The sequence below is a fragment of the Mesoplodon densirostris genome, chromosome 14, assembly GCF_025265405.1.
Source record: "Mesoplodon densirostris isolate mMesDen1 chromosome 14, mMesDen1 primary haplotype, whole genome shotgun sequence".
In the NCBI taxonomy this organism is placed as follows: domain Eukaryota; kingdom Metazoa; phylum Chordata; class Mammalia; order Artiodactyla; family Ziphiidae; genus Mesoplodon; species Mesoplodon densirostris.
In genome coordinates this window covers 88,963,886-89,081,635 of record NC_082674.1, presented here as the reverse complement: position 1 = coordinate 89,081,635, position 117,750 = coordinate 88,963,886, and the positions used below count along the sequence as shown (strand labels likewise).

Genomic DNA, 117,750 nt, shown 5'->3' with positions numbered 1-117,750 from the left:
GCATCTACCTGAATACGAGCTACATTATAGCTCCATACTTCTGTAGCCCTGGAGAGTTTTCATCTCTCCTTACATCCATATTGTCATTTTGTATTCATTTTTTCTTGGTTTCCAATCTGAAAAATCCATAGAACTTCAAATATGAAAAAACACATTTTTAAAACATGTTGGAAAACTCTTACTTCATTTGTATTATTCAGGAACTATTGACTCCAAGTGTCAGAAACCCAACTCAAACATGAAAAAAAGTAAAGTGAATTTATCAGCTCAACACAACTGAGAAGGCCAGTCGGAATTAACTGACTCAGGGAGTTACAGTGTTATCAGAACTGTTTCTCTACTTTCTTTGGTTGCATCCTTCCACAGGGCAGGCGAGATAGTAGCCCCAAGCTTATAAGCTTCACAATGCCAGAACCGGAGCAAGAGCCAGAACAAGGCAGTGTTTTTGGATGGTTCAAGTGGAAATGTCCTGGGAAGAATTCTGTTTGGTCCAGCTTTGGCCATGGGGTCATCTCTGAATCAATCTCTGACTGGGGACTAGGGAGTGTTTTATTGGCCAGCCTAGGTCACATGGCCTTTCCCTTTTGTGGTTGGAGGTGGTCTTTGTGAGAAAGAGGATTTGTTACTCAGCTTCTCTTTACTCCTCATGCTATGCCTGAGGGGGTAATTTTCAAAAAATCACCAACCTATTGGAGCTATCAGTGTGTTCACACTAAGCTTACCCGTTCACAATGCCCAGTTTGAATGAAAAGATGTGATATTGTTATATATGTAAACCTCATGTGAAGCAAACTCCATGTATGGTGATTCAATTTATTAGAAAATATAAATTAGGAGCTATTTCCTTAAAACCATGGTTCTCAAAGTGTGGTCCCTGGATCAGCAGCAGCAGCATCAACTGGAAGCTTGCTGGAAATGCAGACTCTCAGGCTCCACCCCGGATCTGCTGACTTAGAAACTCTGGGGTAGGGCTGAGTAATCCAGGTTTTAATCAGCCCCACAGATGACTCTGATGCCCATTTAAGTTTGAGAACCACCGTCTTAAAGGTTCTTTTTTTGTAGGTCTCCTGAATATCATGATTCAGTTTGAACAAACAGATTTAACCAGGGATTTTCAGGGAATACAATTATCACATAAAGTGAGAGCACATATTAAATTATTTGTTTTAAAATGTTTAAAGTAAAAATAATATATAATCATAATTTAAAAATCAAGTAACACATGTAAGAGCTTATAATAAAAAGCAACAGAATTCCATCTCAGCTTTCTGCACACCCCACAGTTCTAATTCCCAAAGACAGTCACTTGGAATTTTTTTTTTGGATTATAAATCTATATAGTTTTATTAAGACAAAAACTGACAGTGTTGGTATGAAGCTTAACACTTAAACAAAATTTTCACAGAAACCTAACACATGCCTAAAAATGTTTTACAATGGAGTTCTAGATGCAGGTCTAGATGATGTCAGAACTGATGGATCTCATGACTCAAGACAGAGTTTTGGGTTTTGGTTAATTCTTAGAATTAAAAAAACTTGTTTTGTTTTAAAGTGAGCCACTGTCCCAGTATGAAAATTTAATCTTCTCCTGAGACCAGGGCTTCTGAAATCATTCAGCTCTTGAAGTGATTCAGTGAACTTGTGCTGTCAGTGACTGAACCCTGCCACCAATGGTTTCAGAGTTCAAAAAACAGAGGCTCCAAGAGTTTTCCACCCTAAGAGCACCGGCCCTTGCCTTTCCCTACTCTCCCACCTCCTATACTACCCTCTGCCCTTCCCCAAATACTTCAGCCAGTGGCTTGGGTGGAGAAGCTGATATTTATAACTTCATAATTGGAAAAGAAAGGGTCTTCTTGTCAATTTCAAGAATTATCACCTCTTTATCAGGTGATATGACCTGCCTGCGTATACACTCCAATAAGACTTTTCCTCCTCAACCAGTTTCCATCCCACAGAGGACAGCTTTGGTAACTTCTTAACTGGCTTAGTCCTTTGTTGGGAATAGCATTAAGCTCAGGCAGGGAACACCTTGGCTTCTAAGTTTCAGGCATTCACAGCTTTTGAACAGTCTCTCACAGTCCTCATTTAGGTTGCCAATGACATTTTTTGAAAGGAAGAAATATTCTGGACACGGAACCAAATCATCGTTAGCTGTTCTTTCCTTTGTTTCACCACTTCCCCCATCAGGCCCCAAATTTTAACAAAAATGTCCCTAACCCATTTCCCTTCATTCCCACCCCATCCCTCCCACCCCAAATAATACACCAGTAATAGCCAAAATCTACATACATACTATGCTGTAAAAATGCAGAGTTAACACTATTGGGAAGAAGGCTGTGGGTTGTGGAGATGCTCTTTGAAGATCTATAATATCTTCTGCTCTCCCACATCCCATTCTGCAAGTTTTGTCCTTCATAGAAAGTCCTTTGCTTTTCTCAGCAAAGTTCAGAATGGGTTGCCTTGAAACACTGACCCTCCTTCCCCTCCACCAGAATGGGTGTGCAAACTATACAGCATGGAACGGCTTTAAAGCACTTGGGCTGCTGTAGGGCACAGAAACTATACTGGCTCTTCAAAGGACATCTTCTCAAGCCACCTCTATGGTGTCAAGACAAGTAGAACTCTTTCTTTCCCCACTTGAAACCCACAGTCAGATGTGACAGGGGCTGGTACTCAGGAGAGTTAATTCTTGTCATCTTTTTTGTCATCATCCTCCGAGGGGTAGGAATGCCACATCAGCCTTTCCTCATAGAAGGATATGACAACCTGTGGGCATGTTGACATTGGCTTCCTTGGCAGGGACCAGGTCAGCCTCATCAGAGTTTTTCCACTTCATCAGGAACATGAGTTCTCCACTGGAGTCTATAGCTCCAATAATCCACTCGGGTTCCAAACCCCGAGCAAAGCCTTGTGGCTTTTCTGACTCTTCTTTCTTCTTCTTGGTTTGCTCTCCTCCCCCTTATCTTCCGAATCCGAATCAGCTTTGCGCTTGCCTCCCTCTGATTTATCTGTCTCCTGTGCTGTTTTCTGTGACTGCAGGAACTCGGCGATGAGGCCGGGGCGATCCAGGTTTTCTTCTGGCTGCCGTGTGCTGTCCTCATCTGAGAGCCCCTTCCACTTTAGGAGGAACTCCACTGGGCCCTTCACCACTCGACGGTGGAGAACTTTTTCCACCACATATTCTTCTTCCTCTTCTTCTAGCACCTCCTCCACTTTCTTCTTGTTTTGTCTTTTCCCCATGGTGCCCGCCAGCTTTCTGGTATAAAGGGTGACGCTGCTCAGAGCAGTGCCCGTGAACCTGAGAGGAATCAGTGCCGCGCTACTCGTGCGTCTTGTCCAGCCGGCCAGGCGAGTGGAGACCAGAAAAGCAACAATCCGGTTGACCGCGGTCGAGCCCCTCACTGAAGCGGCGTTCCGCAGGCGCCGGCCAACAGCCCTTCCCTCAGCCAAACAAAAGAGCCTGGTACTCTGCACTGCCGCCACCAGCATCTGGAACTATTTTTTTTAATTGAGGTAGAGGACTTCCTTGGTGGAGCAGTGGTTAAGAATCTGCCTGCTAATGCAGGGGACATTGGTTCGAGCCCTGGTTTAGGAAGATCCCACATGCCGCGGAGCAACTAAGCCTGTGCGGCACAATTACTGAGCCTGCGCTCTAGAGCCGGCGAGCCACAACTACTGAGCCCGCGTGTCACAGTTTCTAAAGCCTGTGTGCCTAGAGCCCATGCTCCACAACAAGAGAAGCCACCTCAATGAGAAGCCCGAGCACTGCAGTGAAGAGTAGGCCCTGCTCGCCGCAACTAGAGAAAGCCCACGTGCCGCAACGAAGACCCAACACAGCCAAAGATAAAGGAAATAAATAAATTTTTTAAAATTGAGGTAGAGTTGATTTATAATGTTATATTAATTTCAGGTGTACCACATAGTGATTTGATAGTTCTAAAGATTATACTCCATTTAAAAAAATTTTTTTAAATAGATTTATTTATTTATTTATTTTGGCTGTGTTGGGTCTTTGTTGTTGCTCACGGGCTTTCTCTAGTTGCGGCGAGTGGGGGCTACTCTTCATTGTGGTGCACAGGCTTCTCACTGTGGTGGCTTCTCTTGTTGTGGAGCATGGGCTCTAGGCATGCGGGCTTCAGTAGTTGTGGCTCGCAGGCTCTAGAGCACAGGCTCAGTAGTTGTGGCGCAAGGGCTTTGTTGCTCCACGGCATGTGAGATCTTCCTGGCCCAGGGCTCAAACCCGTGTCCCCTGCATTGGCAGGCGGATTCTTAACCACTGTACCATCAGGGAAGCCCACTCCATTTAAAGTTATTATAAACTATTGTGTATATTCCCTATGCTGTACATTACATCCTTGTATCTTATTTATTTTATACCTAGTTATTCTTACCTCTTAATTCTCTTCCTCAATCTTGCCCCTCCCCCACCCTTCTCTCCACTGGTAACCACTAGTTTGTTCTCTGTATCTATGAGTCTATTTCTGTTTTATATTCACTGGTTTGTTTTATTTCTTAGATTCCACATATAAAGTGAGAACATACAGTATTTGTCTTTCTCTGTCTGACTTACTTCAGTAACTATAATAACCTCCAGGCCATTCCATGTTATTGCAAATGGCAAATTTTCATTCTTTTTTATGGCTGAATAATATTCCATTGTGTGTGCGCATGTGTGTGTGTGTGTATTGCATCTTTTTTATCCATTTGCCTGTTGAAGGACACATGGGTTGCTTCCATATCTTGGCTATCATAAATACTGCTGCTATGAACACTGGGGCGCATGTATCATTTTGGATTAATGTTTTTGTTTTCTGCAGATATACACCCAGGAGTGGAACTTCTGGATCATATGGTAGTTTTATTTTTAATTGTTTTAGGAAACTTCAGACTGCACCAATAGTGGCTGCACAAATTTACATTCCCACCAACAGTGCACTAGAGTTCCCTTTTCTCAGCATCCTTGCCAACATTTATTACTTGTTGTCTTTTTGACAACAGCCATTCTGACAAGTGTGAGGTCCTATCTCATTGTGGTTTGATTTGCAGTTTCCTGATGCTTAGTGATACTAAGCACATCTTCACATACTGATTTGCCATCTGTATATTTTCTTTGGAAAAATATCTACTCATATCCTCTGCTCATTCTGTAATTGGGTGGTTTGTGTGTTTGATATTGACTTGTATGAGCTCTTATATATTTTGGATATTAACTCCTTATCAGACATATCACTTGCAAATATCTTCTCCTATTCAGTAGGGGTCCTCTGTGGTTCCATACAAGGTTTAGGATTAGTTGTTCTAGTTCTGTGAAAAATGTCATGAGTATTATGATAGGGATTGCATTAAAGCTGTAGGTTGCTTTGGGTAGTATGGATATTTTAACAATATTAATTTTTCCAATCCATGAACAGGGTTATCTTTCTATTTTTTTGTATCATATTCAATTTCCTTCATCAATGTCTTATAGTTTTCAGAGTACAGGTCTTTCACCTCCTTGGTTAAGTTTATTCCTAGGTATTTTATTCTTTTTGATGCAATTGTAAATGAGATTTTCTTTCTTTCTCTTTCTGATATTATTAGTGTATAGAAAAACAACAGATCTGTATACTAATCTTGTATCCTTCAACTTTACTGAATTTATTTATTAGTTCTAATAGTTTTTTTAGTGGAGACTTTAGGTTTTTCTATACATAGTATCATATCATCTGCAAATAGTGACAGTTTTACTTCTTCCCTTCCAGTTTGGATGCCTTTTATTTCTTTTTCTTGCCTGATTGCTGGGGCTAGGATTTCTAATACTATGTTAAATAGAAATGGTGAGAGTGGGCATCCTTGTCTTGTTCCTCATTTTAGAGGAAAGGCTTTTGGTTTTTCATCATTGAGTATGATATTAGCTGTGGGTTTGTCATAAATGGTTTTTATTATATTGTGATCTATTCCCTTTGTTGAGAGTTTTGTCATGAATGGGTGTTGAATTTTATCAAATGCTTTTTCTGCATCTATAGAGATGATCATGTGATTTTTATCATTCTTTTTGTTAATGTGGTGTATCACATTGATTGATTTGTGGATGTTGAGCCATTCTTATATCCATGCAATAAATCCCACTTGATCATGGTGCATGATCATTTTTATATATTGTTGAATTCAATTTGCTAATATTATGTTGAGGATTTTTGAATCTATATTCATTAGGAATATTGGTTTTTTTGTAGTATTTTTGTCTGATTTTGGTATCAGGGTAATTTTGGCCTCAGAATGAATTTAGGAGTATTCCTTCCTCTTCAATTTTTTGTAATAGTTTGAGAAGGATACATATTAACTCTTTATATGTTTGGTAGAATTCCCCTCTGAAGCCATCCAGTCCTGGACTTTTGTTTCTTGGGAGTTTTTTGTTGTTGTTGTTGTTGTTTGGGTTTTTTTTTTGTGGTACGCGGGCCTCTCACTGTTGTGGTCTCTCCCGTTGCGGAGCACAGGCTCCGGATGCGCAGGCTCAGCGGCCATGGCTCATGGGTCTAGCTGCTCCGCGGCATGTGGGATCTTCCCAGACCCAGGCACGAACCCGTGTCCCTTGCATCGGCAGGTGGACTCTCAACCACTGTGCCACCAGGGAAGCCCTCTTGTGAGTTTTTTGATTACTGATTCCACTTCTTTTTTTTGGCCATGCCACGCAGCATGTGTGATTTTAGTTCCCTGACCAGGGATCGAATCCATGCCCCCTGCAACATAAGCACAGAGCCCTAACCACTGGACTGCCAGGGAATACCCACTGAGTCCATTTCAATACTAGTAACCAGTCTATTCAGACTATCTATTTCTTCCTGATTCAGTCTTGGAAGATTGTATGTTTCTAGTATTTTATTCATTTCTTCTAGGTTGTCCAGTTTGTTGACATTTAACTGTCCCTAGTATTCTCTTATGATTGTATTTCTGTGATATTGGTTGTAATTTCTTGTCTTTTATTTCTTATTTGGTTTCTGTCTCTCTTTTTTCTTAATGAGGCTGGCTAAAAGGCTCATCAATTTTGTTTATCTTTTCACAAAACCAGCTCTTGGTTTCATTGATTCTTTCTTTCTTTCTTTCTCTCTCTCTTTCTTTCTTTCTTTCTTTCTTCTTTTGGGGGTGGGTCTCTATTTTATTTATTTTCTTTCTGATCTTTATTATTTTCTTCCTTCTTCTGACTTGGGGCTCTGTTTGTTCTTCTTTTTCTAATCTCTTTTGATGGTAGGTTAAGTTGTTTGAGATCTGTCTTGTTTCTTGAGGTATGCCTGTATCACTATAAGCTTCCCTCTTAGAACTGCTTTTGCTGCATCCCATAAATTTCAGAAAGTTGTGTTTTTTATTTTCATTTATTACAAGGTATTTTCTGATTTCCCCTTTGATTTCTCTTTTGATCCATTGGGGTTTTAATAGCATGCTGTTTAGTCTCCATGTGTTTGTGTTTTTCCCATTTTTCTTCCTGTAATTGATTTCTGGTTTCATACTGTTGTGGTCAGAAAATATTCTTCATATAATTTCTATCCTTTTATTTTTTTAAATTGGAATATAATTGCTTTACAATATTGTGTTAGTTTCTGCTGTACAATGAAGTGAATCAGCTATATGTGTACATATATCTCCTCCATATTGGACCTCCCTCCCACCCAGCCCCATCCCACCCATCTAGGTTATCACAGGGCACCAAGCTGAGCCCCCTGTGCTATACAGCAGGTTCTTACTAGCTATCTATTTTACACATGGTAGTGTATATCTGTCAATTTAAATCTCCCAATTCATCCCACACCCCCTTCCCCAATGTGTCCACACACCCATTCTCTAGGTCTGCGTCTCTATTCCTGCCCTGCAAATAGGTTCATCTGTACCATTTTTCTAGATTCCACATATATGTGTTAATATATGATATTTGTTTTTCTCTTTCTGACTTACTTCACTCTGTATGACAGACTCTAGGCCCATCCACATCTCTACAAATGACCCAATTTCATTCCTTTTTATGGATGAGTAATATTCCATGGTATATATGTACCACACCTTCTTTATCCATTCATCTTTTGATGGACATTTAGGTTGTTTCCATGACCTGACTAATGTAAATAGTGCTGCAATGAACATTGGGGTATATGTGTCTTTTTGAATTATGGTTTTCTCAGGGTATATGTCCAGTAATGGGATTGCTGGGCTATATGGTAATTCTATTTTTAGTTTTTTAAGGAACCTCCATACTGTTCTCCAGAGTGGCTGTATCAATTTACATTCCCACCAACATTGAAAAAGGGTTCCCTTTTCTCCACACCCTCTCTAGAATTTATTGTTTGTAGATTTTTTGATGATGGCCATTCTGACAGGTGTGAGGTGATACCTCATTGTAGTTTTGATTTTCATTTCTCTAATAATTAGTGATGCTGAGCATCTTTTCATGTGTTTGTTTGCCATCTGTATGTCTTCTTTGGAGAAATGTCTGTTTAGGTCTTCCACCCATTTTTTGATTGGACTGTTTGTTTTTTTGATGTTGAGGTGCATGAGATGTTTGTATATTTTGGAGATTAATCCTTTGTCAGTTGCTTCACTTGAAAATATTTTCTCCCATTCTGAGGGTTGTCTTTTCATCTTGTTTATGGTTTACTTTGCTGTGCAAAAGCTTTTAAGTTTAATTAGATCCCATTCATATATTTTTGTTTTTATTTTCATTACTCTAGGAGGTGGCTCAAAAGAGATCTTGCTGTAATTTATATCAGACCATTTCTCCTATGTTTTCCTCTAAGAATTTTATAGCTTCTGGTCTTACATTTAGATCTTTAATCCATTTTGAGTTTATTTTTGTGTATGGTGTTAAGGAGTGTTCTAATTTCATTCTTTTACATGTAGCTGTCTAGATTTCCCAGCACCACTTAATGAAGAGACTGTCTTTTCTGCACCGTATATTCTTGTCTCCTTTGTCATAGGTTAGGTCACCATAGGTGTGTGTATTTATCTCTGGGATTTCTATCTTATACCATTGATCTATATTTATGTTTTTGTGCCAGTACCATACTGCCTTGATGACTGTAGCTTTGTAATATAGTCTGAAGTCAGGGAGCCTGATTCCTCCAGCTCCATTTTCTTTCTCAAGATTGCTTTGACTATTCAGGGTCTTCTGTGTTTCCATACAAACTGTAAAATTTTTTCTTCTAATTCTGTGAAAAATATCATTGGTAATTTGATAGGGATTGTACTGAATCTGTAGATTGCTTTGTGTAGCATAGTCATTTTCACAATATTGATTCTTCCAGTCCAAGAACATGGTATATCTCTTCATCTGTTTGTGTCATCTTTGATTTCTTTCATCAGTGTTTTAGTTTTCTGAGTACAGGTTTTTGCCTTCTTAGGTATGTTTATTCCTAGGTATTTTATTCTTTTTGTTGCAGTGGTAAATGGGATTGTTTCTTTAGTTTCTCTTTCTGGTCTTTTGTTGTTAGTATATAGGAATGCAAGAGATTTCTGTGCTTTAATCTATCATTTTAAATTTGCTGAGACATGTTTTGTGATCTAGTATGTGATCTATCCAGGAGAACATTTCATGTGCACTTGAAAAGAATGTTTATTCTGCTCTTTTGGGATGGAATGTCCTGTAGATATCTATTAAGTGCAACTGGTCTAATGTGTCATTTAAGGCCACTGTTTCCTTATTGATTTTCTGTCTGGATGATCTGTTCATTGATATAATGTGTGTTAAAGTCCCTACTATTATTGTATCACTGTCAATTTCTCCCTTTATGTCTGCTCATATTTGCTTTATATATTTAGTTCTCCTATATTAGGTGCATATATTTACAAATGTTATATCCTCTTCTTGTATGGATCCCTTTATCTTTATATAATGCTATTCTTTGTCTTTTATCATAGACTTTTTTTTAGGGTCTACTTTGTCTGACATAAGTATTTCTACCCCAGCTCTCTTTTCATTACCGTTTGCATGGAATATCTTTTTCCATCCCCTCACTTTCAGTCTGTGTGTGTCTTTAGCTTTGAGGTGAGTCTCTTGTAGGCAGCATATAGATGGGTCTTTCTTTTTAAATCCAATCAACTACCCTACGTCTTTTGATTGAAGCTTTTAGTCCATTGACATTTAAAGTAGTTATTAATAGGTGTGTATTTATTGCCATTTCGTTACTTGTTTTCTGGTTGTTTTTGTAGTTCTTCTCCATTCTTTTCTTCTTCTTTTAGTCTTATCCCTTGTGGTTTAACGATTTTCTTTAGTGTTATGTTTGTGTTCCTTTCTCTCTAGTTTTTATCTATTATAGGTTTTTTTCTATTATAGGTTTTTGATTTGTGGTTACCATGGGGTTCATATATGTTGACCTATAACTATATCTACTTGTTTTAAACTGGTAATCATTTCACTTTAAACACAGTCTAAAAGATCTACATTTTTCTACTCCCCCACCATGTTTTGTGTTTTGGGTGTCATATTTTACATCTTCATGTCTATGCCTTAACTGTTTATTATGGTTATAGTTGATTTTTACAATTTTTGTCTTTTAACCTTCATGGTAGGTTATTTAAATTATTGATCCTCAGCCTTTACTGTATAGTTGCCTTTACCAGTGGGATTTTTCCCTCCCTGTAATTTCTTATTTCTTGTTGTAGCCTTTTCTTTTCTACTTAGAAAAGACTCTTTAACATTTCTTTTAAGGTCAGTTTCGTATTGATGAACTCTTTTAGTTTTTGCTTGTCTGATAAGCTCTTTATCTTCCTTCAATTCTGAATGATAACCTTGCTGGGTAGAGTGTCCTAGGTTGTAGGGTTTTTTCCCTTTCAGAACTTAAACTATATCATGCCACTCCCTTCTGGCCTGTAAACTTTCTGTTGAAAATCAGCTGATAGCCTTCTGGGGTTTCTCTTGTATGCGACTCCTTTTTTTCTTGTGGACTTTAGAAGCCTCTCTTTAAATTTTTGCCATTTTAATGATAATATGTCTTGGTGTGGGTCTATTTGGGTTTATCTTCTTTGGGACTCTCTGTGATTCTGTACCTGGGTATCTGTTTCCTTCCTCAGGTTCAGGAAGTTTTCAGCCATAATTTCATGAAAACATGTTCCACCTTTTTCTCTTTCTCTTCTTCTGGGACCCCTAAAACATGAATATTAGCATGCTCAATGCTGTTCCAGAGGTCCTTTAAACTATTCTCATTTTTAAAAATTTGTTTTCCTTTTTGCTCCTCTGATTGGGTGATTTCCACTATTTTATCTTCCAGATCACTTTTATGTGTTTTTCTATATCACCTAATCAGCTATTAATTCCCTTTAGTGGCTTTTTCATTTCAGTTATTGCATTCTTCAGCTCTCCCTGTTTCTTTTATTTATTTATTTTATTTATTTATTTATTTATTTATTTATTTATTTTTGCGGTATGTGGGCCTCTCACTATTGTGGCCTCTCCCGTTGCGGAGCACAGGCTCTGGACGCGCAGGCTCAATGGCCATGGCTCATGGGCCCAGCCGCTCCGCGGCATGTGGGATCTTCCCAGACCGGGGCACGAACCCGTGTCCCCTACATCGGCAGGCGGACTCTCAACCACTGCGCCACCAGGGACGCCCTCCCTGGTTCTTTTTTATATTATTTTCTAGTTCTTTGTTAAAATGCTCACTGTGTTCATCTATTTTTTCCCCAGTTCATTTAACATTTTTATTCTTATTGTTTTGAACCCTTTATCAGTAAATTATTTAGTTCTGTTTCATTAGGGTTTTTTCCTGTTTTTTTTCTTATTCTTTCATTTGAAACATAATCTCCTGTCTTCTGATATTATTTATCTTTCTCTGTCTTTATGAAATTAGGTGAACAGTTACTTATCCTGGTCTTGAAGGCATGCCCTTGTGTAGGAGCTCCCTGTGCAGCCTGTGTGTGCCCAGTGGCTTTGGTGGGAGAGCTGGATCTGAAGTAAGCATGGGCAGTATCTTCCCAGGGTGTGCTGGCAACCACAGCCTTGGTGGGAGGTAGGGATGGAGTTGGAGGGGCTAGAGCCAGAGTCTGGTTGAAGCCATGGCTTATCCTATGCTCAAGCAGGAACCCTGAGGAAGTTGTTTATCTCATGTGTGGTGGCCTTCACTGAAGGCATGCCTGGGATCTGAGGGCTTGGGGCTGCACTTCTGTGCTGGTTTCATTCTTTCCCCAGTGTGCACACCTTGGTTATAGGCTGGGTTGGGGCTGGTGGGGTTGGTGCCACACCACAGGGATGGCCCTGCACCCTCTCAAGTGTGCACAGAGATGTGTGCCTCAGCAATAGTTGTCTCTGCCCTGGAGCTAGCTTCACCCCTTCCAGGTGTGCAGATCCTGAGCAGATTGCTTCTCCTCCCTTCCTACCAGACTCCATGTGGATCTTTCTTTACAACTGTGTTGTAGAAGAGCTGTTTTGCTAGTCCACAGGTCAAGTTCAGTGAGATTCACTCTATATATAGTTGCAGGGTTTTTTTTGTTTTGTTTTTGGCTGCACTGTGCAGCATGCAGGATCTTAGTTCCCCGACCAGGGATCGAACCTGTGCTTCCTGCAGTGGAAGCATGGAGTCTAACCACTGGACCATTAGGGAAGTCCCTATATAGTTGTAGTTTTTTTTCCCCCCAACTGAGGAAACATTTTAATGTAATAAAGATTCTGAAGGCTGTTCATTTGTTCATTTGTTTGTTCATAAAGTTAGTAAATGTTTCTTTTTTTTCTTGAATTTTATTTTATTTATTTTTTTATACAGCAGGTTCTTATTAGTTATCCATTTTATACATAATAGTGTATATATGTCAATCCCAGTCTCCTAATTCATCGCACCACCACCACCCCCTGCCACTTTCCCCCCTTAGTGTCCATAGGTTTGTTCTCTACATCTGTGTCTCTATTTCTTAGTTGTAGTTTTGATGTGTTCATGGGAGGAGGTGAGCCCAGTGTCTTCCTGCCTGCCATCTTGATCTCTCACTTGGAATTCTTTTAGGTTTTTTTGTTGGTTACCTACACCCTGCTAACATAATAATAATAATAATAATAAATCTCCTGCTAGTTATCAAAGTTAGATATCAGTCACCTACAGGTGACTATTTAACTATCATACACAATACCCATCTCCTCTTCTTTATACTTCCAATGTAGATATATCATTGCTGTTTTTAGTTAAAAGTCAGTGTTTATGCTCTTATGATTATGTATATACCATAATCACATTTTATTTCTTACAGTTTTAATTTTCCCTGGTGTTTCTAATTGCCTTTCTTTTTCTTTGCACTTTCTTTTTTTAATTTTTAATTTTTAAATTTTATTTATTTATTTTTTGGCTGCTTTGGGTCTTCATTGCTGTGCACAGGCTTTCTATAGTTGCAGCGAGTGGGGGCTACTCTTTGTGCGGTGTGTGGGCTTCTCATTGTGGTGGTTTCTCTTGTTGTGAAGCACAGGCTCTAAGCATGTGGGCTTCAGTAGTTGTGGCATGCGGGCTCAGTAGTGTGGCTTGCAGGCTCTAGAGTGCAGGCTCAGTAGTTGTGGCACATGGGCTTAGTTGCTCTGTGGCATGTGGGATCTTCCTGGACAAGGGATTGAAACTGTGTCCCCTGTATTGGCAGGTGGATTCTTAACCACTGCGCCACCAGGGAAGTTCCTCTTTGCACTTTCTGTCTTTATCACTTCCTTAAGTTGTTCCAAATTCTCAAGGAGTGTATAAAGTCTCCTGAATTTCATCTTTTCCTTGGTGGTTCCTTCTGAAACCTCGTTTTTAGCTATTTTGAGGACTGACTGCTCTCTAGAGCTATATCACAGCTGTTGTCCAGGGACCTTCCTTCATTATTCTTCTTTTTCAACCCCTCTCTCCTGGATCCCATTGTCTTCCCCTTCTTTTTTAATGGAGGTAATATATATTATACATACATAACTTCCTAAGAAGATATGAGAGAGAAGTGAAATTATGTGTTGCATATCCTAAACTGTCTTCTACCCTCACTCTTGACTGGTGGTTTGGCTGAACAGAGAATGCTAGGCTGGAAGCTATTCTCCCACAGCTTTTTGAAGGCATTGTTCCAGCATCTTCTCTTGTCTACGTTCCTAAAGAGCAGTCTTCTGAGAGTCTGATTTTTATTCATTTATAGGTGACCTGCTCCTGTTTCTTTAAAAGTTTTTAGGGTTTTTCTTTTCTTCACACTTAATATTCTAAAATTTCATAATGACATATCAAAGTGTGAGGATTTTTCTTCTCAATCATTCTTTGTGTAGACTACTCAGTTGGCCCATTTTATTTGAGACTACTATGTCATAGTGTTAGGGAATTATCTTATTTATTTAAAAAATTAAAATTTTAATAATAAAATATTTCAAGCCTGTAGAATGATAGTTATATGTCATTGTCCAGAATTAGCAGATGTTAACATTTTATCATATTTGCTTCATATCTATATCTATCAAAAATATCAAAGATACAGCTGAAACATCACCATTAAACCTTACCTGTCCCCAGAAGTAACCTGAAGTTAGTGTGTCTCATTCTCCTGCATGATTTTATGCTTCTATTACTTATAAATGTAGCAATAAATAACATTGACAGTGTTTTGTGCATTTTAAAGTTTTATATAAATAATGCCATTTTGTTTGTATCTTTTTACAACTTGCTTTTTTTATTGATTATGTTACTGAGATTTCTACACGTGATACATAGAGATCTAGTTCATTCATTTAAACTCACTGTAGCTTTCCATTATGTATCAGTTAGAAAGACCTTCAGCTAAAAGTAACATAAAACTTGGCTAGTAGTTTAAATATACTAGGTAGATTTTTTCTTTTTTTTTTCTTTTCACATAACAGGAAGACCAGAGATAAACAGTCTAGAGCTCAGTGATTTTATCAGGAGCCCAAGTTTATTCTAGCCTTCTGCTTTGTCCTTAGCCTGTGCCTTTGGTTTTCATACCTGTCACATCATTGTTGCAAGATGACTGCTTCATCTAGAAGTCTCATGCCTAGAGTCTGTGCAGGAAAAAGGGGAAGGTAAAGGGCAAAACATGCATTCTAACTGTGTCTGTCACTTTTTATTAGGAAGATAAAAGTTTTCCTGGAAACCATACCCAGTAAATCTCATTGGCTCGGTAGGGTAGGGTCACATGACTACTCCTAAGATCATTTACTGGCCAAGGGCCATAAGATTACAATGAATGGTTTAGTCAGGTCACAATTTATGTCTGGGGTTGGGGAAGGTATGTATGACCATCAAGGGCCCTGTGTCTCTACCTGAGCAAAATGGGGTTCTACAAACAGGCAAGGAGAGGAAGGAACGAACGTTGGAAAGTGTAGCAGACACTTCTAGATGAGCGCCCAGTGCCCATTCTCCCTGTTTTCCTTACTAGCAGACCCCAATCTTATTTGCCCAGAGTCTTAATTCAGGTGTGGTCTTTTTTTTTTTAATTATTTATTTATTTTTGGCTGCGTTGGGTCTTCGCCGCCGTGCGCGGGCCCTCCCCAGTTGTGGTGAGCGGGGGCCACTCCTCATCGTGGCACGCGGACTTCCCATTGTGGTGGCCTCTCCCGTTGTGGAGCACAGGCTCCAGGCACGCGGGCCTCAGCAGCCGCGGCACGCAGGCTCAGCAGCCATGGCTCGCGGGCTGTAGAGCGCAGGCTCAGCAGCTGTAGGGCACGGGCCCAGTTGCTCCACGGCATGTGGGATCCTCCCGGACCAGGGATCGAACCCATGTCCCCTGCACCGGCAGGCGGACTGTCAACCTCTGTGCCACCAGGGAAGTCCCTCAGGTGTGGTCTTGAGTAACAGAAAAGTTAACTATAAGTTTAGTGGTTTAATTTTTCACCATAAAAAGAAGTCTAAGTGTGCGCTGTCCAGTGCTGGTAGAGTGGTTCACTGAAGATGTTAAGGACACAGGCTCCTTCTCCCCTGTATCCATAGTTAGCATATGGCCTTCATTCCCATGATGACAAGATGGCTGCTGCGCTTCCAGGCATCATGTTCCAGGCTCTAGATATAAGGATGAAATATAATTTGCCAGATATAATACGGTTTACCAGATAAAATACAGTTTGCCCAGTTAAATTTGAATTTCAGACGAACAGTGAATAGTTTTTTAGTATAAGTATGTCTCAAATAGTGCATAGGGGGACTTCCCTGGTGGTGCGGTGGTTAAGAATCTGCCTGCCAATGCAGGGGACATGGGTTCGAGCCTTGGTCGGGGAAGATCCCACATGCCACAGAGCAACTAAACCCATGCACCACAACTACTGAAGCCCGTGCGCCTAGAGCCCATGCTCCACGACAAGAGAAGCCACCGCAATGAGCATCCTGCTCACCACAACGAAGAGTAGCCCGCCATTGCCGCAACTAGAGAAAGCCTGCGCACAGCAACAAAGACCCAATGCAGCCAAAAATAAATAAATAAATAGAGCATAGGGTATACTTATACTAAAAATTATTTATTGTGTATGTGAAGTTCATATTTAACCTGGAGAAACTGTATTTTTGTTTGCTAAATCTAGCAACCCTATTCAGGGAGGGAGGGAGAAGAAGGAAAAATGAAGGGGGTTGCTTTTGGAGAGGCTTTATCCAGGAAGGGAATCTTTCTCCAGGTTCTTTCCCCTATATCTCTTTAGAGAGGGATTGCTGAAGGGCATTTGGGGGAAATGGTTATTTTCAGTTGGCCACATTGCTGCCCTGAATAAAATAAGAACAGAAGAGGGGACAGACATCAGGCAGGTAGCTAGCAGTGTCCTCCACACGTGCCTCCATGCACACAGCCCCACCTTGTTTCCCCATCATCCCCAAATAGTTATATCCAGTGGGGACATTCAAAATATTTCACAACCAATATGGCACCAACACTAATCAATCAGAATGAATGCCCAACTGTTAAGAATGGATACCAGCCACAAACAGAAGCCATACTGGTGCATATTGGAAAACCAACTTTGCTTATATCATAATTTTTGGTAAAATTAACATTTATTTTTATTTATTATGACTGTATAAATTTTCTCACAGTTGACTTGCATGGTGTACCATGATTACTTTTCCTTTCTACAATTCTTTATTCTTGGTAGAATCTCGGTACCCTCTTGAAATAGTCAAATTCATCCAGATAATTGATCAGTTCTAGGCTCTCCTTGGAGACATCCTGTCCAGAGCCTGATCTAAGAGGCACTTGTTGCTCCCTGGACTGCTGCACAGCTCCCCTTCTAGGACCTACCTGTGCCAATCTCTTGTGGTGAATCCCATTTCCCAGATGCCATATTCCTTTCTTTGATGTTCCTTCATCTTGCTTCAATCACTTCCTGAGAAAAATTTTGAGACATTTCATGTCTGAAAATGCCCTTATTCTACTCTCACATTTGATTGATAGCTTAATTAGCACTGAAATTCTAGGTTGGAAATAATTTTTCCTCAGTTTTGAAGGCATGAATCCCTTGTCTTATAGCTTCCACCGTGGCTATTCAGAAATCAATGCCAGTTTTCATGGTGGATTCTCTGTAGGTGAATTATATTCTTATTATGGAAGCTTTTAAGGTCTTCTCTTTATATGTAATATTCTAAAACTTCATGGTGATGTGAGTTGGAGTGGATTTTTTGTATGTATGTATGTAATTTTGGCTGTGTTTGGTCTTCTTTGTTGCTGCGCATGGGCTTTCTCTAGTTGTGGAGAGTGGGGGCTACTCTATTGCAGTGCACGGGCTTATTGTGGTGGCTTCTCTTTGTTGCAGAGCATAGGCTCTAGGCACATGGACTTCAGTAGTTGTGGCTCACGGGCTCTAGAGTGCAAGCTCAGTAGTTGTGGCTCACCGGCTCTAGAGCACAGGCTCAGTAGTTGTGGCTCATGGGCTTAGTTGCTCCATGGCATGTGGAATCTTCCCCGACCAGGGCTCCAACCTGTGTCCCCTGCATTGGCAGGAGGATACTTAACCACTGAGCCACCAGGGAAGTCCTGGAGTGGATTTTTTAAAAAAATTTTTTTCTGAGCTCTCAGCAGCCCCTTTCAATCAGGAGATTCAAATCCTTCAGTTCTGGGAAGTGTTCTTATGTCATTTTCTTAATAATTTCCTCTCTACCATTTTTCCTGATTTCTCTTTCAGAAACTCCTACTACTTTGATTTTGGAACCCATGGATTGATCCCCTGATTCCTTGTCTTTTTCCTAAAATTTTTCTTTGTATTTGTGCTCTATTATCTGATGTATTTTTTCAACTTCATGTTCCAACTCTTGTATTGAAATTTTTTTCTAACGTCTCTTTAATTTCCAAGAGTTCTTTCTTATTCTTTAAAAGTTCCAGGTTTATAGCATTCTGCTTTTCTTTTTGTCATGGATACAATGTTTTTTTTCTAGTCCGCTTAAAGATGTTAATTATATGGTTTTTAAGTGGTTCTTTGGCTGCTTGCAGTGCTCCTGTTTTCTTGGACTTTGTCTTTTCCTGTTTGCTTTGGTCTGTGTCATTCTGGTGATTCTGCTGGCCATCATAATTTGGAGTGGAGCTGCTAAACAGCTGTTTGACAGCCTGGACTTCTTGAATGATAGACTCAAGGTGGGCAATTGGGTGGAGCCTTAACCATTTTGTTAGAGATCTCCAAAATGTCAGAATCTTTAAGTCCTCCAGTCTCCTGCCTGGAGTGTGTAAGCTTCATTACTGTTCTAGGAGAGGGCTGAGTGGCTCACTATCTTTAATTAAATCCTTTTTTCCCCCAGTGAAATGACATCTTCTTGCTCTCAACTATCCAAGGGCCATCTGAGTTAACTTTTCCATCTTCTGGGATAGGGGAGCCATTCTAGGAGACTGAACCTAGGAGGGAGATCTGAGGGTTTAACTTAGTCCTTATGAAGATTTTCAACCAACTCTCCTGTTTTCGGCCCCATCCTCTATCCTGGTGTTCAGCTGTAAAGACTACCTCCAACTCCCTTTTCTCTACTTTTGAGCACAATTTTGTATAAGTTGGAGACTATATATACTTGAAGGTTCAGATGAAACATTAAAAAGAAAAATTCTATGCTTCTGGTGTTTATTTTTCTTTTCATTACAGAAAATTTTCAAACTTAATAAAAATAGAAAAAATAATATGATGATCCTTTTGTCCCTACAAAGCAGCTTCAATAATTATCAATGTATGACTGGTTGTGATGACTTTCCTGTAAACATTTCAGTTATTGGTTAATTCGGAGTTTCTAATTCTTTAAAGTTATTTGATCATTTCTATTACTTTTCTAATCAACTATCTGTTTATTAACCTTGTGACTAAGAGCTATAGTTCCAGAAACAGGCAGTCTGGGTCTGAATTGCTGTTCCCCCCTTTGAGCAGTCAATTACGCCTTCTGTACCTCAGTTTCATCATCTGTAAACTGGGAACAACAATGTTACTTATAGCGAAGATTCAAGTAAGTCATACAGGCAGAGCAGAGCATTTAAAATAATGCCTGGCACATTGCAACAGTAGCTGTTATTATTATCTAAGTTAAAACGTATTGGCATGAATTTTCTCATGGCATTCACTTATAATTTTTAAATTCTCTATTATATTTTTAGTTACATTCCTTTTTCATTCCAAATGTTGTTTATGTATGAATATTCTCTTTTCTTGTTGATTAGTCTTGCATAGTTTGCCTCTTTTAATAATCTTTTCAAATAATTGCCTTTAGATTTATTAACCATCTCTATGCTCAGTTGTTTTCTACTTCATTATTTGTTGCTTTCATCTTTTATATTTATGTTCTTCTACTTTCTTTTCTCTCTCGTTTTTTCTAGGTTCTTTAGTTAAATGCTTATCACATTTATTTCCCTTCTACTTTCCTCTCTCCCTCCCTCTTTCTTTCCTTTCTCCCTTTTTTCTCAAAGTATATTGTATCCCACAAGTTTCAAGTTGTAATTCAAGTCTAAATATGTAATAAGTTCCACTGTGATTTCCTGTTAAGCCCATCATTAGAAATGATTTTTAGTTTCCAAATATATGTATATATAATATATTTATTATACACACATATAAAAATATATATTTATATATTTATTTATATATAGTCATTCCTTGGTATCTGTGGAGGATTTGTTCCAGGACTGCCCACTCCATACCAAAATCTGTGATGCTTAAATCCCTTATATGAAATGGCATAGTATTTGCATATAAACCAAGGTACCTCTTCCTGTATGCTTTAAATAATCTCTAGATTACTTATAATACCTAACAATGTAAATACTATGTAAAAAGTTGTAAATACAATGTAATGTTATGTAAATGGTTGTTGGTGTGTGGCAGATTCAAGTTTTTCTTTTTGGAACTTTCTGGAATATTTTTTTAAAATATTTTTGGTTCATGGTTGGTGGAATTCATGGATGCAGAACCAACAGATAATCTGTATAGTTTTGGGGTTTTTTTGTTTTTAGTTTTTTTACTGTAAAAGTATGATACAGATTCGTTAAAATTTACTAATGCTTTCCTGAGACCTAGTATATGTGCTTTGTAAACGTTCCATTTGTACTTGAAAAAGAAGTGTGTTCTCTTATATATATATCTCTCCCCAACATATATATATTTGAGCTTCCTCAATTTGTTTATATGTTCTTTTGTCTTAATTTTTTTCATCTGCACTAAGGTCTTCTGCTATGAGTATGAATTTGACCATTTCTTCTTGAAATTTTACCTTTTTGTGTCATATACATTTTGAGGCTGTGTTCATCTTTTACTTTATAGTTATGAAGGTGGAGGAGGAAAAGGCTGGGGTAGGGAAGCTGGACCCCACTAACTACAGGAGGCGATGTCAGGATCAGGAAGGTAAGGTCACCTTGAGAGCTTGATGCAAATTCTTGGAGGTTCTGGGAATTCCTTGGATATCCTTATAACAGCCCTTCCAGCTGGGGAAACTAGAGAGTTGGTCCCTTTCCCTGACCCATCCACAGTGTCTCCTCTAGATCTGGTGGGACCAGGCTTAACCATGTCTTAAAGGGACCACGTGGTCAGGTTGGAGGCAGGTAACTGGTACTAGGATTACGGCATAGCTTCTCCAACACAAAGTTAAACTCACTTATTTTACAAGCTCTACAAATCATACTAAATGCCAAATATCAACTTTTTATATATTCTAAAAATGGCAGCTCAGGTAAAACCAGTGAAAGAGGATATTGAGTGGGGATATTTTTTTTTGCTCCAGAATTGCTCACTCAGAGACCCTAAGTATCCTACATGCTACAGAAAAGCAGCCACAGAGTTTATGAAGAGGCACTACCCCAGCCCTTTTGGAGGGAGACAGTAATCTTCCTGTCCAGCTGGATGCTTCCTGAGCTGAGGAACGTGTAGAGTTACTCTGGGGCTGTTGACGAAGAAGAATGCAGTGAGGAGCTGGCACTGTCCTGAGTCAAACTACAAGATTTTTCACAGTGAGAAGAGAGGTCCTACAGAGCAAAGAAACAACCTGGGGGTGGGCTAGTGATTCCCTACAATTCACCAGCTAAACAGCCACACTCTGATGGTTAGAGTGGAGAAAATGAGACAAGTTAGATCCAGGGCAGAAAGAAGATGTTTCCCTGACAACCATCCCCTGATTTTTTTTAAAAAAGAGTGCTCTTTGTTTGTATAACCCCTCACAATTCTCAAAATCATGTCCCCATTCACCATTCCATTCTATCTTCTCAAGAACCATGCCTAGCCAGTAGAGAAAGAATTTTTACTCCTGCACTATCGGTGAGAACACTGAGTCCCAGAGAGGCAGATGTGCATGGCCATACAGCAGGTGAAGAACAAGCCAGGGAACACCCAGGGCAGCTAACTCTTGGTAGAGGCCTTTCTGATACATCTGCTGCTTCTCATTTCCATTCCTGGCCTCAAGGGTGGAGAATAGGAACTCATCATTTAAAGAAACAAATATGCTAAACCTTTAGAGTAGAACTACTTATCTCTAAATATTGGTGACCATGGCTTACCTCAAATTACAGCTTGCTCAGGCTCAGTGTAGGAGAGAGAAAGAAGGAGATGCACCAGTCATTCTGATACTGGTTCACTAGGAAGTGAGGCTGTGCTTCATAAAGATATCTACCTCAAACTTCTCATTACACCCGTGAGAGACTGAGGGTCCAGAAGAGCAAGCAGTAGGATAAGGTGGGGGTGAGCTGGGGTTCTAAAGAGATTTGGACACTGACATCCATGTGACCTTACTCTCCAGTGCTTAGTAATGCACCAGCCAGCATAGACTAACACAGAATCTGCTCACCAGAGTGGACATTCAACATGTCTCTAAAAGCCCTGACATGCTTCTTCAAGGTTCAGCTTCATGTGGATTCAGTGTGATATGTGCAGTCAGTGATGCCCAGGCCTCTAGTACATCAGTTTCAGGAGTTTGAGCCAACAGGCAGCCCTCTCCTCCAAGGGAAAACAAACAAACAAACAAAAACAAAACAACCCCCCCCAAAAAAAAACCCTCACAAAGTTAGTGTAGATCTTGATGTAAGAACGGAAAGTCCAATTTCCCACTCTGCCACAGACTCTCAAATTTTAGCTGCTATTCTTGTGCTTCAGAAATAGTCATAATGATCAATAGCTGTTGACCAGCCCTAGGGAAAATTTTTTACCACAAATCAATCAATGTGATACACCACACTAATGAAATGAAGAATAAAAATTATATGATCATCTCAATAGATGCAGGAAAAGCATTTGACAACATTCAACATCCATTCATGATTAAAAAAACCAAACACTCAACAAACTGGCTATAGAGGGAATGTTCCTCAATATAATAAAGGCCATATATGACAAGCCCATAGCTAACATCATACCCAATGATGAAAAGCTGAAAGCTCTTCTCTAAGATCAGGAGCAAAACAAAGATGCCCACTCTTGCCACTTTTATTCAAAATAGTACTGGAAGTCCTAGCCAGAGCAATTAGGCAAGAAAAAGAAATAAAAGGCAAGAAGAAGAAATTTTTAAATTGGAAAGGGAAAAGTAAAACTGTCTCTATTTGCAGATGGCATGATATTATAAATAGAAAATGATAAAAAATTCCACCAAAAAACTGTTAGAACTAAAAAAAATTTTTAATTAAAATTTCAGGATACAAAACCAATATACAAAAACCAGTTGCATTTCTATATACTAACAATGAACTTTCAGAAAGAGAAATCAAGAGAACAATTCCATTTACAATTGTATCAGAAAGAATGAAATACCTAGAAAAAAATTTAACTGAGGAGATAAAAGATCTGTGCACTGAAAACTGAAAGACACTGATGGAAGAAATTGAAGACAACACAAACACATGGAAAGATATTCCATGTTCATGGACTGGAAGAATTGGTATTGTTAAAATGTCCATATTAGCCAAAACAATCTACAGACTCAATGGAATCGCAATCAAAATTTCAATGATGTTTTTTTCACAGAAATATAAAAAACAATCCAGAAATTCATATGAAACCACAAAGGACTCTGAATAACCAAAGCAATCTTGAGAAAGAAGAACACAGCTTGAAGATCACACTTCCTGATTTCAAACTATATTACAAACTACTGTATTCAAAACAGTATAGTATTGGCATAAAAACAGACATAGAGATCAGTGGAACAGAATAGAGAGCCCAGAAATAAACCCACACGTATATAGTCAATTAATTTATAACAAAGGAGCCAAAATATACAATGGAGAAAGGATAGTTTCTTCAATAAATGATATTGGGAAAACTTGACAGCCACATGCAAAAGAATGAAACTGGACCCCTATCTTACACCATACAGAAAAATCAACTCAAAATGGATTGAAGACTTGAACGTAGGACCTGAAACCCTGAAACTCTTAGAAGAAAACATAAGGGGTAAGCTCCTTGACATCAGTCTTGGCAATTATTTTTTTTAATTTGACATCAAAAGCAAAGGCAACAACAACAACAAAAAGTTGAACTACATCAAGCTAAAAAGCTTCTGCACAGCAAAGGAAATTATCAACAAAATGAAAAGGTAACCTACAGAATAGGAGAAAATATTTGCAAGTCACATATCTGATAAGAGGTTAATACCCAAAATATATAAAGAATTCATACAATTCAATAGAAAAACAAAACGAAACAGAAATACAATTTAAAAATGGAAGAGAAACTGAATAGAAAATTTTCCAAAAAAAACATACAAATGGATAACAGGCAATTGAAAATGTGCTCAACATCATTAAATCATCAGGGAAATTCCAATTAAAACCACAATGAGATATCACTTCACAACTGTTAGAATGGCTATCTTCTAAGACAAGGGATAACGAATGCTGGCAAGGATGTGGAGAAAAGGAAACCATTGTGCACTGTTGGTGGGAATGCAAATTGGTGCAGACACTGTGGAAAACAGTATGGGGATTCCTCAAAAATTAGTAACAGAACTACTGTATGATCCAGCAATTCCACTTTTGGGTATATACCCAAAAGAAATGAAATCATTATCTTGAAAATATATCTGTACTCTCATGTTCATTGCAGCATTATTTATAATAGTCAAGACATGGGAACAACCTAAGTGTCCATCAGTGGTTGAATGGTTAAAGAAAATGTGATATACATATGAATATTATTCAGTCATAAAAAAGAAAGAAATCTTGTCATTTGCAACATGAATGGACCCTGAAGACATTATGCTAAGTGTCTTAGAGAGACAGATACTGTATGATCTCACTTATACATGGAATCTAAAAATCCAAACTCATGGAAACAGGGAATAGGTTGGATGTTACCAGAGGCTGGGGGTGGGAGGTGAGGAATTGGGTGAAGGTGGTCAAAAGGCACAAACTTTCAGTTATAAGATAAATTAGTCATGGGGATGTGATGTACTGTATGGTGACTGTAGTTAACAATAGTGTATTGTATGCTTGAAAGTTGCTAAGAGACTAAATCTTGAAAGTTCTCATCACAAGAAAAAAATTTGTAACTATGTGTGGTGATGGATGTTAACTGAACTTATTGTGGTAGTCATTTTGCAGATATACGTATATCAAATCATTATGTTGTACACCTTAAATTAATACAATATTATATGTCAATCACAACCCAAGTTAAAAAAATAATAGGGGAAACTGGAGGTGGCATATGGTAGGGTACATGGAACTTCATGTATTATCTGCTCAATTATTCTGTACACCTAAAATTGTACTAAAAAGACTATTAATTATTTTTAAAATTGTTGACCAACTCAAGACAATACGGATGAGAAACTGGTGGCAGAATGTCCTTCCTGAGGTCTGAGGGAATTCTAGCTGCCTCTTTGTGCACAGAGTTAGTGGGGGATTTACATAGCAGCCGGGCTTCTTAGTGGAATTCTGAATTAGGGTTCTTGGTAGCTCTAGTTCTTGAAAATTCTGGTTTACAAAACCAGCTTCGAGAAATCCTTAATAACTCACTTCTCTGATGAGTAGTAGTTCACATAGTCCTTGGTTGTTAGTAAAAATGGCCCTTGATGGAAATGCATATGGCTTTCCCATAACAATTGAAGCCGGGGCTTGGCATTTTGAACTAACTCTGTGACCCACCGAGGGCCTCTCTCCTGGACCATGTGTCATAAACCATATGTGTTTATTGCTGCTCTGGACTAGCAAGAATGGGGAGATGGGAGTTCTGCTCATTCTGACAGAATTCTAACTATAGGGCCAAGGGTCTCCCTTCCAGCAACTGGGGAGTTGGTTCAGAATTGGAATTCTATCAAGCCCAGTGGCCCCGTCCAGGAATCCTATGTCTTCTGATCTTCTTCAGTGGCCTCAGCTCTTTGTAACTGGAAAATATTAAGGAGAAATGCCAATTTTCAGTAACTCTACCTACCCTCTCTTTTATTCTGTGCCCACAGACTGCCGTTCCATCCACTTTGGACTTTCAGTCCCCAGTTACCCTCCCAGGAAAAGAGACCCGAAGGGACATCTTTCAGACCTGCAAAAGGTCCGCTGGGGCTTACGGCCAGAGAAGCCACAGCAGGGGCTGGCCAGTGTCGGCAGCACTGTGGATCATGTCAACAGGACACGTGAGTTCTTGAGGGGACCATTCTGGGGAGCCATCTGCTGGGTGGTCCAGATGGGGCAGGGCAGGGCAGGGGGATTCTCTGGAGGATGTGAGGACCGTCCCTTGTTGCTCAGGCCTCTCAGTCCCCTCTGCTCTGCTGCCACAGCAGACCAGCCTCTCTGCTCAGGGACGCCTTTAGTCAGGCTGAGCCCCTGTCCCTCTCTGGTCACTTTGAGACCTGCTCTGATCCATTCTGCCTTGATTTCACAGTTTAATTGTCAGAATTATTTCCTGTTTCCAAATTCCTAGGGGCCACACAGCCGTTGCCCGAAGAGCCAATAACAAACATGAGTGTCTGGCGTGAGGTGTTGTGCTCAGTAAACTGAATTCCTTATTGCATTCCCTCCACTCTCGCTCTTCACCTGAGCTTGAAGGAATGGTCTGGAATTGTCTGGGCACCCTGCTCCTCAGCTTGCAGAATCCTGGAGGCTTTCTCCCGGGTCAGCTGAGCCCCCGAGGCCTTCCTCTGCTGTTGAGGAAATCAGCTCTGGACTGGTTAAAAATCAGTCTTCTGTTCTTTCCTGCGGAAAGAAAAGTGTCAGTCTTAAGAGGAGTGAAAGGATTAGAGCACAACTGTGACATTTTATCCTTTTGAGCCTTCGCTGTTTCTAGGGACATGATTTCACCTGCAGCATATCCCAAATCTGCGTAATAAATGGTACCTAACTGGTTTCTACTATATAGTTCCACTGTCTTGAGCAAGGCAAAATGAGTTATTTTACCATCTGAACCTTCAAAAGGACGTCAGAGGCAGTAACAGCCTCTTAACATTCCTGTAGGAGACCTGACATACACGCGTGTGCGAAGGCCATCTGAGTCACCCCCAACCCTGCACGGCCCTGAACAACTGCTGTCATTGGCACCAAGTCTACCAAGGCCTGTGACTTTTCCAAAGGAAATGTGCCTATGTGGGAGAGGGGTTAATGGGGAGTCCTTTGGAGGTGTCTAGTTTAAGAGATAAGCTTTGATTAAAATATGCATGTGCACACATACACACAAACATGCACACACAGGCTTGTGCACACATACATGTTCAGGGGTAGACGTATCAGAGACCCAAAGGAGGGCAAGCCTGGTGGGAAGGCCTGTTCCCCATGTTGGATGCGGATGCCTCCCACTCACTCTCTGGGGCATTCTCCTGTCACCCCACCACATTCAGAGATGAAGTCACCCTTTCAAAGTTGAGTCTGCTGGATCCTTCCTGAGTCAGGGAAGAGGAAAGTGGGTTAGAGCTGGTGCTCTCTGATCGGAGGGCTTGGAGGGGGTCTAATAAGTGGTATTTGTTGATGCAACATGGTGCATCACAGAAGTGGTCATGAGTGGTGGATTTTATGTTGTTTCGGTGGTTTCTGGTTAAGGGGACACTGGTTTTAACTGGAAACCAAAGGGGAGGGAATGGAGAATACTTTGGTACATTTGCACATTCAGTTCATTCTCTTCACAGCCTGCTATTCCCATGCATGTCACATGGCATGGCTGTGGAACAGGGGAGAGAATAGGAGGGCCTAGGAGGATAGGAAATTTCAGGCCATGTCTTTCAAGCTGGGGTAAAGCAAGCACCCCTTTTAAAGGGAAAAGGGGTTGTGGACCCATGAAAATGCACTTGTACATTTGTAGAGCCCCAGGGGACCATGAAAATCCCAGTTTGAGAAATAATATCTTAATTAAGGTTTTATTCCATAAAAGTATCTTACATTTTTGAATTATAACAACAGAAAAGTTTTGCCCTTATATCTAATGAAAGAAATCTTTTTAAGATTATCATCAAAATGGAAACATGAAATTAAAAAATTCTAATAGATCCCACCTGCCCCTACGAATACTTTCCAGACCACAGTTCCAGACGTGCTGACTTAAGGGGGCCACAAAGCCTGCTAGCAAAGTCAACAGCCACCGCGAGTTTTCTGTAGCCCATGGGGGCTGAGCTTGTTCCGGCCATTCTCTTAAGGGTGGTAGAGGTTCACCCCTCAGTCCTTCACTTCTTTAAAACCAAACAGGGCATTGTGTGTATGATGCAAATATAAGCCCTGCTCCACCACATCCCAGGGTCAGTAACAATGACCCGAGGAAGGGAAAACAAAACAGTGCCCAAGTAATTTTATGGCATCATCTAGATAATTGCCTGAATCTGCCACTTTTCTTTGCTGTAGGACAACTGACCACATGTGTTTTCCCTCTCTGAGTGTCCTGTCTATTCTATGAATCGATTCAGACAGCCCAGGCAGGCGGTCTAGCTGGCCACAAAGTCCAGGTGGGACCTACCTCTACAGAAGAGGAGAATCATGCAGAATGGAGGGCGTGGGTGCTGGCCAGGCAGGTGGCTAGACATAGCTAGGCCTGAGAGTAAAGCAGGCTGTGCAGATGAAGGATTGACAGGTGACTCCTTTGGTTTCTGCCTCACAAAACAATGACAAGAATTTGTACCATGAAATGGTATTTCATTGTAATTTTGTTAACTAAATGTATAGTGTTAATAAAAAGGAGATATTATTTACCCATCTTCAGATTGGGAAATCAAGGTTTGAAGAGATGTAGTGTGATACAGCGGTAATCAGTGAAACTAGAATTTGAAAACAAGCCTGTAGACTCTAAAACCTGTGTGTGCCCCTTCCACTACACTACTGTCCTTTGTAAGTTATCACTGATCAGTCACCATGTTGGATATGGGCTGAGAATTGTATCTTTTTAAGCAGCCGAATTGCCTTATGATGACAGGGATAGGTAGGTAGTAGTTACACCATAACATGATACACCATAGCAGTTGGATTACCACCCTTTCCTCCAATATGAATATAATTTAGGAAGTCAGTACTTAGTAGCCAATCAATTTTGACTCCAGCAGATTATATATAGGGAATAGAACCATCAAGCTGTGGTGAGAATCAGCAAGCACCATGCTTCCTTCCCTGGAAAGAATGCATTTTCTGGCTCTGAGAACCCCTTGAGAACTATTAGGAGCAAGAGGGTAAAGAGCAGCTGTAGAAATATGGCTGCCCTTTGGCGTTTCTTGGCTGGTGCTAAGAACCGGAGCCAAGATCTAAGAGGAATGAGACTGGCCAAGCCCAACCTGGTGTGTAGGCACTAGGGTCTCAGTGCCTTCATCAGTAGAGTGAAAGATTGTTGTAGGGTGACCAACTGTTTCAGTCTAACTGGGCTGGAGGGCTTTCCCAGGACATGGGACGTGGGACTGTCAGTGCTAAAACCGGTCAGTCCAAAGCAAACTGGGATGTTTGTCACACTAAGTTGTGAGTTCCTAGATGAAATATAAACAGACATGAAGTATTTCGCATGGTGCACAGTGCATGACAGGCACTTGACATATGTTACCTCAACTGATCTATGTTAACCCAATTTAAAAGCACTCCTTGGGCTTCCCTGGTGGCGCAGTGGTTAAGACTCTGCCTGCCAATGCAGAGGACACGGGTTCAAGCCCTGGTCCAGGAAGATCCCACATGCTGCAGAGCAACTAAGCCTGTGCACCACAACTACTGAGCCTGCACTCTAGAGCCCACGAGCCACAACTACTGAGCCCACGCACCACATCTACTGAAGCCTGCGCACCTAGAGCCTGTGCTCTGCAACAAGAGAAGCCACCACAATGAGAAGCCTGTGCACCACAATGAAGAGTAGCCCCCGCTCGCCGCAACTAGAGAAAGCCTGTGCGCAGCAACGAAGACCCAACACAACCAAAAATAATAAATAAATAAAAAATAAAAGCACTCCTTTACGAGTGGACATCTGATTTGGCTGCTGTCACTGGTACTGAGAAGCTTATGAGATCCTTCTGGTGGGAGGGGTGTGAAAAAGTGTTAAGGTCTTCTTCTACTTGCCAAATGTTGACCAACTCTAGGGTCACTAAAAGATCAAAACCACCCCAAGATGACCAGTAAGGGAGAGAAAGTCTATTTTTTAGCCAGGTGTTTGAGCCTCATATGGTTCCAAAGGCTTTAGATTTCATGGGGTCTTTCTTTCCCATTTCTTTTTATTTATTTATTTGTTTGTTTGTTTGTTTATGGCTGCATTGGGTTTTCGCTGCTGCACACGCTGCTGCTAGTTGCGGCGAGCAGGGGCTACTCTTCATTGCAGTGTGCGGACTTCTCATTGCAGTGGCTTCTCTTGTTGCAGAGCACAGGCTCTAGGCACGCGGGTTTCAGTAGTTGCAGCGCACGGGCTTAGTTGCTCCGCGGCATGTGGGATCTTCCTGGACCAGGACTCGAACCCGTGTCCCCTGCATTGGCAGGCGGATTCTTAACCACTGCGCCACCAGGGAAGTTCCTCTTTCCCATTTCTGATGAGAAGGAGCAAGCGTTGGGACAGAAGACAAATCTACCTCTAAAGCATCTGCCCCACTAAGGAGCTCCTGAGACAGGCTGTGTTTGCAACATACGAGCAAAGACAATCGGATTTCTCTTCGAGTTCGAAGCTTTAAAATGAGGTGGTTTCCTCTGTCTGCTTTACCAACTTGTTTCCAGGAAGGAGTGGTAAAGAGAGGAGCAGAGACAAAGGGGAGCAGGAGGGAGGAAAGGGGGAGAGTGTCATCCTAGGCCTTTTAGGCCCACCCCACCCCGGTGTGTGTGTGGAGGGGGGCTGGGCAGATGGGAAGGCAAATTCAAAATTCCCGAAGGAAGCCTGTATTTGCTGTCTCTCTCTTCTTGCCCTTGACATCTTAAAACCTGGATTTCCTGGAATTATCAACATAGACAGCAATCAAACAAACAAAAGCACAAACAAACAAAAACCCCTATTGGAAGAGAATCCTGAGTTAGTGACCTTAAGACCTTAAGGGGAAATTAGGGTTGAAAGCTCAGTTTGCAAGTGAACCAATGAAAGTTCTAATAAATACAAAGTTATTATAACCCATATGTTAGCTGGATTTACCTTATTCCTTGAGAGTTAGTGTCTTAACCTCTGCCTAAATTTCTGTGAATTTCCAGTGGCTTCCATTCTCAGTATCACTGTAGCTCCAAGTCCTGCCTGCTGGGCTCACAGTCTCGCTGTGTCTCACCTCCTGCACCTGTTCTCTGTCCTAACCTCCAGCTCCAGCCAGGCATGGGCTTCAGTCCTCCTTTGGTCTCCACCAGATTGGTCACATACCACATACAAGTGAGCAGCAGGCTTTCTTGAAGTTCAGAACCCTGGAGCAGTTTTACCTTGCAGAGATACACAATTTTTAAAGTGAGATACTAGATATCCCCTTTCTTTAAAATCCCCTGGTCACAGGAAATTTCCTATTGGCCACTCTTCTCTGAAGTTTCAGCCCCCTACCATATTGGCAACTCCCACCTCACCCCCACTCCCCCTCGCCAGTTCCGTCATATCTCCTGCTTCTCAGTTTTCAGCCACCCCCCAGCTTCTCCTGTCCCTCCAACACATACACTCACTCCCTCCCTTTCAGTCACATCAATTTCCCTCTGCCCACCTTAGCTCAACACCCATTTTTGCACAGCTAAAGACACACAATGTGTTGAGCTAAACACAAAGACCATCGCCTCTAAGTCTAGCCCTTTAGCTAGACTTAACATTCTTTTATAACATTTACACTTGCAGTTGTTTTTTTTAAAAAATAAATGTATTAATTTATTTTTGGCTGTGTTGGGTCTTCGTTTCTGTGTGAGGGCTTTCTCTAGTTGTGGAGAGCGGGGGCCACTCTTCATTGTGGTGCGCGGGCCTCTCACTGTCTCGGCCTCTCTTGTTGCGGAGCACAGGCTCCAGACGCGCAGGCTCAGTAGTTGTGGCTCACGGGCCCAGCTGCTCCGCGGCATGTGGGATCCTCCCAGACCAGGGCTCGAACCCATGTTCCCTGCATCGGCAGGCAGATTCTCAACCACTGCGCCACCAGGGAAGCCCTCCACTTGCAGTTTTTGAGAAGGTATACAGAAGAAAATCTCCCTACCCTAGAATTTCATATAAGGGAGACTCATGATTAAGATGGTAATTTGATCACAAGTATCAGAAACCTACTTGAGCTGTCTTGAACAAGGAGGGAGTGAGGGGGTGGGGGGAGAGAGAATTCATTTATATTGTAAGAGCAAAGGGGTTTCTCACAGTCCCCAAAGAACAAGCCACCAGGCTCGGCAGGAGGACGAGCACCCTCTCAGTCCCCTCTCTGGGACTCATGGCCTTCCCCCTGCTTCTCCAGTAAGTCTGCTTTATTCCTCTCTCTCTGTAGCCTTTTCTGCCTCTCTGTGCCCTCAGCTTCCATTTTACATGCTCCTTCTCTACCGTCAGGAAATGCCCAGCTATCTCAGAAACCAAATTCAGAATTTCCAGCCTTGAGTCAGGTGTCTGATCAACTGTTCCTGGTCCAATTAACCACGGCGAAGGGACACAGGTCAAGCATTCCACAAACACGGCCACCCGCGAGTCATCCTTTGGGTGGGGCACTGTATGGGCTGGCAGACAACCCCAAAGCTACTGACAGCAGGATGGATTCCCAGAAACACTGCAAGTCCGCAGATTCTCTCCTCTTCCTTCCCAGAGAGCATATTTGAGTTTATGGACTGCTTTCTAGAAAAAAAAGCCTTACTGACCATGAAACTATGACTTGGAGTCTTCCAGTCCCCTCTTGAAGACCACCTCAAGTGACTGCAAGCATAACTTTGGAGCCCTCAGTTTCTGTCTCTCCCGCTCCGCAGTACTCGGGGGCCTTGAGCTTGGTCCCCTACCCAGCTCCGTTTCCTTGTTGTTGCTGAGGCTAGTCCCAGCCGCTGTACTCATGAGTGTTAAGCAGTGAAATTCACCTAGCAAATATTTAGCGTGTCCATGCTGTGAGCTGAGGGACAGCACCTCTGAAAGGACTCAGAGCTGAGGACCCCAGGTCCAAGTCCTCATGCTGACTTCCTGCTGGTGCTAAACGCCTCCTGGCTCTTCTAGGAGTTGAAGACCTGCAGGTTGCAGTCCACACGGTGATTTTGTGCTTTGCTCAGCTAACGACTGGACAGGTGCCCCCCTCCCTGCCCCCAGTAAAATACGATTCTGTTTGCTTCTTTTCATGTGTTTCCTGAAGCTTGCTCCTGCCGAGGTTAGGTTGAGTTGAGTTGCTGCTGGTTGAGTCCATACCTCCAGTTGGGCCATCGCTATGGGATTCTTGCTGTGAGCTATCAAGGGGCTATTATCTGTGGCCTTTCTCATTTGCAGATTAACTTGCGTGAAGGGCCCGCAGTGCATTAGAGATGCACTGAGACCCTGATGTAGGAACCCAGCTCATAGAGCTAGGCTTCTGTGGGCCCGAGGGAAGGGAGGGGCCTCAGGGTGGAGTGGGAGGGGTAGAAGAGGTATTTAGAAGCTGAAAAGGATTGAGCCCTTGGAATGTTTAAAAGGGCCGTTATTAGGGAGGAAAGTGTCAGACCTGTTGGCAACATCAATCATAGCGATAATTACTGGGTAACTGGCATATGCCAAGCACCGTGCCAACCACATCACATATATCATCTCACTTAATGGCCACCACAATCCAGTAAAGCAGGTGTGATTATTCCCACTTTATAGATGGAGAAACTAAGGCTAAGATTGCTTAATGCCTTGCCAAAATCCCACTGCTAGTAATTACCAGAGTCGGGAGTTGAACCTAGGTCTGGGCTCTTAAAGCACCACACGAGTAAAGAGAATCCTCTGGCGTCCTTGGTGATCTCTCTCTGGGTGTCCCTCTGGGATTTCGAGGTCACCCACAGCCCCTGACTCCATGTAGCGTGCAGGGTCTGCCCCGTGGCGCTCAGGAAGAAATGGGCCGACTTCAGCCACAGTGCGGTACGAACTGTAGAGCCTGGGACCTTTAGAGCGGCCCATCTACTCACTGCCCTGCCCTGCTAAGGAACCCACCAAAGCAGGAAGTCCTTGGTGGTGGCATTTGCTTGGGGCCCCGCACCTAAATACACAGCCCTGACCCTCTGCTGCTATGTCTTCAGCTTTAAAGTGGGCACACTTGATCCTTGAGCCTCAGGCATGAAGACATGGTAAGGGCGCACAGGGCAGTGCAGGGCGAGGGCATCAGCAGACTGTTGTCCTAACCTGGGGCCTGGTGGGGCCTTCTGTGCTGTAAAGTAGGCCTCAGATTTCTCATCCTCTCATCCTCTCATCCATCGCTAAGCTCTCTCCCAGCTCTGAGACTTAGTGAATTCAGGGTTCAGAGCTCCTTGGAGCAGCAGCCACTCATGACCTCTAATCAACCTTGGCACATTGTAAGTATTCAGTAAGCACTTGTTGAACCAAACCCAGGAGATTAGGAGTTTCTTAGCAGAGCGAAATAATTCCCCAGGAGGGTTCACCACGCACCCTGAAGTGACCAGTTCTCACTGTCCATGGGCTCTCAGAAAATACCCACTGAGTGATAGCTGGCATTTTGTCTTAGAAGCAGACTAAGAGGGAAAGGATCAGGAGTTTGGGTTTAAAGTTGGGGAAGGAGAGAAACCAGCTGCATGGACTATTACTGACCAAGGGTGGTTGCTGCGGAGCGTGAGGCCCCACAGCACCTGTCCCCCTACGGCTCCACCTCCACCCTGGGGCTGTGCGGCTGAGAGAATCCACGGGCCAGGACAGCTGCAGCCAAGGCCCTTTAGGAGGCCCCGGGGAGTCTCAAGGAAAATCCTACCTTTGCCTCTATAAAGGGGCCTGAGGAGAGGTGCCTGGGCTCCCCTTGGGCCCCCAGGCTCGGCAGTAAGGCCCCATGGGGGAGGGGGAAGGGGGCAGTTCGGCCAGTCCTCTCAGGGCCTGCAGCTGTGGAGACGCAGCTGCCTGCGGGAGGTTCTGGCCCGGCCTCAGAGCCCTTCTCTCTGCGCCACACCTGAGGACCTGAGAGCTCTCTCTCACTCTCCCCCCGCCTTTCTCTCTCTCTCTCACACACACACACACAATTCTCTTATACTCACAGTATCTGTAATTCGCTCTCAATACTTTCCCTCTCATGCTCACTACATCTCCCCACACACAACCCTCTGTCCACTGCCCCCGTCTCTCACACATTCCTTTTCTCCCCCCACCCCCTCCCCCCTCCCTCTCTTTCCCTCTCCCGCTTCTCCTCTCCCCACACCTCCCCTGGTGCTTAACTGGAAACAAAAGTGAGTTTGTTGTGCTCTGCTGGTGGGGAAGAGGACGCGTGAAGGCAGCAGCCAGGGTAGCAGCAGCTGAAACAGGCTGGGGCCAGAGGCGGCGTCCACAGCCGGAGACCCCAGCGCTCAGCCACTCCAGGGAGCAGGTAATGCCCCAGACAGTGCTGGGTCAGGCGTCGCCCTCTCTATTGGGTCTCATTATTTCATGACTGTTCCATTTATTTGCCTTCTTATTTGGCCTTGAAGGCAGAAGGGGATTGCAGATTTAGGGAATGGTAGGCACAAAAGGTCCAAGGAGTGATGTGCTCTCCTCTCCAGAGAACTGTGTGTGGTCTGATGTGGCTGGGGTCCAGGGCATGGGGGGTCAAGAGTGGCTGGGGTCCACAGTGTCTGGGCTTAAGGATGGCTGGTGTCCAGGGTGGCTGGGGTCCAGGGTAACTTCGGTCCAGAGTATCCGGGGTCTGGGGTGGCTGGAGTCTGGGGTGTCTGGAGGAGGAACATGACAGAACCTACCAGGGCAGGTTGGGGCCAGATCATGAGGGATGTTTTGAGCCATGTCATAGACCCTAGGCTTTAGGTAATAGAGAGCTATTGAATGTTTTTCACCTGGAGAGTAACATGACCAAATCTACATTTTAAAAGAGTAGTTCTTGAACTCTGATCTCATGGAGAATTGGTGTGCCCTCTCAGAATCAAGCAGTCATAGTCTTCTCCCAATTTAAGGAAAAAATAAGGTTATTTGTTCAATTGTTAAATTTTCTTCTGTAAAATTTCCTTAACCCTTTGACATCTGCTAGCAAGTGTCAATAATCAATAAGTCAATAAAAAGGACTAAGTTTAAAGTAGTAGAAAAATTCAGAAATAAAAATTCATTTAAATAAATGCAGTCCATTGAGCTATATACAGATAAATTGGTAGTATTTTCTGCTAGCAAAATTATTTCTAACTCATGTGCACAATATTTTATGGTGCTGCTCAAAGAACACCATGTGAGCCATGTGAGCATGTTTGAAATGTCTTAAAGCAAACTCAGGTGCTACACAGGGAATGGGATGGATGGGGCAAGCAGAGGCAGTGGGAGCAGTAGGTGGCTCTTGCGATGATAGGAATAGGAGATAATGAGAACCTGAACAAAGGTGGTGGCAATGGTGGGAAAAAGGGAGAGAGCTAAAACATAGTCAGGAAGTGAGTGGAAGACGTTAGTGTCTGATTGGACGTGGATGATGAGAGAGAAGGAGGCTTCAGGAGTGAGCCCAACATTTCTCCTCTGGATGGCTGGGTAGCCAGGAGCACTATTAATCAAACCAGAGGAGGGCAAGGTTGGGGTGTTGGAAGACGGGAGGCAGGGCTGCTTTGAATATGTTGAGGTTGACTCGAGAAGGCTGGAGAACTCTCAGATGGAGCCATCCAGATGGCAGCTGGAAATGCTCAGTAAGTCAGGACCTAGAGACACGGGTGACCTCGGCTCTAGGGTGACACCAAAAAGAACATGAGGTGGTCCAGTAGGGGTGTAGGAAGAGAGGAGACAAGAAGGCCAAGGAGGAATCCTGGGGAAGATCAAGATTTAAGTGAGACATGCAAGAAGGGCCAGGGAAGGACACTGAGAAGGAGTCCTCAAGGAGATAGAGGAAAAATATCAAGAAAGTGCTACCTTGTAAGAACCAAGAGCATTTCAGTTCAGAGGGAGCAGTCAGCACCGGTCATGTCCCAGAGAGATAAGCCAGACCAGAGCTTCACAGTGCTGTGGGTCTGATTGATTTCATTGACTTATTGATTTGAGAATAAAACAAGAGAGATCTGAGAGCAGGGTTGTAAACTTGGGTGCTTAGCATAAATGAGATTAGCAGGGTATAATAGGGAGTAGTGGGGACTGTGGCAAACTAAAATGCATATTCTCATCCTTCGCTCAGCTCTAATTGATTGTTGTCAGGTAGGAATATGGACACTGTCATCAGAGTATCTGAATTTTCAAGAAAAGTCAGAAATCTAGATTTTTATATGCAATCTCATAATTCTTCATATTAGCAACAACTCCAAAAACTTTTATACTCTATGAGGGCTGAATTAAACACATCTTTGAGCTGCCAGTTTAAAATCTCTGCCTTAGTCAATGTCCTTAGTGTGGTGGGGATGAATCAGTTGCAGCAGGTTGGGAAGTGATTAGGTAAGGAGGAAGTGGAGACAGCGAGTGTAGACCTCCCCCTTCAATAAGTTGAGGAGAGAGAAGGGAAAAGGAGAGCAGCAGAGCTTAGAAGGCAGGATCAGGGGAAGGGGTTTCATGGTAGCACGAGCTGTTTATAGGTTGAGAGAAAGAGGGTGGAGGGAGAGAAGTTGAAGACCCAGGTAAGGAAAGGCTGGTTGACGAAATAAGGATCCGGTAGAAGGGAATAGATGGGGCCAGAGATAGGCTAGAGGAAGAACTCTTGTTCAGAGATAGACTGCAGCAGTGGTAAGGACACAGAAGGACTGGAGAGGAGGAAGTTGATGGAGTTCCTGCCTGGAGGTCTTATTTTCTTGGTGGTGTGGGATAAGAGATAGATCAAGAGGCTTGCAGAGAGGAGCAAAGGTTAGTGGTGGCATCGAGGAACATGGGAAAGGGCGTGCAAGGATGAGTGGAAGTGGCTGTACTTCTGAGACCTGTTAACAGTGGAGACCCCCCATGTGTACAGCTGGGCGGTTTTCTCCAGAGGGACTCATGAGCCTGAGTGCTAAGCTTGGGAGCGACGGGGATGGGCACCTGTTATATTCCAGGCCCTGTGTGACGTGTGTCGTTCTCCTTACCGGATTTACTGGGACAATAACCCTGTTCACTCAGCCTGAATTCACTCATGAGTAAGTAGCAACTCTGAGATTCATACCCACGTCTAGCTGGATTGAAAGCCTAGCGTGTGCCTTGCATCCACCGTATCACCATACCACACTGCCTCTCCCTGCACCCCAGGACACATTTGAAGAGGTGGAGATTGGGCCAGTGAATTCTTGTTTGGGCATCAGCTGCCTGGTTTTTTTTTTTTTTTTTTTTTTTTTTTTTTTTTTTTTTTCTTTTTGCGGTATGCGGGCCTCTCACTGTCGTGGCCTCTCCCGTTGCGGAGCACAGGCTCCGGACGCGCAGGCCCAGTGGCCATGGCTCACGGGCCCAGCTGCTCCGCGGCATATGGGATCCTCCCAGATCGGGGCACGAACCCGTATCCCCTGCATCGGCAGGCGGACTCTCAACCACTGCGCCACCAGGGAGGCCCAGCTGCCTGGTTTTATTGGGAAGTCAAGGAGTAAGAGACTGGAGACTGTGATGAGAAGGGTAGTTGAAATTATTGACCATTGGGAGTCCATGGAGAAATAAGTGAAGGCCAAAGGGATGATAAACTGAGGGGATAGAGAGGCTTGGAGGAAGAGGAAGACTTGATGAAGCCTAAAGGCAGTCAGTGAGAGACTGAACCAGGGCAGGGGCAATGGGATTGGTGAGGAAGGAGAAAATTCTCAAAAACTTTTAATGTGGGAGTGGAGCTGAGAGAAAGAGGTGAGGTGAGAATGATGCCAACGTGTCTAGCCTGTGCGGTTGGGTGGACAGTTATGCCTCTAACCAAGGCATTCAATGTTGTGTGAGACCTCTCTCTCTCCGGCCCACCATGCCCTAGACACACTAACCAGCACACCCCACCTCAGGTCTTTGGCACGCCTGCAGCACTCTTCTTCCAGATATGCAGAAGTGGCCCATTCTCATTTTTCAAGTTCCAATTCATATGTGCCCTCCTCAGAGAGGCCTTTCTTGACCATGCTATCTAATATAGCTCCGTGGTCTTTTTTTTTTTTCATAACACTTATTACTACTTATCACTGAACTGATTTTTTATGGATTTGTTTACTTGTTTATTATCTGTATCTGCCACTGGAGAGGCTCAAGAGATCAAGAATATATGGGCCTCCTTCACAGCTTTGTTCCCCTACACCTAGACCAATGCCTGGCACATAGTAGGCATTCATTAAATATTGAGTGAGAGAAAGAAGGAAGAGAGGGAGGGAGGGAGGAGGGAGGGAGGAAGAAAGGGAGGCGGGGAGGGAAGGCAGGAGAAGCATGTTTGGGGAAGAGTATGTGTTCCGCGTCAGAATGCTGACTTGAGGTGCCTTAGAGACACTCAGAAGGCGACAGCCCCTGGGCAGTTCGAAAGCAGACTGGGAGCTCAGGGATAGACTGTTAGACTGTGCCTGAAGAAAGTGGGCCCATGTGCCACACTGGTACAAGCACATCCTTTCACATGTCTGATTGCCCCTTCGGGGCCAATGCTGGGAGTTGAGTGTGTGGAGTCCAGTGGAAAAGGGGTCCCTCTGGGCATGTTATGCTCAAGTTGGGACCGAGTTTTTCTCCCCTCACTTATTTGTTCTGTTCCCTGCCCTTGCTGCTGCCCTGGCTTTGGCCATTTTCCATCCTTCTTCAGTGTCAGCTACAAGACCCAGGAGTCTGAATACAGACTAAATCCTTTCATGTCTTTTATCTCGAAGAATATCCCACCCACATCCAATCCACAGAAACTTGAGTCTAGCTTTGCCCAGAGGGTGGACTTCATTTTACTGAATTAGGAAATACTTTTTTTTTTCTTTTTTTGCGGTACTTGGGCCTCTCACTGTTGTGGCCTCTCCCGCTGTGGAGCACAGGCTCCGGACGTGCAGGCTCAGCGGCCATGGCTCATGGGCCCAGCCGCTCCGCGGCATGTGGGATCTTCCCAGACCGGGGCACGAACCCGCATCCCCTGCATTGGCAGGCGGACTCTCAACCACTGCGCCACCAGGGAAGCCCTGAATTGGGGAATACTTTGCCCTTGCACTTGGCTCCTGCTCCATCTCGGCTGGCCTCTCCCTCCCGTGGGGCCCTCAGCAGAACCTGCTGCCCTCCTTTTGCAGGGTCTCCAGCTGCTGAGCAGCTCCAGGACATCCTGGGGGAGGAAGATGAGGCGCCCAACCCCACCCTCTTCACAGAGATGGACACTCTGCAGCACGACGGAGACCAGATGGAGTGGAAGGAGTCGGCCAGGTGAGGCGGCGCCCTGGGGGCAGGTAGAGGGGGCTTTCCACTGCAGTCTGCCTGGGCCCAGGCTGAGCTGACCAGCGGCATCTCATACCTTGAGTTCTACTAGGGCACTTCCTGGCCCCCAAAGACCCACCTACTTGCCTTCCTTGGTGTCCAGAACTGGGGTGGATGCAAAGGAGCAAACAGAAACTTATGGCTTTGTCTCATCCTCAGAGAAATGAAAATCCTGGTGGGAAAGTAGAACAGACCCCCATGAAACCATGAGAGAATAACACAAGGGCATATATCCTTTCATGTCAAGTGGTTCAAACTAAACGTTGTAGAAGGGAAAGCACCAAGCAGGCTGGGGCAGACAGGAGTGCTTCCTGGAGGAAGAAGAACGCGTGCCAGGAAAAACCCACTTGGGGAGCTCCAGTGAGCACTGAAGCAAAGGGATTTGGCAGAGTCTGGGGCAGGACAAGCAGAGCGTAGCCCTGGAGGCACACGTGGGGAGCAGAGAGAGCTGTGTATATAGGGGCAGTAGAAGGAAGAGAAGAGCCAAAAGGCTGGAGGAGAGCCACACGGTGAAGTCACGGGAGCCAAGGGAGAATCAGGGTAAAGAGTAGCGCTGGCCATACCCGGTGCCTGGGGCAGCGCAGCCTCTAAGTTGAGCTGGACTGATCAGGAGCATCAAATGCTGCCCAGAGCTCAGGGAGAAGGCAGAACACAGTAGGGGCAGCAGGAGGGGCTGCTGAGAGGAGGAGGGACCCTGGGACAGGAGTTGAGAGCCTGCAAGCAGAGCATACCAGTGTTTCTCAACCTTTCTTTGTATTAACGTCCCCTCCCCCAAACTTTTAAATTTAAATTAACGTTGTTAAAATAGAATTAAATTTATTTCTAACGAGAGAAATGAAATGCTAAGAAATTAAATTTTGTCAGGTAGGTTTGAGCTTTGGAGTGCCACAAACCATTGTAATGTCTTAAACTTTTTTGCTCTCCTAAGAACCAGTTCTTGCCCCCTTGGGGCTGATATTGCCCCCGTTGAGAATGCCTGAACTAACTGCCAGCTGTGCCCAAGGTGGCTTTGCCTGGGGGCCACCATGACACCCCGGACCTGGCAGCTGCCCCAATCACAGCCTGGGCCCTTTCCTTACCTACCAACCTCACTCACCTCAGTAGCTATTCTGTAGAAAGAGGTGCGGATTTAACATTCCCAAGCTTCCCCCTCCAATCTCTCCTGGATAAAGAAAAAAAGAAAAAGAAAAAAGGCCATTGAGTGACTAGCAAATTCCTGCAGGCCTCAGAAGGAATGAATTCCTAGCCTCATGGCTGGGCCCAATCCCTGTCTGGAAGCTGTGGAGCCTCTTCTTATCAGCCCATTCAATGAGCCCTTACTACATGCTAAACAATTCGCAGGCTCATCTCATTCAAGCTGCACAATGACCCCGAGGAGGCAGGAAATATTATTATCCTCATTCTATAGATGAGGATAGTGAGGTTTAGAGGGTCAAATAGATGCAAGGGTCAGAGCCTGCAGGTAGCTGAGTCTGGATGCTAGCCCAGGGCTCTCTGACTCTCCAACTTGAGTGCTTATGAACTTTGTCATGTTTTCCCCATTTTCTCAGCCACTTCTCTCCCCTTCTTGAACTTCCAGGGACTCTGTTTTGATTTCCATGGGAGGACATAATTCTGGAGGGAATTCAGCTGGTGTGAGAGATAAATGGTGACAGCCACAGAGCCCAGGACATCCATCCAGGGCTGATAAGAGAGGGGAGGACATTTCAAATGACCAGGGCCCAGTCTGGGCTACTGTGGCTTAATGCCTCTGAGGGGCTTGTACCTCCCTGGGCAAATGATTTTCTTGTCCAAGGTGGGCATATAGAGAGAAGGAAAGTTGAGAAAGACCTTCTCCAAGGCCCAGAAGGGAGAGGGTGACTTCTCCCCACCCTGGGTAAGGTGTGCATTCAGAATCCCTGGCAATAATTGCCAGGACCAGACTTTCCATGAGGGCCTATCATACGCACCCACAGAGCCCTTGCTGAGAAGGCCCCAGGGCTCTCAGAGACATGATTGTTGCCATAAGCGAAACACCCAGTTTCTCTCTGGGTGTTGATCCATAGAGCCTTGCTCACTATAGACCCTGCAATGAAAGTGATAAACTGTAGATAATGATGTTTCTGGAAGAAGACTCCTTTAAAATATAAAGGGGCCTGGGGTTACCATCTGCAAACCAGGGTGTTTCCCCACAAGGCAGGCTTTCCAAGGACAGCATTTGAGGAGACCTGGGAAGGGTCCCAGTGTAACCCAAGTGGACCTCAAAGCCATAGCGAGAGGGAAGTGGAGGCTGGAAGAAGTTAAATGGCTGAACCCAATTCCAGGTTGATGGAGAGAGGAGCATCTTGAGGGCCAGCTTTGGGGCAGGAAGCAGCCGGGGGGAGAGCCGCTCAGGGCTCCTTATCTCGAGCTCCTTTCTCCAGCCCAGCCTCCTTTAATCTTCTCTCCAGCTCCCCCCGGCTGGTTTGCAGCTCACTGTTGGAGGTCTGAGCAGTAGGCCTCTGCAGAGGTCAGAGACAGGCTTTGGTTATCGGTAAGCAAGTCCACCTTGGCCTGGACAGCTGTGTTGGGGGCTCCTCCTGGCGAATTGCATCAGTAGAGGTGCTCTGGGCCAGGCCTGTTTGGGGCCTGTCACCCCACCAAAAAATGGGAAGAATTTCCCTCAGCTGACAGGCTGTGCCATCGACTCAGGGAAGACAGAGGTCTCGGGAGTTTCCAGAATCCAAGAATCAGCAAATCCTAGTGGGTTCTGGGCCTTCTTGGAATAACAGGAGAAAATGATAGGAGGCAGGAACAGGCCCTCATGTGGACACTCAGGCCCTGAGAGGGTTGCAGGTTTGTACCCACATGAAAGAGATTGGGGGAGGGCACCTTTTAATAAAAGTATTTAATTTGTTGCGGGAGGGTTTGCTTTATTGAGTTAGGAGATTAACAGAGTGAAAATCTCAAATCCGCAAGGAATTTTCCCCGGCAGTGCTTTTCTGTGGGTTATTAGTTTGGGGGATGTTTTGGGCCCTTGGGGAAAGAATCACCACTGGACAGATTTAACTGGTTTTCTGAGCTCCACTGAGCCTGGCCCTTTGTGCATGATGGGGATTGTGTGGGGGGGCATCATTTCTAATGTGATCAATACTGGTAGGTCAGGCTGTTAATAAGATAGATTTTTATTAAATTTGTCTCTTTTGCGTTCCCGGGAGGGGAGTGCAGTTAGCTGTTTGCTGATACTGACCTTGCCTGAAGGGAGGCTTGGGTTGGATGGGGCGGGGTGGACCCCCTCACTGTGAGCAAACAATTTACCCATAATTCCATTGTGTCTCAAGCTTGAATCTGCCTGGCTGCAGGGGACGAAGGGAAGGAGAATGATCTGGGCTGGAAGCCAGCCAAGTGTGGAGGGGCATTTGGGGTTACTCAGAAATAGAGCTTTGAGCCTTCCATGAATTCTGAAAGCAAACTCCAAATCCAAGCTGCCTCTGATCTCAACTCAGAGCAGACCAAAAGCGTGAACTTGCCGGGATGTTCTTATAAGACACATATGCTCTGAAAAGATCCCTGCCGTGGCCAGGAAAGGGCAGAAAGAGGGGCAGGAGAAGTAGGTCAGCTTAGTTGGGTCAGACCAGATCAGTACATTTTCAAAAGCCATCCACACATGGGCGGGGATGCTTTCTCACTCTGTACATGATGGAAGAAGAAGCCTGAACTTTGTCTCAACCCTGAAACTGTTCCTGCTTCCTACCTTGAAGCATGTTCTCCTACCATCCTTTTACTTCTTAGTCTGGAACAGAAGATGCCCCAGCCCTCTGGTCTCACCACTCACCTGGGATCACCCTTATGGCAGCACAGCTGCCCTCTCTATGTAGAAAGCAGAGCGGGGAGCTGAGAGTTCTTAGTATAGACATCAACAAACCTCACTCATTCATTCAACTACTATTTACCAAATGTTTACTGTCTGTAAGCCTTGAGCCAGGTGCTTAGAGATACAAAAAACATGGCTCGCTCAGGCTCTCAGCCTAATGGGGCACAGAGGTAAATAACTAGATACTTGGTGATGAGGTTCTAAGAAAGCGCAGTGTAGGGGCACTTAACCCAGACAGGAGGGATCAAGGCAGATATGCAGGAAGAAGGGTTGTTCACGTAGACACCTGAAGGCTGGGTCAGAGTGAGCCAGGAGAGGGTACGGAAGGGGGAAGAGGCCCCTGGAACAGGGGAGACAGAGACAGAGGAGGCGGCAGAGGTTCCCTGTAGCTGGACTAGAGAGGGAGTGGCCAACGATGCAGGTCCTATGCAGACCATGTTGTGGAGTTTGAACTTGATGCTGAGAGCTTTGGAGGACCACTGAGGGGTTTGGGGTGGGAGAGGGACCGGATTGTCTGTTTGAGGGAGATCACTCAGGCTTCAATGTGAAGAATGTATAAAAGAAGGTAAGACTGGGCCAGTTAGGAGGCTGGTCCAGGTGAGAGGTGATGAGATTCTGAACCAAGATGTTGACAGTGGGAATATAGAGAAGGTGTGGATTTGAGACATATTTTTTGAGTGTATAATTATATATATATAATGTATAGTGTATCTGTATTTCCTTTTAAATATACTTTATTATTTAGAGCAGTTTTAGATTCACAGCAAAACTGAGCAAAATGTACAGAGTTCCCATGTGCCCCCTGGCCCTATACAGGCACAGCCTCCCCCATTATCAACATCCTCCACCAGAGTGGTACATTTGTCACTACTGATGAACCTACATTGACATCATTATCACCCAAAGTCCATAGTTTACGTTGGGGTTCATATTTGGTATTGTACTTTCTATGGGTTTAGATAAATGGATAATGACATGTATCCGCCATTACAGCGTCACATGGAATGGTTTCACTGCCCTAAAAAGTGCCTGTGCTCTGCCTATTCATCACTCTTTCCGTCCTAATTTCTGGCAACCACTGGTCTTTTTACTGGATTTGAGACATACCTTAACGGGACTTAATGACAGATGGCATGTGGGAGAGAAGGATAGTCAAGGAGATGCCCAGGTTTCCGGCTTGAGCAAGTGGGTAACTTGTGGTATCAATTTAGGAAACACAAGAGGAATAGTAAAGTTTTGTTGTGTTGGGTATTTTGCTTTGTTTTCTTTGGGGGAGGTTGATGATGAGTTTTGGACATGTTATGTTTGAGGAAACTCCAAGTGGAGATATCCAGCAGATCACCATGTAGACATAGAGACCCGGAGTTCAGTGGAGAAGCATAGATTTGTGAGCCATTCGCATCTAGATGGAAATCAAACCCAAAGAAAAGGATAAGGTTGCCCCCAAGATCTGTGAAATGAGGAGAGCACCCAGGTCAGAGCCCCCTAGAGCACTGACATTTGAGGGATGGGCAAAGGAAGCAGAACCCACAATGGAGACTGAAAGGGGCAGCCAGAGAGGTAGGAGGGGATGAGAAGAGCGCTGTGTCCAGGAAAGAGGGGCAAGATGGGGAGGGGCCGAACAGTGGGGAAGAACTGAAGAGTCTCCACAGGACGGAGGGACACAGCGGTCTCGGGGGCGGGAAGGGGACAGAGGGTGGAGAAGAGAGTCAGGAGGGCCAGGGGGGGTTCCTTTGGACAGTTCTTCTAATGTGCTTGTCTGTGAGGGGCAGGAGTCTCTCAAGGTGAACGTGGGGTCAAGGGAGGCTTTTGTTTTCTCGAGAAAGATGAGAGTGTATTGAGTGCTGATGGAAAGGGGCCAGACGAAAGAGAATGGTTTAGAGACGCAAGAGGGAGAGAGGGCCTGCTGGATGGAGGGTGCAGGGCCCTGGGCACAGTTTGGGGGCTCCCCCAGCCAGGAAGGCCCACACATGTGCCCTGTGACAGGCCCGAGGGAGCAGGGGGCAGGGAAGTTGCAGCAAGGTTTGGGGGCTCTGAGCAGGAGTTGAGAGTTCAGAGCTGATAATTCCCATACTATCTCTCATTTGAAGAGAGAGCCGAGTGGAAGAGCTGACTGGAGGAGGTGCAGATTGCCAAGTGGTTCTGAGGCAGGTAAGCCGCTCCAGACCCTGGCCGTAGTGGAGCCATGCGTGGAGATTTATGGTCAGAGGAAAGATTTTAAGGTTGTCTGACTCTGACTTGATGCTTATGTACTGGCTCGAATAATCATACTATTCATCATTGTCGGGCTACTTTCACATCCAATATCTAGCACGGTCTTTCCTTCTCTCTCCTCTAGTCAAATACTGATATCTGACATACAGCACTGAATAGGCTGTAGAGCATTATGCTTTGACTTATACACATCAGGAAATGATGACCGCAGTAAGTGTAGTGAGCATCCTTCATTTCATACAAAATTAAAGAAATAGAAGGAAAATTGTTTTCCTTGTGATGAGAACTCAGAATTTACTCCTTCACAGCTCTCCTGTATAACACACAGCCGTGTTCATTATATTTAGCATGTGTACATCACAGCCTTCGGACTTATTTATCTTATAACTGGGAGTTTGTACTTTTGACCACTTTCATCCAATTCTCCCTAACCCCACCGCCATCTCTGGTAACCACAAATTTGATCTCTTTTACTATAAGTTTGTTTGTTGGATTTTGAAGTATGATTGACCTACAACGCTATGTTAGTTCCTGTTACACAACATAGTGATTCAATATTCCTTTACATTTCAAAATGATGACCACAATAAATCTGGTTACCATCTGTCACCATACAGAGTTATTACATAGCTTCTGACTATATTGCCCACACTGTACGTTTCATATCTGTGACTCATGTACTTTGCAACTGGAAGGTTGACCCTGAGTCTCTCTCACCTATTTGTCTCCTTCCCTCAGCCCCCTCCCCTCTGGAAACCACCTGTTTGTTCTCTGTATCTATGACTCTGCATCTGTTTCATTATGTCTGTTCTTTTGTTTTGTTTTTTAGATTCCATATATAAATAAAATCATACAGTATTTGTCTTTCTCTGACTTATTTCCCTTAGCATAAAAGCCTCTGGGTCCATCCACGTCACAAACGGCAAGATTTCATTTTTTATGGCTAATATTCCATATATAATGGAATATATATGTGTGTACATATATATATTTTATCCATTCATCTGCTGATGGACACTTCTGTAACTTGGCTATTGTAAATAATGCTGTAATGAACATAAGGGTGCGTATATCTTTTCTAATTAGTGTTTTTATTTCTTCGGATAAATACCAAGAGGGAAAAAGTGATTTTATATGAATCAGAAATTGGACCAAGTCCCAGGTAGAAGTGGGCATGGTTCCCTCAGGCCTCAAAGTCCCTGATTCTAGGCAGCACTCTCACCTGTGAGTTGTGTGAACACAGGATGGGGACTGTGCTAGGGTCATTCATCCCCCAGGGACTTAGTGATCACTTACAGTTAGCACAGCCAGGGCAGGTCTGCACGAGGCCTAGCAGACCAGAAGGGGCCACCTTCAAAGGGTGTGCAGTCAGGTTGGGGAAGCACCAGTCTGCATCCATAGTGACAGCCAGGCAGTGATGCAAGGCCTCACACAGTGCACTGAGGATGGTAAGGTTAGATTAGCTGGCCAGACAGTGTGGTAGTAAGGCTAATTCAATGAGGAGAGCTCCTTTGGCAGGAGCTCTTTATGCTAAAGTCGCTAAAGTCAAGAGCCCCTCCCACCCACATCTGATATGTCTAGCTCTGCAGCTACAGCCCAAGCTCAAGTGAGCTGTCAGAACCTGTGCATGATGCCCAAGGGAAAGAGAAATGCCACTGTCATTGTCAGGATATTTTAGGCTGCAAGTAACAGAAGCCCAGTCAAGCTAACTTAAGCAAAAAGAGGGAGCATCAGCAGAACACGGGGTGACTTCATGGTACCCAGACACAGTCAGATCTCTCAAGGGCTGGGCCTGGGAAGCCAAGCTGTTCTCTTTTTCTGCTTCTGGTCTCTGCCTCTCTCTGGGCATCTGTTTTACCCTTCTGCAGCCAGCTTCTTCCACTTGTCCCTGCCCTAGGCCATTCCTCAGCCTCTGTGCTTACATCTACTCTACTCAAGGGACCATCCCAGAATGTGTTCCTCAATCCACCAATTTCTAATTCTTCAGAGATAAACTAATTTGCCCAACTTTGGTTGTCCCGTCATTGTGCCCCAGATCAGAGTTACGGAGAAGTATGGAAGGGCCGGCCATAGCCTGGAGACTACATCAGTATGGATGGCAGCAGAACAGACACTGCAAACATATCTTTTACACATATGTAACAGTAAAACTATGCACTTTATGCATTGGCCGCAGTTGTGCTTCTCATGCCAACCAGAGCTTTTAGAATTCTTCAAGTTGCCCATGAGAGTATAGGTGGTGGAGTTTTGCAAAACCATCCCCCTCTTGGACAGGCACCTCAGAGGTCATGCCCTGTCTTTGTAATGGACACCAGCGGATGTCACTACAGCACCACACCAATCCCTAGCATAGTGGAAAAGGGGAATCTGTGGATCTAGGAGAACTTTGGAAAGTTTGTCTTATCCACCACGCCTTTCTTCTTTCATTCTAAAAACATTTTAGGGGATGTTGTGTTAGGTCCTGTGGGAGAATTAAAAGGAGTAAAGTACGAATCTGTTCTCAGAATGCTTATCGTCTGGTGCAGATGTCAACAAACGTATCTGTTAAGGGCCAAACGGACAGTGTTTCAGGCTTTTTGCTCATATATGATCTCTTCTTCCTCTGCTTTCTTCTTTTCCTTTTTTTCTCAACCTTTTAAACATTTAAAAACCATTCTTAGCTAGCTGGCCATATAAAAACAGGCTGTGGTGTGCTTTTAACCTGTAGGGCATGGTCTAGTGTAAAAGGCAGGCGTGTGCTCATACACACAGATAACTAAAAACCAGGGCAGTACGTGTGCAGTGGTGCAAACGTGGCTCTCTGTCAAAAGAGTTGCCCTCAAACCCTGGCTCTTATAAGCTGCTTGATCTTGGGCAGGCTCCTCATCCTCAAAGGGTCTCCTTACCTACACAATGAGAATAGTGACAGACCTACCTCGGCGATAGATTTGCGGATTGAAGCATATAATATATGTAAAGTGCTTAGCATAGCGTCTGGCACATAGAAGGTACTCAGTAAGCTTTAACCATTGTCAGTATTATTGTGCATGTGACAAAGTGCATGGGAGTCAGAGGAAGGAGTGGTCTCTGCAAGCTGGGCCCCTGGGAAGCTTTCTCATGAAGGAGGTAGCCTTTGAATTAGGCCCTGAACAGCAGAGGTGGAAGAGAGAACATCCAGGTGTAGGAGGGGGTATCTCCTGAAGGGCAGTGAGGAGAAGGTGCTGGCAGACTCTGAGGGAGACTGACAAGTCTATAAATGACAGACCCATTAGGTAATTACAAATGTCCTCTGGACACACAGACAAGTAGCCCCTAGAGAAGTTTGGCTCCAGAAGTCTTCCCTGAAGGAGCCAGTTCAGAATTTGCCCATAGCTTCGTCTGATGGCATTCACTTAGCCGTGGGCTCCTCCTTACCCCTGAGTGAAGACATAATGTGTGTTCACCAAATGCATGAGCTGGGGGCAAGCCCTCCCCACCCCATTCGATTCCCCACAGCTCTGGGAATGCCACACCCCTGCCCCATCCTTGCCAGCTGCACTACTGGGTACACTTTTGGGAAGAAGTGGTTCTCCAGTAATGCCCAAATCGCACTGCATAACTAAAGGTCCTTAGAGGAGACTCCTAGGTTAGCAAGAGGAAAGACTTTCAATCACAGGGAGTTAGCCACGGAAGTTCATGGGTTCATTACAGAACAATCTAAGAGGTCTCCACCTCTCTAGTCCCAGGCCCAGGCAAATCTCATTTGCAGGGATGGAGGATTCCAGACATCTTATTCTGAGTCTATTAAACATTTGAATCACTTTGCTAATGTGCCTCATTCTGATTCTATGATTTTCTGATGATAATTTGACTTTCCATGTATGGCTGCTTATAAGGAGAGAATGCAAGGGCTAGAAGATGAGAATAACTAACTCTTATAACTGTTGTAAATCTCATTGTAAATTAAATAAATTGGCCTTTGGGTTTATACATCAACCCTTGTGAACTTGGTTAGTGTTAGTCAATATATCTGGACCTAATCATCTCTAGGACAATAAAAACAAATTTCTGAGTCTAGTCTGGAGTGTATACCCCAAGAGGCCTGTGGGGCCTTTCTGGTGCCATCAGCCCCTCTTTGTACCTTCTAAACTCCTGCATATGGATGTTGACCCTTGACCCATGCCTGCTTGCTCAGTCTTACATACTTAACAGTCTTTTAAATTCACTGTCAAGTTTGGTTTGTGAACATATTACTGAACTCAGATTTGGCTGCTCACCACTTGAAAGCCAATACTCAAGAATCAAATGCTGGTAGGAACAGAAGGTTTGCTTTATTCAGGAGGCCAGCAACCTGGGGAGATGGCAGACTCCTGTCCAAAAGCCAGCTCCAAAGATTCTGCTCAACCATGAAAGTTTTTTGTTTGTTTGTTTTTGTTTTGACCATGAAAGGTTTTTGTGTGTGTGTGTGTGTGTGTGTGTGTGTGTGTGTGTGGTACACGGGCCTCTCACTGCTGTGTACTCTCCCATCACGGAGCACAGGCTCCAGACGCGCAGGCTCAGCAGCCATGGCTCACAGGCCCAGCTGCTCTGCGGCATGCGGGATCTTCCCGGATCAGGGCACGAACCCGTGTCCCCTGCATTGGCAGGGGGACTCCCAGCCACTGCGCCACCAGGGAAGCCCGACCATGAAAGTTTTTAAAGGGAGAATCATTTGGGGAGGATGTCAGTCTTCATTATCTTCCACTGTGTGCTGACCTTCTTTTGATTGGTTGGTGGTAAGGTAACAGGGCAGTGTTCCAGGAATCTTGTGCTCAGCCTGAAGTTACCATCCTCCACCTGGGTGGCAGGCGGCTTTAGTTCCTGCAGAAGAACTCAAAGATATTGTTATGTATATTCTTTGAGGAGGAGCTAGGACCCTGCCCCATGGCTGCACTTATTGTTTCTTGACTGATTCTCCTTAGTTTCTGCATTCTTTCTCTTCCCTTATAAACAATTGTTTGAGTCTGCTCTTCAGAACTCTGGGAAGGTCAAGGAGGCTGAATGAAGCTTATTTCCTTCAAACAAGAAACGGGGGACACAGAAGGAATTTGTACCCAGGAAGGCCCCACAGGGTCCTGCTCCCTTTCAAACATACACACCATACGTGTAGTTTTAATCAGTTGTATAAATAACTTTTTACATTATTTCACATACATATTTTAATGCATGTGTTTGTCATCGTGTAGTATGAATTTGCCAAATAAATTGTAGGAATGGGCAAGAATTTGCTTAGGAGTTCGTCTTTTGAAAAACTTTCCACCTGTAAATCATCTCTTGGTGCCTCTGTCAAAGACTGAATCTAGGGAGTATCTGACAGTTCCCCGGTATCTCTAGGACAGTTCTTCATTGCCCCATAAGAGAATTAACACTGGCCTTTGGTTCCTGCTGGAAAATTCAGGGCACTGATATGACTCAATGTGGAGTTAGAGAGCTTTGCTGGATAATGGGGATAAACTGGCTTTCACATTACTTTTAAGAAATGAATCTGTTAGAATCACAAAATTTATTACAAACAAGCCTCAGGCAAAAAGTGAAAACACTGTCTTGATGCTTTGTAACTCATACATGGAAGTCAAGTCTTAGGATGATGGATGATGGGGCGGGCATGGAAGAATAACAGAATAAAAGTCAATGAGCCCACATAGATAGAGAAGTAACATAGTGTGGGTATGTGCGTTACAACTTTTAGGTGAGTAAACTTAACTTCATCTGAGAAATAAATTCATACAGCTCTAAGTCTTAAAACAAGTGTTTAGAGGCAACATAAACTTATCATTAAAGGTTGCATTGTATAGGAAACTAAATTTTTAAAATATATTTAAATCAGGGTGTCCTAAGGGTAATTTTTGCAAAGAAATTAGCCATATATAATTTAATGATATTGATATACAAAATAAGTGCAGAAGGAAGGGACCTTCACTCTAATTGCCATAGATAGATATAGATTTAGATATAGATATATAGATATAGATTTAGATTTAGATATAGATATAGATTTAGATATAGATTTAGACATAGATATATAGATTCCAGGTCTTACTCTTATCTAACCACACATAATGGTCTGCTCATTGCTTTGTTTTCTCAAAGACCTGTGTCTTCCTTTTAAAAAGTGTTGTTTCTCAGGCCCCTAGATTCTTTTTTTTTTTAACACCTTTATTAGAGTATAGTTGTTTTACAGTGGTGTGTCAGTTTCTGCTTTATAACAAAGCAAAGTGAATCAGTTATACATATACATATGTCCCCATATCTCTTCCTTCTTGCATCTCCCTCCCTCCCACCCTCCCTATCCCACCCCTCTAGGTGGTCACAAAGCACCGAGCTGATCTCTCTGTGCTATGTGGCCGCTTCCCACTAGCTATCTATTTTATGTTTGGTAGTGAATATATGTCCATGCCACTCTCTCACTTTGTCACAGCTTACCCTTCCCCCTCCCCATATCCTCAAGTCCATTCTCTAGTAGGTCTGTGTCTTTATTCCCGTCTTTCCCCTAGATTATTCTGACCATTTTCTTTTTTTTTTAGATGACATAAATGTGTGTTAGCAGATGGTATTTGTTTTTCTCTTTCTGACTTACTTCACTCTGTATGACAGACTCTACGTTCATCCACCTCACTACAAATAATTCAGTTTCGTTCCTTTATGTGGCTGAGTAATATTCCATTGTATATATGTGCCACATCTTCTTTATCCATTCATCTGTGGATGGATACTTAGGTTGCTTCCATGTCCTGGCTATTGTAAATAGAGCTGCAATGAACATTGTGGTACATGACTCTTTTTGAATTATGGTTTTCTCAGGGTATATGCCTGGTAGTGGGATTGCTGGGTCATATGGTAGTTCTATTTTTAGTTTTTTAAGGAACTTCCATACTGTTCTCCATAGTGGCTGTATCAATTTACATTCCCACCAATAATGCAAGAGGGTTCCCTTTCCTCCACACCCTCTCCAGCATTTATTGTTTCTAGATTTTTTGATGATGGCCATTCTGACTGGTGTGAGATAATATCTCATTGTAGTTTTGATTTGCATTTCTCTAATGATTAATGACATTGAGAATTCTTTCATGTGTTTGTTGGCAATCTATATATCTTCTTTGGAGAAATGTCTCTTTAGGTCTTCTGCCCATTTTTGGATTGGGTTGTTTGTTCTTTCGATATTAGGCTGCATGAGTTGCTTGTATGTTTTGGAGATTAATCCTTTGTCAGTTGCTTCATTTGAAAATATTTTCTCCCATTCTGAGGGTTGTCTTTTTGTCTTGTGTATGCTTTCCTTTGCTGTGCAAAAGCTTTTAAGTTTCATTAGGTCTCATTTGCTTATTTTTGTTTTTATTTCCATTTCTCTAGGAGGTGGGTCAAAAAGGATCTTGCTGTGATTTATGTCATAGACTGTTCTGGCTATGTTTTCCTCTAAGAGTTTGATGTTGTCTGGCCTTACATTTAGGTCTTTAATCCATTTTGAGTTTATTTTTGTGTATGGTGTTAGGGAGTGTTCTAATTTCATTCTTTTACATGTAGCTGTCCAGTTTTCCCAGCACCACTTATTGAAGCAGCTGTCTTTTCTCCACTGTATATCCTTGTCTCCTTTATCAAAGATAAGGTGACCATATGCGTGTGGGTTTATCTCTGGGCTTTCTACCCTGCTCCCTTGACTATATTTCTGTTTTTGTGCCAGTAGCATACTGTCTTGATTACTGTAGCTTTGTTATATAGTCCGAAGTCTGGGAGCCTGATTCCTCCAGCTCCGTTTTTCTTTCTCAAGATTGCTTTGCTTTCGGGGTATTTTATGTTTCCATACAAATTGTGAAATTTTTTGTTCTAGCTCTGTGAAAAATGCCAGTGGTAGTTTGATAGGGATTGCATTGAATCTGTAGATTGCTTTGGCTAGTAGAGTCATTTTCACAATGTTGATTCTTCCAATCCAAAAACATGGTATATCTCTCCATCTATTTGTATCATGTTTGATTTCTTTCATCAGTGTCCTATAATTTTCTGCATACAGGTCTTTTGTGTCCTTAGGTAGGTTTATTCCTAGATATTTTATTCTTTTTGTTGCAATGGTAAATGGGAGTGTTTTCTTAATTTCACTTTCAGATTTTTCATCACTAGTGTATAAGAATGCCAGAGACTTCTGTGCATTAATTTTGTATCCTGCTACTTTACCAAATTCATTGATTAGCTCTAGTAGTTTTCTGGTAGCATCTTTAGGATTCTGTATATATAGTATCATGTCGTCTGCAAACAGTGACAGGTTTACTTCTTCTTTTCCAATTTGTATTCCTTTTATTTCTTTTTCTTCTCTGATTGCTGTGGCTAAAACTTCCAAAACTATGTTGACTAATAGTGGTGAGAGTGGACAACCTTGTCTTGTTCCTGATCTTAGTGGAAATGGTTTCAGTTTTTCAACATTGAGGACAATGTTGGCTGTGGGGTTGTCACATATGGCCTTTATTATGTTGAGGAAAGTTCCCTCCATGCCTACTTTCTGGAGGGTTTTTATCATAAATGGGTGTTGAATTTTGTCGACAGCTTTCTCTGCATCTATTCAGAGGATCATATGGTTTTTCTCCTTCAATTGGTTAATATGGTTTAGCATGTTGATTGATTTGTGTATATTGAAGAATCCTTTCATTCCTGGGATAAACCCCACTTGATCATAATGTATGATCCTTTTAATGTGATGTTGGATTCTGTTTGCTAGTATTTTTTGAGGATTTTTGCACCTATGTTAATCAGAGATATTGGCCTGTAGTTTTCTTTCTTTGTGATATCTTGGTCTGGTTTTGGTATCAGAGTGATGGTGGCTTCGTAGAATGAGTTTGGGAGTGTTCTTACCTCTGCTATATTTTGGAAGAGTTTGAGAAGGATAGGTATTAGCTCTTCCCTAAATGTTTTTTAGAATTCGCCTGTGAAGCCGTCTGGTCCTGGGCTTTTGTTTGTTGGAATTTTTTTTTTTTTTGCGGTACACTGGCCTCTCACTGCTGTGGCCTCTCCCGCTGCGGAGCACAGGCTCTGGACACACAGGCCCAGCGGCCATGGCTCACGGGCCCCACTGCACCGCGGCATGTGGGATCTTCCCAGACCGGGGCACGAACCTGTGTCCCCTGCATCAGCAGGTGGACTCTCAACCACTGTGCCACCAGGGAAGCCCTGTTGGAATATTTTTAATCACAGTTTCAATTTCATTGCTTGTGATTGGTCTGTTCATATTTCCTATTTCTTCCTGGTTCAGTCATGGAAGGTTATGCATTTCTAAGAATTTGTCCATTTCTTCCAGGTTGTCCATTTAATTGGCATAAAGTTGCTTGTAGTAATCTCTGATGATCCTTTGTATTTCTTCATTTATTTCTGATCTGATCTTGATGATTTCTTTCCTTCTGCTAAATTTGGGGGGTTTTTTGTTCTTCTTTCTCTAATTGCTTTAGGTTTGAGGTTAGGTTGTTTATTTGAGATGTTTCTTGCTTCTTAAAGTAGGCTTGTATAGCTATAAACTTCCCTCTTAGAACTGCTTTTGCTGCATCCCATAGGTTTTGGGTTGTCTTTTCATTGTCATTTGTGTCTAGGTATTTTTTAATTTCCTCTTTGATTTCTTCAGTGATCTCTTGGTTATTAAGTAATGTATTGTTTAGCCTCCTTGTGTTTGTATTTCTTACAGATTTTTTCCTGTAATTGATATCTAGTCTCATAGCGTTGTGTTCGGAAAAGATACTTGATACGATTTCAATTTTCTTAAATTTACCAAGGCTTGATTTGTGACCCAAGATATGATCTATCCTGGAGAATGTTCCATGAGCACTTGAGAAGAATGTGTATTCTGTTGTTTTTGGATGGAATGTCCTATAAATATCAATTAAGTACATCTTGTTTAATGTATCATTTAAAGCTTGTGTTTCCTTATTTATTTTCATTTTGGATGATCTGTCCATTGGTGAAAGTGGGGTGTTAAAGTCCCCTACTATGATTGTGTTACTGTTGATTTCCCCTTTTATGGCTGTTAGTATTTGCCTTATGTATTGAGGTGCTCCTATGTTGGGTGCATAAATATTTACAATTATTATATCTTCTTCTTGGATTGATTGATCCCTTGATCATTATGTAGTGTCCTTCTTTGTCTCTTGTAATAGTCTTCATTTTAAAGTCTATTTTGTCTGATATTAGAATTGCTACTCCAGCTTTCTTTTGATTTCCATTTGCATGGAATATCTTTTTCCATCCCCTCAGTTTCAATCTGTATGTGTCCCTAGGTCTGAAGTGGTCTCCTGTAGACAGCATATATATGGGTCTTGTTTTTGTATCCATTCAGCCAGTCTATGTCTTTTGGTTGGAGCATTTAATCCAATTACATTTAAGGTAATTATCGATATGTATGTTCCTATTACCATTTTCTTAATTGTTTTGGGTTGATTATTGTAGGCCTTTTCCTCCTCTTGTGGTTCCTGCCTAGAGAAGTTACTTTAGCATTTGTTGTAAAGGTTTGGTGGTGCTGAATTCTCTTAGCTTTTGCTTGTCTGTAAAGCTTTTAATTTCTCCATCCAATCTGAATGAGATCCTTGCTGGGTAATCTTGGTTGTAGGTTTTTCTCTTTCACCATTTTAAATATGTCCTGCCACTCCCTTCTGGCTTGCAGAGTTTCTGCTGAAAGATCAGCTGTTAACCTTATGGGGATTCTTTTATGTGTTACTTGTTGCTTTTAATATTTGTTCTTTGTATTTAATTTTTGATAGTTTGATTAATATGTGTCTTGGTGTGTTTCTCCTTGGATTTATCCTGTATGGGAATCTCTGTGCTTCCTGGACTTGATTAACTAGTTCCTTTCCCATATTAGGGAAGTTTTCAACTATAATCTCTTCAAATATTTTCTCAGTCCCTTTCTTTTTCTCTTCTTCTTCTGGGACCCCTATAATTCGAATGTTGGTGCATTTAATCTTGTCCCAGAGGTCTCTGAGACTGTCTGCAATTCTGTCTACAATTCTTTTCATTCATTTTTCTTTATTCTGCTCTGCAGTAGCTATTTCCACTATTTTATATTCCAGGTCACTTATCCGTTCTTCTGCTTCAGTTACTCTGCTATTGATCCCTTCTACAGAATTTTTAATTTCATTTATTGTCTTGTTCATCTCTGTTTGTTTTCTCTTTAGTTCTTCTAGGTCCTTGTTAAACGTTTCTTGTATTTTCTCCATTCTATTTCCAAGATTTTGGATCATCTTTACTATCAGTATTCTGAATTCTTTTTCAGGTAGACTGCCTATTTCCTCTTCATTTGTTAGGTCTGGTGGGTTTTTGCCTTGCTCCTTCATCTGCTGTGTGTTTCTCTGTCTTCTCAGTTTGCTTAACTTACTGTGTTTGGGGTCTCCTTTTTGCAGGCTGCAGGTTTGTAGTTTTCATTGTTTTTGGTGTCTGTCCCCAGTGGCTAAGGTTGGTTCAATGGGTTGTGTAGGCTTCCTGGTGGAGGGGACTAGTGCCTGTGTTCTGATGAATGAGGCTGGATCTTATCTTTCTGGTGGGCAAGTCAACATCTGGTGGTGTGTTTTTGGGTGTCTGTGGCCTTATTATGATTTTAGGCAGCCTCTGTGGTAATGGATGGGATTGTGTTCCTGTCTTGCTAGTTGTTTGTCATAGGGTGTCCTGCACTGTAGCTTGCTGGTTGTTGAGTGGAGCTGGGTGTTGGTGTTGAGATGGAGATCTCTGGGAGATTTTCGCCATTTGATATTATGTGGAGCTGGGAGGTCTCTTGTGGACCGTGTCCTGAACTTGGCTCTCCCACCTCAGTGGCAGAGCCCTGATGCCTGGCTGGAGCACCAAGAGCCTGTCCTCCACACGGCTCAGAATAAAAGGGGGGAAAAAAGAAAGAAACAAAGAAGAAGATAAAATAAAATAAAATAAAGTTATTAAAATAAAAAATAATTATTAAGAAAAAAATTTTTTAAGTAATAATAAAAAAAAAACGGACAGACAGAACCCTAGGACAAATGGTAAAAGCAAAGCTATACAGACAAAATCACACACAGAAGCATACACATACACACTCACAAAAAGAGAAAAATGGGAAAATATATATATATCGTTGCTCCCAAAGTCCGCCTCCTCAATTTGGGATGATTCGTTGTCTATTCAGGTATTCCACAGATGCAGGGTACATCAAGTTGATTGTGGAGATTTAATCCGCTGCTCCTGCGGCTGCTGGGAGAGATTTCCCTTTCTCTTCTTTGTTCGCACAGCTTCCGGGGTTCAGCTTTGGATTTGGACCCGCCTCTGCCTATAGGTCGCCTGAGGGCATCTCTTCTTCGCTCAGACAGGACGGGGTCAAAGGAGCCGCTGATTCGGGGGCTCTGGCTCACTCAGGCCGGGGGGAGGGAGGGGTATGGATGTGGGGCGAGTCTGCGGCGGCAGAGGCCGGAGTGACGTTGCATCAGCCGGAGGCGTGCCGTGCGTTCTCCCGGGGAAGTTGTCCCTGGATCCCGGGACCCTGGCAGTGGCGGGCTGCACAGGCTCCCGGGAGGGGAGGTGTGGAGAGTGATCTGTGCTTGCACACAGGCTTCTTGGTGGCGGCAGCAGCAGCCCCAGCGTCCCACGCCCGTCTCTGGGGTCCTTGCTTTCTGCCGCGGCTCGTGCCCGTCTCTGGAGCTCCTTTAAGCAGCGCTCTGAATCCCCTCTCCTCACGCACCAGGAAACAAAGAGGCAAGAAAAAGTCTCTTGCCTCTTTGGCAGCTCCAGACTTTTCCCCGGACTCCCTCCCGGCCAGCCGTGGCGCACTAACCCCTTCGGGCTGTGTTCACGCCGCCAGCGCTCTGACTGAAGCCGGAGCCTCAGCTCCCAGCCCCGCCTGCCCCGGCGGCCGAGCAGACAAGCCTCTCGGGCTGGTGAGTGCCGGTCAGCACCGATCCTCTGTGCGGGAATCTCTCTGCTTTGCCCTCCGCACCCCTGTGGCTGCGCTCTCCTCCGCGGCTCCGAAGCTTTCCCCCTCCGCCACCCGCAGTCTCCGCCCGCGAAGGGGCTCCTAGTGTGTGGAAACCTTTCCTCCTTCACAGCTCCCTCCCACTGGTGCAGGTTCCGGCCCTATCCTTTTGTCTCTGTTTATTCTGTTTTCTTTTGCCCTACCCAGGTACGTGGGGAGTTTCTTGCCTTTTGGGAGGTTTGAGGTCTTCTGCCAGTGTTCAGTAGGTGTTCTATGGGAGTTGTTCCACGTGTAGATGTATTTCTGGTATATCTGTGGGGAGGAAGGTGATCTCCGCATCTTACTCTATGCCATCTTGAAGCTCCTCTGCCAGGCCTCTAGATTCTGATGTCAGTCTGGAGTCAGCCTGGATGTTGGAATTTGTTGAAAGTTCCCAGATGATCATTGCAGCTAAGGTGAGAGCCACTGATATACATGCTAGCCAGGGCAGGGCCAGTGGGGGTTATAATTTATTTCCATCTGAGGATGGAACTAGAGTTCAGGTCTCTCAGTTTTCAGCCCTTTCCAGATCCTAAAAGGAGACCCTCCCGTCTAGTGGTTTGGCGGTGCCTAGTAACTTGCCCCATGATGATTTCGACCACCCTTGGTATTAACTGAAAAGCAACTTCCTCTAATTGTATAGTGACCAAGTTACTAGTCACAGAAAAGGCCTCAGTTCTGGACACCCTTTGCGTGACTGAGAACAGCTTTCTCTGACATGTGACCCTTCGAGCTTCCATTCAGCTCCTTCCCAGTTGGGAGGGACACTTGGCACCTGCCCCTGGTCTGGACAAAATCCCTGAGAGTTCTTTTCCAGCCCAGAGATTTTCTTTCCATTTGACCTGCTTCTCCAACTCTAATTCCCCACTTTTGAAGCCAACTGTGGTATAAAGCTCACTTTGCAATGAGTTGCTTGGGATTACACATTAACCACTTTATCAAGCTTCCAAAAGTTTTTAAGCCTGGCTTTGGCCAGAAGTTTTTCAAAGAGCCCATTCCTTTATTCATCCTGAAAAGTGGTTAAATGTTGTGTTATGGAAATTTATACAAAAATTGTATATAAATTTGTATACAAATTTATGCAAAAGTGGTATGTAGTAGAATGACTTCCCTCGACATAACCATCACCCAGCTTCAATGGTTACCAGCTAACTCATGGCCAATTTCGTGCCTCTATTTCTACCCACTACCCCAGACACACACACTGGATCATGCTGACACAAATCCCACACCCCATATCAATCCATCTGTAAATATTTCAGTAGGTGACTCTAAAAGATAAGCCCTCTTAGATCTTTCTTCCCCCATTTTTTTATGTGGTAAAATATACTTAAATATAAAATTTACCATCTTAACTGCCTTTAAGTATATAGTTTAGTGGTATTTAATACATTCACAATGGTGTGCAGCCATCACCACCATCCATCTCCATAGTTCTTTTCATCTTATAAAACAGAAACTCAGTACCCATTAAACAATAACTCTCCATTCCCTTCCCCCCAGCCCCAGATACCACCATTCTACTTTCTGTCTCTATGATTTTTAGCTACTCTAAATGCCTCATGTTAAGTGGAATCATATAGTATTTGTCTTTTCATGACTGGCTTATTGCATAATGTCCTTATCCATTCATCCACTGGTGGACAGCTGGGTTGCTTCCACATTTTAGTTACTGTGAATAATACTACTGGGGACATCGTTGTACAAATATATCTTCAAGACACTGCTTTCAATTCTTTTGGGTAAAGGTGATGCTGAAACCTTGGCCTCTGTGCACTGGTGCTGAATTGAATCTCAGAGACAGAGTTTTGGGTGAATTAGAAAAGAAAAAAAAAGCTTTATTACTTTGCCAGGCAAAGGGGGACCCAGGGGGCTCATGCTCTCAAAACTGTGTCCCAACCCCGGGGAATTTGGTGAGGAGTTTTATAGCAGTGGTTCAAGGGTGGGGTTACTGGTGAGGATCAGGGTGTTTGCAGGCCTGAATTCCTTTAATCTGGCCTCAGGTGGTCTCCTAATTAGCTTCTGTGGATCTAGAGGTTATCAAACTGTGACCTTCTCTCTGGAATGAAGAGCTCTGCAGAAGAGCTCAAAGATATTGTTATGTGTATCCCTTGAGGTGGAACCAGGACTCTACCCCAAGGCTGCACTACTGTTTCTTGACTGCTCCTCCCTTGTCGCTGCATCCTCTCTCTTCCCTGATTAGCAACTGTTTGAACCTGCCCTTTGAAATGCAGGGAAGGTCATGGAGGCTGAAACCTATTCCCTACAAACAAGAAACGGGGGACACCGAAAGGCCTCTGTGCCCAGGAATCCTACAGGGCCCTTCTTGGTTTCAAAGGCCTCTTTCTTTTTAACACAACCACAATACTACTTTTTTCCAGATACCTGGAGAAAAGTAAACAGTAATTTTGAAAAAAATTACTGGAAAAAAATGACAGTAATTCTTTATTTTCATTGAATTATCCATGCAGTATTCATATTTATTTCCCAGATCACCTCATATATTTTTTAATGTGATGGTCCACACATTGCATTTGGGAGATATGTCTCCTACATCATTTTTAATCTACATGTTCCTCCTCCTTTATTTTTCCCTTGCAGTTGCCATTATTGCTAAAGAAATTGCATTTTTTGTCCTATATGGTTTTCCACATACTGGATTTTGTTAACTGCATCCCTGTGGTGGTGTTTAACATCTTCCTCTGCCCCTGTCTTTCCTGTAAAATGGTAGTTGGGTCCAGACTTACTTGATTCCTGTCTGGCTTTTCCACAAGATTATTTCATAGGTGGTGGTCTCTGCTTCCATCAAAAGGCAGCTCCTGCCCAGCTGGTCTTTGTGTGTATATTTGTGATGTTACTAGACTCTGATGATCATTGCTTAGATCACTCTGAGTGTTTTAAAACACATTTAAACCCACGATTGTTGAGCTCTCTTTTTCCCAGTCATTTTCTCATAGTGATTCTTACAGTGATTACCCAAAGTAATCACTGAGGCCTCACTATTCTCAAGCAAGAAGGAGCAAGCATTTGATGAGCACTACTCTGGGCAGGAGATCAGAAGGGACACCAGAGAGGAAGCAAGGTCCCTGTCCTCAAGAAGCTTGATGTCTATTTGGGGGGACAGGTATATACCAAAACAATTAGGAAATATGATTGACTACAAATTAATTGTCATTTTAGCCTCTGAGCCCCAGAAGTCAGGAACTTTACTTAGAACAATCTGTAGCAGAGTTGCCTGGATCCCACCCAGATATTCTGATGCAAATTGGTCTAGGATATGACCTAAACATCAAGATTTTAGAAGTATCTGAAGTAGTTTTATATGTACCCAAGTTTAAGAACCATCATCCTAGGGTGGATGGATGGTGGGGGGTGGCCGCGTGACACGGGGGGATCGGCTCAGTGCTTTGTGGCCGCCTGGAGGGGTGGGATGGGGAGGGTGAGAGGGAGGGAGACTCAGGAGGGAGGGGATGTGGGAACAGATGTATATGTATGACTGATTCACTTTGTTGTAAGCAGAGACTAAAAAAAAAAAAAAAGAATCATCATCCTAGGATAGGGGTTCTTCAAGTGTAGAATATTACTCAGCCATAAAAAAAGAATGAAATAATGCCATTTGCAGCAACATGGATGGACCTAGAGATTATCATACTAAGTGAAGTAAGTCAGACAAAGACAAATATCATATGATATCACTTTATATGTGGAATCTTTAAAAAATGATACAAATGAACTAATTTACAAAACAAAAATAGACTCACAGACATAGAAAACAAAGGGGTTATGGTTACCAAAGGGGAAAGGGGGTGGGGGAGGGATAAATTAGAAGTTTGGGATTAACAGATACACACTACCATATATAAAATAGATAAACACCAAGGACCTGCTATATAGCACAGAGAACCATATTCAAAATCTTGTAATAACCTATAATGGAAAATAATTTAAAAAAAGAATATATATAACTGAATCACTTTGCTATACACCTGAAACTGACACAACATTGTAAATCAACTATACTTCAGTAAAAAATTTTAGAAAAAGAAATGCAGGGACTTCCCTGGTGGCACAGTGGTTAAGAATCCGCTTGCCAGTGCAGGGAGACATGGGTTCAATCCCTGGTCTGGGAAGATCCCACGTACCGCAGAGCAACTAAGCCCGTGCACCACTACTACTGAAGCCCGCATGCCTTAGAGCCCACACGCCTCAACTACTAAGGCCATTTGCTGCAACTACTGAAGCCTGCACACTCTAGGACCCACCTGCTGCAACTACTAAGCCCACGTGCTGCAACTACTGAAGCCCGCATGCCTAGAGCCTGTGCTCCACAACAAGAGAAGCCACGGCAATGAGAAGCCCATGCACCTCAACGAAGAGTAGCCCCTGCTCACCACAACTAGAGAAAGCCCGCACACAGCAATGAAGACCCAACACAGCCAAAGAAAAAAGAAAAAAGAAAAGAAAAGAAATGCAGTATCTTGGGCGCCATCCCAGACCTGCTGAATTAGAACCTGCATTTTAACAAGATCCCCAGGTGACTTGTATGCACATTAAAGTTTGAGACATGCTGGTGTAGAGGTATGTACTCTACTTAAAAAATCAGAGAAATGAAAGCATAGAATGGCCATGCTAGGAAGGAGGCTTCAGAGATCTACTCCACCTTTTCAACTGGTGTTCTCAGAGCCTTTCTAAGGGAAAGAGGTCATGTCCCCTCTTATACAAAAAGAATGGGACCTATGTGCCCAGAGCGTTTGCCTGCATGGGGACCCCAGACAAGTCCAACTATCCCTGAGCCACATGGCTGTATATGACTACAGGGCAGAGTCTCATCAACCCTCAGGGCAAAAATAACCTGGGAGCTTCCATGGCTAGGCCACCCTCCTGGTGGCATGACCATCCAGGCATCAGTATTTTTAAAAATTTCCTCAGGCAATTCTAACAGACAGCCAAAGTTGAAAACCACAGAGGCAGACTTTGGGTCCTCCACGTTTCTATGTTCTACTCAAGGTGAAAAGTGAGCTTAATTTCTAGCTGTAGCCATAAAAAACACAAAATTGAGTTCAGGCCTTGGGTTTATTGTTTCAATATCTGGATTCCCCAAATAGTTGCAAGGACAACTGAAGAGGTATCCCTAGTGAAGTTGTTGAGTATGCTGGACTTTTTAAAAATCAAATTCTCAAGAGACGGTGGTAGCAGGAGTCTAGTTTTGGCATTGCCCTGAACCTGGACACTGGTAGCTTTGCTTTTCTGCAAACTGTGCTCAGGTTGGTTGAGACCCTGTCTGTGTATAGAGCTAATGTTTTATGGGTGCCCATAACACAGTACAAATAGTTGAAGTCCTGGGAAGTGAAGAGGACCAATTGTTCTTGCTATGCAGCGTTACTAAAAGGATGTTTTGAAGGGTTTCAACCCACCTTTCCAGATGGAATTGCATTTGTAGAGGCAGGAAGCTGAAGGATGGATGCATGGGAGAGAACTGCCCGAATGTCCACCCAGGATGTTTATGAGACAGTGTAGAAAGCAATCAACCCAAGTGGCCCCACTTACTGGGACACATCATACATTTGGGTGGATGGGGTAAGGCTGTAGAGTAGCAAAAGGGTCTTCAGTGGCAAGGAGACAGTGTGGTTTATCTCGTGTATTTTTGAGGTAAAAGGGGGCAATTTGAGGGATTAAATAGGAGAAGCACTCTCAGGGAGAAGAGTGAGCATCTCCTGACCAAAAGATTTGGACCTGTCCTTTGATTTCTTCCTTGCAAACCATTATGTTAATACAAGTTTTAGAAAAACTTTGTATAGATATTATACAGACTTGGATCTACCATAATTTAAATAATGTTCTCCCAAACATATTTCCCCATTAAAAATGTCCACTACACCTTGGTGAGTCTCCGAGGCAAGTGTCTGAGTGGTCTCTGCTCCAGCGCCATGTCTTCACCTCCCAGCCCCCTCTAATCAAACCTCCCCATCTTTGGAGTTTGGGACTAGCAGATGCAAACTCATATATAGAATGGATAAACAACAGGGGCCTATTGTATAGCATGGGAATTATATTCAATATCCCTTAATAAACCATAATGGAAAAGAATATGAAAAAGTTTATATATATAACGGAATCACTTTGCTGCACACCAGAAACTAGCACAACTTTGTAAATCAACTATACTTCAATTAAAAAAGAATCATTTAAGGACTTCCCTCATGGTCCAGTGGTTAAGAGTCTGTGCTCCCAATGCATGGGGTCTGGGTTCGATCCCTGGTCAGGGAACTAGATCCCACATGCCACAACTAAGAGCCTGCATGCTGCAACTGAAAAAGATCCCGCATGCCACAACTAAAGATCCCTCATGCCTCAACTAAAGATCCCGTGTGCCACAACTAAGACCTGGCACAGCCAAATACATACATACATACATAAATATTTTTTTAAAAAAGAATAATTTCCCTGTAATAATAGGTCCATAATAACACTAGCCAATAAACATGTATATATTTAGAAAAAAACCCTCCCCATCCTGTGTCCATCCAAGCCCCCAAGGCCCCACCAGGCTCCAAGTTAACTGGTCTCAAATAAATGTATTGAATCAGGATATTAAACACTGATACTGAAAAGTGCTCACACAACTGTGTAAAGAAGAAATCTGACAAAGGAAAAGACGTTCAACCTCACATGTAGTCAAAAGAATGCAAATATGATATAATTTTTCAATTACCAAATGCACAAAAGTGAAAAGGAATGACAATACTAGAGTTTGAGAGACTTCAGAAAAATGTGAGGTCTCCTGTACATTGGTGGAAGTATGAATTGGCACAGCTTTCTGGAGAACAGTTTGACAATGTATGTCATACATGTAAAAATGTGCAGACACAGCAGTTCCACTCCCGAGAGTTTATCGTAAGGAAATTATTGAACAGGGGTCAAGGAAATTCAAACCAGCCTTGTTTATAATAAAGAATAATTAGAAATAATCTAAATGTTGACCAAATGAGGATTATTCACATAAATTATGGTCTACTCATACAATGGAATGCTAAAGAGCCTTTAAAATGATATGAATATTTATAGACATTTATAGACATGAAAGGATACCCATTAGATACCACGCCCTTATGGTGTCATTAATGTAAAAGTGTGTGTGTGCATGCATGCACGTGTGCGTTCATGCACACAGAGATCTAATTGAAGGTCATCAGAATATCAACCATGGTGTCTTCTGGTTGGGAGAGCTTTGAATGCCTTTACTTTCTTATTTCCTTATTGTTTCTAAACTTTAAAAAGCAACGTTATTTATTTTCACATTAATAGCTAACACTAACAGAGTGTGCATTATGTGCCAGGCACTTCTCTAATTGCTATAAACTGTTAGTATTCCTAAAGAAAACAAAGGTGGTGAGAGATTGAGTAACTTGCCCAAAGTCCGTAGCTAGTAAATGTGAAGCTGGAATTCAAAACTTGGCTGTCGGGACTTCCCTTGTGGCGCAGTGGTTAGGAATCTGCCTGCCAATGCACGGGACACGGGTTTGAGCCCTGGTCCGGGAAGATCCCACATGCCGCGGAGCAACTAAGCCCATGCGCCACAACCACTGAGCCTACGCTCTATAGCCCACGAGCCACAACTACTGAGCCCACGTGCCACAGCTACGGAAGCCCACGCGCCTAGAGCCTGTGCTCCACAATGAGAGAAGCCACTGCAATGAGAAGCCCACGCACTGCAATAAAGAGTAGCCCCTGCTCGCTGCAACTAGAGAAAGCCCGCACACAGCAATGAAGACCCAACGCAGCCAAAGATAAATAAAAAATAAAACTTGGTTGTCTTGCTCCACAGGTTGCACTCTTACTACACTAATTAACCCCAATAGATTGAAAGTCTCTTAAATCCTCCCCCCACCAACAACCCCACACTTCCCTTCAGAAGTAACCATTTAACCACCTGACAGGAATCCTTTCAAAACTGCTGCTGGGCATGTTCAGACACATGTGTAAACACACGCACACATGTGTGTGTGTTTTTCTTTTTTATAGAATGGGATGGTATTGTCCATCCTGTCAGTATGCATAGTTCACCCTCGTGCTTTTTATCTCTGAGTGTTATTCTTCAGCGTGGATGTATGGAATTGATGTGATCATGTCTTTACTGAAAACTGGTGGTTTCCAGTTATTCACCCTACTGGACAAAGCTCCAGTAAGTGTCTCCTGGTATACATATTACTGTGTGTAGATGTGCAAAGATACTCCTATGATAATTTCCTAGAAATAGAACTGCTCAGTCAAAAGACAAAAGAGACTCCCAGTTCCCCACCCCAAGAAGGCTATGTGGCTACACTATATATATATATATATATATATATATACACACACACACACACACACACATACTATATTCATACATACAGTTTGAGTGCCCACCCCCCATGTTTCCACCAACACAGGAAGTTGTCAATCTTTTAAATTTTTGCCAATATGAGAAGTGAAGGGTGTTGTTTCATTTGCAACAATGTAAATGTTCTTGATTACTAGTAAAGTTGAACATCTTTTCATACATTTATTGGCCATTATTTCTTTTCAGAATTGTTCACTTTTCAGTTAGGTAATTTGAGTTTTTCTTATTGATGTGAAGAAGCTTTGTGGACTTCCCTGGTGGTCCAGTGGTTAAGACTCCACGCTTCCAAAGCAGGGGGTGCAGGTTTGATCCCTGGTCGGGGAACTAAGATCCCACATGCCGTCTGGTGCAGCCAAAAAAAAAAAAAAATCCTTTGATGCCCTGTTTGTTGCAAATATTTTCTGAGTATGTTGCATTTATGTGAATTTCATTTATGTCTTATTGTGTTATACAGAGGTTTTAGTTTATTTTTATGCAACAAAATGTGCCCATTTATTTTCCCTTTATGGTTTTACATCTTGCTTAGGAAGTCTTTCTCCACAACAACAACAAGAATATTCTCCTATATTCTCTTCTAGTATATTTATATTTTTGTTTCTAGATTTTAACATGGTTATTTATTTATTTTAATTGTGGTAAAATATACATAACATAAACTTTACCATTTTATCCATCTTTAAGTGTACAGTTCAATAGCATTAAGTACATTCACATTGTTGTGTAACCATCACTACTATCCATCTCCTGAACTCCTTCATCTCACAAAACTGAAACTCTATACCACTTAAACAGTAATTCCCCTGCCTCTCTCCCCTCAGCCCCTGGTAACCACCATTTTACTTTCTGTCTCTATGAATTTGACTACTCTAGGTCCCTCATAGAAGTGGAATCTTACAGTATTTGTCCTTTAGTGACTGGTTTATTTCACTTAGCATAATGTCTTCAAGTTTTATTCATGCTGTAGCATGCGTCAAAATTTCCTTTATTTTAAGGCTCAACAATATTCCATTATAGATTTATTTTTATGTCTAGCCTTTAATCCACATGGTAAGAATATCTTGGTAAGAAGTAGGGACTTTTTAATATTTAGGTTGGTCATCTTTTAAACGGCTCCTCCATCAAAACCCAAATTCCCATGGGGGCTCAGGTCTGCTTCCAGACTGTTGTTTTATTCATCCCTTTGTCTATATCTGGACTGGAATTACAATGCTTTAATTACTCAAGGTTTTCAGTAAGTTTTTATATCTGCTAAAAGCATGTCCCATCCCCATTCTTCTTTTTTAGACTTTCCCGAACCACTCTCAGACATTTACTTTTTCAGAGGAACTTTAGAATTAGATAGTCACAGTCCAAAAATACTCCCCTGGGATTTTGATCGGCATAGCTTGACGCTACTCACTAACTTGAGGTCGACATCTAATAAAGCTGAGCCAGCAGGTCTCCGGCCAGACTTTGCTTCCCAGTGGCTCTCCAGGCTGTGTGGTGCTGCCCTCTGTGGGGAGCTACAGGCCAGTGCTACCAGCCTGCCCAAGGCTTTCCCACTTGGGCCCCGCCACCCCAGCCTATGCTTCCAAGGCTTCTAGAAAGGACAAACTCCTACGTACCCTTGGTTTAATTTCTTTCTTTCCTCAAATGACGTTTGGATTTTAACTTGAACTTTCAGAGCCAAAATACAAGTGGGACTCATGGAAACCTCAGGCCCTACACCAGAACTGTGGGGAAATACTTTCCTGCTCCCAGCAAACACCCCATAAGGCAGACACTGAACACATGTGTGACCAGTAGACGGGTAACTAGGGTCCAGTGGACGATTTTTTTAACAGCTCTATTATTAATGGATACCATAAAGTTCCCTTGTTTTAAGTGTATTAATTAAATGATTTTTAGTAAATGTACAGAGGTGTGTGACCATCACCAAATCCAATTTTAGAACATTTCCACCACCCTAAAAGTATCCTTCATGCCCATTTATGGTCATTCTCTGGTGCCACTTTGTCCTGAGCATTACTGCTTCAGGAGGAGTGGGGGACTGAGTGGGGATGTCCCCAGGAGATCCTCTGCCTGTGAGTCTAGGACCAATGCCCCCACAATGTGCATAGCATAACTCACAAGCCAACACCCCTCTCCTGAAGAGGCCCAGCTGTGGGCTCCTCCTGAGGGCAAAGGCCATGCTGAGCCCCATCCTTACTTTTCCAGGTGGATAAAGTTTGAAGAAAAGGTAGAGGAAGGAGGAGAGCGCTGGAGCAAGCCCCACGTGTCCACACTGTCCCTGCACAGCCTCTTTGAGCTCCGGACCTGCCTGCAGACGGGGACGGTGCTGCTGGATTTGGACAGCGTCTCCTTACCACAGATCATAGGTAAGGCAAGGATCACTGTGGCCCCCACCAAGCAGGGCAGCGTCCCCCTTCGCCTGCCCCATCTCATGCCCACCCTTGGTCTGCATGGCACACCCACCTCTGATGCCTGCCTAATTCTGCAGAGACCAGGCTTTGGGTCTGAGGCCCCCAAGCAGTGTCCCAGTTGCTCCAAGTTTCAGATACACGTAGAGGGGGAGAGGTCAGCCTCTGAAACGCCGCTCAGCAATGTAACAAAAGGGAGAAGGGCTTCTTAGCATGGTTGGAGACACCTATTGCCATGGCAACCTGTTTCTTGTCAGGGCAAACAGATCACCATTCATCTTTAGGAAATGAACTCTCGTTTGATAGAGTGGCAAAGGGAGGGAGCAGCTTGCCTTATCATCCCTAAAACGTCTTGTGAATTTTGTTTTAGCACATTCAATTTTGCCAGAACTACATTGCCCAAAATGCTTTTCTAAAAAGAATTCATGTTAGGACTAAGACCACTTAGCATTGTACCTTGTGCTTCTTAGGGTACTTTCATGTGTACAATTTCATTTATTTTCCACAATGTTATTGATAGAAAGAGCTGAGAATCCTATACCCACACATGCATGCACATGTGCACCCACACGGGCACACAGTGCACCCCCATGCACACACAGATGCATCCACATACACGAACTCCCACAGACATGCACACACCCTTTTACATATAAGGAGGCTGAGCGTTCATGACTGGTCCAAATTTTCAGTTTGTGGCAAAGGTGGGACTATTTCTACATTCCCTGCCTCCTTTAGGTCACTTTTAATCCCACTAATAACAGATGAAACTGAAGACCCCCACACCCCTGGTCATTCGGTGCCACGTGGACAAGGCATGTTTGTTTCCCACTTAGATGATGTCATTGAAAAGCAAATCGAGGACGGCCTCCTTCGGCCAGAGCTCCGAGAGAGGGTCAGCTACGTCCTACTGAGGAAACACCGTCACCAAACCAAGAAGCCCATCCACCGCTCCTTGGTTGACATTGGAAAGTCAGTCTCCTCCACCACCAGTGAGTCGGGCCATACGCTGGTGGCTTGTTCTATGCACACATCTCAAACCTGCGATCCTCCACTCTTGATATCCCAGAGTTGAGATGCCCAGACACTAGCCTTGCTGGACCTGTCAGATAAATGCAATAATCAGTACAAAGTTGATAACGCTGCTAACTAAAGAGACTTGAGGAATCTCCTTAGATGAATTATTTTAAATGGAAAATGTTTAGCCTACAGTGGGTACGTACTCAGCACTTACCTGTGTTCCAGGCACTGAGTACTCCACTTCATCCTCACACTAACCCCATGACCAGGTACTGTTCTCATCATCCCCAGTTTACAGATGAGGAGGCTGAGGCACGGAGAGGTTAAGTTACTTACCTAAGATCACATGGCCAGTAGGTTGTGGAATCAGGGGTGAACCTAGGTCACCTACAACACCTGGTGTCTACTTAATCAATTGTACATCTATTTCACTTTCAAAGGTACAAATATTTTCTCTAATCATGTTCAGACTATTCACTTGCTTAAAAAAAAATCCTGAAAAACAAGAACCAAAACCAAAACATCCTTTCTTCCTAGAAGGGGAAGAGACATGTCTTGCAGCCCAGCTTTGTTTAGGTGAAATGATTGTAAACGTGAATTGTGCTAACGGAAGAAGCTGCGCCACTCCAGCAAGTCTGCCGAAGTCAAATCTCTTCTGTCCCTCCTCCCAGATCGCAGCCCAGGCCGGAGCCCCGCGGCGGGCCCAAGCCTACACCACTCCACCGAGGACCTGAGGATGCGGCAAAGTGCAAATTACGGCCGCCTGTGTGAGTATCTTCTTTCTCCGCCACTGTGTGGCAGCTTTGTCCTGGCTGTGGCCACCCTGGAGTCAATTTTCATACTTTCATAGCAGGGGAGGTAAAGCCCAGGGTCTGTCTAGAACTCTCAGGCATCAGAAGAAATCTAACTTTCACCCTAAACCTGGGCTGCCCTCAGAGTCTAACTTACTACCGTAATTTTCTAAATAATTACTCCAAAAACTGCAGCTCTAATCAAGTCCTGTCATAATCAATACCCAATCCTGTGTGCTAGGCATTTTTAACTTAGTCTATGGCTTTATTTTCACCAAACTGATCATTAGCCCTGGTTTTGGTGAGAAGTCTTCCTAGAAACAATTAGAAGCAGGCTAAGTCCTTTGCCCCAGGACAGAGAATGTTCCCATCCCTGGATGACAGTCTTGGGCCCCAGACAATGAAATGCTGGTGGAGCTGCAGCCCCCGAGGGCTGTGACTGGGTGAGTGGAGCCTGTGAGGGGCATGTCACAGACCGGGCTTTGTCAGGCAATTCATCAGCGCTGAACAGACAGGTGAGCTGTGAGGCAAAGAAAAGAGGGAACTTGGGAAGTGAAAAGAAAAAGCAGTGTGCAGGAGTATTTTCCTTTAAACACTTTGACTAGAATGACAAGATACGAACAAGCACGTCCCAGGGCTGTGCCCCTTACCAGGCCAGAGGAATGCTTCAGGACAGTGACAGTGATGTGGCCTTTGCCACGGCAGGGGTTTGTCACGGTCTTTTCTCTCTGTTCTTAGTGACCCCAGGATGCTCTTAGTCTCCCTGGTCTTGGTTATTCCACAGAGGGATGCTGGCAGTCAGAGACGGTGACCGGCTTTGGGACGAGCTTTCTGCTCTGTTATTCACTATATATGAAGTACCAGCGCTGCTGTGGTGGGGACCTGGATAAAAGACATGAATAAGTGATGACAGCTTTGTGTGCACACCTCCCCACCCCAAGGTGGCACCTGGGAAGGCTCAAAGAGGAGGCGACAATTGCCTGAATCTTGGAGAATAAATAGAAGTTTCCCAGCAGTGTGGGGGAGGGAGAGGGTGTTCTTTAGAACGAAGGAAACAAAGAGCAGGTGAAGCGAAGGTGCTGTGAAGGGTGCCGCATATTCGGGGAAATAGGGTGATTCAGTTCACCAGGCTCTAAGGGAAAGAGGGTCCAATCAAAAGGGGCCTATGAATCCTGCAAGAGGCCCCAGCCTGTATTCTGAGGGTAATGGGGACTCCTGAGAAGTTTTATGCAGGGACATATCATGGTCAGATTTTTATTTGAGAAATAAACTAGAAGGGGCTGAACTATTGGGAGCAAGAGACGGGGGGCGTGTTCGGGCAGTGAGAGCGAGAACAGAGAGAAGGACCCCGCTGGGCTTCAGCGACTGGTGGGGAGTGGGAAATCAGGGAGAGGGAGGCGTCGAGGCTGGCTCCTGGTCCGCTCTGATTGCCAGTGGACAAGGGGGAGGAAGCCCTGGCGGCGTGGGGTCTATGGGGGGAGACATGTGATGGAAGACAACGAGTTTCGTTTCAGGTGTGTTGAGTTTGAGCTGCCAGGTCAGGCTGCACAGAGGAATCTGGAGCTCAGGACAGATCTGGACTGGAGCCCCAACCTGGGCATCCCCAGCACAAATGTGGATGGGGATGAAACAGGAGGGGATGGGACTGACCCAGGAGGACGGGGGTGAGGCCTCTGGAGGGTTTGGGTGCAAAGCAAGGCCCTGAGGAGGGGCCTTGAGGATCCTGGATGGAAATAAGAGAGGGGGGAGCCGAGGGAAAGCAGAGTCTGGAAGGGCCGGGACACCACAGACCACGGAAAGCCTGGAGGGCTCACTGCATGTGGCTGCTGGTGGGAAATGAGAGCTGAGCTTCTCCTGCCTTAACGGAGGAATAGTTCACCACTGTTCTCACCACGGGGAGCCCCACCGTCCTCCCCGCTGCCGGCCCACGTCCCCAGCCGTCTTTAAAGACTCGCGTGGGTCTCGGAGGACAGAGGTGAAACTGCTGTTTTCTCTCCAACAAGGCCGAAGCTTAGAGACGCCCGGCTCGTTACCCAGTAGTGTGTCTGTGCCCCTCCGCACCTCAGGGCTGGCACAGAGCAACGTCTTAGTCTCCGCCCCAGAAGGCAGGGCGGGGGCTGGGACCAGGGCGTAGCACACGGAGGGCTGAGAAGGAGCAGTAGAACCTGGGGCCCAGCAGTGCCTTTAAGAAAGCTGCCCCTGAAAAGAAGAAAAGAGAGAGAACGCCTGCTGAAAGGGGCTGCAGGCTGAGGGGAGGGGGGCTTGCTTTGGTCGTGAAGGTGGGAAAAGCCCGTGTAGAGACCAGGAGACAAGGGCCTGCGAGAACCCGTCTTCCCCTGATGGACCTCCTTTTCCTTTTCTCCTAGGTCACGCCCAGAGCAGAAGCATGAATGATATTTCTCTCACCCCAAATACAGACCAGGTAGGTAGTAAAGCCCCTGCACCTGGCTGCTGTGGAGGGCCAGGGCAGGAAGAAGTCTTTGGTTTCAGGGGTAGGGAGCCCCTACAGGCAAAACTCGACTCCCGTGAAAAAGCGGGAGTCCCCGGGGAAGGGTGCGGGCGGGGCTCTGGGTTGCCTTGGTGACTCAGCCCAGTCCAACACTTGGGTGCTGGCTCTGTGCCAGGCCCTGGAAGGAGCAGGGGACGGAGAAGTGTGATCAGATGAGATGCCAGCTATCCCTGACCTTGGGGTTTATTGGAGAGAGAAGACTGCCACACAGAGCTTCACCTCCTCCATGACCCGCAAACACTTTTAAGGATGAAGTGGGGGCTTGGGCTGGTAGAGAAAAGCAGTGGGGCCTCCCTGTGGGGATAATCATGATAGTGAATCCACTGGACTGCCCAATAGTGTATCTTCTCCTTGGCTAGTGCTGGATAAAGTCAGTTCTTGTCTCCCACCAGCTTGGCTGAAACCTCCTTGATGAGATCAGAATCCCGCAAACAAGTTGAGTCCAGGTTCCAAACCCACAGCCCAGGACCCCCATGACTGTGCCCCCGAGGGAAGCCCAGAGGAGGCTGCCCTCAACTCCAAATATCCACATCTCAGGGGCAGAAGGTCCCAGGGTCTCCTTGCCTGTGCCCCCAGGAGTGGGAAGGAAGGTGAGGAGGGGAACCTGAACTGTGGCACCTACTCCTCAGGAGCTTGGGTGACCTCCAGGCCTCCAAGGCAGTCCCAAGTTTGGTGGAAGGCAAAACAAGAGTATCCCCTCATGTCAGTGTCTCCAGGGCCCTTTGGTGGCCAAAATAATAAAACAACAGTAATAACGGCATCAACCAACATTGGAGGTCCACACATTGCATGCACTACGTTGTGCGGTGCGTTTTCTGTGCATCATGAAGGTACTATATCATCTTCACTCTACAGATGAGAACATAAAAGCAGTTAAATAACGTGTCTGAGTTCATGCAGCTGAAAGGTGGCATACCCGTGATTTGATCCAGGCAGTGTGACTCTAGAGCCCTTAATGTGGGAGTGACTTAGGAACGAGTATTCTGGAATATTATTTAGAGAAGAACCCCACTTTACTGTAGTCATGCGCACAGACAGGGGAGCCGTTATAAGAAAGCACTGCCTAGTAAAAGTTTTTCACAACCTAGTTTTCACTACCTAAGTGGTAAGAAGAATACTATCCACTACCTTCCCCCGGCAATGCTGCCTTTGATTTAGGGATTGGAACCCAACACCGGGCACCAGCGTCCAGCTCTCCTCACTGGTTGTGTAATGCTGCTTCTCAGTATCTGCAGCAGCACGGGCAGTTCTTTAGGTGCAACTTTCTTCACCACTCCCCATTGGCCCTGAGTTCCAGTGGGTTCCTGGTGAGCAGAGTGTGGATTCCAACAGCATCGCTGTGTGCAGTGACTCAGCAGAGCTAGACCAGAGTCCCCTGGGTTCAGGCAGTGGGATCAGCAGGACCCTGGTTAGACAAGCCCGTGGCCAGACCATCACCAAGCCAGGGTGGCCAGAACACCAGCATGGCCCATGTCTGGGATGCCACAACTCTGGCCTCCTTACTGGGGTGACGGCCTACAAGGGAGGACCAAGGAAGGCCCTGTTTTAACTCCTCTCTGCTCACGGTTACGAGCGTGTTGCATGGGCCACCCCAGAGCCTTGCTGTTTTCAAAACCTTGTTCTCCAGGGCACTCCTGCCACCCACCTGCTCCCTGCCTGATGCCCAGGGACACAGAGTTGGAGGGAGACAGTGGCTTCCCTGGTACACCCAGACCTCCATCCTGGAACCAGCTAACTGCTCCTGGGACAAAGGGACTCTCTGAGTTGTGGGGATCCTGGCCTTCCCGTTAACTTCTGCTGTTGCTTATTCTCACTGCGTTAGGCTCCTTGGGGCTCTTGCCCAGGTGGTTATGGAGAGTTTTGTGTTTTCTAAGGGATTTAACAGATTATAAGGGTGCAGCTCTTGCTCACAAGCCTTTCCCCAGCCCAGTATGTATCATGTCCCCCACGAGTCAAATCAGGAAATGGCTGTGGGCCCAAAGGGACAAGACCTGTTGGCCATGCCCATGCCCATAACTGACCCCTCTCCAGAGACAGAAGGAAACTATCTTCACTGAGCGTACGAGAAACAGACATTTCTGTGCCCACAAGAGAGACAGACTCCCATCAAGGGGGAATAGGTGGCAAAGTGGTGGCGTCCGCAGAATCTCTCTGTGCCACTTGCCTCCACCTCCTGGGCCCTTTCTTCCTTTGTTGGCCACTGTGGACTCCCACCAGCCCGGGCCTCCCCAGACGCTCCTCCCCCACCTCTCTCTATGACACTCTCTCTGTCTCTCGCCTATCCCCTTGCTGCCCAGAGGGAAAGTGATCTGAAAAACGAATGTACCCTAAGATGTTAAAGACTAAGAAGAGTGCGTATGTGACCACCCCTGGGCATTTTCATCATAAGAGAGGGCTCCGGAGGAGCCGGCCTCTTATCCATAGGATGAAAGTCATGACCGCAGAGAGTGAGGCTGCTTTGAGGCAGAGGGCTTGTCTCCAGCACGTCTCACATCGGACCCGCTCACTCTTCCTGTTTGACCTTCCTGCCCTGACTAGACACCAGTCTAGTCAATAGTCTCAGTTGGAAAGGCTCAGAAGCTACGAGTTTCCTGGGAGGTCCTCTTGGGGTGACTTGGGGGCACAGAACTCTCCCACAGGCTTGGACCCACAGGTCCAGGGGTTCCTGTCAGCCAGGAAGCTGGTGGTAAAGAAAAAACAAAGTGTGTCCACCCTGGCCATCAGGATGGTCTCATTCCTCCTATGGCCATCCAGGGTAAAGGCAAAGAGGGAGGGCTGGGCAGCTGGAGTGTAAGGGCCAAGGCTCCCATCTGCTTGAGCTGCTGCTGGGGGAAGAGATCTGATGTCCAGCAAGCCCTGACTTTCTATTCTGACCCCTCAACCCACACTTCAGCAGAACAAGGTTTTCGCTTATCAAGGAACATCTTAGGGGGTCAAGTCATTGCCTGTTCCTTCCCATCTACGAAAGGCTTAATTGGTCCCTGGGGTTAACCAACTTTGAATCTCCTCATCTGCACATTGTCGGAGAGTGTCGGCTTATTTCCTTCAGTGTCTTGAGAAACGCTGGGAGAATTTTGTAAGGTTAGGTCTCCACAGTAGTCTGAACGGGCTGAGTGAGAGCCGAAACCACTGCATGTGAGTATCATGGGTATCTTGTGTCCCCCTCACTGACCAGCGGAAAAACAAATTCATGAAGAAGATCCCCAAGGACTCAGAAGCCTCCAATGTGCTCGTGGGCGAGGTGGACTTCCTGGACCAGCCATTCATTGCCTTCGTGCGTCTCATCCAGTCAGCCATGCTGGGAGGAGTGACCGAGGTGCCTGTCCCCACCAGGTGAGAGCCATTGAAATCTGCCTACCATACCCAGCTGTCCATGCAGTCAGCTAGCAGTGCAGTGGGAGACACCCCAGTCGAAGAAGGAAAAGGAGGGAACTGTATGGGGAGGGCAGTCTGACTCAGGAAGAATTTGAGAGAATGTATTTAAAATAATCATAAACAAGAAGTAGCCAGCAGCTGGGGGAGGCGCTGCTGGGTGAGCTCTGGGATGCCAGGGCATGGCAAAGATGCTCAGGTGGGAGTGAAGAGGAATGTCTCTCCAAAGCAAATACGGGATTCAGAGGAGGGAAGGGACATGTTTCTGCCCAGTTAAAAAATTAAGAATGGATACTATTTAGGGCCAGAAAATCCTTCTCTCCACCTGCTTTTACTTTTCCTTCTCACTTTCCCCCTCCTCCTCCATCTTCTTTGCAGATTTCTGTTCATACTGCTGGGACCTCCTGGGAGAGCAAAATCCTACAACGAGATTGGCCGCGCCATTGCCACCCTCATGGTAGACGACGTAAGTGCCCCGAGGAGCGTGCACTCCGGAACGTCATGGCTCCTGCGTCAAACTCTGTGCCTGCATTCATTCACTTATCCCACAAGTCACGTTTGAGCACCTGCTGTATGCCCGACCCTGTGCAGGGGGTGGGGATTATGGGAATGAGGGAATAGTCATTGCCCTTTAGGAGCACCAATCAAGTAGGAGAGACAGACCTACAGTCCTAGAGTGAGCCGCGTGCTAACCGCCCAGGCAGTCATTGGGCCCCTCACACACGAGGGTCTTTAAAGCTAAGGATGAGCACCAGCCTAGGAGGCAGGCATTCCAGGCAAAGGGCCACGGCTTGGAGAGGGAGGGAGCTGGATGGAAGTGGTTTGATATAGGCTCAGTGTAAGAGCTTCAGGAGCAGGAGGTGACACCAGAGAGAGGAGCCACATGCTACACGGAGCCTTTAGGCGGAGCTGAGAGTTGACGCTATGTGACAGGGAGCCTAGAGGAGTTTAAACACCAGCACAAGCCAATCAGGTCTGTAAAGTCAGAAAGAACCCTCTGGAGACAGCGTGGAATGATGCAGCCTGACCCTCCAAAGATGAAGGGCTGGGATGTTAAAACAGATTTGAGGGCTTCCCTGGTGGCGCAGTGGTTGAGAGTCCGCCTGCCGATGCAGGGGACACGGGTTCGTGCCCCAGTCTGGGAAGATCCCACATGCCGCGGAGCGGCTGGGCCCGTGAGCCATGGCCGCTGAGCCTGCACGTCTGGAGCCTGTGCTCTGCAACGGGAGAGGCCACAACAGTGAGAGAACAGCGTACCGCAAAAACAAACAAACAAACAAACAAAAAACAGATTTGAAATACCTGAGCTTCTCCGACTGGGCTCTGCACAGGTTTTCTGATGAGCTCGCTCTGTGGGAAACTGCGAGCAGAAAGGTTAAGTAAGTAACTCAGGCCAGGTCAGACACCTGGAGTACAGAGACCTGGCCTTCAGGTCCAGGAAGAACTGCCTTGCCCCATGTCCCACTGTCCCCACAGTGCTAAGTTTCAACTTCCCCGTTGTCCTCATCTCAGAAACTGACAGCAAATCGGCAGCTGGAGTAACGGTTCAAAGGGACTTTCTTTGAAAGTGTACGCGGTGTGCCCCCGGGAGGTGGGTGAGGTGGGGACCGCAGCAAGAGAGCGGCCCTTTCTCTTCCTCCGCCTCTTTCCCTGCCAGCTCTTCAGCGACGTGGCCTACAAGGCCAGGAATCGGGAGGATCTGATCGCGGGGATTGATGAGTTTCTAGACGAGGTCATCGTGCTCCCCCCTGGAGAGTGGGACCCAAATATCCGAATTGAGCCACCCAAGAAGGTGACTTCTGCCGACAAGAGGTGTGTATGAATGAAGCGGGGTGGGGGGCAAGCGGGGAGCCGGCTCACAGGGAGCTTTCCGTCTGTCCGTTTCTTTTTTTGGATTTGAAAGAAAGATGTCAGCGTACGTGGGTTTATACTTTTTGCTTTCAGTCTCACTTTATTTCTCTGGGAAAAAAAATCAGAAGCAAATATGCTTAATGTGACCATCTGTAAAACCTGGGTGACCTGTGTGTGGGCGTTGCTAGATCAATCTCTGCATTTTTCTCCGTATTTTAAGATATTTGGTGATTTTAGTTGGAAAGGTAAAGGAGTTGTGAGGACAGTCCTGGAGGTGCTGATCTCTCCCTCGGACTGGGAGCCCCACTGTCCCCTGTCGCGCTTCTCCTTCCAGGAAATCCGTGTTCTCCCTGACGGAGCTAGGTCACATGAACGGCTCTGTGACGGGAGGCGGCGGAGCGGCTGCAGGCGGCGGAGGGGCTGGAGGCGGCGGCGGCGGCGGCGGCGGGGCCGGCGGAGGGAGCAGCGGGGATGATGGAGAGATGCCGACCGTGCACGAGATCGGGGAGGAGCTCATCTGGACGGGAAGGTGCCCTCTCCAGGCCCGACAGCGACACCAGTTGCCTTAGATTTCTCTTCTCCTCACCCACCACTTAGGAACCTTCTCCACCGCTGTCAGCAGCACCCACGCTTGGCCTTGGGGTCTGGCCCATGCACTCTTTTCCTCCCCAGCCCTCAAAGCCCCTCCTGGATCTGGAAGGAAAGGGGAAGCTAGTGGAGGAGCCCAGACTTTTCCCAGGACACCCTCTGTTACCTGTATTAGTTTCCTAGGGCTGCGGAAACAAAGTGTCACAGACTGGGTGGTTTAAACAATAGAAATTTCTTCTCTCGCAGTTCTAGAGTCTAGAATTCCCACATCAAGGTGTCAGCAGGGCTATCCTCCCTCTGAGATTCCGGGTGGAGTCCTTCCTTGCCTCTCTGTAGCCTCTGGTGGTGGCCAGCAGTCCTTGGTGCTCCTTGGCTTGCAGCTGCACCATTCCCATCTCTCTCTGTGTCCTCAGATGGTGTTCTTCCTGTGTTTCTGTCTTCATAGAGCATTTTCCTCTTCTTATGAGGACACCAGTCATATTGGATTAGGGCCCACGCTAATGAATTCATCTTAACTTGATTACATGTACAAAATAAGGTCACATTTACAGGTTAGAATTTTGATATATCTTTTGGGGGGATATAATTCAATCCATAAGAGTACCTTTTGAATTTTTTTAACCTTTTGTTACCTAGTCAAAAAACTTGTTTGAAAAGAGAACAATAGAAAACTTTCCTGGCTTTCGTTTCTTTGCCAGCTCTTAGAATAACTTGGGTAGATCTGAATTTAGGAAAGGACACAGCCCTGCAAAGCTCTGTGTAAGTCATAACTTTGAGAACGAGTCATGTTTTTTATGCCCTTGGCTCTCTGCCCGCCAGTGGCTCCCAACTTTACCTACTCCCCACTCCCATCCTCACCCAGGGGACATTGGCAACATTCAGAGACATTTTCGTTTGTCCCAGCTGCAGGGGAGATGCTACTGGTATCTAGTAGATAGAGACCAAGGATGCTGCTCAACATCCTCCCATGCACAGGACTGTCCTCCCCCCAACAAAGAATTATCCAGTCCAAAATGTCAACAGTACCAAGGTTGAGAAAACCTGCTCTATGCTAAGCACTGTGTTAGGGGCTATGGAGACTAGCATCCCCAGCAAACATTCTCCCTAAACCTAAAATTCCCCACTTGTTTGTTCCACAAAGCAAGGAAGCCAGTTATAAGGTTCAGAATCTGCCCTTGATGAACCTGTTATAAACCAGGATCTCTTCATCTCCTAAAGCTGGACACACCTATGTTTACCAAGCACAGGCACCCTGCAGATGATCAGGGACGTGAGGAGGACAGTCATCTCTGGACCCCAGGATTTCCATTCCCTGTGGAGTGTTAGGTCTACCCCAATACGTATTCCCATAAGGCCTTCCCTCTCCCACCCAGGCTGTCTGTGACCACCCTTCCCAGTGGAGATGGTGCCAACCACAGACTCAGTCTAATGACAGAATTCTTCCCTGGTCTTAACTGTTCTGGTGGAAAGATCCCTGTCCCCATCCACCCCTAGTCAAGTTCCCCTCCTCACTGCAGACTCTGCAGGCTCCTGTAAATAGCCCTGCCCCTGCACTGGTGCTTGTGGCGAGAAAGCAGTACCTGGGCCTGTCTTGAGCAGGGTCTTCGGTGGCCTGTGTCTGGACGTCAAGAGGAAGCTGCCTTGGTTCCCAAGTGACTTCTACGATGGCTTCCACATTCAGTCCATCTCTGCCATCCTATTCATCTACCTCGGCTGCATTACCAACGCAATCACCTTTGGTGGGCTTCTGGGGGATGCCACTGACAATTATCAGGTGTGTGTGAGCTGGGGACATGCATGCAAACCTCAGAAAAATCTGCTGCCGCCAGGTACTGGTAAGGAGCTTATTCCCATAATCCCAAAACCAAGGTTTGGGTTTGACCTACCATCCAGGTTCAGACCATCACTTTTTGTAATCCTTTACCCTTAAGAAAAATAATAATAAGCTGGCATAATTAAAAGGTCTAAAGCTAAATCATATGACTAAAGACGAAATTTAAAGATTATGTAAATAGAGCGAATGTTTAAGGGGAAATCATCTGCTTTGTTCGTTGATATTTTTCCTACTGATGCTTTAATGGATTTAATGAGCACAATTAATTGAGTGGCTAATCGTGACCTTCTTCCCATACTGTTTAAAAAAACTAACCTTAAATTCTTAGCTTGAAGTTAAGACATTTTTAGAAATGTCTACGATGACAACAACACAGGTATACCTGGGGAAAACCGTTCAGCAGAGACACTAGCCTGAGACCCAGACAAGGGTCTTCTCCACTGGGGGCCTTTGGGAGAGTATCACTGGAAAGCTCAGAGCACCAAGGTGAAGACCCATTTTCCCAGATAAATTAAGCTGAGTGCCTATCTCCAGCCCACAGCACTCTCCTGAGCAGCAGGTTCAATATCCAGCTGCCTCCTGGGCATGTCCATATAGCTGCCCTTTGGGATCCCCCAACTCAACAGGGCCAACACTGCATCCATTATCTTCCCTCCAGACCTGCTGCTCCCCCCAGCCGATGAGCGACGCCATGGTTGACCCAGATATTCACACATCATCCTTGACTCGTAAATCCCAGCTTCCCCCAGTGGCCCTCATGACACGGTCCGACTTGCCTCTCAAGCCTCATCTCCCAGAATTCCCTTTCTCAGGTTCCTGTCCTCCTCACTCATCTGCATTCTGTTTTCCATCAATCCTGATCATCTTTCAGTTCTTCAAAGACATGCTCCCTTTCAGCTCCAGCCTTTGTGAGTACTGTTGCTCTTCCCGGCACACTCTTTCTCATCCACTTACCCTATTCTCCTGGTCAATTCTCTGCTCATTTTTTGGTTCTCAGCTTCCGTGTATCTACCTCTTGGGAGGCTTTCCTGACCAACCCTTCACTCTTACTGTGTGCTCCTCCCTTATCCCAGCTTATCATATTTCTTGCCAGTGGTTCTTAACAAGAGATGATTTTGACCCCTAGGAGACATAGGGTAGCATCTAGAGACAGTTTGGGTTTTTATAACTGGGAGGTGAAGTGCTACTGAGATGCTAATAAACATCCTACAATGCACAGGATAGCCCCCTAGAACAAAGAATTATCTAGCCTGAAATGTCAGTAGTGCTGAGGTTAAGAGACTCTGCTGTATGGAAATCGCCTAGTTTCTTGTGTGTATCTCCCACTAGAATGAAGATGCACTATCTTGTTCGTTCATGGGTCCTCAATGTCTAGCACAATGCCTGATACACAGTAGGCCCTTAATAGATTTTTGAATGAATGAATGAATGAATGGTCTGACCTCTAAAAGCACCTACTAGATCTTTGAATGAATAAATGGCTGGGTGGATGAATGGACTGTCCTCTGGGAGTAGAATGGGCACAGAAACAAGCACGACCATTGGCAGCCCTGTTTTCTAGGCCCTAGGGTGCCAAAAGGAAGTCACATGGGACCTAGAATTAGAGAGTGATGCTTGGCAATTGTGAGAGGTTGTGGAGTCAGAGACAGGGAGCAGAATTTGAGGAGGAGAGGACCTGGGATAAAGGACAAGCATTGCGGCCCTCGCTGAGATAACTGGGTTCTAACCGGTCAGAGAGGCCCCTTTCTCACACCTCTACTGAGCCTCACGCCCCTCATGCCCCCAGGGAGTGATGGAGAGTTTCCTGGGCACTGCCATGGCTGGTTCCTTGTTCTGCCTCTTCTCGGGACAGCCTCTCATCATCCTCAGCAGCACAGGGCCCATCCTCATCTTCGAGAAGCTCCTCTTCGACTTCAGCAAGTAGGTGCACCTGGTGGCCCTCAGTGCCTGCTCTCACACTTGGGACCGTATGCCAAGGTCGGGGTAGGGGATGAGCCCCAAGGGGGAGGGGAGGGGAGAAGGTACCAAAGCTGTCTTTACCTGTAGGAGGCACTGCCAAGTGGTCCCTCCTGACTCCCTCCGATAGCTGCCTTTAAGCCACCTTAGTGCATATTAGCACAGCCCATGGGGAGAAATCCAGGCAAGACAAGAGGACAGAATTCACACTGCTCTGCTCATGAGCAATTATGACTTGAAAGTCCATGCAGTGTATAAAAAATTTCAAGCTGGAGGCCAGAAGGCTATACCCTGACTCACGCAGCTCTGGGCTCAGTTGCCTCACCTACAACATGAGCCCATTTCTAAGGTCTGCTCCAGGTGCGTCATCCTGAAATTCCCTGTTTTTCATTCACTCTGGTGTTTGTTACCAAATGTGTAAGAACTGAAGTGTGTGAGCACCTTTCTGCCACCCCCTGGGAGCCTTTCCCGGAATTCTCAAAGACCAGACAACCCCACCCGGGAACTGTCCCCATCCATCCCCAGTCCTCTTGTACTTCCTAGGAGGGCATCTGTGCCACAGGAGGGGCAGATGAGGCACCCAGGGTGGGTCTGGGGAGTCAAGCACAGCCAAGAGCCTTGGGCTGGGGGCCCTTCGATTCCCTCTGCTTTCCAGAGGCAATGGCCTGGACTACATGGAGTTCCGCCTCTGGATTGGCCTACACTCAGCTGTCCAGTGCCTTATCCTGGTGGCCACAGATGCCAGCTTTATCATCAAGTATATCACCCGCTTCACTGAGGAGGGCTTCTCCACCCTCATCAGTTTCATCTTCATCTATGATGCCATTAAGAAGATGATTGGTGCCTTCAAGTACTACCCCATCAACATGAACTTTAAGCCTGACTCTATCACCGTCTACAAATGCGAGTGCGTCGCCCCCGACACAGGTGACCGGTAAACCCAGAGGTGCCCTAGGCCCCCACCCACTACCCACTCCCCTCTAATACCCACTCCCCCTCTGCCTCTCCCCTCCACCCCGTTGTCTACTCAAATGCAGGAGCATGAGCCTGCTTGGGAGGGGCTGTTCAGCCAAGGACTTTCTGTCCCAAAGGAGCAAATACAGGGTCTTAAACCAGTTTTTGGAAGGAAATCAAGGGGACAGGAACTCTAATGAGGATCACAATACCAGAGCCCAGGGTCATAGTCAGGAGGGAGCAGTGATAGTGATACCCCAGGAAGGGAAGAAGGCATGCTTGGCCTCAGTGTGGAGTAATGTGGAGGCCACATCCGTCAGAAATGCTACTCAGGCCGGAGGCCTGCTCTAGGCCAGAGGTCGACCTGATGGAGCCTAAAGCCCCTCCCAGCTCCATGAGCACGTGACACCCTGAGTTCTCCCTGACACGTCACTACCAGTGTGTTCACACCAGAGGGATGGGCATCCCTACAGACGGGGACATGTCCAGGGTGGAGGAGGGCCTGGCCACTATGTCATGAAAGAATGGGTGGAGAACCTGGGGTTATCCAGGCTTTTAGAGAGGCATGAGAGAAAGTCTGCCATGACACGGAGGGGCCGGATCCACCCTGTGTAGCTATAAGATGCAGAAGGAGGGCTGAAGAACAAAATCTCCAGGAGCCAAACGCTGGCTGAATTCAAGGTGTATCTTAACAGTGGCGGAAGCCACCACCGAGAGGTATTGGCCCCCTCGGGTGGTAGCAAGCTCCTTGGACGCTACCTGGATATCCATCTGCCAGAGGTATGGTAAAAAGGATCCCTGTGCTGGGTGGGAGGCTGAATCAACCGACTGGTCAACCCATTCCTGTGAAGTCCCTTTCTGACCAAAAAAGTGTCATCTGTAAAGTCAGGACTTTCCTTAGCTGAACCACTGGCCTCTTTTGCAGTCAGAATCATGCCCCTAAGAGCTTTCAGTGGGACATGCTCAGAGTGCCCAGGATGCTATAGAGCAGAGGCTAGAGAGCCATCCACATACCTCTTAGCACCACCAGGCTGCACTCACAGAGAAAACTGAGGTCCAGAGACACCCAAGGTCACACCAAAGGTCAGTTTCCCTAGGGGATATCAATGCTGGCCCTTCCAGTCTCATGGAACGCTTGTGAGGTTTTCATATCTATACTCAGATTCAGTGGGCATTTCACATAAGTAATTACCACGTTGTTCAGTATCTTAATGCATACAACTGATAAAAAATATTGATAAGTCAACCAAAAATATTTGTTGCACAATTATTGTGCACTCTACTTTAGACTAGGCCTTGTAAAGATAAAGTTGTTCTGACATCAGGGAACATAGTTTTGGTTGTACCCTCTCACCCTCTGTCACTGCTCTGAATTTGTAAAGATGTCGAGACAATTTTTTTCTCTTCTTTTTTTTCCTATAATTCATTTTGAGTTATTTCATTAAAACGCAGCAGTAGGTGAAGCTGTCTGTTGTCCTGAGCCAGGGCATGTTGCTTGCCCAGGGGAGTGAGGAGATCCTACCTGCAGGCTTTCGTCATCACACTGTAGAGCAAATCCCATCTCTGTGGACTAAGCCCCATCAGGGCACTTTTGTTTTCTGCTCACACCCTCTGGACTACAGATCCATTGCACTGAACACAAATGTTCCCACAAACATGGCTTTTGGAAGTACACATCCTTAATTTCTTTCAGAAATGGTCCAAATTCTAGGGTCATATGTGGAACTTTGGCCATTCTGGGAATCATCTGTCCACAGGAGAAACCAAACATAGGGGTTCCCTAGGAATAGGGCACATCAGGTAGGAGTTGAGGACTGTAATAGGGTCCGCCTACCTCCAAACAGTGTCCCCGCTGGCCTTGCCCAGGTGCCTCATGTCACCTCATTCTTGTGGGTCATGCTATTGCCATGATTCTCAAAGTTGGTCCCTGGAAGCAGCATCAGAATTATCTGGGAACTTGTTAGAAATTCAAATTCTCAGGCCCCACCCCAGACCTGCTGAATCAGAAACTCTGGGATAGAGCCAGCTGTATATTAACAAGCCTTCTGGGTGATCCTCATGTATGCTTAAGTTTGAGAACTACTGCTCTATTAAACTGAGTCATTATTAGCAACTAGCCATCGTGAGATTAGGTTTTCAGTTTCTTCATGGAGAGTAAAGGAACTGGAAACAGGACAAGTTAGTTTTGATTAGGAGAATATGAAAGGGAAAATTCTAGATGTTTAGGAGACTGGGGAGGGGGGAGCTGACTAGGAGGGTTTCTTTCCCAGTCCATGGGCCACTCGTTTACTAGCTGTTCCATAATCCTAGTGTTACTGCAAAACCCAGTTTGACTGTGTGGCACACTGTCACTCTTTGTCACTCTGTATCAGTCAGAGCTCGTTTCGGGGCACGCTTTTCAATCTAATCTTGTTTCCATGGTAACTGATCTGTATTCTGTTTACGGATGCTGCACACACTGACGTGGCTGCTTTCAACCCCAAGTGAGTACCACTTTGTAAACACTAGAGTTTAAAGATATTTGATACTTGGACCCTTTCTAGGATTTTCCATGTTACGGTTCTTCCTTCTTCATCTCAAAGTGGCTTTCAGATAAACCTCACAAAGTTCTCGATATAAAAGAATGGCAAAGCCTAAGCAGAAGACATCAAAAGAATGTCTGATCTGACAACCTTGGGCAATGGAAGCGCGTCTACACTCACCAGGCTCGAGTGTTAGCTGGAGGTCCTGTAGCATTTGCGAGGGGACCCCTGCGTCAGCCTTCCTGCTCACCTTCCCTGCTCCATTGTTAACTGTGTATCACGTTCTTTTGGTCAGTAGTGTGAGGAAAAGCAGCAGATGTCCCTGACTTCTCTTAAGTGAAGCGTTCTTCAGAATAATTGTAACAAAACTCTGGGTTTGTAGAACTTCTCAGAATATTCTGCGCTAGGTCAAGACTGAATTCCTTAGCCACTCCCAGCCCCAACTGCCCCAGAAGTAGGCAACATAGAAGGGCCCTGTGATCACATCCACCCCATGACAGTTTGTGAGAGGTTGAAGGAAGCTTCGGGAATAACCTCTTATTCCCTCTGGGTCCTTAGCAGGAGCTAAATGGGGTTTACAATGCATTTAGAGTATTGCTAGCAAACTGGCCGAGCCTCCTCCCTCCCTCCTTAAATCAGCTGCAGAGGAATTGCTGAGTCAGTCTTCCCTTGGAGGATGAAGGCGAGGAGAACCTGGCCCCTCTCCTCTATGCATGCGGTGCAGGAGCAAGAGAGAGGGTGACCTCCAAAGCTGCCTCTTTAATAAACGGCTGCATCCCTCAAGGAGGGTCTTACAGCTCCTCTCAACTCATCCCATGGCCCCCGAAGGGAACCCTCCTCTGCTGCACTTAGGGACACTGAGGCTGGGGCAGGGGATTGTGGATGAGGGATGCAGAGCCAACAGCTGAGAGCAGCACCTCCGGGGTCCTGAAAAAAAAAAAAATATGGACAAGGCAGGAGGGAAAGGAAGTGTGTGTGGAGGGGGGCAGGGCAGGGAAGGAAGCTCGTCGTGTAGAGCCGGGAGGTGTGCAGGCTCTGGGCCAGCCTGCCTGGGATGGATAACGGCTCCTCCAAGAGTGAGTTGCGTGACCTTGGGCAATGGGCAGGTTACTTAGTCTCTCTGGGCCTCAGTGACCTCATCTTTAAAATGTGGAGATTTCTTGGAGATTTAGGAACTCAGCAAGATGACGTATGTAACGGTTTGGCACAGTGCGGGGCAAAGCGTAAGTTCTTTGGAAATGTCAAGTCTAAGAGCACAGACGTTGGTCAAGTGGGTGGTGGGGATGCACAAGGCACAGTATTTACCCACTTGTGTTAGCATCTTGTCTTGGCAGCAGTTTTTAAAGCCAGCCCTTCCATGTCAGACAGGAGCTATCCTAACCCGGCCCAGCTAGACTGTCGGAGCTGTGGCCCAGGCTCCCTCCCACCACCCTGCCCTCCCTGAGCAAAGTGAGGAGAGTGAAGGGTGCAGCTCCCAGTCCTCATCTCTAAGGAACTGGAAGGAAATGGGAAAGAGCGGGGCCTGGGGTGGGGTGCAGGATCCCCACCCAGCAGTTGCTGACCCTTCCCCATGCCCTGTGCTCATCCACAGCGAATACAACCGCATTCAATGCTTCAGCCACGTCGCCACCAAACACCAACACTTCTCTGGTAAGTCCTTTCTTCATGTCAGACATTCAAGGGCTTATGTTTGTGGGGAGATTGAGAAGATTTGGGAAACTTAGACCAGACTTGCAGAGATTAACCCTGCTGCACACCCACACCAGGGTCACCCGCAGAGCTGTGAAAATGAATATTTTTATTTTAAGTATATACTGTCAAAATCCTATTTTGTCTCATTTTATGAAATCCTTGCGCACAAACCTCCCCCTCCTCCCTCCCTCACACACACACACACACACACACACACACACACACACACACACGACGGGGGGTGGGGGTGAGGGTTGAGGTGAGGGCTGTGCAAGGCTGTAAATGTTCCCGCCCATCTTTCTACCTCCTTCCCTGCCTTTCTACCGAGGACTCCCAGTTCCTAACTAACAATGCTACCCTCCAGCCCCAGAAAGCTTATTAATGCTCCCTGCTCTCTGAATCTGATCTGTCCTTTGCACTCATGTGTCTCCGAGGGCCCCAGGTCTGGTCTGCCTTTCCCAATAATGATGAGCGGTGGCCGTCAGGAGAAGACCCCTAGCCTAAGTGGCACTAACAGTGGGAAGTAGAGAACCAGGAAAAGGGTAGCACCTGGTCGGTGCTGGGAGGAGACTCTGGACTTTTAGCGTCCCCAAGCTTGCCCCTTAAGTTACCCCTGCACAGGCAGCGGACTGCTCAATGGCAATTTAACCTAAGGTTTTCTCAAATATCTGATTTTGAGGGAGGAAAACTGGAATCAGTCAGTGCCTATGTGTGAATACTTACTATGTGTAAGGCGCTGTGTGCGGGTGATATGATGGTTCGAAAAACATCTAAGAAACGAATGTGGTCCTTGCCCTCCAGCCTGCTTGTAATATGCATGTGGAGATTAACCTGAAAAAGCAACGGGCAGCACAAGTAGAGCCTGCCAGCTCAGATTCAAAGGGGGATCACCTTTGGATGGGAGGAGTGCTGGTGTCACATCACAAAGGAGTGTGGGCACAGGGAGCCGTGATCCACGGGGGACCGTTATTATATCAAACCACCACACTTCTCTTAATACAAACATACATTGTGGCTAGCTGCAAACATCTGTTCACTTCATTAGGTAGGTTCCTGAATATTTGCACATTTATTTTTCAAAATATAAATTAAATTTTATTATACATCACTCTCCTTCTATTACACTTAGAAACATAGATATTAATATACACGTGTGAATATAGATATATGAGTATATGTACCTATACATACTTAGGAACATAAATAAGAATATATATAGGAATGTGTATTTTATATATATATATATAAATTGTTTTGTGTGCCCTGGATTTTAGGCATCTGGGATACCAAAGGTCAAGTGACGGAAGTGATTAACCCAAGAGAGGTCTGACAAGGGCGGGGTGTGAGCCCTTTCCTTCTTCTATGCACACAAAATGTGTGCGCATAGAAGAAGGAGAGGAGACGATAAACGTGACCCACTCCAGGAAGGAGCTGTGGGCAGGACCCACGGTTGACTGACTGAGATGGGAGCCAGTCCTGCACTTTTCCTCCTCATGCACAAAGCAGTCCATCCTAGAACTCAATGAAGAAACACATGTCAGCTCCTAACCTTCCCAGGGAACCTCCTGCTTGTCATTCCTTGAAACAGCCTGTCCCCGGGATCATCACTCTGTTGCTGGGCCCTGTCATGGGGCAGGAGGGCTGGGGCCCCTTGGAGGGTGGGAAGGGTGCGTGGTCTGCCTGGAAACTGCAGTGGGGAGGAAACAGCTGACCTCCCAGGAAGGCCCTGACTATTTCTCTCCTGTCTTGGTCTCCAAGTACAATCCCCTTAACCTCACAGCGTTGGACTGGTCCCTGCTGAGCAAAAAGGAGTGTTTGAACTATGGTGGGCGCCTACTTGGGAATTCCTGCCAGTTCATCCCAGACTTGGCACTCATGTCCTTCATCCTTTTCTTCGGGACATACTCCATGACCCTGACCCTGAAGAAGTTCAAATTCAGCCGCTATTTCCCTACCAAGGTAACTTCACCCTACAGTCAGACAGTTCACATGGAAGCCACCACTGAGTCCCTGAGAGGGTTCTGGTCCAACTGATGGAATGGACACCACATCAGCACTTGCTCACTGAGGTTTTTTCAAGTTAAGAGCACAGACTTTGGATCAGAGAGAACTGGGTTCCCTTGTTGTCAAGCCCCATGACAACACTTGATATTGTCAGACTTTTATCTTTAGCCTAGTAGTATATTGTGGGTTTTTTCCATTTATTTCCCCAATGACTAATGAAGTTGAAAATTTTATCATGTGTTTAATGGATATGACCACTGACTTTCTTTTTTTTTTTATACTGAGTTGTAATTTTAAAAGAAGTGACTTATAAAGAAGTCACTGTTATTTTTTTTTAAAGATCTTTATTGGAGTATAATTGCTTTACAATGGTGTGTTAGTTTCTGCTTTATAACAAAGTGAATCAGCTATACATATACATATGTCCCCATATCTCTTCCCTCTTGTGTCTCCCTCCCTCCTACCCTCCCTCTCCCACCCCTCTAGGTGGTCACAACGCACTGAGATGATCTCCCTGTGCTAGGCGTCTGCTTCCCACTAGCTAGCTATTTTACATTTGGTAGCGTATATATGTCCAAGCCACTCTCTCACTTTGTCCCAGCTTACCCTTCCCCCTCCTCGTGTCCTCAAGTCCATTCTCTAGTAAGTCTGCATCTTTATTCCTGTCCTGCCCCTAGGTTCTTCATGACCATTTCTTTTTTTTATATATATATTCCATATATATGTGTTAGCATACAGTATTTGTTTTTCTCTTTCTGACTGACTTCACTCTGTATGAGAGACTCTAGATGACCATTGACTTTCTTCTTGTAAGAGCCTGTTTAAATCTCTTGCACATTTTCATCCAGGTTGTCTTTTTCTTTCCAGTTTGCAACTCTTTATATATTCTGGATAGAAACATTTTTGTGATCATATGTGTTGCAAATATCTTCTGCTCTATGACTAACCTTTTTACTTTCTTTTTTTTTTTTTTTTTCCTTTTTTGCGGTATGCGGGCCTCTCACTGTTGTGGCCTCCCCCGTCGCGGAGCACAGGCTCCGGACGCGCAGGCTCCGGACGCGCAGGCTCAGCGGCCATGGCTCACGGGCCCAGCCGCTCCGCGGCATATGGGATCCTCCCAGACCGGGGCACGAACCCGTATCCCCTGCATCGGCAGGCGGACTCTCAACCACTTGCGCCACCAGGGAGGCCCTTACTTTCTTAATGGTATCTTTTGATTAATAGAAATTCTTAGCTTCACTGTAATCAAATATATCCAATTTTTCCTCAAGGAAAATATTGGATAGAAGATATTCTCCTATGGTATCTTCTAAAAGCTTCATTGTTTTTCCTTTCATGTTAAATCTATAATCTACCAGAATTTCTTTTGACATATAGTGTGAGAGAGTGTTTGTTTTTTATTTAGATAGCCAATTGTTCCAGCACTTTAAAATTTTATTTTATTTTTACAAACTAAAGAGGAAATTTTATTTACTTAGGTAACATTGGTTTATAACATTATATAAGTTTCATGTGTACATTATGTTTATACTTCTTTTTTTTTACATCTTTATTGGAGTATAATTGCTTTACAATGCTGTGTTAATTTCTGCTGTACAACAAAGTGAATCAGCTATATGCATACATATATCCCCTCCCTCTTGAGCCTCCCACCCACCCTCCCTATCCTACCGTCTAGGTCGTCACAAAGCACTGAGGTGATCTTCCTGCCAGCACTACATTTTTCTAAAAAGACCATCCTTTTCCCACTACTCTACAGTGCTTCCCTTGCCATATATAAAATGTTCACATGTGGTGGGATCTGTTTCAAGGTTCTTTATTCTGTTTAACTGATTTATTCGTATGCCAATATCACAGTCTTCATTTCTAAAACCGATAATGTCTGTATATCTTACAGACCAAACATTCCCTCTTTGTCCTTCTTTTTCAATAATGCCTTGGCCCTTTGCATTTCCACATAAATTTTAGAATCTTAAATTTCACCAAAATAAAAACTTATTGGAATTTTGATAGAATTATATTGACTCTAAATGTCAATTTGGGGAGACAATTCTGAGTCTTCTAATCCTTGAATATGGTATACCTTGCCATTTATTAAGGTCTTTTATTTATTTATTTTATTTATTTATCTTTGGCTGCGTTGTGCCTTCATTGCTGCACATGACTTTCTCTAGTTGTGGCGAGCGGGAGCTACTCTTTGTTGCGGTGCGAGGGCTTCTCATTGCGGTGGCTTCTCTTGTTGTGGAGCATGGGCTCTAGGTGCGCGGGCTTCAGTATTTGTGGTGCACGGGCTCAGTAGTCATGGCTCGTGGGCTCTAGAGTGCAGGCTCAGTAATTGTGGCGCACGGGCTTAGTTGCTCCACAGCCATGTGGGATCTTCCTGAACCAGGGCTCGAACCCGTGTCCCCTGCATTGGCAGGTGAGTTCTTTTTTTTTTTTTTTTTTTTTTTTTGTGGTACGTGGGCCTCTCACTGTCGTGACCTCTCCTGTTGTGGAGCACAGGCTCCGGATGCGCAGGCTCAGCGGCCATGGCTCACGGGCCCAGCCGCTCCGCGGCATGTGGGATCTTCCCGGACCGGGGCATGAGCCCGTGTCTCCTGCATCGGCAGGCAGACTCTCAACCACTGCGCCACCAGGGAAGCCCGGCAGGTGAGTTCTTAACCACTGTGCCACCAGGGAAGTTCCTATTAAGGTCTTTTTTTTCTCTCTCTCCATAATATTTTGTAGGTTTTGATCTTGAGGTCTTGCACATTTTTTATTAGATTTATTCCTAGGTACTTGATTTTTTTTTTACCTATTGTAAATGCTAACTGCTATTTTAATTTCATTTTCTAACTGTTCTGTGGCTAGAATAAATCATTTATTAATCAAAACAGCACTTGCATATGTGAGCAACAGTTATGAAATGAGGAGGGGCACTGAGAAGATTTTTAGCAATGCTCTTCTAACAGAAACCCCATGAGCACTCTTCTAAAGCCATCTTAAATAAATTTTCTACTACTACTACTACCAATAATAATAATGATGATGATGAAAAATATCTTTGATATGAAAATTGAATTTTTGCCAATACTTTGTAAAGACTAAATAAAAGACTTTTGGGGAAGATTTACAAAATACAAACTGAGCAAAAAATAGTTCACCTGCAACACGGATGCCTCCTCAAGACAAATTCCCTCCCTTCCTTCCAACTTCCAACCAGATCATTTCCTTAAGTTGCCTTTTATATAAAAATTCCAGAGCAGTGACTGCATCTGAGAATATCTATTGCCTGAAGGATGAAATAAAATTCATGTTAGTGTCATATTCTTTTATCACCACCTTTTTTCCCCCTCAAATTAATACTTACAAAGTGCCATGTTGCCACCTGGAATTTAGTGTTGCAGAGAAGAATGAGATCATACCATTTCACAGCCATCACTTTGGTAAAAACACAAAGGTCTTGGAAAACCAAGTATTGGAAATGAAAAGTGATGGGTGGGAGTGTCACCAGGTTCACCCAACTTAGAGAGTGACTAGCACTCGCTGAGACAGCTGAAGATGGGTCTTCTGCCTCTGGAGCTCAAGCTCTCAGCAGCTCTCCTCTTCACTACTGGAGGACGGGGTCTGCCTGGAGTGGGCAGGAGCTTCTCTGACTTGCTCATCTCTTTTCTGCAGGTTCGGGCCCTAGTAGCTGACTTTTCCATCATTTTCTCCATCCTGCTGTTCTGTGGAATTGATGCCTGTTTTGGCCTGGCAACCCCCAAGCTGCTCGTGCCCAGCGTCATCAAGGTTTGCCCAGGGCCCCTGCTCTGTGCATTCTCTCCTCCTGCCCACCAGCTGCAGATCCTTTCCCCTCTATGCTGATCAAATTTTTATGTGTTCAGCCAAATGACCACGTGGGTTCTCTGTATGCTCCACCCTTCCCACACGGCCTGCTAGGGGCGGTCCTTTAAGACAGTGGTTTCCTCAAACCACATATATCCACGATGAACTCCTGCTGTGTAGCCACAGGATGGGGAAGGTGCTGGAATCTACTCTCCAGCCCAGCTGAAGCCCCTTGATTTCCACTTACAGGTTTACAATTCCCTCACTCATGGCAGTCTACAAGTTGGGCCATCTTCTGAAAATGATCCTTTAAAACAGTGATCCTTGGGAGTTCCCTGGTGGCCTAGTGGTTAGGATTCTGGGCGTTCACTGTCATGGTTCATTCCCTGGTCGGGGAACTGAGATCCCGCAAGCCACGTGGCGAGGCCAAAAACAAAAAACAGCAACAAAAAAACCAAAACAGTGATCCTCAAAGTGTGGTCCCCAGACTAGCATCTCGCCCTCATCTGGGAACTTGTTAGAAATGCCAATTATCAGCCCTACTCGAAACCCATGGAATCAGAAAGTCTGGGAGTGGGGTTCAGGGCTTTGAACTTGACAAGCCCTCCAGGAGATTCTGGGGCCTGCTTAAGTTTGGGAGCCACTGCTTCAGAATTTCCCATTAGTCTAGAGTTGGTGCCATTTGCTTGTAGCTCCGCTTGAGCCCAGCTCCCTCACAAGGAGCTCCACCCGTCTAAACTGGACTGGGAGGTACAGGTTCTAGAATTGACCCTCCCTGCCTTTGAGGGCTTGACCTTTGCAATATTATTTCAGCTTAAACATCTCATAAAACTCATGTTGGCCTTGAAATTTAAAGTACTTCTTTCTCTGAAGTGAACAAAAGATAAACTTCAGCCCAGCTCCTGCACAGATAATCCTTTATTCTTAATACGCAAGTCTAAATTAATGTTCGGTGTTTTGCAGACAATTCTATGACCTCCCCAGACAGATGACTCAGAGAAGAGGCAGAAAGCATCAGGCACTGGGCCCATCATTTTCTTTTTTCTTGCTGTTGGGCCACATTTCCATTTCTTGTTAACATCTTTTGCAGTTAGTGACCACAAGCTCTCTACCAATGCCCCCTGACTCGGCACCTCCCTGTTTCCCAAACCATCTCCTTTGTTCTGTAGACACCACGCCCTTCCCAAGTCTGTGCCTCCGGGGTCTCTTTAAAGTTGCAGGTGCCTAATGTCTTTAAGGGATAAGATTGCACTTGAAAAGTACCCCAGGTGTGGGAATAGTGGGAAGTGTGGGAGAGCGGGCTAGACAACAAGTGCACCCGGACAAGGGAGAGAGAAAAGGGCCTTCTCCTTTGCTCTGCTCAGCCCACGCGGCCTGACCGAGGCTGGTTCGTGGCCCCCTTTGGGAAGAACCCGTGGTGGGTGTACCTGGTAAGCATCCTGCCCGCCCTGCTGGTGACCATCCTGATCTTCATGGACCAGCAGATCACGGCCGTCATAGTCAACCGGAAGGAGAACAAGCTGAGGGTAAGGCTGGTGCTAGGAGGAGGGGCACAATCTCTTTCTTTCCACAGAGTCAGAAGGAAGGAAGGAGGGAGGAGGTGCTTCTTTCAAAATGTTGGGCCATTTGTGAAGCAAAATATGAGGGCAGAAGACTGGAGTTCCGGGGCTGGGGAGAATGTGACCTCCAGATGTGGGTAAGGCCAGAAGGGCCAGCGGGGAGGCTCCGAGGACGAGGACCAAGCCCAGGATGGGCCACTGGGCACGGCGCCTTCCTTCTCCCAAAGTGACCCGCCTGCTCTATCTCCTGACAGTGAACTTGGGAGTCTGAACAGATCCTAACAAGGGGATTTTGACCCGTTACCATAAGGCAGAGGAGCATCTGTAGCCTTCCTGGCCCTGCCAACTGTCCTCCCTGCCTCTGAGTCTGAGGAGACTCAGACTACTCTCTCCCCCATCCCAACCTGGGTCACTCTCGGCCTGGTCTAGGCCTGCCCCACCTGGGACCCCTCATTAGGGAATTATAGAGATACTGGGCTGCTGGGTAGGAGACCTTCTTCCCAAGGACCCAAACCCAGGGCCTCTCCAAGCCTGAACACCCCTCTCCTCCCTTACCTGCATCAGTTCCCTGGTTCACCAAACCCTGGGGTTGGTGAGGCTTGACCACCTCAGGGTGGCAGTCCTCTCCAGGTGCTGTATAGAAGCCCACGGGGAGCCCTCAAAACATGTTCCACAAAATGGCTGCCTTGGGAGAGTTCCGTCTCCCCCACCCAACCCCAACAGGTGGCTGGGAACAGGCTCCCTAGACAGCTTCCTCCCTCCCACTGCCCCTGCAGAAGGCTGCTGGCTACCATCTGGACCTGTTCTGGGTGGGCATCCTCATGGCTCTCTGCTCCTTCATGGGGCTCCCCTGGTACGTGGCTGCCACAGTCATCTCCATTGCCCACATCGACAGCCTCAAGATGGAGACGGAGACCAGCGCCCCTGGGGAGCAGCCGCAGTTCCTGGGGGTCAGGTAGGTGGTGGTCAGGGCGTGAGGGCCACCTGGGCAGGAGTGGTCAGCTTGGGGACGGTGGGGAGTGAAAGCAGGTCTTTCTTACCATCAAGGTATTTGGGTGACTAGGGCCCCTTCTCTCACAACCCAGGAACCACAGGGACAGGAGTGATATCCCTGAGGGGAGGGAAGAGGGAGACAAAAGTCAGTTTTAAGTGGTGCTTTGTTCTTAATAGATTCCAGTGAGTACAGCCCGGCCCCTACACATGCCCTCACCTCTCACCTGTACAGGCTGCTCAAGAGTCCCCACAGAGCCCCTTCGGACCTCACTCTTTGTCTCCTCTAGACTCCCTAGCCGTGCCGTCCCCCAAATCCCCCAAAGCAAGGTTCGGGTCCTGCTCAATCTCCCTTCCTCCAGAAAGCCTTTCCGGGACCACTCCCACGCCCTGGGCTGTGGCCCATGGCCTGTCACTTCCTTCCTTCACTCGCCCCTCCTCTCACGCGCATGTTTCAGGCAGGGAAGCGCATCGTCCACCCCTTCGGACCTCTGGGGTGAGCCCACATCAGACCCTGGCATTCTCATACACGGCTGTCCTAAGAGCTTCTCCTCACTACCTTGGAATTCCTGGGCTGCCCAGCCGGCCCTGAGCAAGGTTCCTATGGTCAGGGCAGGGTCCCCTCCCCAACCCCTGAGCCCCAGGTGGCTGGGCCTGAGCAATCTGCCCCAGAGCCCCAAGCTCTGGACTTGTGCCTGGGTGTGAGCACTCCAGAAAACATACCTGCCCTCCAGCCCCTGATACCTGCTCTGAGAGCGGCCGGGCCCCCTTCCCCTAAATCCTCATCTGTCATGCCCTACAAGCGTGGGATCTTATTATAATCAAAGGGCAGGGATAATAAGCACTTCATATCCCACTTCATCCTCACAACCCCTGAGGTGCGTGCCATTAGTCATATTCTACTAATGCTGAAGACATTTAGGGCCTTGCCTGATGCCACACAGCTAGTAAGTGGCAGAGTCAGGATTCAACCCAAGTCGGTCTGGCTCAAGCACCCCCTGTTAGCCACTGCACCGGATAACCTCCTGAACACCCCTACAAATGCCCTCACCTCAGTCGGATTCCCTCTCTTCCCATGTGCCGGGCAGCTGGTCCTCAGGTCACTGGTTTACTCTCTGGAATAGGGCAGCAAGGCAGAGGCCAGAGCCTCGGACACAACCTTCAAGTGGCCACAGAGGGCTGGAATGGTCATGGAGCATCTCCCAATCCACCCTGACCATGTGTTCTTTTCTGCCAGGGAACAGAGAGTGACCGGCACCATTGTCTTCATCCTGACAGGGATCTCTGTCTTCCTGGCTCCCATCCTGCAGGTGAGGCTCCGCACCCTCTGCTAGGGCCCTGTCCACCTGAGAAGGCACTGATCCGATGCCCCAGAGGGGGAAACAGCCTCCCCACAAGGCCCCTAAAAAGGCAGGGTCCTATCAGGCCAGACATGTTTCACCATTCTTACTGTTTTCTGTAATGCTGCATCCTTCATCAGCAGCAGCAGGCCATCCTCACTGCTCCTTCCCGCCCCTCCCACGGCCCACCCTCACCTTTCTGAAGGACCCTTCCCACAGATATTTCTGCCAATTGCCATCCTTGCTTAAATCAGTAGCGTCTCAAGCTGGTTGTGTTTCCATGTTGTGGTTTATGGCTTCCTTGCTCACCTATTTTCTGAAGTTTAAAACTTGCAGGGGGGAGGGAGGCTTCTGTCCTTGTTCTTGGGGCCTGTTTTCTGCTCCTCTGTTGCATGTCTTGGGTGCATAGGTGACTTTTTCCCACACTGTTTGAAGCCCCTCTTGCTCGTGTCCTTCCAGATCAGCTGGAAGAGATGATAGCAATGGGGTGTGCATTTGGAGCATGGGTCCCCCAGAAAGGCTTTCCATTCCAGCCACTCACCTGTTGTATTAGTCTGCTCTGGGTGCCACAACAAAAGGCCACAAGCTGGGTGGCTTAAACAATAGACATTTATGTTCTAGAAGTAGATCATGGTCTTTCCTCATGTGTGCATGTCTGTGTCCTATGTAATGTGTCCTGTGTCTCTTCTTATAAGAACCAGTTGTATTAAATTAGGATTCATCCATATGACTTAATTTTACCTTAATTCCCTCTTTAAAGGACCTATCTCCAAATTCAGTCACATTCGGAGGTACTAGAGGTTAAGACTTTAACATATGAATTTGCCTGGGTGGGGGTGTGGGAGTTGGTTAAGGCGCAATGGCTCTTTGGCAGCCTCTCCGCAAAAGTAGACATTCCCTGGCCATTTAAAACACTCTTTTAAATTAAAAAACCTGCCTGCCCCCCACCCCCCACATGCAATCTGTTTCCTGCAAAATGGAAACATCCGTTAAAAAAATATCCAACCTCAAACCTGTTTGGTTGCGCCCAGCACCGGTTCTCAAGCCAGAAATATTTTCCATTGTAAACAAATCAATTAACATCATGGTTCTTTAGTCTTTGTTGTTTTACAAGCTTACCGCGAATTAGCTTGTAAAAAGATATTCAAAGGGAAAAATAGCTGCAAAAGATTGGGTGACTACAACTTAGCTTAATTCAAGAAAGGAAAGCCTTCTGAAGGCATTAAGTGAAAGGGCCACTGACAGATCATGATGCGGAGTCTTAACCACTGTGCTTCCAGGGAAGTCCCCTGCTGCAGTTTTCAGCACAAATGTTGTAACTCCCAAGCTGTAGACTGTATTTCTGTATTAATTTATGCATCTTATAAAAACAAATGGCGGGGGCTTCCCTGGTGGTGCAGTGGTTAAGAATCCGCCTGCCAACGTAGGGGACATGGGTTCGAGCCCTGGTCTGGGAAGATCCCACATGCCGCGGAGGAACTAAGCCCGTGTGCCACAACTACTGAAGCCCGCGTGCCTAGAGCCTGTGCTCCACAGCAAGAGAAGCCACACCAATGAGAAGCCCAAGCACTGCAATGAGGAGTAGCCCCCACTCACTGCAACTAGAGGAAGCCCACCTGCAGCAACGAAGACCCAAAGCAGCCAAAAATAAATAAATAATTTTTTTTAAATGGGGGAATTCCCTGGCAGTCCAGTGGTTAGTTAGGACTTGGCACTTTCACTGCAGTGGCCCGGGTTTGATCCCTGGTCAGGGAACTAAGATCCTGTAAGTCTCCCAGCACAGCCAAAAAAAACCTAAATGGGCTCTATAAATAGGATAAGATGCCAGATATGGGGAAATATTCATTATTGCTTTGGCGGTAATGAAAAAGTTTTTATGGGGTTTATTATAGCTCCAAATGCTCTGATATTGTCTTTTCATTCAATCACAAAAGGATGTGAAAATTTTGCCTGCTCATGTTCTTTTACAGTGAGAGGAAAAATATATACAATCATTTTATTTAACCACTACTCTATTTGATAAGTTTTATAGCATGGAAGACATCTAGATTTTTATTGATTATAAGATTTCTGATTTGATTGTATCAAGGTATATATCAAGGCTTTCAAAATTGTTAGATGATTAAAGCATTATCACTAGCTGACACCAGTAATAAATATTAGATTGAGTTTAGGTAAAGGAGAGATATTTGGTATAGCCAGTTAATGAAAAATACAACTTAATCCAGATCTGAATTCTTAGATTTAATCCCAGAATTTATTTCCAATCAAGAAAATTTTCCATAAAACTTGTTTAACTTTGTTCAACTGTAAGTTTGCCTAGTTCTGTCAAATTAGGCATAGCCAAGTACTAGACTCATAGAGAACTTACATTAGAGAGCTGTCTACCCAAGACCATACTTTAGTTGAAAATTTTAATTCTTTTTTATGTAGCCAACAGAAGAGAGGTCCCCCTGGTGCTACAAATTTAGGAGGTGCAAGTTGGATCCTAGTTACTAGTGGTTTTATTTTTATTAATTTTTCTATATCACTTATTAACTTCACCTATTTTTGTACCAGTTCCTCCAGTAGAGTTCTGTTCCAGGGCTTCTGAAATTTTAATGTGTATTCAGAACTAGAACAAAAAATTTCACAATTTGTATGGAAACACAAAAGACGCCAAATAGCCAAAGCAATCTTGAGAAAGAAAAGCAGAGCTGGAGGAATCAGGCTCCCGGACTTCAGACCATACTACAAAGCTACAGTAATCAAGACAGTATGGTACTGGCACAAAAACAGAAATATAGATCAATGGAACAGGATAGAAAGCCCAGAGATAAACCCACACACATATGGTCACCTTATCTTGACAAAGGAGGCAAGAATATACAGTGGAGAAAAGACAGCCTCTTCAATAAGTGGTGCTGGGAAAACTGGACAGCTACATGTAAAGGAATGAAATTAGAACACTCCCTAACACCACACACAAAAATAAACTCGAAATGGGTCAAAGACCTAAATATAAGGCCAGACACTATCAAACTCTTAGAGGAAAACATAGGCAGAACACTATGACATAAATCAGAGCAAGATCCTTTTTGACCCACCTCCTAGAGAAATGGAAATAAAAACAAAAATAAACAAATGGGACCTAATGAAACTTAAAAGCTTTCACACAGCAAAGGAAACCATAAACAAGATGAAAAGACAACCCTCAGAATGGAAGAAAATATTTGAAAATGAAGCAACTGACAATGGATTAATCTCCAAAATTTACAAGCAGCTCATGCAGCTCAATATCAAAAAACAAACAACCCAATCCAAAAATGGGCAGAAGACCTAAATAGACATTTCTCCAAAGAAGATACACAGATTGCCAACAAACACATGAAAGAATGCTCAACATTGTTAATCATTAGATAAATGCAAATCAAAACTACAATGAGATACCATCTCACACCAGTCAGAAGGGCAATCATCAAAAAATCTACGAACAATAAATGCTGGAGAGGGTGTGGAGAAAAGGGAAACCTCTTGCACTGTTGGTGGGAATGTAAATTGATACAGCCACTATGGAGAACAGTATGGAGGTTCCTTAGAAACTACAAATAGAACTACCATATGACCCAGCAATCCCACTACTGGGCATATACCCTGAGAAAACCATAATTCAAAGAGTTATGTACCACAATGTTCATTGCAGCTCTATTTACAATAGCTAGGACATGGAAGCAACCTAAGTGTCCATCGATAGATGAATGGATAAAGAAGATGTGGCACATATATACAATGGAATATTACTCAGGGATAAAAAGGAACGAAATTGAGTTATTTGTAGTGAGGTGAATGTACCTAGAGTCTGTCATACAGAGTGAAGTAAGTCAGAAAGAGAAAAACAAATACTGTATGCTAACACATATATATGGACTCTAAAAAAAAAAAAAAAAGGTCATGAAGAACCCAGGGGCAAGATGGGAATAAAGACGCAGACGTACTAGAGAATGGACCTGAGGACACAGGGAGGGGGAAGGGTAAGCTGGGACAAAGTGAGAGAGTGGCATGGACATATATACATTACCAAATGTAAAATAGATAGCTAGTGGGAAGCAGTCACATAGCACTGGGAGATCAGCTCGGTGCTTTGTGACCAGCTAGAAGGGTGGGATAGGGAGGGTGGGAGGGAGACAAAAGAGGGAAGAGATATGGGGATATACGTATATGTATAACTGATTCACTTTGTTGTAAAGCAGAAACTAACACACCATTGTAAAGCAATTATACTCCAATAAAAATGTTAAAATTTTTTTAATGTGTATTAAAAATCACCTGGGAATCTTGTTAAATGAAGATACTGGATCAGTAGGTCTGGGGGGGCGCCAAATTCTGCATTTTTTTAAAAAAAACCATTAATTTATTTATTTGGCTGTGCCAGGTCTTAGTTGTGGCACTCGGGATCTTTAGTTGAAGCATGCAGGATCTAGTTCCCTGACCAGGGATCAAACCTGGGCCCCCTGCATTGGGAGCATGGAGTCTTAACCATGGGACCACCAGGGAGGTCCCCCAAAGTCTGCATTTTTAACAGACTCACCAATGGTACCAAATTATGCCCGTCCAAAGATCACACTTTGAGCAGCAAGGAACAAAATTACCCCCCACCCCCCTCTCCGTATCAATGGATGGTTAGACTGATATTAGATACAGTGATGTTTGTTAGAGGATCAGTGATAACGTTGCCGGAAGGGGGACCCCTTCCAGGGCCCAAGAGTGGGCTCTTGTCTAACACGCGGAGATGAATTGTCTGAGGAGACACACATGCTGACAAAACAAGAGACTTGATTGGGAAGGGGCGCCCGGGCCGAGAGCAGCGGGGTAAGGGTACCCGGGAGAACTGCTCTGCCACGTAAAGTCTCGGGTTTTATGGCGATTGGGTTACTTTCCGGGTTCTCTCTGGCCCATCATTCTGACTCAGGGAACTTCTTGGTGGCGCGCCCATCACTCAGCCAAGATGATTCCAGTGAGGATTCTGGAAGATTGGTAGGACATATAGATTGGTGTCTCCTCTCTCCTTTGAACTTTCCCGAATTCCTCCTGTTCGTGGTAGCTTATTAGTTCCTCGTTCCTTACCAGGACCTCCTGTCGGAAGATGACTCACGTGAGTGGATGCTATCTTGCCTGGCCAGGGCGGGCGGCTTCGGTCAGTGTTTCCCCTAACAATAATCTTCAGTCCTTCCATCACCAATTTGCAAATATTTGGTTATCTTGCCAAACGAGGGCACTGAGGCATGCAGTGGCCATGTATCTGATGGGCAGCATAAATGGCTTACACGTTCAGTTCTGCAGATTCTCAGTTCATCCCAAGCCCCAAAGGTTTTTTGTTTGTTTTGTTTCCTTTTTTTGCCTGCAACTCACCACAGCTCATTAAGACTGTGGGTTACTGTATTCTGCCTCAGAGGAAGTCCTGACCATGTGGAAATGCCCCCTCTGGTCCCCATGTTGTTCTCATGATCTCAGCCTCAAATTATATGGGAAGGCTGTGATGTCCTTATGTTTCTAGGGCTGTGATCCTTGTTCATTGCTTTAGTAGGTGGTATAAAGCTGACACCAGAGGCACCTTTTTGCCACTTGACTGTGTCACTAATGTTTGAAAAGGGCCTTTCCCTGGAGATCCAAGAAAGATTTGCACCGATTAATCTAGAATTCTAGATCACAGCACTATCACTTGTGATGTCATGGGCCATTAGGATTTTCTGAGAAAGCTGCTTCAGCCTGCAAATGACAAGACTGGAGACAATTTCCTAGGCTTGATAATGAAGAGACTTGATAATCAGTCACTGGTAACTATAAACTAAGACAACTCAGTTTGATGTGGTTTTCACACTCATTAGGGTAAAAGGGAAGTTTTAAGCCATCTTAAATTTGTGTTGTTACAGATTATAGCTTGGTCTTTTTAAAAAATTAATTAATTAATTAATTAATTTTTGGCTGCGTCGTGTCTTCGTTGCTGCGTGTGGGCTTTCTCTAGTTGTGGCGAGCAGGGGCTGCTCTGTTGCAGTGAGCAGGCTTCAGTAGTTGTGGCTCGTGGGCTCTAGAGCACAGGCTCAGTAGTTGTGGCACAGGGGCTCAGTTGCTCTGCGGCATGTGGGATCTTCCCGGACCAGGGCTCGAACCCGCATTCCCTGCATTGGCAGGCGGATTCTTAACCACTGTGCCACCAGGGAAGCCCCTATAGCTTAGTCTTTTAAGATTTTATTTCTGTTAATTGCTCCCACGCTTTGAGGCTGATTAGTACAGATTTGTTTTCAGATAATTTTCCCGTTATAGGTTATTACAAGATATCGAATATTGTTCCCTGTTATACTGTGAATCCTTGTTGTTTATTGCATATATAATAGTGTGTATCTGTGAATCCCATATTCCAACTTATTCCTCCCCCTCCCTCTCTCCTTTGGTAACAAGTTTCTTTTCTTTGTAAGTCTGTTTCTGTTTTGTTTTGCTTTTTTAAAAGTAGATTTATTTATTTACTTATTTATTTGGTTGCACCGGGTCTTAGTCGCAGCAGGCATGCTCTTTATTTTTTTTTTTAATATGAACTTTTTAAAATAAATTTATTTATTTATTTATGGCTGCATTGGCTCTTCATTGCTGTGCACGACGAGCTTTCTCTAGTTGTGGCGAGCGAGGGCTACTCTTTGTTGCAGTGCACGGGCTTCTCATTGTGGTGGCTTCTCTTGTTGCGGAGCATGGGCTCTAGGCTTGTGGGCTTCAGTAGTTGTGGTTCACGAGCTCTAGAGCACAGGCTCAGTAGTTGTGGCATATGGGCTTAGTTGCTCTGTGGCATGTGGGATCTTCCAGGCCCAGGGCTCAAACATGTCCCCTGCATTGACAGGCGGATTCTTAACCACTGTGCCACCAGGGAAGTCCCAGGTGTGCTCTTTAGTTGCGGCTCACAGGCTCCTTAGTTGCGGCTCGCCGGCTCCTTAGTTGTGGCTTGTGAACTCTTAGTTGCAGCATGCATGCGGGATCTAGTTCCCTGACCAGGGATCAAACCCGGGCCCCCTGCATTGGGAGCGTGGAGTCTTAACCACTGTACCACCAGGGAAGTCCCTGCTTCTATTTTGTATAAAGATTTATTTGTATGATTTTTTAGATTCCACATATGTGATATCATAAAATATTTGTCTTTCTCTGTCTTAGTATGATATTCTCTAGGTCCATCCATTTTGTTGCAAATGGCAATATTTCATTTTTTATGGCTGTGTAATAGAATAATATTCCGTTTTGTATATATATATATCTTATTAAAACAATAGTCTGTTGATGGATTGAAATTTTTACCTTATTTCATAATTAGGCAAAAACTTCATAAGCCATGTACAAATGGAATGATGCAATGGGCCCAGATTTCCTTTCTTTAAATTCAAGTGTTGTAGTTTAAGGTTTATAGCATATGGGTCCAAATCATGCTCTGTGTTTAAAAAATGAACACAGCCTAATTTATTTTAACCGAGAGGTTATTGATTTGTTTGGATTTGCCAACATTCTTAAATGCCTTCTAAAAGTTGGACACAGTACGTTGTGTTCTCATAAGTGTTCAGCACAGCTGCCCTGGGAGCAAGCAGAGCAGCCTTGCTCTCAGTGCTGAGCCACGGGTGCAGGTGAAGGGAAGGGTGAAAGAAGCAAAGACTCAGCTTGGAGAGACATTGCTCAGACGTCTTCTAAGGAGTCACAGTATGAGTGACATGACCCAACTTTTGAAAAAGCCAACAAACTACCTGTGAGCATGATGGGAAGGAGAGATACCCACCAAACCATCAGCAGTTGGTTGTCAGCCAGTAGGGGTTACTTCATACACTTCTGTTGATTCTTTTTTACCTGATCGTATATGGTGCACGAGGTTTGTTCATCAGCAGGTGCTCCCCACTCATTAGTAGGTCGGCTCATCAAAGGTCCCCAGCCCCCTGCAAGCTGAGCAATGTAGTTTGCGGGGTGGTGGGGGCCCTTAGCTGGCACTGGAGGTGGGAAGGGGCTGGCAGGAATGAGCAGTCTGTGGGGAATTGCCATGTTCCAGAAGGTATATCTTCAGCCAGACCACATGGCTTCTGCAGGGCCTAAAGGGGGATGGGGGGGGGGAACCAGGCTGGGAGAGCAGCTGTCCACTGGGCTAGAGAAGAGGGCAGGAGTGCCCCAGAGACCATCTCCTTCCCCAGTGACACTCTGGCTCCAGATCTGCTAACAGACGCTTCATTCCTCCAAACATCCAGCTCTTTCACCCCTTGGAGAAAGCCGAGGCTGACCAGGCTGCTTCTGTGGCTCAGCAGTCACCCTGAACAGGGTGACCCGTAGCCTGCCTTGGGCAGAGGCCCAGTCCAGAGCTCTCCTTCCCTCTCGTTTCAGTGCATCCCTTTGCCAGTGCTGTATGGAGTCTTCCTCTACATGGGTGTGGCCTCCCTGAATGGCATCCAGGTAAGCCTCTCCCCTTAGGTCCTCTAATCCTCATTTTACAGATGAGGAAACTGAGGCTCAGAATTCAAAACCCAGATCGAGCTGACTCCTATGAGCATTTCACTACACCTCTCTCTTCTCTAAGGCAATTTGCACAGAAGAAAACATTTTGTTTTGTTTTGTTCTTTATTTACCATGATACACCAGATGTCTTGGATAGCTTGTGTTGCTGTTAAGTTGCATTTTCCTTGAATGTGGGCAATGTTTACTGGGGCCAGCGCCAGGGCTGAGCCCTCAACAAGGGCTCAGCACTCCCCCACCATAAGATCTCATTATACATCCTCCGAGACCTCCAGTCCCCTTCCTTTGCATCCTTAAGGCCTGACCAGGGGCTCCCCTCTATGAGACCCCACTGCAGCACCCATTTCACCAGACCCAAGCCCCCAGCAGGGCCACCAGGGTCCCCATGGCCTGGCTGAGCCTTCCTCCGTCCTCACCAGTTCTGGGATCGCTGCAAACTCTTCCTGATGCCGGCCAAGCACCAGCCGGACCATGCCTTCCTGCGGCACGTGCCCCTGCGCCGGATCCACCTCTTCACCCTGGTGCAGATACTGTGCTTGGCTGTGCTCTGGATCCTCAAGTCTACGGTGGCCGCCATCATCTTCCCAGTCATGGTAAGATGAGCGCAGTCTTCCCCCTCGTGTTCAGCAGGTTCAGGTGGGGAAGGTGTCCAGGGGGAGACCCACCCTAGCCTTCTCCTCCACAGTGGCCTGATTCTCTCAGGGTCACAAAGGCAGACACAGATCAAGATTCCGGTTGTGACTTCAGGCCAAGTAGAGCTGGGGTGGGGGATGTGTGTGGTGGAATGGAGAGGAGAGACGGGGAGGGAAGTTGTATGTGGTGGGTGGATGCTGTAGTGACAGCCCACACGCCCGTCTTCACCCAGCTCAGGTCAGGGCGGCTCAGTGAGAATGCAAAAGCTAACCAACTTTCCCAACTCTGGGGTGCGATGGAGAAGCTGGGCAAATTCAACAAGGAGACTGAATTCCCCACTGCCAAAATTCAAACCAAGTGCGGAAGCAGATCTACACTAAATATAATTTTTCACCCTTCAATATAACTGAATTCGAAAAGATAAATGGGGGGATGGGATGGGGAGAGCTAGAAATAGAGATTTAGAACTTCAGAGTCCAATGTCATTAACATGTCATTGTTTGGAGAAGCTGGAGCAAGTATGTGAGCATTCTTCGACTATTCTTGAAATTGTGGGTAAGTTTGAAATTATTCCAAAATTAAAAGTGAAAAGAAGAAAAGCCAACAACATGTTGCATCTGGCACCTGGATCGCCCATGGAGGGCAGTGGCCTCTGCCCTTGCTGGGGCATGGGGAATGGGAGGGGGGACTGTGGGCTAATGCTTGGGGGAAGCCCTAGGTGGGCCCTAAAGCCTGCAGGGCTGGATTAGGGACCAAAGTGAGGACACGGAGTAGGATTTGAAATATCCTGGCAGGGTTCTGAGTCAGTGAGTCTTGACCCTGGCTGCTCATAAGAGTCACTTGGGAGCTTTTTAAAAGCACATGCACCCAGGCCTCAGCCCAAATCAATGAACTCAGAATCTCTTAGAGAAACCCAGGGATTGGTATTTATAGTACATCTATAGGTAAGCATAAATGTTCAACCAAGGCTGAGAACCACCACTCCAGGGAAAGTGAAATGGACCCTCCCCAACAGTGCCCTCATGGGTTTCAGAGGTGAGGAGGGGAAAGGATCGTCACAATTGGCATGTACTGAGTGCTATTTCCCTTAGTCCACACCTTTCCTAAAGAACTACCATTTTACAGACTGGAAAACTGAGGCTCAGAGAGCATGTGTGAGTGAGTCAGTCACACAACCAGGAAGGAGCAGGGCGAAGATTCACACCTTCCCCATGTTGATAGTTTTAATTTACGTGCAGGAAAATCGACCCTGCTGTTCTGTGAGTTGTGAAAAAACACAGAGCAGCGATTCCGCCACCACAGTCATGATACAGAACAGCTCCATCACCTCTAAAATTCTGTGCTGTCCCTATGTAGACAGCCCTTCTCCCTACCCCAGTCCCTAGCAACCATGCTCTGTTTTCAGAGCCAGGAATTTTAAAAACCAGGACTGACCAACTCCTGAGCTCTGCTTGCTCCCAAGACACAGGGTCAGTGAGGACCCAGTGTTAAATCCGGCTGGTTTTCTCCCTGACCTCATCTAATGGCTGGTTCTTGGTGGTGAAAGGACAATACTCATAACTAGCTACTTGGACCCATTGCATCTATTAAAAGTCAGTGTTTAATCTTCTCCAAAGAGCACATGTTTTGCCTTTGTTTATCCTGAACAGAACCAAACTTTCTAGACTTGGCTTTAAAAATTCTAGATATGCCGGTATGCTTTATTCCGTTTGTTAGCAGAGAGATTGGCAGCTCTCAGAAATGGGGGCATGGGGACACTTGGTCTCACAGTGTAATCCCTGAATCAGCGGCGTCAACATCTCCTGGCAATCTTGTTACAGATGCAAATCTCAGGCCCCACCCCAGACCTTCTGAGTCAGAAACTTACCCCGCACCTAGCAGTGTGGGTATTAACAGCCTGCCAGGTGGTGTGATCCAAGGTCAAGTCTGAGAGCCACTAATTGAAAGGATAACTGTAGTCCTCCACCCACGGCCCCCACCCGGCTCCCCACCACAGCGGTCACAGGCTTTGTGCCTTTGGGTCGCTGGTAGGCATCGCCACTCAGCTGAGGGGAGGCTGGATGACAGGAACCAAGATGGGTGGGAGGTGAACAATGGTTTGGGGGAGCTTTGAGAATGTTCCAAAGATGCCAGAAAAAGCCCCTGAACATAGCTGACTGAGGGAGGAAAAAAAATTGTGCCCCAGTTTGGGGCCTTGAGCCCACGGTTTTCTCTGAACTCTCACCACAGATCCTGGGCCTCATCATCGTTCGAAGGCTTCTGGACCTCATCTTCTCCCAGCATGATTTGGCCTGGATTGACAACATCCTTCCAGAGAAGGAGAAAAAGGAGGCAGATAAGAAGAAAAGGAAAGGGGCCCATGAGCACAGTGACGAGGAGGTGGGGAAGATGTGAGGCCTGGGCTGATGGGAGGGATCAAGAGACCCTCCCTCCACCTCTGCCAGGGCCGGGGTGGGGAGGCTTCTCAGGTAGCCAGGAGCGATTGCCTGGGCCCCGTGTCAGTCTGGTGTGCTGAGATCGTGTCTAGTCATGTGAATACCCTCAGGGTAGGCCAGAGTGAAGAGCCCTCTCATCCAGGAAAAAGTCAGTTGGCCATGCCTATGTTCCCCCATTCCTGTGGGCTCTTGGGGCCATTACAGCAGCAGTGTAGGTCCCTGAGGGGACAGGGCAGAAGACTCGGCCCCGTCATGGAGGAGGCTATGAGGACTGACCTCCAAAGAACAGAGCAGGCCCAGGGGGAGGGGCCTAGTAGGGACTCGTGAGTAGACTGGACTCCTGGGCAAGTGGGAGGACTGGGGACAAGCCTTGCTTGGGCCTGTCCACAGGGTCCTGGGCAGAGAGGTGGGGGAAGACGCACGTGGCCTCCTGAAAGGAGGGTGACTACATTCCCCAGATGCCTGGGGCCTCTCAGTCTCAGTTGCCCCATCTGCCCCTCTCCTCTCCCGTGCTTCCTCCCCGTCTCACCCCAAAACACTCAGGGAGTCAACAGACAAGAAGCCAGTCCAGAACTTATAGTAAATCACAAAATGTTAGTGAAAAAGATTGTCTAGTTCAAGTGTTCATGACAGATGATGAAACTGTCCCCCAAAAGGGAAGTGACTCACCCGAGATGGACGTACAGGCTACATGTCTAGGAGGGAACTGAGGAAACCATATTCCGACTGTGAATCCGATCATTTCCAACACGCTAAGCCGCCCATGCCCTTCCTAACAGCATGCCTGGCTCCCAGTCTCCCAGTTTGACCCAAACCCACATCCCTGCCTCCACCGTGAACTATTCTCCAAGCAATCTTGCCTTTTGCAGATCAAAGCTGCTCATAGGCAAGCCCTTGCTGACTGACTGGTGACGATTAAACCATCTTCTGATGGTAGTGACAGGCCAGAATTCCCCTGGCCCTTAATTACTGTCCTCTTCCCAGAACGTAAGGGGCCCATAATCCCCATTCACATGTTTTTCATTGATGATATGTTTTGGCCGTGCTGCACAGCTTGCAGGATCTCAGTTCCCTGACCAGGGAATTGAACCCGGGCCACAGCAGTGAAAGCCCAGAATCCTAACCATAAGGCCACCAGGGAACTCCCCCTTGTTGATGATTTAGATGATTTGCAAAGTTAGGTTCTGAGAACAAAGAAACTGAGAGTCTAAGTGCCTTTTAAAGACAAGTATTATTCTTTCACTGATTCATTCGATAAATATTTGGGTGGCTACCTCATGCCAGGAACTATTTCAGGGGTGGGAAAAAGCATCTCTGGTTTATATGATATATTCGATGGAAAAACGGGATTCAGCTTACATAAATTCATTTTATACACGTCTTCAGCTATTGTGTGAGGTTCACTCCCAAGTGACTGGTTACCACAACAGTTGAGACTGTTCTGATGAGTAACATTCCTGCAAGAGTCTGTCCTTTCTAGTGTCCTCAGCGGGCCCCAGGGTAACTGCAGCACCCACTGTCTAGTCTGGATATGAGGAGGATGGTGGTTTGCACACTGTGGACGCATGTATTTTCCATCTTGGCAAGAAAGCCAACACTGTAGTATTGGTGGAATTTATCAGCTTTTCCCACTGTTTCTCTCCAGCCCCAGTTCCCTCCTCCCTCAGTTATAAAGATTCCCATGGAAAGTGTCCAATCAGATCCCCAAAACGGTATCCACTGTGTTGCCAGTAAGTAAAACACATGGTGTCTCTCCCTTCCTACTTACTACTAATCCTCCACCTCTTCCCTCAAGGAACTTTCATCTCTAACTCAGATCTATTGCTCTTAGATACTAAAGGACTCCTGTGCTAGGCAGACTTCAAAAAGAACTGGGCTACAAGAACTGGAACTCCAACCATATGGAAGCCCCAAATCAAACCATGTAGACTTCAGTGATCAATCTTCATTAGTTTAGGCAAAGCCCCTCTTTCCCCCCTTACCCCTAGTGCCCTCAGATGCCTGTGGCACCACCTTGCCCCCTCCTGCATGACCTGCTGAGCCTCTCGTGTCTGCCAGTGGTTGTTGAAATGATTGAGAGCTCAAAGCCAAGCTGAGTTGTCCCCTTTAGGAAAACATGTAGCATCACACTGGGATTATAAATTAGTCAAGGTCCTAGTGGTTGGGCTGTGATTCTGTATGAATCACAAGCACCTTCCACATGTTGAAAGGGAACCTGCCTGGGAAGGATCAGATGTGGCTTATGAAGATCTTGGGGGGTTTTATTGCTGCCTTTACCTGCTTCCAGCCTCAGCTTCCTATTGGTGGATAGTCTTGTCATCAAGAGAACACAGTCTATCCTAGGAGTAGTCTGAAAGATGCCATCATGGGTCCTGACCCTGGTGCTCCTAAGGGCTTGCCGCTTTCCCCAAAGGCCCATACTGGGGATCCTGCCAGCCCCTACAAGGGCCCTTCAAGGAAGGGCTTCCCACTACATTCTCCTCCAGAAGCACCTCTTCCTTTTGAATTTCTCACGCCCTTCCCCCTTCTCATTTGTATAACCTCCATCGCCTTTCTTCAGTCTTCCATGGCCCTCGCCATGCCTCCCGCCCACCTCTGGGTGAAGGAATAATTGAACCGGAAGCCACCTATCTCTGTGAGGCCCCTGTACTCCTCTTGTGTAGTACTGGCCATGGGCTTAGAGAACAGAAAGGAGAAGACATGGGTGAGGGAGGCACTGGAGAAAGAGGGTATATTCTCCAGAATAGCTCTCAAAGCTGCTCCACTTCTGACACTTTAATTTTCCTGCCAGGACAAAGATCTTCCAGTTGGAGTTACTCACTCTGATTCTTCCTTCAGTGATTCAGAACTCGACCGAAGGTAACAGCCGTGAGATAAGACTCTCTGAGTGTTAGATAAGAGCCTAAGCAATGGCTCTGAAAGCGGAGGGACTAGGATTTCCCGGGCTAACCAGTGTCTCAGTGAAAGGCCTTTGCTGGTCCACCACAGGACACAAAGGCACAGAGCTGATTACTGAGTGTCAAGTAACAAATCTGTCCTCTTATTGACATAATATGATTACAACACACAAAGGTACTGAGCTTTAGAAAAGGAAATTATTACAAAATATTAAGTAGAATGAAAATTGAAAGTAAATATTGGAAAAGGAAAACAGAAACTAGACGTGATTTAAGTATATATTATTAAAAGCCAGGATGAACGAACTCTAAAGATCAAAACACCAAGCACTCTAATACTCTGTGGAGTAAAATAACAGCATGGTTAATATGCAAAGGTCAGAAAGGGTATCAAGGAAAGCTAACTAAGTATCAATGATCAAGTGGAGATAACAACAGTCAAGAAAGGATTCAAGGCCCAGGTTCCAGGAACTCCCATGCCAACCATGGGATTCCTTGCTGTTCTTAATGAGAAGCCACCCTCAAAAAAGGTGGGACTTGATGACTGAAAACAAGGGGGGATCAAAAACGGAAAAGAGGAATTCAGAGGCAAGAAAGTCTGCCTCGGTCATTACTAGGGAAGGTGGTGGGGGCGGTCCCACTCCTACAGTGTGCCCTAAGCTGGACAAGAATCACTGTACCACATCCGACAGTAAAAGCACGGGCTATCCCAAGACTAGAGGTAGCTGGCTCCAGACGGAGATGGGACTCACCTGAGAGATTTTAGGAACCATGTATAGGATCTTCTGAGTTATATGTCAAAGCTGTTATCACACTGCCAGGATGAGAAGAGATTTATCACCAGTATAATAAGCCTCCCTAAGCAGCAGGCCCAAGACTACTGTGTCGCGTGTCCAAATGACACCTCTGCCTGCCTTCTCATCCCACCTCCCCAGTCAGGGCTCCTATGCCCTTAATGCCACAGATTTTTATAAATAAATGTGTTAAGAGAAAAGCGCTGTCTATCTTATTTTCATTTTAAGGTAGCCTACACAAAATTAAATCTCTAATTGCTCTAATTTCAGTTAATGGAGAGAGAATTTGGTCCAGGATAGGACACTTCCAAAAACCTGTTAAAGTACACAAAGCAGGGGACAAGGTCAGAAATGCAGAAAATTTCATAACTAGTGATGGCACCTCCCAACTATGCTGGTGTTTTACTGAATCTATGAAAGTACATAGAAGTAAACACAACTAAATGGCAGGATTCCATTTCAGTGAGGAAAAAACTCAGCAACATGATCTAGTTTAACAAAGATTAAGCATCCATGATCTACCAGGCATGATGCTTAACCTCTGGGAATATAGAAAGACAGGCATGTGTACCACATGCCAAGAACGGAGCACACATAGAGAAAGGACAGGCATCTAAGGGAGGAATCTGCCTTACCCAGAGAATCTGGGAACAATAAATAGGAGTCTTCCAGATGTACAGAGTAAAAGAAAAACGAGAGAAAAGAAGGCACTGCAGGTATTGAGAAAAGGTCTGAAATATCACACAGACACAGGGCAAAGAACCCAGGATGGACGGGGCAAAGAGCAAGCAGGCAGAAGTTTGAGCAAAGAAGGCTCTTGTCTCGCCAGGCTAAGGAGCTTGAATTCTCTCCTTTGAACAGTGGGGAACCACAGTCAGGTTCATGCTCTAAAAAGTTCACTTTGGCAGCAATGTGATAAATGGGTTGAAAAGGGGTGAGGCCAGTCATTGTGACAGCGGAAAGCCAAGCAGATAGGATACTGCTAGTTCCTGTGACGTGTTAAGAGCTCAAAAGCAAAGAACTATTTGCACTAGCGCCCCGTTCTGGGGGATAAGCGTTAAAGAACACCAGATCCCGAATAAAGTGTCTGCCCTCTTCTCTTTCTCATTCAGCATCACCCTGCACTTCAAAATCTCCTGTCCAGCTTCACCGGCCTTCAGCTACTCACAGAGCCCAGTCTTCATGGTGCCACAGGTGAAGATAGAGATGGAGCCAGACTGTGACTTCACAGACATGGAAAGACATGGAAGAGAAGCGGACAGCGAGACCACCCTCTAGGAGGACGGACGGGGCACAGAGTGAGGGCCTGGTTTAGTCTTCACTGTGAGGGTCTGGGCCAAAACCCTTCACTTTTCCAAACCTGTTTCCTTATTTACCAAACAGAGGGAGTCATTCTGCTTGATAGAAGACTGGACAGCTGCTGATGAAAAGTACTACCTATGTGCAAAGTTCTCTACTTCCCTCTGTAGTTATGAAAATAACTAAAGCTAAATGTTACACCTTATTTTAAAATGCAGTCCAGCATAGAAATTACAACATTTCTTTTGAAATGAAAAAATGCTTTCTCTCAAAACTGTAGCTAAGATAAAGGGGCACTAGTCAATTTTTATTTAAAACAAATATCAGTTAAGATTTTTTTTTAAAGCTGAGATTTTAAATTATCTAGATGGTCTTAAAACAACTTAAAATACTCATACTTTAATAGACCAAGGTTGGAAAATTTGTTTCGCAATTTTGCATATTAAGAAATGCTAAAAAGGACCTCTTATCTCTCCATGCAATTCAGTTTTCTAAGGGTCATATGACAAGTTTGAACTATCTGCATTATGAGCCTTGTTCCAGCACAGAAGTGTGACTGGGCTTTTCCAGATTGAAAGCTATTTCTGAAAGTCTGGTCATGAAAGAACCAACATGTTGGAGTGGATATTTTAAAAACAAAATAGTTCCTGTTAAAATGAAATCTCAAATCACATGGCAAATCAACAAAATGATCCTTTAAATTAGTATCACTGGTTTTTCAAGCCCAGAATCACATTTCATTACGCATTTGGGTAGGTCTTTCCTGCAAGTTTTCAATGGCCTGATTTCCAAAGTCAAACTTGCATTCACATTAATATTGCATATTAGGCAGGGCTCATGTGAAATTTTGGAAGACTAAAACTCTGTAATACTAGTCAGACTAGTACTTTAAAGGAATAATTAGAAACAAATTGGGGAGATTTAAAACCCGTTAAGAGTGAAGCAAACTCTTTTCCTCATGAAACTTAAGATCAGCCTTCTTATCTTCAAGTCACATTTAACAAACACCAACCATGTTTATTTACCACCTACTGTGTGCCTGATAGCCACAATGCATCTGACATTTACCTTCTCCAAAACTGTGGATTTGAATCTTGAGTAAATCACTTCGGTTAAGGTTACCACATTTACTCAAGATGACAAATGCAGGTGCTTTTTCCTTATCCCTTTCTATTTTTTAAAGACAAATGACACTAGATCATTAACCACCTTGAGTACAGGGACAGTTCATTGCCTCGGTAATCCCTAGAGCCAGTACAGTGCCTGGTCCATAGAAAGCTCTCAGCGTTTATTAAATTAAATCTCAGAACTCCCTTCCAAGGATACTGCCATGAGGTAAAGCTCTAACCCTCCACCACTTCTACTGAGGGCAGCAGAATTACTTAGCTGCTCACTAATCCAGAACCATTGCCTGAGCTTAAGTATAAATTCTTCGTCTTCATCTGCACCAATTTGGGGAGAGCTAACAATCTACCCTTAACATTTCAGTTTTAAAAACTGGCTGATTTCCAATAGCATTTTGTCCAAATTGAATTGTAGAAATGTTGTGGATTCAGGAGTAAATGTGCTTGGTTAATCAAACAAGCTGGAAAACTAGAATGTTAACTTTTTGTTGTTGTAAACTGATCACCGTAATTTTCACATTGCCTGTCATTTGCATTTTGTACACACACACGAACATTTTAATTTCCATAGCTTTTAATAGGTTGACATATTGGTACTTCTCCATGCAGTAACAATAACTTGTAACTACAGTTCAATAAAACTTAATCCTGTTTGCTCATCTCGCTCCATGTTTAATAATTTGGGTGAGTCAGCAGGCATGGCTTATGTACAGCAACTACACCCCACTTGCAAAAATATCTCTAGCAACTATCACCCCTCTTGATCTCCAGAAAACTATCAAAAGCATAAAGGCGACGGGCTTCCCTGGTGGCGCAGTAGTTGACAGTCCGCTTGCCAATGCAGGGGACACGGGTTCGATCCCTGGTCTGGGAAGATCCCACATGCTGCGAAGCAACAAAGCCCGTGCACCACAACTACTGAGCCTGTGCTCTAGAGCCCGCGCGCCACAACTACTGAAGCCCATACGCCTAGAGCCCGTGCTCCACAACAAGAGAAGCCACCGCAATGAGAAGCCCACGCACTGCAATGAAGAGTAGCCCCCGCTCACCGCAACTAGAGAAAGTGTGCGCAGCAACGAAGACCCAACACAGCCAAAAACAAATAAATAGAATAAATAAATGTATAAGAAAAAGCATAAAGGCGGCACATGAACAAGGGAGAGAGAAGGTCAGCTCTGCATTGTTCTCCTTCCTCTCTCTGCCTCAAGCTGCCTGGAGCAGGAGTTGCTTCTGCCTGCATGAAAGCCAAATACCCAGCCCTTGAGCAGAATACACCGGACCTATCCTCGCTGCAAATGTGCCACAGCAAATACCTTTCAATCTGTGCAATCAAACTAATGCTTTAAACACACACACACAGACACACGAAAAAAATTTATATATATATGGGGGGGGGCTTGGCAAAGCACATCAAGAAGT

The 117,750-nt window shown here is 45.2% G+C and overlaps 1 protein-coding gene and 1 pseudogene across 1 annotated transcript; one reads left to right on the top strand and one right to left on the bottom strand.

Moving 5' to 3' along the window:
* Nucleotides 1-2,668: 2,668 nt before the first annotated feature.
* LOC132501919 (chromobox protein homolog 1-like) lies at nt 2,669-3,240 on the bottom strand (annotated as a pseudogene).
* A 17,418-nt stretch (nt 3,241-20,658) lies between these two features.
* SLC4A5 (solute carrier family 4 member 5) lies at nt 20,659-113,043 on the top strand. The gene is made up of 25 exons (XM_060117779.1): nt 20,659-20,737; nt 25,773-25,943; nt 39,922-40,051; nt 69,656-69,816; nt 70,695-70,850; nt 71,550-71,645; nt 74,036-74,091; nt 77,354-77,511; nt 77,929-78,016; nt 79,208-79,362; nt 79,736-79,930; nt 81,589-81,763; nt 83,610-83,743; nt 84,435-84,706; nt 88,847-88,905; nt 90,706-90,906; nt 94,609-94,722; nt 96,123-96,284; nt 97,094-97,272; nt 98,545-98,617; nt 107,021-107,089; nt 107,569-107,742; nt 110,012-110,161; nt 111,863-111,947; nt 113,009-113,043. The coding sequence occupies exons 1-25, from the start codon at nt 20,659-20,661 to the stop codon at nt 113,041-113,043; spliced, it is 3,327 nt and encodes a 1,108-aa protein (XP_059973762.1).
* The last annotated feature ends 4,707 nt before the right edge of the window (nt 113,044-117,750 follow it).

Bases quoted from the DNA above. Each gene is read 5' to 3' on its own strand.
- SLC4A5 (XM_060117779.1), top strand. From the start codon at position 20,659: ATGAAGGTGGAGGAGGAAAAGGCTGGGGTAGGGAAGCTGGACCCCACT. The intron at 81,764-83,609 runs GTGTGTGTGAGC...TCATGCCCCCAG, and splicing joins ATGCCACTGACAATTATCAG to GGAGTGATGGAGAGTTTCCT. The intron at 98,618-107,020 runs GTGAGGCTCCGC...CTCTCGTTTCAG, and splicing joins TCCTGGCTCCCATCCTGCAG to TGCATCCCTTTGCCAGTGCT.